Source organism: Cucumis melo, chromosome 12, assembly GCF_025177605.1.
Source record: "Cucumis melo cultivar AY chromosome 12, USDA_Cmelo_AY_1.0, whole genome shotgun sequence".
Lineage (NCBI taxonomy): Eukaryota > Viridiplantae > Streptophyta > Magnoliopsida > Cucurbitales > Cucurbitaceae > Cucumis > Cucumis melo.
In genome coordinates, this window is record NC_066868.1 from 26,989,177 (window position 1) to 27,105,529 (window position 116,353).

At 33.2% G+C, this 116,353-nt stretch overlaps 19 protein-coding genes and 2 non-coding genes across 34 annotated transcripts; 9 read left to right on the top strand and 12 right to left on the bottom strand.

Moving 5' to 3' along the window:
* Positions 1–509: 509 nt before the first annotated feature.
* On the top strand, positions 510–4,075 carry LOC103503612 (protein TIFY 6B-like). Of its 2 annotated transcripts, none has more exons than XM_051080204.1 (7): positions 510–820; positions 2,290–2,447; positions 2,552–2,847; positions 2,939–3,029; positions 3,123–3,369; positions 3,457–3,514; positions 3,648–4,075. In XM_051080204.1, exons 1-7 carry the CDS (start codon positions 712–714, stop codon positions 3,721–3,723), a joined length of 1,035 nt encoding a protein of 344 aa, XP_050936161.1. In that variant the 5' UTR covers positions 510–711; the 3' UTR covers positions 3,724–4,075. The 2 variants fall into 2 exon arrangements, with proteins under 2 accessions (XP_050936161.1, XP_050936162.1); XM_051080205.1 differs by having other exon boundaries at positions 586–820; positions 2,555–2,847.
* A 660-nt stretch (positions 4,076–4,735) lies between these two features.
* On the bottom strand, positions 4,736–8,336 carry LOC103488863 (ABC transporter G family member STR-like). Its single transcript, XM_008447787.3, has 3 exons — positions 7,771–8,336; positions 6,702–6,970; positions 4,736–6,540 (listed from the first exon to the last, which is right to left on the bottom strand). The coding sequence occupies exons 1-3, from the start codon at positions 8,308–8,310 to the stop codon at positions 4,905–4,907; spliced, it is 2,445 nt and encodes an 814-aa protein (XP_008446009.1). The 5' UTR covers positions 8,311–8,336; the 3' UTR covers positions 4,736–4,904.
* A 378-nt stretch (positions 8,337–8,714) lies between these two features.
* On the bottom strand, positions 8,715–8,794 carry TRNAL-UAG (transfer RNA leucine (anticodon UAG)). The gene has a single exon. It is a non-coding gene; the product is annotated as a tRNA-Leu (tRNA).
* A 1,391-nt stretch (positions 8,795–10,185) lies between these two features.
* Positions 10,186–11,168, top strand: LOC103503471 (non-specific lipid transfer protein GPI-anchored 3-like). The gene is made up of 3 exons (XM_008467775.3): positions 10,186–10,586; positions 10,686–10,748; positions 10,843–11,168. Exons 1-3 carry the CDS (start codon positions 10,247–10,249, stop codon positions 10,950–10,952), a joined length of 513 nt encoding a protein of 170 aa, XP_008465997.2. The 5' UTR covers positions 10,186–10,246; the 3' UTR covers positions 10,953–11,168.
* Positions 11,169–12,396: 1,228 nt separating this feature from the next.
* LOC103503398 (cyclin-dependent kinase C-2 C-like) lies at positions 12,397–15,156 on the top strand. Its single transcript, XM_008467607.2, has one exon. The coding sequence runs from the start codon at positions 12,834–12,836 to the stop codon at positions 15,009–15,011; it is 2,178 nt and encodes a 725-aa protein (XP_008465829.1). The 5' UTR covers positions 12,397–12,833; the 3' UTR covers positions 15,012–15,156.
* Positions 15,157–16,422: 1,266 nt separating this feature from the next.
* LOC103503320 (surfeit locus protein 1) lies at positions 16,423–20,055 on the top strand. Its single transcript, XM_008467511.3, has 6 exons — positions 16,423–16,691; positions 16,806–16,906; positions 17,675–17,913; positions 18,666–18,843; positions 18,925–19,208; positions 19,680–20,055. Exons 1-6 carry the CDS (start codon positions 16,526–16,528, stop codon positions 19,747–19,749), a joined length of 1,038 nt encoding a protein of 345 aa, XP_008465733.2. The 5' UTR covers positions 16,423–16,525; the 3' UTR covers positions 19,750–20,055.
* An 809-nt stretch (positions 20,056–20,864) lies between these two features.
* On the bottom strand, positions 20,865–23,396 carry LOC103503240 (uncharacterized protein At3g17950). Of its 4 annotated transcripts, XM_008467405.3 has the most exons (5): positions 23,251–23,396; positions 22,730–23,152; positions 22,540–22,655; positions 21,591–21,702; positions 20,865–21,507 (listed from the first exon to the last, which is right to left on the bottom strand). In XM_008467405.3, the coding sequence occupies exons 3-5, from the start codon at positions 22,545–22,547 to the stop codon at positions 21,025–21,027; spliced, it is 603 nt and encodes a 200-aa protein (XP_008465627.2). In that variant the 5' UTR covers positions 22,548–22,655; positions 22,730–23,152; positions 23,251–23,396; the 3' UTR covers positions 20,865–21,024. The 4 variants fall into 4 exon arrangements, with proteins under 4 accessions (XP_008465627.2, XP_016899571.1, XP_050936163.1 ...); XM_017044082.2 differs by lacking the exon at positions 22,540–22,655; XM_051080206.1 differs by lacking the exons at positions 22,730–23,152; positions 23,251–23,396 and having other exon boundaries at positions 21,591–22,464; positions 22,540–22,697.
* A 94-nt stretch (positions 23,397–23,490) lies between these two features.
* Positions 23,491–26,097, bottom strand: LOC103502878 (uncharacterized). The gene is made up of 4 exons (XM_017044065.2): positions 25,818–26,097; positions 24,682–25,139; positions 24,380–24,605; positions 23,491–24,251 (listed from the first exon to the last, which is right to left on the bottom strand). Exons 2-4 carry the CDS (start codon positions 25,123–25,125, stop codon positions 23,743–23,745), a joined length of 1,179 nt encoding a protein of 392 aa, XP_016899554.2. The 5' UTR covers positions 25,126–25,139; positions 25,818–26,097; the 3' UTR covers positions 23,491–23,742.
* Positions 26,098–27,578: 1,481 nt separating this feature from the next.
* LOC103502664 (uncharacterized) lies at positions 27,579–30,810 on the bottom strand. Of its 3 annotated transcripts, XM_008466716.3 has the most exons (11): positions 30,652–30,810; positions 30,476–30,568; positions 30,301–30,365; positions 29,899–29,953; positions 29,517–29,603; positions 29,283–29,367; positions 29,108–29,203; positions 28,719–28,903; positions 28,537–28,625; positions 28,027–28,126; positions 27,579–27,939 (listed from the first exon to the last, which is right to left on the bottom strand). In XM_008466716.3, exons 1-11 carry the CDS (start codon positions 30,703–30,705, stop codon positions 27,886–27,888), a joined length of 963 nt encoding a protein of 320 aa, XP_008464938.2. In that variant the 5' UTR covers positions 30,706–30,810; the 3' UTR covers positions 27,579–27,885. The 3 variants fall into 3 exon arrangements, with proteins under 3 accessions (XP_008464938.2, XP_008465075.2, XP_008465011.2); XM_008466853.3 differs by lacking the exon at positions 29,517–29,603 and having other exon boundaries at positions 29,283–29,351; positions 29,910–29,953; XM_008466789.3 differs by lacking the exon at positions 29,517–29,603 and having other exon boundaries at positions 29,283–29,360; positions 29,910–29,953.
* Positions 30,811–31,356: 546 nt separating this feature from the next.
* On the top strand, positions 31,357–35,364 carry LOC103502593 (ERAD-associated E3 ubiquitin-protein ligase component HRD3A). The gene is made up of 6 exons (XM_008466609.3): positions 31,357–32,044; positions 32,254–32,742; positions 33,157–33,372; positions 33,548–33,871; positions 33,969–34,211; positions 34,776–35,364. Exons 1-6 carry the CDS (start codon positions 31,496–31,498, stop codon positions 35,004–35,006), a joined length of 2,052 nt encoding a protein of 683 aa, XP_008464831.1. The 5' UTR covers positions 31,357–31,495; the 3' UTR covers positions 35,007–35,364.
* Positions 35,365–35,768: 404 nt separating this feature from the next.
* LOC103502471 (protection of telomeres protein 1a-like) lies at positions 35,769–41,530 on the bottom strand. 3 transcript variants are annotated; one of them, XM_017044729.2, is made up of 11 exons: positions 41,252–41,412; positions 41,040–41,129; positions 40,736–40,872; positions 40,118–40,307; positions 39,743–39,807; positions 39,361–39,446; positions 38,301–38,576; positions 38,136–38,212; positions 37,941–37,999; positions 37,139–37,291; positions 35,769–36,364 (listed from the first exon to the last, which is right to left on the bottom strand). In XM_017044729.2, the coding sequence occupies exons 4-11, from the start codon at positions 40,305–40,307 to the stop codon at positions 36,152–36,154; spliced, it is 1,119 nt and encodes a 372-aa protein (XP_016900218.2). In that variant the 5' UTR covers positions 40,736–40,872; positions 41,040–41,129; positions 41,252–41,412; the 3' UTR covers positions 35,769–36,151. The 3 variants fall into 3 exon arrangements, with proteins under 3 accessions (XP_016900218.2, XP_008464669.2, XP_016900215.2); XM_008466447.3 differs by lacking the exon at positions 41,040–41,129 and having other exon boundaries at positions 41,252–41,530; XM_017044726.2 differs by having other exon boundaries at positions 40,736–41,129.
* On the bottom strand, positions 41,022–41,118 carry LOC127145041 (small nucleolar RNA snoR113). The gene has a single exon (XR_007816820.1). It is a non-coding gene; the product is annotated as a small nucleolar RNA snoR113 (small nucleolar RNA).
* Positions 41,531–41,843: 313 nt separating the features above from the next.
* On the bottom strand, positions 41,844–44,355 carry LOC103502345 (protein C2-DOMAIN ABA-RELATED 4-like). Its single transcript, XM_008466357.3, has 4 exons — positions 43,859–44,355; positions 43,116–43,211; positions 42,744–43,026; positions 41,844–42,237 (listed from the first exon to the last, which is right to left on the bottom strand). The coding sequence occupies exons 1-4, from the start codon at positions 44,054–44,056 to the stop codon at positions 41,984–41,986; spliced, it is 831 nt and encodes a 276-aa protein (XP_008464579.2). The 5' UTR covers positions 44,057–44,355; the 3' UTR covers positions 41,844–41,983.
* Positions 44,356–52,187: 7,832 nt separating this feature from the next.
* On the top strand, positions 52,188–55,983 carry LOC103502271 (probable auxin efflux carrier component 1c). Of its 2 annotated transcripts, XM_008466176.3 has the most exons (6): positions 52,209–53,927; positions 54,006–54,273; positions 54,362–54,447; positions 54,679–54,836; positions 55,313–55,389; positions 55,609–55,983. In XM_008466176.3, the coding sequence occupies exons 1-6, from the start codon at positions 52,715–52,717 to the stop codon at positions 55,673–55,675; spliced, it is 1,869 nt and encodes a 622-aa protein (XP_008464398.2). In that variant the 5' UTR covers positions 52,209–52,714; the 3' UTR covers positions 55,676–55,983. The 2 variants fall into 2 exon arrangements, with proteins under 2 accessions (XP_050936164.1, XP_008464398.2); XM_051080207.1 differs by having other exon boundaries at positions 52,188–53,927; positions 54,679–55,983.
* Positions 55,984–65,172: 9,189 nt separating this feature from the next.
* LOC103502109 (phosphoethanolamine N-methyltransferase 1-like) lies at positions 65,173–70,400 on the top strand. Its single transcript, XM_008465975.3, has 12 exons — positions 65,173–65,711; positions 65,810–65,925; positions 66,324–66,461; positions 66,563–66,700; positions 67,433–67,576; positions 68,124–68,234; positions 68,324–68,465; positions 69,021–69,301; positions 69,505–69,666; positions 69,769–69,822; positions 69,920–69,994; positions 70,087–70,400. The coding sequence occupies exons 1-12, from the start codon at positions 65,690–65,692 to the stop codon at positions 70,183–70,185; spliced, it is 1,482 nt and encodes a 493-aa protein (XP_008464197.2). The 5' UTR covers positions 65,173–65,689; the 3' UTR covers positions 70,186–70,400.
* Positions 70,401–71,242: 842 nt separating this feature from the next.
* On the bottom strand, positions 71,243–73,854 carry LOC103502193 (tubulin beta chain-like). Its single transcript, XM_008466075.3, has 4 exons — positions 73,661–73,854; positions 73,309–73,598; positions 72,116–72,385; positions 71,243–72,023 (listed from the first exon to the last, which is right to left on the bottom strand). Exons 1-4 carry the CDS (start codon positions 73,762–73,764, stop codon positions 71,350–71,352), a joined length of 1,338 nt encoding a protein of 445 aa, XP_008464297.2. The 5' UTR covers positions 73,765–73,854; the 3' UTR covers positions 71,243–71,349.
* Positions 73,855–82,620: 8,766 nt separating this feature from the next.
* Positions 82,621–85,570, top strand: LOC103501753 (WUSCHEL-related homeobox 1-like). Its single transcript, XM_017043313.2, has 4 exons — positions 82,621–82,912; positions 82,998–83,345; positions 83,751–83,824; positions 84,764–85,570. Exons 1-4 carry the CDS (start codon positions 82,756–82,758, stop codon positions 85,352–85,354), a joined length of 1,170 nt encoding a protein of 389 aa, XP_016898802.1. The 5' UTR covers positions 82,621–82,755; the 3' UTR covers positions 85,355–85,570.
* A 5,735-nt stretch (positions 85,571–91,305) lies between these two features.
* LOC103501835 (thaumatin-like protein) lies at positions 91,306–92,380 on the top strand. Its single transcript, XM_008465585.3, has 2 exons — positions 91,306–91,480; positions 91,591–92,380. The coding sequence occupies exons 1-2, from the start codon at positions 91,411–91,413 to the stop codon at positions 92,271–92,273; spliced, it is 753 nt and encodes a 250-aa protein (XP_008463807.1). The 5' UTR covers positions 91,306–91,410; the 3' UTR covers positions 92,274–92,380.
* Positions 92,381–93,831: 1,451 nt separating this feature from the next.
* LOC103501908 (uncharacterized) lies at positions 93,832–97,882 on the bottom strand. 3 transcript variants are annotated; one of them, XM_008465777.3, is made up of 10 exons: positions 97,641–97,882; positions 97,469–97,538; positions 97,125–97,192; positions 96,664–96,725; positions 95,985–96,066; positions 95,653–95,886; positions 94,870–94,998; positions 94,732–94,793; positions 94,511–94,627; positions 93,832–94,073 (listed from the first exon to the last, which is right to left on the bottom strand). In XM_008465777.3, coding segments are annotated over exons 1-10 (876 nt in total). In that variant the 5' UTR covers positions 97,692–97,882; the 3' UTR covers positions 93,832–94,072. The 3 variants fall into 3 exon arrangements, with proteins under 3 accessions (XP_008463999.2, XP_016898921.2, XP_008463925.2); XM_017043432.2 differs by having other exon boundaries at positions 93,832–94,405; positions 97,641–97,880; XM_008465703.3 differs by having other exon boundaries at positions 93,832–94,079; positions 97,641–97,879.
* Positions 97,883–98,385: 503 nt separating this feature from the next.
* Positions 98,386–99,883, bottom strand: LOC103502038 (peptidyl-prolyl cis-trans isomerase FKBP17-2, chloroplastic). The gene is made up of 3 exons (XM_008465878.3): positions 99,406–99,883; positions 99,076–99,120; positions 98,386–98,938 (listed from the first exon to the last, which is right to left on the bottom strand). The coding sequence occupies exons 1-3, from the start codon at positions 99,762–99,764 to the stop codon at positions 98,584–98,586; spliced, it is 759 nt and encodes a 252-aa protein (XP_008464100.1). The 5' UTR covers positions 99,765–99,883; the 3' UTR covers positions 98,386–98,583.
* A 238-nt stretch (positions 99,884–100,121) lies between these two features.
* LOC103501608 (probable serine/threonine-protein kinase SIS8) lies at positions 100,122–111,994 on the bottom strand. Of its 3 annotated transcripts, XR_540373.3 has the most exons (14): positions 110,443–111,994; positions 106,669–107,106; positions 106,371–106,474; positions 104,837–105,990; positions 104,627–104,667; positions 104,357–104,425; positions 103,337–103,437; positions 102,849–102,927; positions 102,646–102,744; positions 102,482–102,550; positions 101,923–101,972; positions 101,622–101,798; positions 100,904–100,962; positions 100,505–100,654 (listed from the first exon to the last, which is right to left on the bottom strand). XR_540373.3 is itself a non-coding variant. In XM_008465249.3 (13 exons), the coding sequence occupies exons 1-13, from the start codon at positions 110,935–110,937 to the stop codon at positions 100,495–100,497; spliced, it is 3,036 nt and encodes a 1,011-aa protein (XP_008463471.1). In that variant the 5' UTR covers positions 110,938–111,991; the 3' UTR covers positions 100,122–100,494. The 3 variants fall into 3 exon arrangements, 2 of the variants coding, with proteins under 2 accessions (XP_008463471.1, XP_008463589.1); XM_008465249.3 differs by lacking the exon at positions 100,904–100,962 and having other exon boundaries at positions 100,122–100,654; positions 110,443–111,991; XM_008465367.2 differs by lacking the exon at positions 100,904–100,962 and having other exon boundaries at positions 100,122–100,654; positions 106,669–107,125; positions 110,443–110,592.
* Between the last annotated feature and the right edge of the window lie 4,359 nt (positions 111,995–116,353).

A 116,353-nucleotide genomic window follows, 5' to 3' on the forward strand; every position in this document is an offset into this window, starting at 1 on the left:
AAAAAGAAAAGAGAATATTTAAATGTTGTTTCAAAGCAATTGAAATATAGATTTTGAGTACAAATTGAGATGGAAAAAGAATATTTTAAAGGTGGAGAGAGAATATTAAAAATATTAAGATGAGTCTAGTGAACAAATTTATTTATTTATTTATAAATAATAAAAAATAAAAAAAAAATTAAAGGTAAGGGAATAAATAAAGTACAATAAAGGAAAAACTAGAAATGAGAAAAGAAATAAATAAAAAAAAAAAAAAAGAAAGAAAAGGAAATATCCACGTTTTGAGCTTCACGGGTATGAGAAAATCCAAGGAACGGCCACGTGTCGGTGAAATGGAATAGCACGGCTCGCACGTGGTGGTTTTCCAAATTTACCCAATTTCAAAGCGACGCTTCTGGTCCCCATCTCAATGACCCGAATCTCTTTTCCAATCCAACGGTTTCGATTTCACGAGGCCACGAGCCTAATTTATTATTTATATTTCATTTTGTACCAACACTAAATTGCTTTTTTTTTCTTCTCTAAATTATTTTTAAAATGAAAAGACGTGCTTCTCTCGCTTTGCCTTTTTTTTTTTTTTTTTTTTAAAGAAAAATTTGATTTCCTTTTGTTTTTGATATAAAACAAACGAAAATTCTCTCTTTCTTTTTCCCTCCTTGTGAATTTTCATGGTTTAGAAGAAGGAGATTTTTATTTCCTAGAGATTTCAAAATGGAGTGGGATTTTTTGGGTTTGAACTCGAAAAATGCCGCCATGCCCATGCCTATCCCTTTGCCTCTGCCTTTCAAAGAAGAATTTCAAGATAATTCTAAAAATTCAGGTACGTTTATGCTTGCGTTTATGTTTCTTCCTTCTTCCAGTTTTCAGTTTTTCGGTTTCCATGGCGGAAATTGAAGCTTTTTGTGATTAAATATATGAATTTCTAACCGGAATATCTGTGGACAACCACGTTTGTGACGGTGTATTCGATTGTAAATTTTAGGTATAAAAAAGGAAGAACTGACACACATAAAGTTTCTGGGGAATATATATATATATATTTGATATTAATTGAATTTATTTTGTACTTCTTGTACTTTTTCTAAATTTTCATATAATCAGTTTCAATTTTAGTTTTCTGTCTTTGGAAATTGGGTTTGATTCCCTTTTTACTATTTTCCTAATTTTTGAACTTCAAACGTCTTTGATTATGATTTACGTTTTTGTTGTTTTTTTTTTAAAAAAATTGAGCTTAATTAGAAATACTAGTGATTATTTATTTATTTTTTTTGCTAATATTTTAAAGAACGAAATCAAATTTCGAAGTAAAAAAAAGTAGTTTACAATTTTTCTTTTGTTTTTGGAATTTGATTGAGAATACATGCCTTCTTTTTTAGAATTATAATAAAGCTAAAGCTCGTAATTAATTTTTTTTTTTGGTTTTTAAGATCAAAGCTATTTTCTCATTATAAATTTAGTTTTTTTTTTTAAGTTATGGAACATGTCCTAAAATAGGTTATAATTTTGACTTGGATTTAATATATACATACATACATACATACATACATATATATATATTTAAATAGATAAAATCAAATGGATATGGGCCTTATATATCGAAAATTCCGAGAATAGTGTTTTTAAGTACATGGATTTTTATTTTTGTTTTTTGTGAAATATGAGAATCAATTTGAAAAGTACTTAATGCAATAAAATAATAATTTAATAGAAAAAAGAATTGGAAAGTGTGAATTTTAATTAATAACAATGTATAATGAAATTTAAGCGCAAAGTTTATAAATTGGTTTCTAAACGCGTCGTGGGGTTTTATTATTATTATTATTATTAATCTACTTTAATTTAAACTTGGGCGTGAAGATATTAACTTAACTTTATACTTTTAATTCATTATTAAGAAGACAATTAATAATTAATTATATTAATGATGATGTGGCAGTTTGAGTGTGGTATTATATAAATAAATTGATACAGCTGTTTAACAATTAAATACTTCAAACCCGTGGTAAACACTTTACTTATTTTTTTTTAATACCAATTTTATATTATATATATAGATAGTTTAATTTTTTAATATCACGTTCTTGTCGGTTTTTATTATAATACTAATGATCTAATTATATGCATTTTTAAAGAAGTTTTTGGATTTTTGGTTTAATTAACCAAAGGTAAAAGTAGAAGGAACTTTAAAAATACAATGAGTTGGTTAAGTTGAAGAAGCTCTCAATGGTATTTTGAACGTGAAATGCATAAAGGAATGAGATCTGATTTGGGGTTTGTTTAATTTTGCAGCAATGGTGAGTGGTTCTTCAAGTATGCAATGGTCATTCTCAAACAAGGTTTCTGCTGTTCCACAATTGCTGTCTTTCAAGGCTTCTCAAGATGAGAAGCCAAAGAAAGTTATTGCTGACCCACTTGTCTCTTCAGACATTCATAGGCCATATTCTTCTGTAATTCACCTTTCACTTTCTTTCTACCTTTTCTATCTTTCACTCATAGGCTTCTCATGATAATTCGTTGATTTTGGCTCGTTGGTTTTCTCTTTTGTGTGTAGAAAAATGTAGCGTCAGATAAGAAGCCTGTAAACCAGTATGCAATGGCAGTTTACCCTTTCCAAAACACCGAGGCGCTTTTGTTTCCTCGTTCACAAGATGTGAAGATGTTTCCAATTTCCAACCAATCACCAGTTCCTATGGCTTTCAATGTGCCAGTATTTCAATCCCATTTGGTTTCTTCTCCTCAACCTATGGTTGGTTCTAATGTTAACTTGCAGCCATTTGGTGGGGTTCCAATTGCAACCTCCCTTTCGGTTCCTTTTACCAGCTCTGTTGTCGGTACAACTGAGTTAAGGTACTACTTTTCTTGAGATGGAACTAGGAAATATTTCATTAGCAAAAACTGTATTCAAATATGGTGCTCAACTTATACCTTGTCTTTCTAGGAATGTTTCAAAACCTCCCGGTTCGATGTCGCAGCTTACAATCTTCTATGCCGGATCCGTGTGTGTTTATAATGATATATCTCCTGAGAAGGTTTCTGTTCTTCTAAGAACTCTAGTTTGCTTTTGCCTTTTTGCCACTTGGTGAAGAAAAATTTCTCAATATATTGTTGTTTTTCTTTTTCAGGCTCAAGCTGTTATGCTTTTAGCTGGCAGTGGTGGGCTGCCTCAAACACAAAACAACATACTTTCCACAGGTCAAATGAAGGCATCATTTGCCGGTGAAAGTTTCCAAGGAATGCCACACCTTGAACTACCTACTGCTACTAAACCTATAAAACCCTCAGCTTCTCATCCCAAGCATTCTGAACCTCCCATCGATGCCGGTTCTGTTGCATCAGTTTCCCCGATTCCCCCAACATTCATACCTGCAGGTATAAAACCATTTTCACTCTACTCTAGTCCATATGTTTTCAAAAGTGATGACTTTTAACATCAAACTTGTTGCCTCCTCCCTGCAGCTGTACCTCAGGCTCGAAAGGCATCCTTGGCTCGGTTTTTAGAGAAGCGCAAAGAACGGTAATTGCTCAGCCTTGTTCTTTTACTTTGATTGTGTAGTATTTCTATTAGTTGACCACGTAGATCTCTATGTAATCGGTCTTTATTTATTGTTGATTTCCTAATGTACTGTTGTTGTTTATGTCGTTTTTAGGATAAACACTTGTCCCTACAGTGTTGCAAAGAAAACATCAGACTGCTCATCCTCAACCTTGGATCTGATGGCCTGATATTTGCACAATGGCCACCGCCAAGACTTTGGACTCATCACAAATTGGTGTGTCCTCCAATATTAGAGAAGTTTAGATATAATCATCTAAAGCAAATTTTGTCAATCTGTTAGCTTAGATTGATTCTTGGTTTTAGTTTTTCTTTTTCTTTTTTTTTTAAATATATTTTTCTTTTGTTCAATTCAAAAGCTAAGAACAATATGTATCTTAGTTGCTCCATATTTATGTAAAATATTGCCTTTTATTTATACCCAGAGAAACGATGGGACAATATTTTGTATTGTATCAAGATACTCAAGAGATCATTTTTTTCCCATGGAAAGATTATGCAAAAAAACACTATTCTGAATGATTTTGCTATGTCATTAGTTGAAAATGTGATAAGAGAATCAAGCAAAAAGTTTTCATTTATTTTGGACCCACTCATCACATGCAAGAGAACATTTTGCAGTGTTATTTATGATTTCTCTCTCTCTCTCTCTCTCTCTCTTCAAGACTATTTTCTTAGTGTTCACATGTTATTTTAAAATTCATATAAAAGGAATAATTTAATATGGACAGAAGTTTGAAACCCCACAAGAAAAGAACATGGAGGCAGAGCATGGACAATTTACTGATATTTATTTCTACTTCTTCTTTCCCATTCTAACAGATAATGAGTTATGACATTGAAGAGTAATCTATTGGGTTTGAATTACGATCTTTGATGTGACATTTAGACCTCTTCAACATTATCTTCTCTTTCCCCTTTTGTTTCAATGGAATCCACTTTTAAAGAACAACTGATAAAATAAGATCATAGCTGTTTTGTTTGACTGTTTTTACATGACAAAATAACACATGTTTCACGTTTTTTAGCTTTGGTTGAATTTTTTTAATTCTTGAAATGTGAGAACAATAAAGTTATCAAACTAACATTTAGATCTGAAGTGGAGTATATCGATTAGTGCAGAATTTGAAGTACTTATGGAAAAAGACATAGTTGAAACATTCTAGAAAACTTTCCCTTTGTATTGAATTTGAGAAAACAAACTTGGTATGAGTGTTGCATTGTTCTGTTCCTTACTTGTCTTGTCTCCTGTTTTCTGGATCAGCCTTCGAAAAGTGACTGCTATGTATTACAACCTTTAATTTATTTCCATTTCAAAAGACTAAGAGAGAAATGCAAGACAATATATTCTTCATTTTCTCTCATTCTTGGAGTAAAATCTAAGAACCACATAGAAGAACACCCGGTAAAGAACTCCCCAAGCTAGTAGGATCGCAATGTCGTACCATATATTTTCCATGTTAACGTCCATTGAGAACAGAACGTCTTCTCCGATTAGCAAGCAACCGGGTTGCAAATCGGTAGAAGTGTTGTGCAACTTGCTAAACCTTACATCTCCCATAGGGCCAGGTGAAAGATCATTGGGATTTCCTGAATAGCATCTTTTGCCTTTGAACTCATTGATCAACAATGATTCAAATGGATATTTTATGGCAGAGATGTAATGAAGCCACCTCCAATATACTGGTATTTGAGTTCGTTTCAAGAAGAATCCACAAGTGAGGAAGAAAATGGCTGTGGTGGCAATAACTATTGCATAGCCCGTGATATAACTTGGCACGAGAGCACTCACGAGCATAACGTATGCGTTTGTTGTAATGAGTGAGGCAAAGAGTGTCATCCAGAAGTAAAAGAGGTTGCTTTTCAGGTGAAGCCAGAATTGTGTTATGACAGCAAATGTGAAACCTTGAATGGCAAAAAATGGGAGATAAACAATGAGAGAGGAAATGACATAGGATGACGCTCGATATGCATTGTGAGAAGTCTCTCTAATGAAGATGAATCTTTCTTGAATAAATGTCGGGACAGCGTCATTCGATGAAAAGAAAACGAGACAAACTGCAAAGATGTAGAAGTTGAGAAGCCTGTTGATGTCTCTAAAGGAAGCATGACCGAGATTTTTGAACATGGAGGAGAGAATCAAAGCCATTACTGTCAAAACAATCTCCCTCGACAAAAACAATTCTGGGGTGCGGATCACATTGAGTGTTGTTCGCCACGAAAGCACAATAACCTCACGAAGCCAAGGATTTGCATATTTTGGACCATGATCCGGCTCATCAAGAACTTCCTCAATATCCATATCTTGGAAAGAAGGAAAATGAGAGTCCATTGACATGCTGAAGACCGAAGGTATTTTGGCATGAGATGATGGAATTTGGCTTGAAACTATTCCACTTCTAACACCAGACATTGGAGTTTTTGCTGGTGTTTGTCCTGGCGTTCTTGCTGGAGTCCATGACGGGTTTCGATGAGGAGTTCCTCTAACACCATTATAGACCCAAGCAGACAAATCTTTATAAAATTCAGAAGCTAAACGAGGATTATGAACACCACTACGATTATGCACTGAAGTTTTGGTAGATTTACGTTCTAGAGATCGATCAAAATCCTCATCCTCATTGTCTTCATATGCATATGCAGAATCAAACTGGCTTGAGTTTGGCCCTGAGGTCATGGAGAATGCTTGACTACGAAGGTTTAGAAACTTTGGCCCCAACCCCGACCCTGTCCCTTGCGCTGGCCCCATGGTCTTTTTATATGGAGTTCTAGGCGTTTTTGGAACAGGAGTCCTAGCAACTTGATCAGGTTTGATGCCATGGCGTTGATATACAACAAGAGGCTCTAACCCCACTGTTGATTCATCATATTCCTTGATTACATCCAATAGATATTCGATGTTGTTTTCGCCATTTGGTACTGGCCTTCCAAATCCGGATAGATGAGCAGACAGGTTTAATGGGCCTCCAACATATATTAGTCTTCCCCTGTCATCACATTTGAACCATTAAACAAAATTCAATTCATCAAACAATGTTATCAACAAAGAAAACACCCAAGTGAGAAATTTCCATTTCAATTGAAAATTTGGGTGCTTTCCTTAACTACTCCGCATACTCCTATCCAAAAGTGTAACCAAGTGTTGTACCTGGCAAGAACAGTTATGCGATCAAGTAGCAGTTGAATTCTGTAAGAAGGTTGATGAATGGTCATTAAGACAATACTTCCATTTCGAGCAATCTCTTTCACCTTCTCCACTACATTGAAGGCACTCGTTGAATCAAGGCCTGAGGTTGGCTCATCCAAAAATAAGAGCGATGGTTTGTGGATGATGTCAATTCCTATTGAAACCCTTCTCCGTTCACCTCCTGAAACTCCTCTTCTTCCTTCATCACCTATATAAGTATGCATGGCACTCTACAAAATGGAGAAAGATAAAGTTACTGGTTAGTGAAGATTTAGTAGGTAGAATCCAAGCTAGGATTGAAAATTCAGGTTCGACATGTTATTTTACACGTTATCTAACAACTTGGCCATGTTACTTTACATGTTAGAGCGATAACCTAAAACGATTCCCTTTGGCATGTATTGCACTCACGTACTTTGTAAACATTCTACAAGTTTGTTCAATGTTGTATTGCTTCAATTCAAACGCACTTAACTTTGAAGTTCTATATGTTACTGCAATATGATCGGTTGATTTTATTATAAATAAAACTTGAGCAACATGTTGTTCTACATTGTGTAAAGTCCTTCTAGGGATTGTTTCCTTATCAGTTCAAGTGTGTAGTGCAGATTTGCAAGAGTTCAGTGACTCGAGCCCTATATACTATTGTCTTATTTATTTTTTAGGGTTAGTCCATTTGATTGAGAAAAAGTTGTGTTATGGGAGAGATTGATCACAAAAAATACCATTATGCACTTTTTGTGGACATTGCCCCCAACATTTTCTACGACTTGGCCAACAAATTAAGATGAATCTTTTCAACATATATTGTCCTCACACTCCAAACCAACACTCAACATTGTACTACTCTAAATGAAATGAACTTAACTTTGGAGTTTTACATAATTTATCTACCTAAACATGCCTAAAATCTAGAGTTCTATGATTTTTCACCAAAATGAAAATTGTGTATGAATTCTTTTACTTATTCTATGCTCAAACTACACATAATAATAGAAAGAGACGACCTAGGTAGGGAAGTGGTGCGTACCTGTAAACCTAGTTGATCAATGAGCTCATAAACTCTATTCTTCTTCTCCTCCCTGGAAATAGAGGATGGAAGCCTAACCTCAGCTGAAAACATGAAGGTCTCAAACACAGATAACATTGGGAAGAGTTGGTCATCTTGCATAACATAAGATGAAACCATCTTCATGTAACTCGCGGTCACCGGCTTCCCATCTATCCTAACCGATCCTTCAAGGCTTCCTTTCGCCATCCGACCAGCCAATGCATCAAGAAACGTAGATTTCCCAGCACCACTTGGCCCCAAAATAGCCATGATTTCGCCTCGCAATGCCTGTCCTGAGATGTCATTCAAAAGATAAGTTTCTCTTTTGATCCAAACTCCATCTTTTTTATACTTCTTTATAACACTATATGACAAGTTGTTGAATTCCAAGCCTTGTCCTGGCACCGTCTTTTGGAGCTGTGGCAACGGCGCTGCTGCTCTTGCAGCCACGGCCTTCTTGTCGATGTCGATAAGGGTCTCGAGACTTCTGTTTGCCCCTCTTCGACCATCAACTGCCATGGCTGATCAGCTGAAACAGACTAGTTTTCTAGGACTTGTCAACAAAAAGTGGCATTGAAGAGGGTTCAGAGTAGGAGAATTGCAACAAGTTCTTAAAAGAAGGTAGGAGAAATTAACAAGGGAAGTTGGTTTGTTTGTCTCTGTCAAATATCATTGGTTTTGTCAGTGTCTGAACTTTGGTAACTCCAAAAATATTAATCATTGGAAAGTTGAAACCATGTGGGGGGTAAAACCAAGAGCACAAAAGAAGAATGTTTCGATAAATACTTCCCCCTAAATCAAACATCTTTCTCTAAACTTTGTCTTACAACTCCAAACACTGAGCCATATAATTGGAGCCGCAAATCTTTAAACAAAAGACACACACAAAAAAAAAAAAAAAAAAAAAAAAGGAAGAAGAATATTGACAGCTGTGGGATTTGAACCCACGCCCTTTCGGACCAGAGCCTAAATCTGGCGCCTTAGACCACTCGGCCAAACTGTCTTATTGATCATCAAATTGGGAACTTTATCATTTTAACAAATGCATTTACGATAAACAATATGAATATATTTAAGTATCAATTTTGTAAGTTTTTGTGTTTATAATTTAGTTCAAAATTCTAACTCTTTTAATTAAGAAAAAAACATAAAAGTGGAGGTAAGAAATTAAACACAAGTTTAAAAAAATCAAATGGTTCAGCCAAATAGAATCCGATATTAATTATTCTTTAAGATTGTGAATTATTTTATAACAATGCAACTAGCTGTCCCTAATTAAAGACATTAAAACTTGGAGGATAATTAAGTTGTTACGAATTTGAAAATACATGTATTAAATTCAATATGATAACAATTTGGTGTCTTTTAATTTTATGTTTTTTAAACTTACTGAAATTCTTTAGTTATATTAGTAGAATTAAGAGAACAAAACATATAAATTTACGAACTTAATTTTTAAAAAACCCAAATAATAATCAAACAAGAAGATTCTAAATGGTTACTTCTTCTCAATACAAATTGTTTAGTTTTATTTATAACCTAAAACGATTGTTATTAAACATTATCGAGACAATTTAGACAAATAGAAAATATAAATTTCCTTTGTCTCTTACAAAAGAGAGTTAAAAAAAAAAAAAAGTAGTAATCTAATATATCATTTCAACGAAATGGGTATCAAAATTATAAAAGATATATATTGAATATACTATTGATGGGTGTTTTAGACGGCGGCTGGCCTTGCCGGCACCGCCCTGAAAAGGCAGCACCCAAATTCATCCACTTGTCTTTTAGTTATATATTATCATAGATAAATTGAAGCAACAAATTAAACCCTAATTTCTCCACATATTACTTTGTTCGTATTTGTATCTTGATTCTCCCGATAACTAAAATGTGTATCGTTTTTGAATTCAAGAGGAACTTCGACGGTTAAAAGAAGATTTGGTTTTCATGTTAGTGTGTGTCTTGCATGCGATATAGGTTCGATTCAATCAAATGGCTATACCATCTTAGTTACTCAAGTCTAAGTTAGCGTCGTTTTGCTTGAGCCACGCCAATATCGTAGACTTCTGCATCATCGTATTAGTAGTAAGTGAAAGTTGATCCTTACATTGATATCTTTTACTCTTGCCATGGTTGATTTCGTAAGAAAAAATCTATCCATGATATATATATAATCGGAGAGTGAAATATTTTTATAAGGATGAAAATGAAAGAACACCAACAGCGGGGCTTATTGACATTTTCGAAGAACTCGAGGGACGTACTATACCGGAAAACAGTAACCGCCGCGCGAAACGGTTGAGGCAATGGCGAGAAAGAAGGCGACTTCTTAATCCAATAAAACTACCCTAATAAGTAATTTTCCACTCATTACTCTCAAACCCTAATAACTATCCCCAATAATTTCTGCTTTAAGAAAATCAATATCAGATCTTGATCAACAATAATAATAATGGCGTCGCGGACAATGTTATTCTTCGCCTTCCTAATTCTCTTGATGTTTTCTTCTGTCGGATTTTCTCAAGATCTCGACGCGTTTTTCAAAGGAATGGAGTCTGGAAAAATTCCGCAGTGTATGCAGAAGATTCTTCCATGTCAACCGTTCATCAAATTGCCGGAAAATCCGTCGGCGATGTGTTGTTTGCCGTTGAAGGAGATGCTGGTCGGCGATGTTCAGTGTCTTTGCTCCTTCTTCAACGATGTGGATATGTTGAAGGCGTTGAACGTTACCCAGAGCCAAGCATTGAAGCTTCCCAAGGCTTGCGGTGCCGCCGATGTTGATATTTCTGCATGTAACAATGATGAATTTCAATTTCTCATAAATTTAATTAATAATCCGGCGTTGTTTGAGTGATCACGTTCGTAATTCTGTGTTTCCCTCGAATTTTCAGGCGGCCCGCCACCGACCGGTTCAACGGATGCGCCTCCGCCTCCACCTGCTAAAACTGCCGATGGTAAATTTATGTGATTTTGTTTTTTCAAACGGACCCTTTGATAATCCCTCTCTCCAAGATTTCTTAACTACAAATTTGTAAATTTTGAATTCAGATTCTAAAGCTAACGGCTCAAGAAGGAATAACAATCCAAGTAAGGGGATTGGGTATGGCTTTGCAGCTGCTTCATCATTCGTGGCTTTGCTGCTTTCACCATTAGTATAGGCAGCTTTCCTTTTGGTTTCAATCTAATCCTCTTTCTTTTCCCTTCTTTGAAGCAATTAGCCAAATACTTCTGTAAGTAAGTTCATTTTTTTTGTAAGAGAAGTTTTCTCATGTTGGTATATCTGATTCATGATTTGGTTTTTATTGTTCTGATCTCCTTTGTATATGAGTATCTTTAAGCTGCCTAATGCTAACGATCATATGTTTTTTCTAATATACATAGAAATTTGATATCATACCATAAAATGCAATAAAAAGTTGTACTAAGAACAAGTAATATTACATAATTATAATTAAAAATAGAAATAAAGTAAGGATATTATAAAATAAATTAGACAAAGTACTAAAAAAATGTATTTATTATTAATATAAGTAAATGAGAAATTATAGCCTAGCATCCCAAATATACAATAATCTTAGTAGTGTTATTTTAGTGTTCTTCAAGTTGTGTTTTTAAAATTTGGATATATATATGAGCCGAAGAAAAACAAATTATAAAGTTTAATGATGGGTTTTCAAATGTAGTACGTAAGGAATTGAATGCATAAATAGAAGTCCAATTTGGGCATTATGATTATTACTGCTACTATAGAAATCTCTCCAAATCCATGCTGATTTTGAACTGATAACTGATATGAATAATTTTCATTAAAAAAAGACTATAAGTTTAAACAACAGAGAACAACAAAAGGAATTACATTATGTACTGGTGTTATAATCTGTAACTAAGTAAGTTGAAATAATCAACCATTTAATTACTTTTGTGTTGATTATATATCTCTCTCTCTAAACTACCATGCACAAGCATGAGAGAGTGGCAGAACTTATCTGATCATAATCTTTGCTCCCTAAAATCTCCAACAAATATCTTCTCATTACCACGTATAAATCCATATGTGTTGTTTCTTTATCTCTCTACGACATCATCTTCTTCGTTTTTGTAGCCGATTGATTACCAGCTTCACCATTTGAGAGAGAGAGGTTAACTAGAAATGTATGTAGGAGAAATGAAAAGAAGAAATGGAAATGACTGATATAGAGAAGAAAAGTTCCTTCTTAAAAATGGTGGGGTATATGGTAGCGATTGAGGATGGGATTCTTAGCTTTTTGAGAGTTGCATTCAAACATAATGGATTCAAATCTAAATTAAAAATGAGATTTCTTTTTCAAATGGGTTAGTCAAGTTCGTACCATGTGAACATAAAAGGAAAGGTTAAAAAAACGAGATCATCTATCTATAATTAAAATATAAATGATGTAATTTGTTTGTTAAAGTTGTGCATGTTTGGATTGACTTTCTAAATATTTATAATTTATCGAAACTTATTAGGGTATGTTTGAATTCGCTTTCTAGTTAATTTGATTGTATTTTATATTTTCTAGTGTTACTATTTTGGGTTAAGGTAATATAATTTTAATTTAAGTAATTTACTAATAAATTTTTGGGGAAATTGAAATTAAAAATAGATTGAAAAGAAAAAACAGAGATGAAGGAGGAAGAAGACAGTTAGGATTGACGAATGTTTCTCTTTCTTTTCCTTTCCTCTGCTTTCGGACCGTTTCTTACAAACAAAACTATTTGGCCAATTCTTCATTCCGAAGATCTCGCAATCTCAGATGAAGGACACAAGGTCATTGTGTTGCCAACCAACAAGTTAACCCCAAAAATGGCTCCCATTTCAAATGGGTTCAATCCATTTTCCCCTCTCTTTTTCCATCCTCAGATAATCCAACAAACCCTTTTGAGTTGCTTGTTGGATGTAGGGGTTCGAATCCCCCCCACTTCCCTTTGTGCTGAGCCAGCCCATTTCCCGGTCAGGGTTGATCTTGATCGCCCTTTGTGTCGTTTCTCCGATCGATGCTGTCGGGATTTGGTGGTTCATGGGTTGTATTAGCTCCAAGCACGTAGCTAAGGCGCCGGCATCACCCGTTCATAAACATCATCATCATCGGACCAAACCCAACAAACCCACCACCACTACAACCGCCACCGTTGTCATCGAGAATAATGATTCCGTTGTGACGACCCTGGAACCTTCGTCCAAAGCTCATTCGGCGACGACGCTTGATCATCATGAGATCACGAAAGGGGAGGAAAAATCGGAGGATAGAAGTCGAGATATTAAGAAATCTAAAGGAGGAGGGAAGGGGGGATCTTTCAGATTAGGATTTTCTCAACGCTACATTGAAGCTGAGCAGGTTGCTGCCGGGTGGCCGTCTTGGCTTAGTAGTGCTGCCGGTGAGGCCGTTCACGGATGGGTTCCTCTCCGAGCTGATTCCTTCGAGAAGTTGGAGAAGATTGGACAAGGTACATACAGCAGTGTGTTTCGTGCTCGGGAAGTTGATTCAGGAAGGATGGTTGCGTTGAAAAAGGTTCGTTTCGACAATTTTCAACCGGAGAGCATTAGGTTTATGGCAAGAGAAATAATGATTTTGCGGAGGCTTGAACATCCAAACATCATGCAATTAGAAGGAATAATTACTTCAAAAATGTCTAGCAGCATTTACCTTGTATTTGAATACATGGAACATGATCTTGCAGGGCTAGTGTCTTGTCCTGATGTCAAGTTCGGTGAGGCACAAGTGAAGTGTTATATGAGACAGCTTCTATCTGCCATTGAGCATTGCCACCTTCGGGGTATAATGCATAGAGACATCAAAGCATCCAATATTTTGGTAAACAATGAAGGAATTCTCAAGTTAGCAGATTTTGGATTAGCAAATGTCATAAACTCCAGAAACAAGCAAGCGTTAACAAGTCGTGTGGTTACATTGTGGTATCGCCCTCCCGAGCTTCTGATGGGTTCAACAGATTACGGATTAACTGTGGACCTCTGGAGCATAGGATGTGTATTTGCAGAATTGCACCTGGGAAAGCCTCTTCTTAAAGGAAGAACAGAGGTTGAACAATTGCACAAAATATTCAGACTTTGTGGCTCCCCACCTGAAGAGTTCTGGAAAAAAACAAAGCTTCCTCATGCAGCTATGTTCAGACCCCAGCATCCCTATGAAAGTAGTCTTGATGAAAAGTGCAAAGAATTTGCACCAGCTGCAGTGAGGCTATTAGAATCCTTTCTTTCCATAGAACCTTACAAGCGTGGGACAGCCTCATCAGCTCTTATGTCTGAGTATTTCAAAACCAAGCCATATGCGTGTGATCCATCTACCTTGCCTAAGTATCCACCAAATAAAGAAATGGATGCCAAAAATCGTGAAGATGCGCGAAGGAAGAGCCGGGTTAACAATGCAAGAGCAAAAGAGACGGGGGCAACACAAAGGCCTAGAAGAGTTAGAAGGAATTTCCAAGAATTCAACAGTCATAAAGTGCCAATCAAAGAGGAATTATTAGCAGAAGATACTCAAAACATTAATAATCAACCTTCTCGACGGAATGGCAGTAATAATAATACTACCAATAATCTTTCCAAAGATCAACAAGGTGATGTTTTCCAGAGAGATCCTCAAAAGAAGCAGCAACAACTATATGATACAACATCAGAGACGTCCCAAGCTGCTGCAACTGCACCGAATCAGAGAGGAGATAGCGCATTCACGGCCCCCATGCCAGTCTCAGCGTCTAGTGGCTTTGCTTGGGTAAAGAAGCGAAAAGAGGAAGCTACATCTACAATATCAGACGGTCTTAAGAGCCAAATAAGTGCTCTTGATCCATCTTTTGCAAATCACTACACCTGGGAATTAAACAAAAAACACAATGTACACACAAGCGTTCCAGTCAGTACTACTTCAGGCACACAGGACTACGAATTAAGAAAGCAGCAAACAACAAAACATAATCTCCCGGGCGAGTCTTTTCATGCAACCGAAGCATACGGTCGACCATTCTTGGATATGTCCAATAATGAAGAAGAACTAAATGAAAAACCACCATCGTCATCCAACATCACAACAAACAACCTCGACAACGATGATACAGAATCCCACATTGATTTCTCAGGACCGCTCTTAACACAACCCCATAGAATAGATGAACTCCTTCAAAGAAATGAAAGTCACATCCGACGAGTGGCTCGAAAATCCAGATTTGAGAAAGATAAATGATTCGTGCATTATCGGGTGCAATAGTCAGATAACATTTTAGGGAAATTAATTCAAACCACAATAAAAACAAATTAAAAATATTTACGAATATATCAAAATACTTTATAAATATTTTTGTTAATTCAAGAAATATTTTATGGTTAAATTGATCATCCAGTCATGAAAACAAAAAGTTTCCCTAATGATGAAAATAAATACAAAGACAAATGTATTAAATGTTAAACATAAGTGGTTTTCAAATAATCTAACTTCATTCACCTTAATGCTGGGATAAGAGAACCCTCCTATTAAAAGTGTTTATAGGTATTTTCATTTTATAACATTGTGGTAATTTGGTCAGATTTTAAACTTTTTCAAATAAAAATTCAAAAAAAAAAAAAAAATCGAAAAGTTAAACCATCCACTAACTACGTCAATAATAAATAAAGAAATTTTCGCATCTAAGGTCTCTTCCTCATTATATAAAGCAAAAAAAAAACAATATAGAAATGTGAGAATGTTTGAGGCGGAGCATCAAGTCACGTACACGTCAATCCATTGAGACAAAAAACAAAATATAGATGATTAGGTACCAAAAGTCACTAGCAAAATTAACAGAGATTTTCGTATCTAAGTGTTGTTGATTAAGGTAATATACACAATAATCATTAGGTAATTGCATTTTGATTACTTATAACAGTTTGATTTGGAAATTATCTTGGCCCTTGTTTTATCAGGTGGAGATGAAATGGTCATTCTAAAATTTATTTTTATTGTATTTCATAATATGAATTTTATTTTTATTGTATTTCATAATATGAATTGTATTTTTTTTTAGATAAAATAAGGTACACTAAGATCAATAGATTGAGTTGTCTTTTCTAACTTACATGATGTGCTATTAAACTAATATATCATAATCAAATATTTAAGAAATAGACAATTAATACCTTATGGTTGTAAGTATAAAAAAGATTATTAGCAATATGTAAAAAAAACGTAGAGGCTCTCAACAATTTTTTTTTCTATTTGAAAATTTATTGTTCTAATAATTTACGAAAAAAAATATAATAACAATATTTTTTTTTACACCCGTTTAAATAATGGTGACCAGATTTAATATATTGAATTGAAATAATTCTTTAAATAAAATTTATTTAGAAAAAATAATTTTTTTAATATATCTTATTTTATTGTTTAATGATCCATAAAATAAGTGGGATATATTCATCGATTACAAAAATTCAATTTTTCTGATATTTCCAAAGAAAATTATAGATTATATATTAGAATATTTTTTTTTAGCAAAATTGACATGAATTATTTAAAAAAGTTTATCAAAATAGATTTAATTTTGAGTTTAAGAAAGAAATAAAGAAAATAAAGGGAAATTTAAGAAAGATATAAAATTTAAAAATAAAGAAGATGAATACGGAAAATGCATAAACCCTCAGAATTTGAGTCTTTTAGACCTCAACAGAGCAGCCAGGTGAAGACCAAGACTGAGAAACTCTTCAAATGTCAGCTTCAAGAACATGGCATCTTCTTCCTTAGCTAAATCCATCACAAAATTTCGCCCTTGTTTTTCCCTTTCTGGCCACTCTTCCACGCCTTTACCTTCATCTTCTTCCTCCTTCAGTTCTGCCGCAGTAGTTTCTTCTACACCTGATACCAACTCATCTTCACTTTCGCAACCTCAACGTGAGTTTCTCAACTTTATTCTATCTGGGTTCCTCTTAATTTCGGGAAATGATTTAGATTCATGCTATTTTGATTGTTGAAAATCGCGTATTGCTTTCTGGGTGGTGTTCTTAGAGAAACAAAGAGAGTCGAGATTGTCGAAATGGCTCCTGTTTCTACCTGGTGCTCTCACGTTTGGCCTTGGAACGTGGCAGATTTTCAGGAGGCAAGAGAAGGTATTTCCATTTACCGTTCGATTTTGTGCTGTGCTTGTTTGAATCATCTGATTTGCAGTTTGGTTTATCAATTTCTCTGCCTCGCCCCAAACGAATTAAGCTGTAATTGATCTAATTCAAGTATGCCTCAACACATTCTAGTGTTCAAAACTAAAGATGCCTTCCCTGCCGCTTTCGAGTAGTCGGCTCTGGAAATAGCGATATACCCTTTCATTACTTGTTTTATCATTGATTCAGTTGAAATGAGTAAAATATCTCCATTAGAAAGAATGCACATCTTCAAAAGAATGTAGGCCTTCAAGAATTTTCTTGATGCTCCTATGCTCTTTATAAACTATTCTAGATGGTTGATCAAGTATAGTGGCTTGGATCATATTATTTATGCCTCAGTCTATAGTTGAGAAGTATTTCGAATTCTCTAAAATTTTGGAGGAAAATCAATGGGGTCTTTGTGATGGATTTCTAACTTTTATAATTGAGGCACCAATTTTTCCATGACTTTGAGAATATGGTAACTGGTAAATGCTGATACTCTATTTCATTAAACATATGGCATGTTAGGGTATTGGAACTTTTCCATCAATTTAATCTCAGGCTACTTAGGAGGCCAAAAGTAATTCCTGTTGTTAAGTGTCAAAAAGTTTGCTTCCTTTCACATTCTTCGAAGCTGAAAGACATTCTTTTGAACATCAAATTATTTAAGTAACATTGTGATTCGCACACATTTATCATTGAAGTACTTATCGGCTTTGATGTTATACTTTGCAGATAGCAATGCTAGATTATCGGCGGAAGCGATTGTTAATGGAACCTGTGAACATAAACAACTTATTGTCATTGGAAGACAAGCTCGATGATCTGGAGTTTAGGAGAGTGATCTGTAAAGGGGTTTTTGATGAGAAAAAATCAATCTATGTTGGTCCACGTTCAAGAAGTATTTCAGGAGTGACTGAAAATGGCCATTATGTGATTACCCCATTGATGCCAGTTCCCGGTCTTCCTGATAGGTATTTTCCAGTGAAACTTTATGGTTGACTATACCAATTTACTATCAGCATTTTTGTGAGAGAGAACCTGCATTGCTCATATTCCCATGATAATGATCCAAGATTTTAATATCATCAATATCAAACAATCTAATAATATTAAAAACATCAATATCTGATTCAGAACATGGCTTGAAGTTTCAATTCCAAAAACACTTCTAGCAGAGAAGTGAATATAATACACAATGGTTTGCTATTAGCTGTAATTTTACATCTATTTAGACCAAAGGGAAACTTCAGTTTTTTTTTTTCTTTTCAACAATGGCTTGATAAATTTATCTTCATTCTATAATTGTTCATTCAATAGACTGGTGTATTTATGAATTTTTAACATCTATCTTCTTGTATTATTATTATTATTCGTATGCTTTGCAAGTTCATGGTAGTTTAAGTTGCTTCCAACTAATAACCATACATTCATGATTTCTGATATGAAATTATGAAAGGAAATTTTTTGCTGGAACTCTTTCATACTTAATGGAGCCAAGTTAGTGAAACCATGATAACCTCTACCTTGTCATGAATGATTCCCATGATAGATATGTGCAATCGATTCTGAAGGACATGAAAGACCAAATATCGCCTTCAAGAAGGCAATTCCCATTTTCATGCGGTGAACAAATGAAATTGTGTACTTTTGGATGAATTTAGTAGTTTGATATTTGTTTTATGATTCCATTTGACCAAGAATGTACCGAATAATCCTCCTCCAGTGTGCAGTCACCAGTTCTGGTTAATAGAGGCTGGGCTCCACGCACTTGGAAGGAGAAGGCTTTAGAAGTAAATCAACAAGGTAGTGAGCAGTCTTCACATACTGTACCATCCTTGGTTCAAGAGGGTGAGAGAAGCTCTTGGTGGAAGTTCTGGTCAAAAAAGACGGAGAGTCTAGAGGTTCTTTCTGATATTTTCACACGTTAAATGTCAAATAACATTCATTCAAATACTAAAATTCTTGCTTTACTTGATGTACAGAATGAAATCACTCCCATTACTCCAGTAGAAGTTATTGGAGTAATCCGTACAAGTGAGAAGCCTAGCATATTTGTGCCAGCAAATGATCCCGACTCTAGGCAATGGTTTTATGTTGATGTTCCAGCAATTGCGCGCTCTTCTGGTCTACCTGAGGATACTTTTTATGTTGAAGACATAAATGAGAATGTGAACCCAAGTGACCCTTATCCCATTCCAAAGGATGTTAATACCTTGATACGGAGTTCCGTTATGCCACAGGATCATCTAAATTACACGTTAACATGGTATGTAGTTTGTCTTTTTCATATATTCTTTCCATGTAAAGTTCTCTATTACACGTGGAATAAGTTTCAGTTTCTTTTACTTGTGGCTAATTGTTATTCCAATTATACTTAGAATTAAGATGATATGCCGTCACCTCTTCGTGCTGCCAAGAAAGTGGATGGAATTAGTTTTTAAGCTCATAATCGCTCAAAATTTTCAAAGACTTCAAACCTTTTCTGAATTTCCCCCAATTCTCTTAGATTTCATTTAAGAGAAATGAATCTATAATTCCTTTAGAAGGGTCGAGAACTTTTTGAGCCGCTTCAGTTTTAGCTTAATCCATGAATTTTAAGTTTACGTACAAGCTTAGATCAACTTATAATCCTTGCGAGAAGATAACAAAAGTAAACTAAAAATGGTTTTAATGTGAAAAAAGTTTTAATCGGAAGTCATACACATTCTTATTCTTGCAATGGCTGATCTTTGTGCAGGTACTCTCTCTCAGCTGCTGTAACCTTTATGGCTTTCAAAAGACTGAGACAAAAAACAAGTCGAAGATAACGAGAACTCATGCTTGACATTAGAGCAGGAATGAATCCACCCGGAATTCGTAAATGTATGTGAGTTAATTTTGTTGGTTTTGATTTTTATAATGCTTTTCACTAGAGAAGCCCGTATACCTCATTTCTTAAGGACTTTTTGGACTAGAAAAATGCTCCGATATCCTCCATCCCTTTTGTGATAGATACAGCTTGGGGTGAAGATAACAAGTTTTCTGCAACCACTAAAACAGAGCAAGCATCTTGATATTTTCATAACTAATAAATTTGTTAGCCAATTCTGGTGTATGAACAGCTAACTTGCTAATATGAGCATAGTTCAGCGGTAATTAGTTATGTTTCTTTCCTTTTCTTGAGATTGGGATTCAAACTACCTACCCTCTATTAACTTGAAAAAAAAAAAGGATGGTCGTGTCCGTCGTATTCTTTGGTCCATGTTTCTCTTTTTCCTCAGAATCTTTCATTTTCAAGTTTATTAGGCATAGTTGAATATGAAAGTGACATTAATATATCACTTGTTTGGTGGGTTACCATTGATGTGAACAAATATTGGAAACTTGTTAGGTTGGAAGCTTTCAACGTCTAATTGGATTTTAACTTTTTATCCTCTCAAATGAGTCCTTTGGCATTTTTTAAAATGAAAAGTCACATTTCCATTGACATGGATGGTTCCCACCTTCAATATCTTACTTGTTACTTTAAAATATGGCCCAAAGCAAAGCACATTAGCATTTCAAATCTTTGGCCATAATGTTTCTTCCTTTTCTATTTTAATGTATGTCGTATTCTAATTATACTTTTAATTGCCAGTTTAAATATGCTTTGATCAAGAAATCAAAGGTTGGAACGCTTATTCAAAAAGAATAGTTTAAAGTTTAATTAGGAGTTAAATAAACAATTAATTTAGTATTTGAGAACCTTAATGATATTAAATATGTTAGATGTGATTGGAAAATTATAAAATTGAGACATCTCTTTCAAATTCATTTATGATTTTTGCTCAAACATATTTCACCATTCACAAATTAAGATCTAATTGTCAAAAAAAAAATTAATTATTATTTTCAAAAAGGAAAAAAAGAAGATAGATGTATCCTGTGAGATGATTAAAGGAAATTAAAAGGAAAAAATAAAGAAAAAGAAAAAGAGGGGTCACCTACACAATAAAGGTGACATTTTTTTTCTTCTTTTTTTTCTTCCACATTAATTAAAAGCATTTGATTAATTAAATATAATGTAATATTTAAAATATAATTAACAAATCAAATCCCACATTTTAGCCGGCACCGCCGCTGCAAATCCCGGTTAGCGATACGGAAAATCGGCATAAAGCGCCGGTCGCTGACGTGTCTTCCTCCGTTTGCGCCGGTGGAAGAACTCTTCCATCGGCGAATAAAGAACGACCATTCCTCTGTTGATCTGCCGTAACCACGCCTTCCAGATCCACCGCGTTGCCGTAGAAGGCACCATCCCCAAATCTTCGTTCCACTTCGAGAAACTCGCCCAAAGACGCCGGCTTGACGCCGTCATCCCTACATAGTCTCCACCACCTTCGTTTCCGATCTGCAACCAGTGCCGGCGCTGTCGTCGTTTTCCTCTTTGTCTTCTTACTCTTACGAGAACCTCCGCCTGCGGTGACCGTCGCGGCGGTGTGTTGATCTCTGTTCTGGGAAGGGACTCGGAAAGTAATCGCCGGGAAGCTGACCCCCATTAGAGTCCCTAAGCTCGTGCTCCGGTCATGGAAGAACGAACCCGTAGACTGCAAAAAAGATGTGAACTTTCCCAAAATGAAAAACAGAGTAAAGAATGTGAAAATGGGAGAAAAGGGACGGTGGGGCACACCTCAGTGTCGAGATCGGAGGAGGAAATGGATGAATTGGTGGGAGAAGACGGCGGCGGTAACAGATCGTTGGCCGGATTCAACATCTCTTTTCGCTCTCTCTGTATAGAGAAGCTGAGAATGAAATTCGAATGAGAAATAAAAACAGAGGAAGAAGAAGAAGAAGATGATGATGAGAGAGAAAGAATTGAAGGATTTGGAAATAGAGGAGAGAGAAAGAGGTGAAAAATTGAAATGGGGATTTTGAAATGATTGTTAGTGCAGCCTTTTTTTCTTCTTACCCTTCCTTTTTATTATTCTCAGTTTTGTCCTCATTTTTGGAAAAGAAAACATTAATGTATTGAATATAATATATATAATTGGTGATAATGTGATAATAAACTATACATTTATTAGTATAATTTATATCCATATGATTCAAAAGAATGAATTTTATATGGCTAAATAATTTCGTTCTAACATCTTTTGAGATTTTTAATTCAACTGTAAAAACTACCGAAAATGAGGTAATATTCCAACTTCGAGAAGAACAAAGAAATCTTTAAAACAAAACAATTGAGTTTAGAGATTTTTCGATAAGGTAACCATTGTAAGAGCTAAAGATTGTGAGTTTATCGTAATAAAGTGATTATATTAGTTTTGGCCTTTTGATTTTGGGTTAAAACGAGAAGAACACCTGATCCCAAAATTCCAGATTTGTCTAAATGCAAATTACAGAGAAGTACATAAAATAGAAAGAGGAAAGATGGTAAAAGAAGAGAGAGAGAGAGAGGTGACATAAAGAAGAAAGAAAAGTCAACTAAAATGACTGACCAATGAAGCAGAGGAAGTCAGAGAATCCAATAAATACAAAACCGCAAAGCTCACTCCCCCACACTATAAAATAGCCATTAATACATCAGAATGTAAGTAAAAGTAACATGCTTTGTCTACCTTCATTTCAAATCTTACCATTTCATCAGAGTTCAACCATCCACTGTTGATCTTTGAAATGATATTTGGTGTCTCATTACTTAGTTGTATTCGAATTGACTTGAAATAGGTCGGTAATATCCTAATTATTTATTCTAAAAGAAAAAAAAAATACTTCAAATGATGTGTTTGAACTATTTGATTCAAAAAACAAGTACATAGATCTAACCGTTTTGAAGCCCCACCCCATCTGAGAAGTACACCACCATCAACACACGTTGTCAACAGATCGAAAGCAAACTACAGGAGGTAGGGAACTTTGGGGTGCTTTCAGATGGAAGCCAAATGAATGTAGCAGTAAAAGAGAAACAAAGTAGAGAAGTATACAGCTTGTGATCTGAGAAAGACATGGTTGCTCTTGCAAGTAACGCCAGTTGCCTTTCCTTCAAAAAAGTGAACCACGTTCTCAATCATAATTCAACTCAACCAGGCATGCACTTCTTTTGCAGGTACATATTCATCTCTTTGGGGGAGGGGTATGATTTATACAAACATTGGATCAAAACAACATCCACTATTGTCTAAAAGAAGCAAATATTAATCAATCACATTCAGATAACTCTGGCCCATCACAACAACCGTCCTCAATGCCCTGCATCGAGAGTCAAATAATTTGGTAGGTGTAAAAAATTCAACTCAATGCATACAATACAAATCAGTCAGTTAGCTAAAATCTTCAAGAAGGCTAACCTGGTGTTGCTTCCTTAGCAGCAGTACTCGAGAATTAGACTTTCCTAAGAGAAAAAACAAGTCCAAGAGAAAATTGACATATTAGACCCATATTTGTTGCATCAAACTAACACAATCTTAAGAGAGGAAAAGAGAGAGAGAGAGAGAGAGAAAGAGAGAGATCAGCAACTGATGTGACCAGCTTATTGTTGATTTTTCTGCAGATATCAAGAATGTGAAAGGTGCAAAACTCTCCCGTGATTGTCGCATTTGGAACATCAAATTGTATTACAAACAAAATGAACATTCGAGACTATGGGCCCCTTCATACACCCTATGTAGTAGTATACTTGTGCAAAAACCTGAGAGAAACAATTGTCCACTCTTGTATTCTTTTCATATGAACATAGTAATGTCAATATACACCTTCAAAATCAGACCCCATTTGTGTATTTCTTATGTTCCTGAAGACTATCTGACCTAACTTAGAAGCTATAATAACTTAAATTTAATTTACATGGGTGATATATCATTAATATAGTCACTCCATATTTCAGCTGCAATACTATCTCGCAACTGTGATGCAATTTCTAGTTCTTCTGTCTCAAAAGCAACGTCCACAATTGGAGTTTCAATATTTGCTGTCAGCTGTTCTGCTTCCAATTGAGGCAATGAATCCTCCATATGTGGAACATGGTCTTGTTCATATAATCTAAAGAACCAATCGTCGGGGTTCTCCCTTCGAATGTAATTGTGAATCGCACATGTCGCAACAACCAATTTAACTTGTGTCTGTAATGGGTAAGGAGGAGCTGACAATAGTATGGGGAAGCGCGCCTTTAGAGCTCCAAAAGTTCTTTCAGTTGCATTGCGCAACAATGAATGTCGTAGATTAAATAGCTCTTTGGCATCTTGCGGATGATAACCACCAGGATATTCCTTTGAATGATAGGTGATATCATGATATGGGGCAACAAAACCAGGCATGTTCATATATTTTTGGTCCACAAGGTAGTATTTACCTGCAATTCAATAATATTAGCCCAAAAATGGCCAGAGAGCAACAGCCTGACCATTCAAATACCATTTCTACTATACAAGGCACACTAAAACTAAGAGATTCATGATTATCCTCTTAGAATACACGCACCTTCAGGAACATGTAGTTTGTTTCTCCTAGTAAGTGCTGAATTCAGAACCTGCAAATCGGATGCCGATCCTTCCCATCCGGCTAGAACGTAATGGAACTTGAGGTCAAATGAGCATGCTGCCAAAACAATTTGAGAAAGTTGTCCATTCTTATTACGAAAAGGTCCTTGCTCATCAACTCCAACCATCACAGGGATGTGTATGCCATCAATTGCCCCCACACAATCCTAAAATAAGATGAGTTAATGAGAGGGTGAGTCACATTGTAGGAAAACACTAGTCAAACTAAAACTACTATGCTACCTTAAAGTAGGGATAGAATCTTGGATCTTCCAAAATTTCTGGAGGAGGAACATTGGATCCTGGAGGTTGAAAGAAGTCCAATGATATTGCCATAATTGCATTCAATACATTGTTAAAATGGCGACTTATTGTTTCTCCTGAATATCTGAATAACTCTTGCACCGCTCGTGTCCTAAGATTGTGACCAATAATAAACATGAATATGGCTAGTTGCTCTTCAATCTTAATTCGGTTTGTATGACGCAGTAAGCCTTTGGCTTGCAAAATATCACACAACTTATAAAATACGTGCTTGTCCATGCGGAAATGTTCTAGACAACGTTCATTTTGTCCATTGAGTACTTCATCTACAAATTTTGCACCATTAGACACTAGATTATGACTCGGTTCTCTTGGAACATATTTCCCATAAGTTCCATCCTTTTCATCATCAGAACTCTCCATAGTAAATTTAAACTCTGCAGCCAAAGTATGGGAATATCATCAATTTATTTCCGTTCTTCAAATAAAAATAATAAACTTGCCATTACATTTGACAAATGAAAGGAAAAAGAGATTTAGAGAGAGAGAGTAAAATGTTATTACGAAAACAACCACTCAGAAGCTCTTTCCTAATAATCCATCAAGGATAGTACAAGTACAACTACAGATGACAGCATACAAAATATATTTTTGTAAAATCCTTGTAAAAAATGACTAATACCCAAGTGGCAAAATTTCTGCAGAACAAAAGTTTGGAGTTTCTAATCTGATCATAAAAAATAACAAGGTAATCAGACAAATAAGAATAACAGGAAAACAAGTCGATCAAATAAAATCATACGGTAGCTACAAAACAACCAAAACCCAACGCTAAAGAGAACTTCTAGAGAGAATGAATAGTAATAAAAATAGCAAACAAAAAACACCCACATAGTGTTCTTCTATTACATCCCCAGATTGGTCTCCAATAAACAAGAACACCACAGTTAACAGTCAGCAACCACCCAAATTCATCGAACTTTTCCCTAATAGCAACATACCCATTTTCCAAAATACACTAAGAAAAACAAATGAAGAAGCTAAAAATTCAAATCCTCAGCAAAACTAAAACCAATGTCTAAGAAGAGAAAAGCAATAAAGGGCAGGAAGCATACATGGAAAGACAGCTCAAGAGGGCGTTTGAAGAGGAGAAACGGCGTCGGTGAGTGAGGAGGAAGTGAGGAAGATATGGGTCAAAATGAGTGGAGAAAGGGAAATGGAAGAAGAAAGTGAAAAAGGGGTTTGAAGAAGAGACAATGACAGAGTAGAATCCGTAGGTATAGAAGTAGAATCTGGAAAGAAGGGATATTGGGAGCAGGGATTGTAGAGTTTGCAGGGTTTATCAGCGACTCTGTTTGCTCTGCCATTGGTGTATTTTTATGGTAACTTAATCATACTGTTTTTTGGTTTTAGCTTATAAAGGATAGTCCGTTTCCATTGGAAAGCCCACCGGCGTATACTATCAAATATGAATGAATATGAGACGAAGCCCATTTTTATTTTTCTATTTTCTTTTTCTTGAGAAAAAAAAAATTCTCAATTTATACCCCAAAATTGGATTAATATTATCAATTATCAATTATAATTTTCCATTAAAATTTTGGATTATAAAATTATTCGACTTTTACCCATGAAATTCTATAAGTATAAATTGATCGTTTAGATTGATATATTATTTTCATCTAAATTATCGTTATTTATAGATTTTATTTATTGTGTGTCCATTTTTGGAGTTGATTTATACTTTTAAAGCGTTCATTTTGTCTCAATCGAGAAAATGAGTTTTTATTGTCTTTTGTAATTTTATTTTTGGTCAATTTTAGTTTGTTTCTTTGTTATCCTCTTTATATGTTTGAAAGTTTTCTTGTATGTTACCATTTATATTAGAACTTTTAGGGATGTTTGAGTCGTCAATAATGTGGACTATTATTATACCACACTCTATATTTAGAGCTACGATTATCATTTTTGGTGTTTTCAATCATTATAATATACAATTAATTATTACAGTGTTTACTATTTCTCAAACATTCTTTCTGCCTCAAATACCGACGGTTACAAACTACATATTAGTTTACAATTACGATAGAGAAAAAACAAATGGGAGCTTAAACTTTAATTACCAAAATAAGATTTCTTCCTTTTATGAATGCTTCAAGAAATTAGGCAATTTGAGACTGATGTTAAGTTTGTTGATTTAATTAAGTGAACGTGGAATGGATTAGACGTGCAAGAGCAAACATGCTAGAAAATAGGTTCATATAAAATACCAATTTCTTTTTCCTTTTCCACATTCATAGAGAAGTAAACGGAGGAACATTATCAAATTACGTCTATACATATGATTAGCTAGCTATAGAATCTTAATTAAGAAAGTTTAATCATCTCAAAAGTTTGGCTCCAAATTCAAACAACTCAAACGAGTGAGCGTCGATCGATCAAAGTCGATCTTTCGACCAAACAATCACTTAGCATACCAGTGGTTGAATGTCAGTTTAAGCCTTTACATTTTTTTCAGAAAAAACTTGTCGGTTTCTTGATCTATCATACTTGCTTCTAATAAAAATATATGTGATGTGAATTCAAATCGAGTTTATTCCTTTTCTTTTCCTTCTTGCAACTAATAATAGAGTGAGAATTTCACCAACCTTGGCGGCAAATTGACTTATTCTCGTTGAAAATGCCGAGTGTAATTAAGAAAATTCATCATAAATTAAAAATATATGTATATGTGCCTCCTAAAAAAATTTCAACTTGATACCAAATATACACCATGATATAAATAAATGCATAGATCAAGAATCCTAATGACATTTATTGTAGGACGGGACAAAACATTTCCAAAACGGTTTGCATATTTGAGGGAGAAATATAAATACAAGGCTAAAAATAAATTATATATTCCATGCTACATTCATCTATTGTTTGGTTTGACACATCAACATGTTTTTAAAATAGAGTAGAAGTTGCTAACTTTAGTGCGGAGTCTACTCCTATTAATGAAGACAAATTTCTAGTGGGAATCGAGAGTTCGATACTTTATGCAGGACAAAAAAATTCCCATAACATTAGTACAAATGAGTACATACACTTGGCTTGGGCATGATTTTTGACACCCATTTGCTTTTCAAAATTTACATCATCCAAGAGAGGACACAAATGACGGTATAAGGATTCGTTGATCTAATCGTCTGACCGACATCGAATAAGCTCCATGGGTAGAGATTCAATTGCAAGCTAGAATCAGGAACAAGAGAGCATGTTAGATTAGTTGAACAAAGACTACAAGAGAAAGTCCAAAGAAACCTAGAGAGAGATGCTCACCCATAATCTTGGAGTTCTTGGATCAGTCTTGGGATGTAACTTTGATAGCTCTGATTGAAAGGTTATAACGATGTAGACTTTGAATTCAATTGAAAATGGACTGTCATAAACGATTAGGACAAGTTATTAGCCGAATATAAACTACACTTCAACAAGATCTTATACCAACCATAGAGAGAACTTTGAAGGAGAACAAGTTCTTTCTAATCATTAATGAAATAAAATTATTCGACATAATTTTTCTTTTACAAGTGTCTAGGCTAACTTACCATCTTACGGGACAACCCACGTGACCCTACAATATTCGGGTGTCAAGAAAACTTATAGAAAATTAAATACCAGGTAGGTGTTCATTATGGATTGAATTCATAATTCTTTTCCATTTATTAAGACTTTGTCTCTTTTTTTACCACTAGTGGAAGGTTCAAATCTACCCCAAATTTATTATTATTGAAAAAAGAAAAAAAAAAAAAGAAAAAGGGTTGAAGAGTTATAGTATTCGCAACTCACCCAGCAAAGACTGTTGGGCAAGTCAAAAGGCGGGGTAGTATAACATAAATAGGCAGAGTAATGTTGCGACATACATCACCGTCTGCTATCTAGTGAAAAAGTGAAAAATAAAATCAGAATTTTATACGAAACTTTGTTTCGTCAAAAACTAATGTATGCTGAGAAGATGTGATGGCACATACTTGGGTAGTTTGGATCACAGATGTTTCAGTTATGATTCTCTCTCCAAGAATAACAGATTCGACGCGACACAGGTGAATGTCAATTGAATTAATGGGGACTGCAGATGTTTCAACAATTAATTCGCCGGTGATGGGGTCTGAAAGAGAACACAGAGTCGACATTTTCCCGGTAACCCGAAAGCCACCTATAAAGAAGTACCTCCCATCAGCAAAAGGATACGTAAAAATACAAGAAACTAAAATAGTAATTCTTCTATTGGATATGCAAATATTCCTACGTGAAAATGAAATAAAATAAAATCACAACTGAATAAGATAAAAGCATAAAACATAAAAAAAAAAAAAAAAAAAAAAAAAAAAAAAAAAAGCAACAATAATAATGAAAATACCTGATCTTAGTTCAGGAAGTAGTGGATGCCTTTGTGTATCCTGAGTGATGTAAAAGATGACCATCTCAGAGGACAGCGGCCGCTCAAGGAAATCAGCTGGTACAGAACAAAAGGAAATTTTAATTTCATATATTCGAGTTAAATACATAACATTGAAGGGTCAACTAAAGCATACCTGTATCACTTTCAACTATAAACTCCATCGTGGCAGATAATGACTTGTGTAGGTACCCTCTGCTTATATCTACAGTTACTAAATACTATCATATTATTCAGTAATTGACAAATATCAGGTTCGTGTTATGAGAAATCTTGTTTCTTTTTGGAGCTGGAAGTGAATAATAGTGAAAACCATGCCATCAGGCATTCTCGTAGTCTGAAGCAAAGTAAAAAGATTCGCAACAGTCACCTGAATGTTAATGTCAGTTCCATGAAAAGTCTCGTAAAATTTTCCCAAGTTTTCACTTGGCTGTCTCAGAATTACGGAAAATGGAATCTGGCAAGATTTTGAGAGAATTCATTCAGTTGACTATCTGAAAACTGAAAGTGCAGGCAACAAATAAGCGAACATCTATGGTACAGTATAGACCATTTGTAAGAGGATGTAATCTAGGGTCGAGAAGGTATGCTGTGAGGGTACAAGTACAGCCATTCATAATAACAATCAACATCACATGAAATTATGCAACAAAAACTAAATATTTGTCCAAACTGAGATAAGAGAATAAACATCTAAAACATTGATTCATGTAAGAATGTCGAGATTTAATAGCTCTCAACAGCTAATTTACCTCGTTTGTACCTGAAGCAAGCTTTCCAGATGGCCTAACCAAAATGCTCCTATTCCTATTATTATGAGAGCGGAGGAAACAAAATCAACTGAAGAGCAAGATAAAGTATAACCTTTAGATAAATAAAATAATAAATGATGCGATAACTATTTCCAATATAAATTTCAGTCGGAACACTAGTGTAAACACTAAATTCCTCAATCCCTAACCATATCCTAAATGATTTTATATTGTATTGCTTATAATGTCATCGGAAATTATGTAATCGAGATAGAGATAGCTATCATCTTCAAAAGTTGGAACAAATTTGCAATCAAATTCAAATATTACACGAGTTTCAGATAATATTACACCTAAAGAATCCAGAATTCAGTTAAAAAAACGTAAAGAAAGCCAACTCACACTATCAAAATAGGCTTGATAACACCGTAAACCGACTCAATAACACCCGCAGATCCTCCACGAACCTTTTCCACCATGAAATGCATCCAACAGATGAAGAAAGAGAGTAAAGTTACGATTACATAAAAAGCAACAATCCTCCATGATTCTGTCACTCAACAAGTGCTTCTAATACCTGCAAATTGACGGATCCATTGAGAGCGAGGCGAATTCCAGAATGGGAAATCGATGAACGAGAATTGACGATGATTTGACCTTGAAGATGTTCCTGAACAACATCGCAAGAGCGATAGTAATGGATCAGTTGAATGAAGATGAAAGAGATTTGAAGGTTGAAAAGAGAAGTCTTACACAAGGCCGGTAGATACGATTAGTTCGAGAAAGCTTGAGCTCCACTACTGGCATTGCAACTCCGAAAGCTAACACCGGCAGCGCCAAGTGAAGACGACGATCGGTCGAGGGAAAATATTATATGGGTTTGCTAGTTGACCCCTCTACTTAATGCCAATTCGCTAGACGACCCCAACATTTATAATAATAACAAATTTGCACGATGCCCCTCCATCCGAACATAACTTACTACTATTTCATCCTCACATATTAAGTCATCTTTACGAGAATTTTATTCAACCGTGAACCATTCATAAACTATAGTGTTGTTACAATTACACCACTTAATTTGATTAATGACTTTGTTACAATTAGATGTCTAAATTCGTACGATAATTAGCATTTAGTTTGTTATTTGTTAGAATCAAATTTTCAAATTAATATTTGATAAAAGATGTTAATTTCTCTTAAAATATTTAAATTCCAAACTCACTAGTAAAAATGTAAAATTAAACCCTTAATTTCTAAATGTTTTGAAATCATTTTATTGAATTAAAAGGAACTATGTCTTATTTTTACATTATCATTTAATTATTTTGCTAATTATTGTAACAAAAAAAAAATTAACATTGTGATTACGTGGCGAGATTCTAGTGGAGGAATGACAGAACCTGACGTGTAAGCGCCGGATTTCATCGTCGTCGTCTAATTTTGCATCAAAGGGTCGAATGTTCTCTCAGGTCATCAAAGATCTTTCTCTTAATTCCACATACCCTTCTTCTTCTTCATCTTCTTCATCTTCTTCGTCTTCTTCGTCTTCTTCTTCTTATTATTCTTCAAGAACTCAATCAAAATTCATATTATAATGCAATTGGAAACTCGTAGAGTTCAATTAATTTTCTTAATTTTATGTCTATCTTCTCTCTTCATCAACGCCCGTCCCTTTCTCATCGTCATCTCTCAAGATGACCTCAAGGATGGCGCCCCACCGGACGACTCCTCCGATTCCGCCAACTCCGATTCCGCCGACTGGGACGAGTTCGGTGAACCCGAATCTCAAAATTCCGCCTTGGAACTGGACCCCGGTTCTTGGCGCCCTATTTTTGAACCGGATTCTCTCGCCTCCGCATCCGACTCCGACGCGCCCCAGGATCTGTACTACACTGCTTTAGGGAAAATGATGTCTGCGGTTAGCTCTGGTGACCTGAGGTTGATGGAAGATGCGGTAGCGGATATTGATCAAGCTGTTGCGGATAATGGGGATCCGCACGCGCAATCGGTTCTAGGGTTGTTGTATGGAATGGGGATAATGAAGGAAACCAATAAGGCTAAGGCATTTATGTATCATCATTTTGCTGCTGAGGGGAATAAGCAATCTAAGATGGCTCTTGCTTACATTTACTTCAGGCAAGAAGTAAGTCCCACCTCTGAGAACTTCACTTATTGAATGTTGTTCAATTACTGATGAATTTTTTATCTCACCTGTTGGTTGGCAACATGGGTTTGTTGTGTTTGAAATGATGATTCACAAAAAACAATTCTTGATGAAAAGTTGTTATTCCAATAATTTGAATGCATCCAAATTCTTATTTTTTTTATTGGGTAATTTTTGCTTGGTTGCAGATGTATGAGAAAGCAGTCAAGCTTTATGCTGAATTAGCGGAGGTAGCTATCAATAGTTTATTAGTTTCCAAGGATTCTCCAGTAATTGAACCTGTAAGGATCCATAATGGAGCTGAGGAGAATAAGCAGGCCTTGAGAAAGTCTCGAGGAGAAGAGGATGAGGACTTCCAAATTTTGGAGTATCAGGCGCAGAAGGGCAATGCTGGAGCTATGTATAGAATTGGGCTATTTTACTACTTTGGACTTAGAGGGTTGAGGCGTGATCATGCTAAAGCATTGTCCTGGTTTTCCAAGGCCGTGGAGAAAGGTGAACCAAAGTCTATGGAATTACTTGGAGAGATATATGCAAGGGGGGCAGGAGTCGAAAGGGATTACACCAAGGCACTTCAATGGCTAACTCGTGCATCCAAGCAGCCGTCATTTACTGCCTATAATGGCATGGGATATTTATACGTTAAGGGTTATGGAGTGGAGAAAAACTATACCAAGGCAAGGTTCCCATTATTTTCTGTTGCAAATACTAACTTAAAACTTCGATTTTATGTCTTGATATGTTTCTGTTTTGGAAAGATTTTGTATTGTTGGTTGAATTGCACACTGCACTTACCTATCTATTATTGTCACCCTACCTTAAACGTGTATGTCTGGCAGTCTCTAGCACCGTGACTTTTGACTTTTGCTTCCTGAAAAATAGTTTTTTTTCGATACTGGACTTCTGAATTTCTGATGGGCATTGAATTGTTCTTTTGAACCCCCCATGCATCCCACAACACCCAAAAAAGTGTTGATATGGCACCTGAATTACTGTTTGTTTTATTTTCTCCCTCTTCAATTCATTCCACCTACATCGCTTATAACGTGTTTTCATTGCATGTCCCCCACATGCTACGTCCTGTAACACAGGCCAAGGAATACTTTGAGAAAGCTGCCGAAAACGACGAGTCTGGTGGTCATTATAATCTAGGAGTTATGTATCTTAAAGGCATTGGAGTAAAGAGAGATGTGAAGAAGGCATGTACTCATTTTATAATGGCTGCAAATGCTGGACAACCAAAGGCATTCTACCAGCTGGCAAAGATGTTTCATACGGGTGTTGGGCTCAAGAGGAATATTCCAATGGTAAATTCACTCAACTGCATTTTAAAGCATTTTCACTATGCTCATGTGAGGGGAAAAGGAAAAAGAAATTGGTCTTTCTGGTTAAACGTTTTAGCAAAAAAGAAATTTGAACTCATTATTAGGGATCACCATATACTACAGATATTTTGATTAATTGAAATTTCAATGGTTTCAGGCTAGTGCATTGTATAAATTAGTTGCTGAACGAGGGCCTTGGAGTTCATTGTCTAGATGGGCATTGGAATCATATCTGAAAAGTGATATTGGCAAGGCATTCTTCTTGTACGCAAGAATGGCTGAGCTAGGATATGAGGTGGCACAAAGCAATGCAGCATGGATACTTGACAAATATGGAGAACAAAGCATGTGTCTTGGAGAATCGGGCTTTTGCACGGATGCAGAAAGACATCAGAGAGCTCATTCTCTATGGTGGCAAGCTTCCGAGCAGGGCAATGAACATGCTGCATTACTTATTGGGGATGCATATTACTACGGGCGGGTATGTGCTGAGAGTACATGGTTCCCTATTAAATCACAAATGTTTCAAAGTCATGTGTTTGAGATTTTCATCTTTCAACATTTCCATTTCCACTCAGGGAACTGACGTAGATTATGATCGTGCTGCGGAAGCATACATGCATGCTAAATCCCAACTAAATGCACAAGCCATGTTCAACCTTGGTTACATGCATGAACATGGTCTTGGCCTTCCATTTGATCTCCACCTAGCTAAGCGTTACTATGACCAAGCTTTGGAACTTGATCCAGCCGCCAGGTTGCCTGTCAAGTTGGCCCTAGTAAGCCTTTGGTTAAGAAAGAATCATGCTGACAGTTTTCTGGTGGGTCCAATGAACTTCTCTTCTTAACTTCTTTTCTTGCAAAAGTACATTAGCTCCTGGACAAACTAGATTCTTAGCTTTGGAGTGAATCCTAAATAATGAAGACTTAAAATTCATACAGAAAATGCTATAATTATTCAAAACAATTCCAACAGTATGGAAAATGCGATTAAAAATATAATTAAATATAGAATTGATTTTAAGTGATTAAATGTGTTCTGGAGTGATTTTAAACCTGAGAAAAGTTACTTTATCGATGTGAAAGTATCATGGATTAGCCTAATAGTAAATTGGAGGCATGAATTTGATAAAAGGTTAAAACATCATGGGTTGAATTCATGATGGTCACCTATCTAAGGTTTAATATTCCATTGGGTTGTCTCATAGGATTAGTGTGGATACACTTGGTTTGGAGACAAGCAAATATTAAGAGAAAAAAAAAGTTTAGCAATGTCAAAATCACTCCTAAACATGTACTTTGTTAGGTTTTTTTTTTCCTTGATTATAAACTAAATGACCTGGATGCTGATCTAATGTGGTGTTTATGATATGTGAATAATTTAGGTACATGTGATTGATTCATTGCCAGAAGTGTATCCAAAAATTGATGCATGGGTAGAGGATGTACTGTTGGAGGAAGGAAACGCAACAATTCTAACTCTATTTGCTTGCCTTCTCACTGTCCTATATCTTAGAGAGCGACAACGGAGGCAGGCAGCTGTTCGGGCTGCTGCCGCTGCGGCTGAGGCTGTGCCGCCACTCCATCCAAATGACCATTTGCCTCCGCAAAATTAAATCACTGCCTCTACTTTTGATTGAACCGATAACTGCTTATTTTCTTCTTTTACTCTTCAACGAGAGGTATGAGAATCTTTTCTGCAACGTTATGTACAGGAAATTAGAACTCGACTGCGTAGAAAGGAAAGAGCTTTTGCGTTCTTCGGACTTTCACAACACATAGTAGAGCGAGGATTTCAAGATGTTTATCACCTTCCTCATAGAAAAACAAAGATTTTTTTTTTTCTTGTGATTTATTACGAGGAAATTCCATTGTAGATTTGTATGATTTAGCACTTTTCTTTACTTCTTTTGCTGATACTACTAATTAAACTTTGTTTACATGGGAATTCTACAGGGACTCCTTCATTTTTCATCTTTCTTTTCAGCAGGTAAAGTTGGTCGCTAGCTCGATTTCTATGTGATATTTAGGTCTCGTTTGATCGCCGTAAAGAATTTGCTAATTTGATAAAATAAATTATCTATTGATATATCTAAAATCACTTTTTAATTGGGAAATTTGTATGGATAGAAAAAAATTAAGATTATTTACAAGAAAAAACTAAAATATAATAAAATATATATATATATATATATATATATATATTGGCTATGTTTAAAAATAATCCTTTTTAATTTGATCCAACGTCCAAAATCTTATTTATCATTCAATACTAATTTAAATTTGGTACCTTTGCGTTTACCAATCACAATTATCGGTTGCAACTCGATTCATATAAATTTTTAAATGATTATATTTCAATAGATTACAAAATTAAGTTTCAATACAACAATCCACTTGGGTTGATATAACAGGTTTACACAAATTTAGAATTAATTTACTACATATATCGACTTCACAGTCAAATTCCTTAAAAGCATAACCGACAACAAACAAAAGAAAACGTGTTAGTTTACATAATTATGCGAGGCTTGCCTAATAATATGTACATATACGTACGTATAAATAATATGATTTCAAGCCTTAACTACAAAACTAAGCAAAATTACAACGCTAATATGTACACATTTCCTCAAGTTCATTTCATTTCCCTGCTCGGTCACTTTGGCATTCTTTTCGACAAAATGAAACAGTTCATCTTTCCATTTGTTTGCTACCAATAAATATCTGAAATGCTCAAAATGAAGTGCTTTTTCATCTATTAATTTTCTACTTCCAGCCGAGTGCCAAATATTCTGTACTGTCTGCTTCCCAAAACGTCTTGTTTATTTAGGTAATAAGATTTTAAGCAGCATTGCACCCATGGAGGATCTCTTGTACTGGCCTCATTTTTCTCACTAGCTGAAACCCCAAGTAACTTGTTTCGTTTCCTTGTTAAAGCATCGTTGGATGGATAGCCACCAAAGAATTGCTCCTTGAACGGATGGATCAACACAAACAAACATGAAAAACATGGTGAGAAAGTAAGTACAACTACATTACTAGAGTCAATACTATGGAGTCATGAACACATTGTTCTAGAGAATGTATTATTATCTTCACGAACTAAGGGAAAAAAATGCGGATTGCAACTAATGCAAGAAATGTATTGCTATGTCATAACATATTTCGAGTATGATGGAAAGTTTCACAACTGTCTAATGCCACGTATACAATTTCCTCCATCCTTCACCTAAAAAAAGGTCTATTAACGAAACAGTAGAAAAGAGTGAGTTCAACTTTTCACAAGGGGTCGGTGCATTTTCTAATAGATCAAGCAAAGGCTCGCTATAACTCATCCTGAACGTGGAAAACAGAGTCTCAATATGACCTACACCATAAATGGAAGCTTTACAATAACGTTTCAGTAAAGTTAGCTATACTGATCTTTATCAACTCTCCTTAGTTGAGTTATGGTTGATTCCAGTAAATTTCATAGAAGACAGGCCTTCCCGTGCTTCTCCGTAAGGAATTTAGGGGTGTTTGATTCTTGGGAGAGATTGCAATAAAATTCATGAGTCTCTTGCTAGCAAATAACACTAATAAGGAATCAGATGCACAATTTTCTTCTAAGTTCTTTAAGAATGGAAATTAAACAATCCAAGTAAAAGTGAATAACAAGGAACCAGATCATCAATTTCCTTCCGTGTAAATACTCTGTGAATGAATCCCAGAATGTATGTAGTATAAATGGTAAAAGAAATCTTACTCCATCTTCCGCATATAATAGAGCGTGGATTCTTGCAGTTGGATCTTCTAGGCACAGCCTAACCCGGTAAGTCCCTTCAGGAGAGCGGAAGTCCTTGGCCTGTAATGGATATATTGCTATGACTCGAACTACACATTTGAATTTAGCAGTCACCTGTCAAGTATAAACCTCATCGATCAAGAAATAGGGTCGTGCAGTTTGCAAAAGGGGTGCAACAAGGATGGCCGAGGACATAGCATGCACCAGAAGGGACTACTGTGGGCATCAAATAGATAACCAAGAAAAGAAAATAAGGATTTTGAAATACGTGAGATGGAACGGAAGTTTTCCCTCGAAACCATCCATATAATCCAATTATAACCTAATTATGGGAAGAGATAAATGCCACAACAGAAACAATATATATGTATGTGTTCCTTTTATGAAATAACCATTTTCATTGAGAAAAAAAATGAAAGAAACAATATATTAAAATGAGATGCAATCTTAAACTTGTCCCAGTAAACAGCCCAACTCAGAGGAGGAACGCAGATCATCAAAGCAATTGAAATAGTACATATGATCTAAATAAGTAAGCACGTGTTCATTCTAAAGATCATTCATTAAACCTAAAACATCCATTTAAGTGCACCACCATTATGTGAAACAAGCAAGCACATGAATCGTGCTGAGGATTGTAGACTTGCATTGAAAAATGCAAAGAAAATAAGCTACACATAAAATTTCTGAAAGTACATAAACCATCAAGAAAACGGAACCTTCCCAACAAACAACCACCACCAGCCATAGAGAGATGCAGTACCTTTGAATATGTCAAAACATCCATCAATGTGACAAACGGTTCGTTGTTGTAATCAACCTCTGTTAAAGGAACGAAATAATAAGCAAAATGCCACCAGAAAAATTCCAAGCAAAATTGAATCTATCAGATACAGTTAAAACCATAAATTCAAAGCATGCATGTGAATCAAATAAAATTTCATCGAAAACTTCAAACCTGTAATGGGTGAGGGCGAAGGAAAGCACCAAAAAGGAATTCTGCCCAAAGCTGATGCTAAACGCTCTTCGTATGATCTAATAATTATTCAAAAGTCAAGGTTAAAAGACTGAAACATGAGTCTTAACATATATATTATCTGACATGAGGTAATAAAAAGTTAACCTTTGGCGGAATTGGACGGCAATATCTTCATTTGATGTAAAACGAAGCTTTGAAAATGTTGTCACCACAATTTGGAAAGATCCAACTTGCATTTCACACAAGACATTCACAAATTTCATCCATTTACCAGTGTTGAGCATGGAAAAACTCTGCTTCTCAATCCCTTTGTCAAAGATCAGCCTCAAGATAGAGCCAACGGGAGGTAGTATACATAATATATCTCTCGGCAAAATCAATGGTCCGGACTGATGTGCATAATCAATTTCATTCGCTAACCTGGGTCATGCTGATTATTAACGAAGTTCAACATAACACGACTTCAATGAAAGCCGAGAGGCAAGTTCACATAATGAGAATTAATAGCCTCCCCACTCCAAAAAAACAAAAAAACAAGGGAGAAAGAGAATGCATGCATGCGTGCATAAATATCACAATATATCTTGACTTCAATAGTGGAAGGAAGATCACATGAAAGTACAGCTATAGTTTTATTTGCATTCATAAATAAAGATGGTTTCTTATCAGTTCTTTGTTTGAGGAATTGGTGGAACAACAATTGTAGACATGGTTCCTTATCAAGAAAGTTTCTGTACGTGAATATCGTTCAGTGTGGCAATGATTTCTAGAACTGCATCCATCAGGATCATCAAAAATGTTTTTGGCCTTTGTTGTATGGTATTTTCTAGTATGGCCAGTACATTTAAATAGTGTACATGTTTTCATTTTTTTCATATCTTCCAGTATGGAATCTTTTAGGTTTATTGGATGCCCATATCTTCTTTCATCTTTTCTCAATGAAAGACGTTTTTATTTAATAAAAAGAAAAAGGGTTCATTTAAATATAGCACAAAACCGGACTATTTTGCAAAGATTAGGAAACATGGTGCTCTGTTTTCTTGGAAATGTTACAGAGGCAAAACCCCTGTACCACTTCACTGTTCATATGAAATCACTTACCACCAATTCATCATCACAAGAAATGAACTAAATCAATTATTAATAGTTGTATTACTAACTAAACATGATATGTTTATATAAACAATTTTAAGTTTTAACTCACCTGGTGTCAATACTGATTGGTTGAGAATCAGTTCCATCCCAAGCAAAAGCGAGAGTCTCATTATTAGACTCACACATGTAGACAATCTTTTTGTGCACGCGCATGAGAGAGATAAAGATGGAGTTAGACTAAATAGGATACAATTAAATGTGTGTTATATTACTTTTAAGGATATTATTAAAAGAATCGGTTACTGCACCTAAGAAAGCCGAAGGAAAGAATTCAAAAAATAGTTGAGCATTCTTATCTGTAGTGATAAAATCTCTTTTTATCACTAAAGATAAAAAAAATAATAATAATAAAGTAACCAAAAAAAAAGATTAAAACGGGGATATCTTAGAATTCATGAAAAAAACATTATCACGAGTAGATAATTCCTCACCTTGCAGATCAAATTTACATGTTCACTTTCCTTTAAATCCCTAACGAAAGAAAAGTTGGTTGATCCTACAAGATTCATGGATAATTCATATTATTTTCACTATCCAAGAACTGTTTGGTATTCAAGATTTATATACAATGGCAAATAAACACAAATGTTCTTAAACACATGTTCTTAAACACATATATCTAACATGTGGGCCTTGAATAAAGGGATGTCATTATTGACCAAAATTTGGTCCTTCTGGCCTCTAAGTTGACAAACGCTGTATCTTTTACGAGAAGCACTATAAATAACTGCTTGGATGAAAGAACAGTAAAAGAAAGTCAACACTCCAAATTGGTTGTTTATAAGCCAAACACTTCATTGGCATACCTTCATCAAGTTCAAAATTAACCAGCCAATCCCTCAGACTCTGAATGAACTTTTTATCAAGATCTCTGGATCGAAATTTTGGTGATACATCATATGGTAGAAAGCCTGATCCATCTTTTCCCTCGTACAAAGCAAATGAAGAAAACTTCTTGTTGAAGACGGCATATATTTCTCCCTGATGAGTTTTCATCTGCAATTATCACTAGATTTCAGATATATTCATTGACCACCTACCATTTATATCCATATGAACGAAAAGAACACAATAACATTGTAATGTAAAAATGCTCAACTGCTCAAGGAGATACAAAAAATTCACTTATTCGTCCAACACCGAATGTAGCAGAAAATGTTTTTTTTGAAACTTAATGTACCTACTGTCAAGAAATTTCTTTAAAACATTTATATTTCTTACTGAAGTGAAAACCAAATTAATAAGCAAGTACCATACAGGTTTAGTCCTAATGATACCCTATGAAGCTTAGAAAATATGGAAGCTAAAGTAAGCAGGAGGGGAAAAAACCGATTACCACTACTCATAAACTAATTATTTCACAAAAAATGTAAGAAAAAGTACGTCAGAATAAAATATTCATAAGATTTGGAATTGTCGAGTACCGTAACATGCGAAAGTTCAATGATATCTCCAGCAGAAGCAACATGGGGAAGCTTTTCCAGACTTTCAGCAAAAATATTCGCAGTAATTCCAGGTTTATGATGAGACTGGTCAACAATTTTCACAGCACAAAAGCAATCTACAAAAGTACATAAATGATCTCAAAGTAGACAGAACTCAATAAAACAAATTGCCTCTCAAAAAAAAAAAACTTAAGAAATTACAAAACAGAGACAGGGATTGATGATAAGAACACTCCTACTTCGAGAAACTGTGTAGAAACAAGAACTGGCTCAAGAAAAACACCTTACTGCAGACATATCGTCAATCTACTACCGTCCGAACGGAAGCAGCCGTAAGTCCGGCCTTTGATTCATCATTGCCAGTAACTTATTGCTAAAAAAAAAAAACATGTTCTAAAGTAGGAAATGAAACTGCTAGCTATTTCAAAGGAGAAAATCCCAGAAACAAAATCCATTTCTATGGCAGGGAATAGAGGAAAGAAAGAGGAGAAATACCGGTGCCCTTGGTTCGCCTAGGGAAACCGAACTCGATGATTACGCCAATAATATTAACCTTTTGGTTTATGGAGGCAATAGCATCTCTGATCTCCATGAATCTGTAATCATCGCTTCTCCCCGTCATCGTGAGCCCCAGGTTTTAGACGGTGCGACCAATTTCTTCAACCCTCACGGCTTAGGGTTTTATGCTATACCATACGCTACGCCCATCCCAAGGTTTCCCGCTGTTTTTTCCCGCTTTGTGTATCGATCAATGTTGTCTTTTTAAAAGAAAAAATATTAGAGCTAACCATGATTAGCTTCTACACTTCCTAAAATTATTTTTTTTTTTTCCATTGTTACAACTATTACGATCGTGATGATTACATGTGAAGTTGTATTATACTTTTTACGTACGGAAGTGATCTTATTTGATACTATAGATAGTTATAACTATTCGGATTGAGTTGGTTGTCATGGGATAGCAAGAGATAGTGAACCTCGAGTTATAGGTGGCTTGTGCACATATTCAATTACAAAGACACGAAGCCAACCTAAGTATAATTCAACTTATTAAAATTGTATGGTGACCAAGAGGCTAATTAGAGGATTGTCAATAAATCGTTCACTCCATTAATGAAGTTAAATAGTAAAGAACAAAGTCATATTTGGTGTTAAAAAATGTTGGTCTGTAAGGAACCGATGTGATTCATACCCAACTTAAGCCTAAATGTATATGTATAATGCGCTTCATTTCTTATATAAACAACGTCGAAGAATAAGTGTAGACTTGAAGCGATTTACATAGTGATATATGCCCGGTAGACGCCACACGGGTGTCCAAAGCTTCTTTGATGATTTTGTAGGTATCCTTTCAAAACATTCCTCACCTGTACTACTTGGAATTGAATCGTTGCCGGTCACTTCCACACGTGTAGTACTTTGAAGAATTGAATTGTTGCCATTGACTGCCAACCATGTCGACGTGTTCGTGATCAACGCAGCTATATCATGTTCGTCCAAAATCACCAAACCACAAATGTATACATGTGGTTCATAAGTTTAAAAATCAGTCAACAACATTACCAACTATATCTTCACATGTTTTGTTAATTAAAACAAATCCCAAACTCCAAATCATCATTCTCGTAAAAATTCAATAAAATAAAAAGTATAGGCGTGTATGCTTTCTTTCTTTGTCCATTATATACGATCTTCCTCGTTGGTTATGAGAGGGAGGGAATCAATGTATAAAATTAGCAACATTGAATGAAAATCAAACCAATCCATCAAGAAGTAGACATAAAATTTAGAGAAGGCCCTTTCATGGTTTTACATGGTGTAGCATCGGAGTTTATGGGTCAAAAGCCAAAGTGGTAGGGGTTGAATTTCCATATGCAAAAGAATGAGTTACATAGAAGATTGGAACAAAATAAAAGAGACCCAAATGAAAATGGATCCCATTGAAGAGAATGAATATTTGTGTGTGTTAATAAGGCATTCTACAAACCTTTAGAACCAGGAAGATCAATCCATTGCAATTGGATTTCGAGTTCTCCACATTCGACATTGCGCAATCGTAGACAAATGTTTTGAACAACTTTGCCTTCTACCCACACAATCCCACTCTCTTCTGCCAGACAATTTTGCCTACTTGGTTGCACTCTTGACACTATCGTTCCACTCGGTAACCCTGATAGATCCATCTTTAATGCTTCAATATATGGCCCTATCTCGAACTCTGCGTCGCCCATCTTGTCGTCCATACTGAATGTGTCATGGTCGTACACCGTCTATCATGTTGATAAAAGGTTCGTCATAATTAAGTTCATTATATTGAAATAATTGATATTAGTGATAATTTAGGAAAAATTTTATATACCAGTTTGACTAAAGCGTTGGGATCTGTAACAGATAAAGTAAGGTCTTCGTTCCATTCTGGATTTATGTCCTTCTTAATCACACGAGTCTTTAATTTCTATTGACGAGAAAAAAAAAACACACATGAGACACTTTACAATAATATATCGATAATATTTGAAAATTATTATCGTGGGTTGAATATAACAATCATGTCTTAGTTTTCTATTCCTTTATTAATTTAGGGTTTAGGGTTGGACATGAATTTGTCTCATTATAAAAACAAAAAATTAGAACATGTTCGATAATCATTTGATTTTTTAAAATTTTGTTTTTAAAATTTGGATAAGATACTTGAAAACAAAATGTACACTTATGAAATGAACTAAAATATTTAAAATGTTGGATTTTGGTAATGATAGACTTTTCTATCCGTAACACTAATAGAACTAAATATCTATCTGAATTTAAAATTTTACTGTATTTTATAAATATTTTATCAAATTTGTCATTTTTATAATTCCGGCTTTGCTATACTAAACAATGATACAAATAAAAAACGAAAAAAACAAATGGTTAGTAACTTACTAAGCCATACTACGTCTACGTCACATCTCTATATCCATATAAAGAAACGATCAAACAATGTGATATCCTACTAATTAAATTCAACTAAAGATTCTTCTAAATGCAAAAACTAAAAAAAATCTTCACCTCTACGTTTCCCAATTCAAATACTCAAACAATCAACCAACTAATAATCACCTGTTTAGACATTTTAACAACAATATAAGGATCGCTGCTACGGACGTCACGAACGGCGAGGTTGACGCCGCGAATGATCCGAATCCGAAGAAGACCCAACAAGCTTTCCATCAACGACGACGAACAACGCCCTCCCCCACTACTACCACCACCGCCGCCGCCGCTGCCGCTCTCTGGGCTTTTTGGTGAATCCCCCATTCCTTTTTCTCTTCTTTATATAACAAAATATCAATCAACACCACTTTTCTCTCTCCCCTTCTACTTCCTTTTTTTTTTCTTTTTAACTTCCAACTCAAAACTATACCAACAAAACTGGTAGAGGAGGTTTCCGGTCACCCAGCTAAGTGTTCTAATTTTGTGGGGAAACCAAAAAAACTTAAAATTAGTTAATGATTTTGGGGTTTTGTTTTGTTGTTGGGGAGAGAAGGATGAGAAGAAAAGGAACAATTGGGGATTTGAAATCGAATTGAAGAATGGGTGAGGGGAGAGATGAGGGTTGGGGGGTTGAGGGAGTAAGTAGGTTTGGGATCACCGGGAGATCCGGTTGCCAGTCTGGGGAAATTATTGGGTTACCGTTTGTTTAAGCGGTTGTTATTTTTTGTGGACTATTGACTCAATCTGCTTCATTAATCTTACCCCTAAATTTCGCTCTCTATTTTTGTACTTCTTTTAAATTTGTATCCTATTTATTTTCGTCTTATTGATTTGATTTGACGTTATGTTGTGTTTGTATTTCAATTTTGGTTTTTATAATAATTTTATGGGTTCATTTATACAACTTAACTTAGTGTATATATTAATTAATTAATCGTATTTTATTACATATATATTAATTTATATACAGTATTGGTTGATAGGATGTAAACGGGTTGACTCAGAAGATATTCTCAACCAAATCTATATTTTCGGGTTGGTTGGATTGCCAACCCGAATTAAATTTCCAACCCATATTTGATGGATTGGGTTGTATTATTATTATTATTATTATTATTATTATTATTATTATTATTATTATTATTATTATTATTATTATTATTATTATTATTATTATTATTATTATTATTATTATTATTATTATTATTATTATTATTATTATTATTATTATTATTATTATTATTATTATTATTATTATTATTATTATTATTATTATTATTATTATTATTATTATTATTATTATTATTATTATTATTATTATTATTATTATTATTATTATTATTATTATTATTATTATTATTATTATTATTATTATTATTATTATTATTATTATTATTATTATTATTATTATTATTATTATTATTATTATTATTTTGTTCCTAAATTTATTGTTTATAAATGGAAATCATCAACGGTAAGTTGAATATGTTTTGCATCAAGTTAAACAAAAAAAAATCTCGAAACTTAAGATTGATTAACTTTTATTAAAAAATAGATAATAATGAAATATAAATAATTATTTGTTTATTTATTTATTAATATTTATATTTATTATATTAATTTGGATTGAATTGAGCGTACCCGAATTTTTCAACTCTCCAACCCGCAACCCAACCCAAAAAAGATAAAAAAATTTAAACCCAATCCAACTCCGCGTTTCAACTCAATCCAACTCAACCATATAATATGGATTGGGTAGTTTAGGTTGTCGGATTGCTCGAATTATTCTTACAACAAATAGGGTTGATAATAAGAAGAAGAAAAAAAAAAGTAAGTAAAAGGAATATGGTTGGTAAGGGTTTGGGAGAATTGTGTTTTTGGGCATGGATACTCTCTACACTCGTGGATATGGGCCGCAACCCAGAAGAGGAGTTGGGCTTTTTCTCTATGCTTTCCAGCCCATGGATGTCTTGATCATTTAATGCTCAAATAATGTTATTTTTATTACTACTAATGCTAAAATACCATTGATATTAATATCATATCTAATTTTAGAACCACTATATACATGTATGTTTGTTGTAATAACATGGTAATATTATTTTATAGTACTTTATAATTCATCGAATTCAAATCAAGTTAAAAGTTTCAAATATTCATCTCACGGTATTATACTTTAAAAAACACAATACTACATTTGATAGTACGAGATTCTATCTCAAACCCAATTGATGATAAGAGGATTAGTTTATCTATCCTGTAAAAATTGTGAATCACTCTGGTTTTTTTAAATATGAGATCCTCAATATTTCAATACGACCCTCGAAATAATGTCTATTTAGGTTCACAAATCTCCCAATATGTTAAACCGAATACTCGTTTGACTTGATGGTCTCTAATACCATATTCGATAATCGATAGCATGAGATTCCATAGTATCTATAATTTTTTTAATGTGAGATTCTCAACATCTCAAACGTACTATCATTTAACCAACGAAAGCGTACATAACTAATTCAACTAATATATTTAGATCACACAAGTTAGTTTATCGTCTTTTTGTTTCCTTGGTTCCACAAAAAATACATCCACGTCTACTAAAACAATTTCATTTTGATTTTCCCTTTGGTAATACAATAAACAATCTTTTTTTTTTATATTAAAAAGTGAACTATTTTGTACTTCATTTAGTGAGGGATAAAATTCCATAGATGATTCGGTCAAATTTGTCTTGAACTTTGAATTAAGTATCTTCACTATTTTATAATTTCAATTAAACAACTTTAAAATCAGTACCAATTAAAAAGCAAAAAAATGAAAAAAAAAAAAAAACAAATCTCTTTATTTACCTTTTACTCTGCCCACCAAATAAGGTGGTAGAAGAAAATACAAAATATTCAATAAACAAAAATAGCTTAAAAATAAAAATAAAAAAATGGAACAAGAAAAAAACAAAAATGTAAAAAAGTAAAAATAAAGAAATAATTGAAATATCCGTTGGTTACAAAATGTCGACACGTAAGACTCTCTTTTCCATGTAATCTCTTTTGAAATCTCTCTTTTTGATCAAAATCTCCCCTTTACTCCTTGTCCTCTATTGTGTCAAAGTGTGAAATGTTAATCCAACTTGCTTAACGTTATTATAAAATTAACGTAAAATTACCAATTACTCTCTCACATAGGTATGGTATGTATGTATGTATGAATGAACCAACATTTCATTTGAGAAAAAGAAAAAACTAAAGCTCACGTGATCTTAATATATTAACATTTACGTGTTATATTATTATTCTTCGTTGGTATACTAAAAAAGTTATGCAGTTTTCTTTTCATTAATTGTAAGGATTGTATTTATAGTCAAAAGTAAATGAACGGAACTAACATTTGAAAGGGAAGAAGAGAAGTGGTCCGAACACGGGGACTAGTTGAAGTAAATAAACCAACGAGTGATTTGTAATATTTATTAGTTTCCTTTTCATCATTGGTCGGTATAACACATACAAAGTAAAGAACACGAGGGTCTCTCTTTTAATATCAAACTTCAACCTAATATTGTTTACACATATGCTTACGTAAATATTGCAAGTAGGGGTGTTCATGGTTCGGTTTGAAGCTGAAACTGCATCGATAGCTGTAAAGTGTATATAAAAAAAAAAAATCTTATATGAAATTGAAACTGAACTGCATATGTGATTCGGTTTTAAATCATCCCAGACCATAGATGTATGTGTCTACAACTTTCTACATGATCGTTTAGTTTTCTCTACGATCGTTCAATCTCTTACACGACTCCAATCCTGACACGAATTAACACGACGAAAAAACGTCTTCTCCTAACACTTTTTCACATATCTCTTGACGCTCTTGTGCATCGGGAGATCCCCATTTTCTTATAGTACTTCCACGATCATTTACCCTCTTACGCAAACTTTTAACTTTTAAATGATTGTAGTCGTTTACCCTCTTACACAATTGTTTAGCTTTTTATAAAAGATCATTTACCCCTCTTACAGTTTAATCGATTTAATATCTTAAACCGAACCGAACCACGTAAGAATACAATTTCAATTTAAACAAAACCTAAACCAAACTGCTACATTTAGTTTCGATTCGATTCATATTTAGTTGCGATTCAATTCAATGTTGAAACCCAATTTTTTTGAACCCTACTACTTGGTAAGTGTTTAAAAGACAATTTTAACCAACTAATATACACAATATATATATATATATATATATATATAAATATATATATATATAAATATATATGTATGTATGTATGTATATATGTATGTATGTATGTATGTATGTATATATATATAAAAAGAGGCATGGCAGTGCGTGCGAGAGAGCATAGTGTTTGGGAGTTTGGAATATCAATGGAAAGAGAGAGAGAAAGAGAAAAAGAAAAATTTAAAATATGAATAATATTTGATATTAATTATAATAATTTTGGGGGCATACCCATAAGGCTTCATCATTCACTTCCCCGCACGCCTTCCTTCCTTCCACTTATTCCTAACACATTTTTATTATATATTATTACTATTTATTAATTCCCAGATTCTCCTCTTTCCATTCCTTTCCCTTTTTTCTTTTCTTTATTTTTCCCCCCTAAACCCAACCAATAGCATCTCTTCTTCAATATCATCACTCCTCTTTTTTTTTTCCTTTTTTTTTTCTTTTTAATGATTGGATATTATAAATTAATACTTCAAAATGTTACCACCGCTCACCAATGAAACATCAAGTTTATAGAAAATAGCTATCTTTATTAGTATGTGACGAAACAAAACTACAAGAGTTTGTGTTTGAAATAAACGATACGTTGTGTACAGTTGTAGATTTAAAGATTGAGTTCAAACTTTCAGACTTTAGGTAAGGACGTATGTCACTACATTTTCTAAATTTCGTTTAACATATCAATTACTTGTCATATTTATCATATTTTATTTAAGACTTTCACAAATTACTATATCAATTGATTTAATGCAATATTGATCTACACCCATAATCATTTAAAGCTTTTTTTTTTTTTTTTTTTTTTTTTGCATTAAGAAAGATTTTGTAGTGAAATTAATATTCAACTTTCAAATTAAATTTTGATTTTTTTTTTCCCTATGTTGGGGACAAAGGAATTATTAAGAGTGAACTTATTGTAGAAGATTAGGGACATAAACACTTCCCCTTCCCTTTTTTGTCCATATAAAGTAAATAAAAATATACCATTCTTTTCATTGCTTTCCCTTTTTTGACTAAACATAAAATACATAACCCTATGAAATTCCATACATTACAAATACCAAATTAGGGAGAAAAAATATATATAATTAAATACCCAAAACCTATTTGCTAAAAGTAAACAATATTCTTTGTTTGTGTTCATCTTTTGATTATATATATCTTTGCCTTTTCATTCCTCAATTCAACAATATTTATGCCATGTCTCAACTAATTTCTTTTACTAATTTAGTTCGTATCAATTTAGTTGGTACTAGAAATTGTATATGTTTGTTGAGGTTTGAAGTTTTGTCTCTCTTTACTATCGTTAGTACTTTTGAGAATCTAATTATAACATTTGAATATGTTCGAAAATATAATTACAACTATATTCGTAATTTTAAGGGTGTGATGGTTCTTACAAACTACCATTTAATTAGACAGTGTTAAATTATTATTTTCAAATAATTTAGGTTTTCTTTGATAATCATTTTGTTGTTTTTTAAGATTTAAGTCTATTTATTTTTCACGTCTACAATGATTCGTACATTTCTTAAATATAATAGTTGAATTCTTAGTCAAATTTAAAAAACAAAAAACAACTTTTAAAAAGTTATTCTTTTTGTTTTCAATATTTTCAATATTTTTTTATTGGTTTTTTTAAACAATTCGTAGAATGTACAAAGCAAATGAAGAAGAATGAAGATGAAAGTAGTGGTTTTATATTTAATTTTAAAAAACCAAGACGTTTACCAAACGAGACTTAAATACTTGTTATATATTTATTGTTTTTGGAGATTTCATTATAAAGAGTTCAATCTCGAATGATATTTCCGTATATTTAATATAATACGTTTTCGGTGCATTAGTCATGAAGTTAAAAATTAAAAGAAAATTCCAAGCATGTTTTGGTCATTAATATAAATTAGGGTCGGTAGGGTAAGTCGTCCTAGATAGGTAGCTAGCTAGCAATGTAAATGGTTTCACTTTTTTTTTTAATCCTTTCATTTGTTTAATCATATTGTTTGGCATAAACCCATATAGAGTCGATCGACAAGCTTGATTAGTAAAAAGTAATGTTGGGAATTATATTTAAATTAAATTTGGTTGGAGAAAAAGGAGTGTGAATTCATAAAGTTGATATGAAATTAATAGTTTTCTCTTTTTGACATTTCAAAGTAAATTTGGTTGGCTAAAAAGGCATCACTTCAAAAAAAAAAAAAAAAAAAAATCTAACTTAATTACAACTGGTGTCATCACAAATCTACGTGAGTATAACCTAATAACAAATATATCACGTATTTTTTTCTTTAAGGTTGAAATATCAAATTCAAAATGTATTACAATGTCGAACATTCTAACAGTAGTATAACTCTCATTGTTTTGTTATTGTTAGCATAATTTACACATAAACGTATCAATTTACCACATTTGTTTTTTTCTTTTCAAACGATATTACATCAAAGAAACACATTTCAATAAGTTGTATAACTGCATACATAAACAAAAGTCGATACAGTGTCACATCAATTTTGACATAGCTAGTGTCATACACACTAACATTTTCCTATTGTTATTGAGTAGGATACCTAACCTTCAACCCAACAAAGTGATTTTTTTTTTTTTTAAAGTATACACACGTTTTAGTATGATTAATGGATGAAAGCGATACATAGATATAAAAAATAATAATATAAGATATGGTATTGAGATGGAATGTAGGATTGTGATTGATTGAAATGGAAGAATAGAGGGGGAGATGGAATTGGGGGTTAAGTCCAATGAGATTGGAGAGATATAGAAGTGGCCAAAGTAGGGAATGAATTGAGGTATGGAATGGACAATTTTGGGTCCACGTGATGGGTATCTCTTCTTCTCATGTATTTGTCCTTCCTTCATTCAATTTCTAGTTTTACACGTCCCTCTTTATGTTTTTAGTGCCTACATTCACTCCCTTCTCTCTTTCCTATGTGCATGTTTTCTCTCTCTCTCTCTCACCATTTTTCATTTCAATATCAAATCCTTTCCCTATTTTATACTCTTATTTCCAAACCTAATCAATGCTTCCTTTTAATATATTTTAATGTTGAGACGAACGGTCCGTTGTGTTGTTATTCATCATATTTAGTACGAGCTTTACATGCGTGTTTATAGAGTTATCTTGCTACTATTTTAGGTGGTTAGTCAGGATGTGACGTTTGAGAATTTCGTTTTTCGTTGTTTACATGACTCGAGGCTTTTATTAAGAAGACTCACGAGGGGTTATTTTTCGTGTGACTTTCGTTTGTTATTGAGTCATGTATGATTAGTCATTGTTCGTCGTTTCCTTCTTAAACAGTGTTTTGTTTGTTTTTTGACTTTAGGTTGGGAGGTACAATTTTGTAGTAATATAATATCGTTAAAATATACACATTAATATATGCTTGAGGTATGTTCATCGTGATTTCAATTCGATCTTCATTGTTGATGGCGAGTGTAAGATTGATGTGACACTCTATTAGACAAACATTTGATGAAAATATTGCTTTGACAGCTAGTTAGACATGGAAGCAATGAGATACAATACTTAAACTAGATTTGACAGTGATTTTACCTAACCATAACCCACTTTAACGAATATTAATTTATCGATTTACTGGAATCATTCGTCACGACAAGAAGCAATAATGAACTTGTCAAATCCTGTATTAATATCTAAAATTCTTATCGTACGCCTTTAACTACGGAGTTTGTTTCACACCATCTTCAAACAACTTGCTATCATACGTTAAAAGCTATAATATAAATAAAGCATGAAAGGATGATTGTGCACCATACCACATGTGTCAAATCAAACATGTACGTGATTGTTTATATGCAAATAAATACACACAAAAATTTTCATTAGACAAAGAGAAATCTCATTGGAGTAACAAGAAGCAAAGTTTGGATTTTTATTTTTGTATGGTATTAGTGGTAACATTATTTAATATTAAAGATAGATATAATAATAATAATAATAATAATAATAATAATAATAATAATAATAATAATAATAATAATAATAAAAAGGTTATACTTTTGAATAGGAAAATAAGAAAAGAAAAAAGGGTTGAAGAGAATTGGGAATAGTGTAAAAGCAAAAAAAATGAGATTGCCACAACCCAAAGCTAAGTTTACAACCATGAGCCTAAAAAGCGAATCCAAGAGAGAAGAAAAGAAAAGTATAGAAAAAAAGGGTCTGCCAAACAAAGCCTAACACAAACCCCACATTCCAACCAAACTCTGCTTTTCTCTTTTATGTTCTTTAACAAATACCATAGAGCCATACACTAATCAAATTCAAAATTATTATCCTCCAAAAACCCAAATCCAAAAACACCTCAAAAACAAAATGCAAAAAAACAAATCCTATTTTTAAAATACCCAAAAGGAAAAAAGAAAGTTTGAAGAACTCCCACGCTCTGTTCTCTTGCTTTGAGGACTCTGCAGGAAGTGCAACAAGGCCTGCTCCCAATTCTCAAAGCTAAAAATTAAATTTTTTTTCTCTTTTCCCACTTTTTAATTTTCTTTTTTTTTTACTGTTTATTGCCTTAAGATTCACCATTCCCATAAACCAAAACACATGCCCTTTCATTCCCCAACCTCATTTCATCATCTCCATCACTTTCTTCCTCTTCTTCTTCTTCTTCACAGTTTCCTTTGGTTTTTTTTCTCCTCTTAGTTCTCCATAGCCATTTTCTTCATCCGAGGAAGAAGAAGAAGAAGGAGAAGAAGGAGAAGATGATTACCCTTTCAGATTTCTACCATGTAATGACTGCAGTGGTTCCTCTTTATGTGGCTATGATTTTAGCTTATGGGTCTGTGAAATGGTGGAAGATCTTCACTCCTGATCAATGCTCTGGAATCAATCGTTTTGTTGCACTTTTTGCTGTTCCTCTTCTATCTTTTCATTTCATTTCCACAAACAATCCCTACACTATGAACTTACGATTTATTGCTGCAGACACTCTCCAAAAACTCATTGTTCTTGCTGTTCTTGCTGTTTGGAGTAACATAAGTAAAAGGGGTTGTTTGGAATGGACGATTACTCTATTTTCTCTTTCCACTCTTCCCAATACTTTGGTTATGGGGATTCCTTTGCTTAAAGGGATGTATGGGGATTTTTCAGGGAGCTTGATGGTTCAGATTGTTGTACTTCAATGCATTATTTGGTACACATTGATGCTGTTCATGTTTGAATATAGAGGAGCCAGAATGCTGATTTCTGAACAGTTTCCAGATACTGCTGGTTCTATAGTCTCAATCCATGTCGATTCTGACATTATGTCGTTAGATGGAAGGCAAGTTTTGGAAACAGAAGCTGAGATTAAAGAAGATGGGAAGCTTCACGTGACTGTGAGGAAATCAAATGCTTCAAGATCAGATATCTTCTCAAGAAGATCAGTTGGGTTGTCTTCTACAACTCCACGCCCTTCAAACTTAACCAATGCAGAGATTTACTCTTTGCAATCATCTCGAAATCCCACTCCTAGAGGCTCAAGTTTCAACCACACTGATTTTTACTCTATGATGGCTGCTGGTGGAAGAAACTCCAACTTTGGCTCTTCTGATGTTTATGGCCTTTCGGCGTCGAGAGGTCCGACACCTAGGCCGTCTAATTACGAGGAGGAAGGCGGCGGTAACGGTGGGAAGCCGAGGTTTCATTACAATGCTACAACAGGGGGCAATGCTAATGCAAATGCTAATGTAAATGCTAATGTAAATCATTACCCTGCTCCAAACCCAGGAATGTTTTCACCTACAGGGTCTAAAAATGCACAACCCAATAATGCTAAGAAGCCTGCCAATGGGAAAACAGAGGATGGAAGCAGAGATTTACATATGTTTGTTTGGAGTTCAAGTGCTTCCCCTGTTTCTGATGTTTTTGGGAACCATGAATTTGGAGCTCATAATGATCAAAAGGATGTAAGATTAGCTGTCTCTCCTGGAAAAGGTAAGTTTCTTGTTTGCATTGAAAATTTTCCTTTTGAAATTTTGTTACATTTTTGTTAATGGGGATTAACATTTTCAGTGGACGGACGTAGAGAGAACCAAGAAGAATATGCAGAGAGAGAAGATTTCAGCTTTGGAAATAGAGAAATGATGAACAGTAACAACAATGGAGGAGTAGGAGTAGGAGTAGGAGGAACAGAGAAAGTTGGTGATATTAAACCCAAAACCATGCCACCCACTAGTGTTATGACAAGGCTAATCTTGATCATGGTTTGGAGAAAGCTCATAAGAAACCCCAACACTTACTCTAGTTTAATTGGTCTCACTTGGTCCTTAGTCTCATTCAGGTAAAAACCCCAACTGCATCTAAGTATCTTTTTTATTTTTGGCTTTTAACCATTCATTATTCTCATTACATTAAATCTTTACATGAAGGTGGAATGTTGAAATGCCAGCCATTATTGCAAAATCCATTTCTATACTATCTGATGCAGGGCTTGGAATGGCCATGTTTAGTCTTGGTAAAGCTCTTCTTAACATCCATTTTCTTTTATTTAGAAAAGAGGGAAAACAGAAAGAAAAAGCAAAACAAAGCATAAAACTGGCAAAAGTCTGCAAATTTCTCTCTTTTTCTGGATTTTGATTAATATGGGTTGGTGGTGGTGGTGGTAGTGATGATGAAAGTTGCTTTAAGAGCAATAATAATAAATAGTTTTTTTTTAAAGAAAAGAATGGTGTGTTTAAAATGACAGGTTTGTTCATGGCATTGCAACCAAGGATCATAGCATGTGGAAATAGCATAGCAGCTTTTTCAATGGCTGTGAGATTCCTTACAGGTCCAGCTGTAATGGCTGTTGCTTCAATTGCTGTTGGCCTTAGAGGAGTTCTCCTACGTGTTGCCATTGTCCAGGTCACTCTCTTCTCTCTTTCCTCTGACATTGCCTCTTATCTTGCCTTCTCCACTTCATTACACTCCAAGAACTTTTTCCCCTTTAAAAAAAAGACCACATACATATTTATATTTAGCTTTGGTTTGTTTATCCAAATGGGTATTGAAAAAAACTGATGCTTTTTAGATATTCCTCAAGTTAGAGTTTAGTCTGTGTACTTTTGTAAAAATGAAATCAAATTTATAATTTAACTGTTTTTGGTAATATAATTGTGAAAAAAGGGGGAGTAAAAGAAGTTGTGTAGTTTGGAGGGAAATGGTTTGTATGTATATAGATAGTTAAGGACCCTATTTGGTGATATGTTTGGAAACAAACATCTGTTGCTCTGTTTAACATGTTTCTTTGCCCCATGTGTTTGGATTTTCCATAGCACAAAACATATCTATAAATTTATTTTCTTTTTTCTTCTTGGAAAAAAAAAATAAAAATAAAACAGGCAGCTCTCCCACAAGGAATTGTCCCCTTTGTCTTTGCCAAGGAGTACAATGTACATCCTGATATCCTCAGCACAGGGTATGTATCTCTAGTCTTTGTACAGTAATGTCCTTCATAACTAAACTAAACTTGCATGTTTCTTAAAAGAAAAAAAATAAATAAAAATAAACTTACAACTTTGTCTTTCAACGTTTCGAAGTTATCAAGTAGAAGTTGGATTGAGATTTACATAACAGTTCAACGGTACTATTGGATCATCACTGATAATATACAATGACGGTTTTTGTTGGTTTGCAGAGTTATCTTTGGGATGTTGGTTGCATTGCCGATCACGCTTGTTTACTACATTTTGCTGGGGATTTGAGGGGGTGGAAAGAAGAAGGGTCGAGTCAGCCATGGCTGCGGCCGCCATGAGAGGGCATATTTCAAAAGCTTCAAAGCTTTTAATTTGGGACAAAAGAATTTAGAGAGAAAGATTAAAAAAAGAGGGAGAGAAGTCAAATGGAGGAGAAGGGGGGAAAAAGTGAAGCAAATTGTGGATGAATCTTCTTTGCAAGTAGAAGGGAAAAAGGAGAGTGAAAGAAAAAGAAAAAAGGTGCTGTAAAATCATTATGTTTGGTAGTTAATTATATAAGGAAAAAAAAAAAAAAGTGCTTTGGTTTTTCTCCCCCACTTATTATTATTATTATTTTTAATTGTTATTTTATTTATAAGTTTTTCACATTACTTTTTACTAATCTATGTTGCTTTGTATTACCATAAATCTAGTTTAGTTCAAATATGTCAATGTTGAAGTTAGAATTTCGATTTCCTCGTAGCATTGTAAAAGAGAAAAATAAAGTTGATGTTGATCATAGTATAGTATAACGACAATGATAAAAAGGAAAGTCGAAAATTTGTTTATGATTTTATTTTCTTTTTCAAACTAACATATTCTTTGTTTTTTTTTTAAAAGTTTGCATTGAAAAACCCAAGTTTTGGAAGGACGATAAAATTGCATGAAAAAATTTTGTACGTCTTGATTACAAAAGTTTATTTTGTTTCTTTTTTGTATGAAAAATATTTAAGACAACTCGTCCGATTATCCTTTTATAAATTAATAATTGTTTGACCTTTATTAAGGATAATATTTATTGTTTTGATAAAAAAATATTATAGTTAAGAGCTCTACTCTCGATAGTCATTCAATTTCACTTTTAACTAGGTTTAATTTAATCCAAATAATGCCTAATTGTAATATAGAGTGATGCAATAACCAAATGGATTGAGCTCAAATACGTCTAAAATCCACGATTAGATTTTATACCTATGTACACCAAACTAACAGAATAATGACTCTAACTTGTGTTCATATCTATTCATCGTTATCATCATCGATTGTTATATATATACATATGTACAATTCATCATTTTTTCAATGTAACGTTGAAATGTACCGTATCTTCTCTTCAATTGCCCACAATATAATTAATTAATTAATCAAAGTGTGGTATTTTAATTTAAATTATTAATAAAATAAAATAAAATAAAAAAATGATTATAAAAGAGGAGGAATTCACATCGAATAATTCCTCTTCCCTTCAAAGGAAAAATCACCAAACTCTCACATTAAAAAAAAAGAAAAAGAAAAAAAACGTGTTGGAAACCATTTTTCTTTAAACTTTTTCATAGCTTAATTTTTTCCCTATAAATTTTAAAAACAAATATCCATTGACTCATTGACTTTTAAAAATGGGTTCCCTATATTATTATCTTATTTTAAAAATCGCTTCAAGAATATACACGAATATACTAACTACGAGCTGTGGTATATAAGTTTATACTTTGGAAGAATTCTTTTATTTTATGGGGCATGAAATTGAGCAAAGGTTTTTGTGGTACACATTAATAAGTTGATGTGAGACAACCTTAATATTGGAAAGAGCAAAGTGAGAATACAAATAAATAAACTAATTAAATATATATATATATATATATATATATATATATATATATATATATATATATTAGAAGAAGAAGAATGGTAAAGTGAAAAAGAAGAAGGTCCCTCCAACTCCTTTGAATTTGGGGGTATAGTACTCTTTTTTTCATTTCTTTTGATGTGGACCTCTTTAGAATATTAGGGGACAAAACCCATAAATCTAAATTAAACTTTTCTTTTTCTTTCTTTTTTTACTCTACACTTTTTTTATTATTATTATTATTTATTATTTATTATTTATTATTTTCTTCTTAATTCATTTCCTTTCTATATCTCCTAAATTCCTTACTGCACCTTTTACTGACACCTTTTCTTTTTCTTTATCTTCTTCTTCTTCTTTTTTTTTTTTCTGCCTCCTTTTCTTTGAATCTCTATCTCCATCTCTTAATTTGATAAGTTTCTAATTTTCCTTTTATGAAAATTTTAAGTCCTCACCAAAAGTTTCCTTTAAAAAGGTTCTAAAAGGATCAATACCTTTGATTTTAGCCTTTCTTTTTTTGGGCTAACGAAGGAAGGGTGTATAGACTTGTTAGAGATTTACGACACAATATTTCTTAATCACATCTCAACTTTTATGTTTTTTCAAATAAAAAAAAATTAAAGGTTATGGTTGAAAATATTCTATTAGAAGATTTAACTAACTAATCCATATACAATATTATCTAATGAAATATATGCTTGAAATCAAAATATAGCACATGTCACTCAAATTTATATTATCTAATCAAAATATATATATATATATATATATATATATATATATATATATATATGAAAGAGTTGCTTAAAAATTAGAAGAAGTTATTGCAATGTGTAAATATGAGGTGGTGGGTGGGTGTGTGCATGGTTTTGCATGGGAAGGAGAGAGGCTTATTCTTCAAGCTATAATATTTGAAATAAAAATTACTAAAATGTAAAATCTATATATATATAATTAATATTTATTATGTCTAATAATTATAAATTATAACAAATATTGAAGCTAAGGGATGCGTCACAATTGCTTCCTTAGTGGAGTATCAAAAAGTTGCTATCATATCCTTATTCATTCATTAAATTAATTTACTTTAATTGCATGCCTAATTATGTGATTACTAATACATTTATTGCAATAATAATAAAGGGATGATAATTATAAGTATAGTAATTAGATTTAAAATAGATAAGTATATAATAATATTTTAGAAAAAAATTAAAAACATAATAAATTCTGTTAAAGTCTATCGATCACTGATAGATGTGTTGTGAATATTGGTCTATGACTGATAAACCATAAGAGTTTATAACTGATAGACTTTGCTATATTTAATTTGTATATTTTCTAAAATATTACTATATACTTAATTATTATTCTTAAAATTGTTCCCTATTATAATTATCTTAATAACGACGTTGTTAACATACATTTATTTGCAATAATATGGGTTGAATTAGGTGCAAAGCCCACCTGTTGCAATCCAACAAGGCTTGATAGGCCCAAGTGCTAAAAAGGTAAAAGGACGAATTTCAAAGCTCGATCAGTTATGAAGTGGCCTGATTCGAAAGAGATATTGAACTCCTACAATAAAACAGACTAAATAATCAATCTTAGTAGTCTTATGTTGACACAAGCCGATCTCACGTAAGAACTAATGTCAAGTACCTCAAATGCATAAATGAAGCTAAGGAAACTTCTGGTCATAAGAGGTATACGTGTAATATCACATCTATACAGTTTAACATCGTATTTGCTTAATACTAACTTAAACATCAAAGCATGTGTTAGTTGGATCAAACACGACATCGATATTGAGTTTTCATACTATTTGTATATGTGCATCCTCGATAAGTAAGCCGCTTCGGTCGAGAACAATGTATCAATGAGGATTTAATCTTTTACGTACAATGGAATTTGGTAGACTTCAAGTTCGTTAGTCTAATAATATTTGAAAAGAAAGAAAAGAAAAAGGAGAGAATAGAAGTATTTGATGATTGGGAAGAAATAATAATATGAATAATTTAAGTATAGAATATCATTATATTATTGGCCATGCTCTCGGGTATATAATCTATATATATCTTTCGAACATACATGAACTTACAACTAAATTAATTTAATAAAATTTCAGTATACATTTTATCATGTTTATAAATAAATAATTAAGATAAATGCATATATTCTTCATCAATCATTTTGCTTTATAAATCTCGACATTTTGTTGTTATTGATTTGTATTTTATTGTGTACACACTTTTCAAGCGAAGGAAAAAGAGATTTCCTAATCTCCAACATTTATTTTAAAGAAGCAAAGCAACCTTATCTTTAGTTAGGAATTAAATGTGAACATAACTCTCTATCCTCTTGAAAAAGAAAGAAGAAAAAGAAAAAAAAAAATAAAAAATATATATATATATATACACACACGTACTTATAATATAACTAAATAATGAGTTACCGACAAGCACTTAACTTAAGAAGTACTTGTATTTATCGATCAATTTAAACTAAAAGATAGTAAAATTTATGGTTGTTAATACATACTATATGTTAATTGAGTTATAATTGTTTTGATACATAATTTAAATTTACATTGACATCATTATTATAATTGCTTTAAAAAGAAAAAAAAGGAGTTTTATTTAATTAGCTAGTATTAAAATTTTGCAATCATACAACTTTTTCATTAAACTTGAAATCGAGTTCAATGTCTCATGAATCCAGACGTGTACTTTACCACATAAATAATTAAATATAATTAAGTTTATATTCATATAAAAAACTAAAATTAATCGTTATATATACAGTAATACTTTAAAATAAAGAGATTCGAACAACAAATTCTATAATTACTAATACACTCAAATATCAGTTGAACTAAGGTTATCGTCGGAAAAAAAGTCCGAATTAGTTTTGGTAAATTTAAAATTTTCAGTTGTAAATGAAAATAAAAAATAGATTGAAAAAATGGTTTAGGGTTATTTTTATATGTATATATGAGAGAGAGAGAGAATAGGGAGGGACATTGACAACCCACAAAAGATTGTCGTGGGAAGGGCCGACCCGACAGAATTTAGTGGCAGACAATCTAAACTTTACCCATAACACTCTTCCACACATCTCTCTCTCTCTCTCTCTCTCTCTCTCTCTCTCTCTCTCTTCCCCCACTTGATCTTTTTACTTTTTCTTTTAAACACTAAAATTGTTATACACTATATTTCTAAAATTGTTTATCACATTGTTGTATATTTTGAGAGAGAGAGAGAGAGTGACTAGGAGAGACAACATTAAAAAGCCAACATATATAAAGTGAAGTAGTAATGTAATGTAATGTAAAGTAAAGTAAAGCAGCACTTCCTCACGCCCGCCAAACCTTTGCAAATTTGCTTTCTTATAATCATACATTATAAAAACTATATATCAACCGTACTTGTGTTGCTTGCACGTGCTAACCAAAGGTTTCCCATTTTATATTCTCCCACGGACACACCTCAACGATAATGCTAACAATAATTCATCCAATTCTTCGTAATGAGATAGCATTTTTTAGAATGATTATCACGTATATAACGATATACTTAATTTAATTTACAGTTAATTAATATGATATTAAAATTGAGTTGATTTTTCTTTTATGGAGATGCTTTAGGATTCTATTAATTAAAAGACATGAGAGTTTGTTGCGGAATTTGATTCCTTATGATTACTGTGTGGGGAGAGACTATCATCATATCATCTTAGTTCTTTAAGTATGAAAAGAAAATCCTGACTTTGGGATGAAAAACTCTTACACTACACTTACAAACACTGTTTAATTTCTCATGTAGCAGACAAGTACTAGAAACATAGAGAAACAGATCATGAAATGAGTCTTAATGGGCTGTCTTAATTAACATTAGTTCCAACCACCATATCATTCTTGGAGAATAGGATGGAATCACTCATCGTTGCAAGCCCAATTTTGAAATTAACTCATACAAACTCAACTCGAACTTTTCTTTAACGTGGTTTTTGGTGAGTGTGTTTTGGAGTTATATATAATTCACAATTAGTTCACCGATAAAACTATGATTTTAATGCGAACTCCTGTCTTGAACAACATTGAATTTAGGTGTAGGGTTATTTGATTTTTCAAGTTCTTGCAGCTCTTTCCATTGTTGAAGATGATAAATTAAGAAATTCTATATCAGTCGTCGAAATGGTAAACTGTTTAGGTATGGCTCTTTGTTCTGCTTTGTTGGGACACACCTGGTTACCGCCGCCGGGTCGGTGGCCGTGGGATTTCGGAAGAGCAATGACAATTACCACCTATCTTTTTATTTGGGCCTAACACAAATTCAGAAATTGGGCCTTCCGTTACCCAAAGATGAGATGGGCTTGCCTCACTCATTTTGGGTAAATATCAATTGGGCTACATGACTCTAATACTAAAACCATGTAATATAATAATAATAATAATAATAATAATAATTTTCTTTTTTAAAACTAATGAATTGATAAGTTGCTTTCTTTTTCCCTTTTAAAGTGTTGTAGAAAATGTATGTTTGAGTTCTTAAAAGTTAAACCATTTAAACGGAAAGAGAGAAAAAATCACAAAAGGGATTTGTATGGTTTTTCTCTTTAAGGAGTAGTATCGTAATAAAAGGAAATGCTTTAACCTACAAGGAGGATATGCTTTAACCTACAAGGAGGATATGGTCGTCGTCTTTCTTAGTTATGCAACTTAGACCGAAATGAGGAACATAAACCTTATATATACATTGCTTGATCACAAGATTCTCATAGTTCCCTAAAACCAACAATCTTTTTTTTTTTACTCCCCGTACTAACTTTTATACATCGCCGGTTGTATAATCTTTTAGATCTTTAACTTCACCCATTCAAAAATTAAGATTTATATAAAAGAAAAATCCGCAATTCAATCCAACTCCCATGTGCACACTTTAACCTATAATAGTTAACATCCATCAATATCAAAAAAAAGTCATTAAGATGATATTTTATATAAAGTATTTCTAGTGGTGAAAAGAAGAAAAAGGGTAAAGTAAAAAAGTAAAAAAGACATGGATTTCAGTGCTTTGTCAGTATTGTTTAATTCTCGAGATTGATGACTTAAATTTCATTTTCTTGATCCGTCGTGTAGTGTAAATATATATATATATATATATATAAGTTTTCCACGTGAAACTCGCACGTGTGTTTCTACCCATCTCATCATCCTCCACACTTCTTCTAAACCAACCATGGGATCCACATCCACTCTCATTTCACTATCTTCCCTATACGCTCTCTCTCTCATTCAAAATAACCTTTTCAAAGTAAAACCAATATTTCAATAACTATAAAAGTTAAAACCTAAAAGGTAAAAGATCGATGGTGTTTAGAAAAACCATATAATAAACTTTCTATGTATTCAAATATTCTTTTTTTTTTTTTTTGTTATGTTCGTGCGTCAATTAAACAAAAAGATACGAGATTTTTCAAGTTTACGATTCATTGTCAAATTAAGTTTTCAAATCAAATAGATAAAAGACTCGAACGTTTATGAAATAAATATACATTTGTGTGTAATTTGAAAGTTGCAATTGTCTCACGTGTAAGTAATCTCCAAAATCTATCACTTCTTCTACGATAAGAAAAATAGCCTTTATGGTTTACAAGCTTAATCCTTTTATATTAAAAGAAAAAGGCTACAAGTCGATTCATATTCACTCTTTAAAATTCAAGAATGATTCGATTGGTTCATACGTTCTCAGGAATATTACATTGTTTCGGTATGAAAATGATAAAAAGATGGAAAAGGGGTGAGAAAGATGAAAAGAGAATTAAATAAGGGTCATAGTATTTGACTAATAAAAGCAAGGAGGGTGAAGAGAGAGAGAGAGAGTTGTGTTGATATTAAAAGTAATAATAAAAAAAAAGTACTATATCTTTTACATCGGAATATTTTACGGCGAATTGTCAAAAATAATAAAAAAATTTGATAAAATACCTACAACAAATAGCAAAAATTCAAATTTTATCAATAATAAACACTGATATGCTTCTATCTGTGTGACATTGGTATAAGTCTTTCAATTTCTATTATTGATAGAATTTAAAAATTTGTTATAGCTTATTAATATTTTAATTTATTTTACTATATTTAGAAATATCCCAATTTTGATCTTCATTATATAGTTTGAAATTTTCTAGTCAAACCAACTTAGACATTTGTAATTCGATTATTCACTACATTTAAGATGAGTAGTTTTTTTAATTTTCATAAATATAACAAACTATTCAAATATTTACTACCCGTTTAACAAAGCCCATAAAATCAACTATTCTTTAAATATTTCAGGTTTACCCCTTTTGTCTGTTAGATATTCCAGGTTTCTCCTCCTTGAGTAAACAAATTTTGTGAGGACATTATTGGTATTTTCTATTAATTTGTCGAACTTTTTTTTAATATTTAAAGTTTTACCATTTTTTAGAAGAGAGAGAGAGAGAGAAAAAAAAAGGTTTAAAAAGCTTAAAAGTTGATGGCCCACATTGATTCCCGAATCTCATAAATAAATAAAGCAAATGAATACAGACCAAACTAAACTAATTATTCTTAACTTTTTCAAACGTTTAATTAAATTTTTTAATTACAACTCTATCGTAAAATGATTTGTTTTTAGTTTAAATAAAAAGAGTGTAATTTAAAATTTGTACTTTATACTCTTAAATTAACGATGAAAATAATATTCCTATCGTAGGAGTCACACTGAAACTAATATAATGAGTTTAACTCCTAAACACTAAAGACAAAACTTCAATTGTGTTTTATCATTAAAATATGTACAACTTTAGCTTTGTTTCATGCTACATCCAATCCCCATTATATAATTTATCCATACACCACAATTTTAATTTTTTCATAAGGTTCCAATTGTTTTGTTCTCTTCCAAATCTTTTTTTTTTTTTTTTATATATATTGGTCTTTAGATCCAATTTAAATAAACACAAAGTGAAGAGAAGCACGTGGGAGAATCTCCCCATCCATCTCTATCTAACACGTGCCGATAATTATAATCTATTGTTTGGTTTTATATTTTATTTAAATTGTGTTCCACTATAGACTTATATCGACTTTCTGACATTTGGAAAATGATTTAAAAGATCGTTCAAACTTTACTTTAAGTTTACTTTTTTTTTTTTTTTACCGAATCTAAAGTTCAATTTTATATCAAGTAAATTGATAAAGTTGAAAAAATAAATAAATTTAAAGACTTGTTATATATTATTAGTACAAAATGACACGTAGTTAAATTAAGTAACAACGAAGATCTTTTGATTTGTAATAAATAATAATCACAAAACAACTGACTAATTCCAATAAATACTATACGAGTAAAACTCAATCAAGTATAGTGGCAATTGTTATGTATTTCTTTGTTTTTTTTAATCATATTAGTGTTACTTTTGTTTTTCTTCGAACTTCTGAATTAATGAGTTATGTGTGAAATTAAACCTCAAATCTCGAGGTTGATAGTTGTTGATGCCAAAATTAGATACGAGTAGTGAATTTACAATACTTGGAAGAAATTGAACAAATGCCAAACAAAATAAAACAAAACTTGAGAGGTGTAGTAGTATTCAGCTTCCAACACTTATGATGAACAAATCATATTTATACATGTTACAAACGACACTAATTTAATTTAATCGTCACAAAAATAATCTCAATCTTCATTTTGTACTATTAAATCATTATTGTAAGGTAAAACATTTTTACCCATAGTACGCAAAAAAAGGATATATTCATTTTGATTTGATTCCATGAGAATAATTATTGTGCTATATAACAAGTACACATCAGTTTTATTTAAATTGAATTTGCAACCACGTATTAATAGTTAAAGTTATGAGTGATCATTGGTCGATCGAGATCGGTTTTTGACAAAACCAATCTTAAATCGAATATAGTTGGTTTAATAAAGTGTCAAAAATACCTTTTTTAGAAATTTTTGATTTGAAACTTTTCGAACGTATGGGACGGTCAGGTAGGTTTTTCCAATAAATGTTTCAGATTTCTATGTCTACTTAGGTAATATATATTTTGGAAAGAAAATAAAAATGACAAAGAAGTAAATGGTTGAGTGAGGAGGCGAAAATCGGGATTCGTACCAAGCAGCCGCTATATAAAGAGGCCCTCCAAAGTCGGGAAAATCGCTCGCAACAAAATTTCCGACGTCAACAAAGAGGGAGAAGCGCTGTCAGTTCCTTCAACGTTTTGCTGCAGCCGTGGAATGCAGCAAAGAGGAAGACTAAACAACCGAAGATCCAGGAGCTTTTCCAGATCCCGCCTCGCCGTTGAGGGTTCATAGGCTTAACCTTGCTTAAATTCATCCTCCTCATTCTCACTCTTTCTATCTCGCTTCTAATCCCTTGCAATGGCTTCTGTCAACAATGGCGGTATACTCTCTTTCGCTTTATACTTTTGTTCATACATTCTCCGATTTTCTGTTGTATTGATTTTTCTGATTCGATCCGTTGCGTTGTTTCTTTTACAGGACAAGAGCGCGAGGTGCAGAAGAACTACTGGATCGAGCATACTGCGGATTTGACTGTGGAGGCTATGATGCTTGATTCTCAAGCCTCTTATCTTGACAAAGAAGAGCGACCTGAAGTAATGCTTCTTCCTGCATGTCCTTCATTGTCATTAGCTTCATTTTTACTGTTTGAATTGATTGTTTGGTTCGATGGAAGACGTCGCCGTTTTATCTGGTTTTTTAGATCTGTCTTTTCGGTCTTAATAATTAGAATTCTAATGGTTCCGACTGTTTACATGGTAGAATAGAATGTTGCATCTTCTTCCGATGTTTAGTACTTTTTAGTATAGGTTTTGTAGAATTTCATTCCCGATTTCCAGTAGCATAGTTTATAATGATTCCAGTTATGAAGCTAGATGATTCACTTCCTTTACAGAATCTTAGGATTCCACTTCTATTTTTTAGCTTTAGAAATTATAGGATGTACTGTACATCAGTGTTTAATGTGCGAAGTCCTTAAACTGTTCGTCTGCAGATACTTTCCTTGCTTCCTCCGTATGATGGAAAAACTGTCTTGGAACTTGGAGCTGGAATCGGCCGTTTTACGGGCGAATTAGCCCAGAAAGCTGGCAATGTTATTGCTCTAGACTTCATAGAGAATGCTATAAAGAAGGTAAGGTTGAAATTCCATTTCATATCATGTCAAAACGTGACTGTTGTTATATTCTTGCATGTAATTATTTTGGTCTTATTACCTTTATGTTTTAACTGTAGAATGAAAGAATCAACAGCCACCACAAGAACGTCAAGTTCGTATGTGCCGATGTGACATCTTCAGAGCTTAAAATTTCTGATGAGTCTGTTGATTTGATATTCTCAAATTGGCTGCTCATGTACTTATCTGATAAAGAGGTATTACTTGGCTTTCGGTGCTATAGTAGCCACTGGATGCATGCTGCTGCATGTCATCAGTCTCCGATTTACTAATTATCAATGAATGATACGTCGTTGGTGGAATTAGAAAATCAGAAATCGGAAAATGGTTTCTGGTTGGTTATTTGTTCAAATTGAATTATTTAGAGTTGTTTTCCAGTTGAAGACATAAAAATCCAGATCCAAGCTTTCCTCTGAAGAAAAATGGTATTAGCCTACTGCCGAGATTGAAAAAGCTGTGGCTAATTCTTAGTTTGACTTATTAGCGAACTGAAGAGTATATGCATTTTTTTTGTATGCTATTGAACATACTCACACTCGGTCAGGTCTGTTCAATAATACACAAAATTTCTCTTTCAAAAAGAATAAAAATGTAAAAAATAAAACAATAACAACAGGGATTTTGGCTACCACAAACTATTTCAGTTTTCTTTTTGGGTATCCAGATGGCACAAAGAATTTCAGGTTTTTCCCTCTGTAGCTGTTCTGTGTGCACATGCCACATTTTTTCATAGATCTATTCTATTTATCTACTGTTTTCTTTTGTAATTAGGTGAAATTTCATTCAATTATTTCCACCCCGGCCTACAAATTTCTGCTATCGGAGATGTTCTTCATTAAATCCTTCTGTTCAAGCTTTTTCAACCTTTGTTAGATTGAGCCTCTTATTATTTATTTTCCTTTCAAGTAACTGATTTCTTGATGCCATAGGTGGAGAATTTCGCTGCAAGGATAATTAAGTGGTTGAAGGTTGGTGGATATATATTCTTCAGAGAGTCATGTTTTCACCAGTCTGGAGACTCTAAGCGCAAATACAACCCAACACATTATAGGGAACCCAGATTTTATACAAAGGTCATCTTTGTCTGCTTTTTTATTGGTTTCTTTAGTTTTTACTCCTTTGAAACCTTCATTTTGTGGGGATTAATTATATGACAATGACTACCATTTCCTATCGTGTTCTTTAACAGATTATCATCACAAAAAATGATCGTAATAAAATCCAAAGATTGTCATGTGATGATGCTTTGCTGAAACTATGATCGAAAAGAATAACGTATACCGAATAATTCCTATATGTACTAGTCCTGATTACATAGCTTATAGAGAAAATGTTTTTCCAGGTTCATAATCCTGAACGTAGGCTTTAGGCATTATAGACTGCATCTGCGAACCTTTTGTGATTAAAAATAGATTTGAATTTTAATGTACATATGATTCTATAGTTGTTACTTAGGTGCATGACCTTGCATCGTTATCATCCCGTTTACTTCTCATGATTGTACATGATAAGCATATCTGATGATATGTGCCAGGTTGACTTCATATTTGGTTTTGTGTGTGAAGTTTTTCCATTTATACTTATTCCCAGCTTCAACCTTTTTTTTTACATCATTTGCAGATTTTTAAGGAATGTCAAATGCGTGATGAGTGTGGAAACGCCTATGAATTATCCCTTGTAAGCAGCAAATGTATAGGGGCATATGTACGAACTAAGAAGAACCAAAACCAGGTACTTGCTAATGGAAGTTGATCTCATTGTTTTCTGTTATGTTTCTTAATGTTTATTACTAACAAAATGCACATTTTGTTTTTATTTAGATTTGCTGGTTATGGCAGAAAGTCATTTCACAGGAAGACAAGGGATTCCAGAGGTTTTTAGATAATGTTCAATATAAGTGTAATGGAATATTGCGATATGAGCGCGTATTTGGTCAAGGTTTTGTCAGTACAGGAGGAATTGGTAAGCCTTATTGTTCAAATCTGTTGATTCCTACTTCCATGAACATTTTGTTGGTGTCCCTATATATTTCTAATATTTCAACTTATACAAGTTTTAAGGAGCAAATTAGAGAAGAATATATATAAAATATAAGTATAGGCATATGTTGAGTTGGCGACAAACCAAGGGGAAAATAACCCAAACTCCATCCTTGGCTTGCCCCATGATAAATTAAATTAATAACCCATTGGATTTGACCACGTGCACAGCCTACAAATTCCCTTACTGGTCGTACAATAATAAGTTTATACTGAGTTTGTTCCTTAGACTTGGAATACAAAAATTTGGAGTTGGACATTGAATTGTATAACGGCGATCGAGCATCTTTTATTTAACAATCTCAACTGAGTAGGTTGAGTTAAGACTTAAGATTTTCTGTTGGAACATCTGAATACCAAATGCTAATGTTTATGCTAGACAAATATAAGCTTCTCCTGCGAGCCAAAGGGTCCTTTTATTGATTAACCTATTTAAACTTAATTGTTATTCATTAAATCTGCCTTTTCCTTCATGTAGAGACCACCAAAGAATTTGTTTCAAAACTTGAATTGAAGCCTGGTCAAAAAGTTCTAGATGTTGGTTGTGGCATTGGAGGAGGTGACTTTTATATGGCAGAGAACTTCGATGTCGAGGTTGTTGGCATTGATCTCTCCATCAATATGATTTCATTTGCTCTTGAGCGAGCCATTGGACGCAAATGCCCTGTCGAATTTGAGGTTGCTGACTGTACCACAAAAACCTATCCAGATAATACTTTTGATGTGATATACAGCCGGGACACAATATTACACATTCAAGTAAGAAAAGTTTCCATATTCCTTAATCTCGTTTTTGAATAGCATTAGTTTCCTTTTTCTAGTTTCATTCATGAATATATATAAAGCAAATCTCATTTTCCTTTTACGCATTTTTTTTAAATAACCAGAATGGTTTTGTTGGTATAAGAATGTTTTTTTTCCTGTTCTTACCCCAAACTCCTTGAACTATTGATCTATTGTAGGATAAACCTGCGCTGTTTAAATCCTTTTACAAGTGGTTGAAGCCAGGAGGTAAGGTTCTTATCAGTGATTATTGTAGAAGCGACGGAACTCCCACCGAAGAGTTTTCCGAGTATATCAAGCAGAGAGGATATGATCTACATGATGTAAAAGCATATGGTCAGGCAAGTTTTAACGACATCTCATTCAACTCTCGTAATGGTTAGTAATCACTCTTGATTACTTAACATGCAAACTCATATTATGGATCTTTATATCTTCAACAGATGCTGCAAGACGCTGGCTTTCATGATGTCATTGCCGAGGATCGCACTGATCAGGTATTAATTAATGGTTTCTTCATTGATTCATAGTAATTAACAACAACTATGTCGCCGTGCTTTTGTATCTGAAATCATACATGTTCGTACCCTTCAGTTCATTCGAGTCTTGGAACGCGAACTAAGTACTACAGAAAAGGAGAAGGAGGAATTCATTCAGGACTTTTCTGTGGTGAGTTTTCACTTAACTTTACTTTTGCTTTTATTTCCTCTTGTTTTTAGTGTTGTTTTTTCCTCACTCGTTTGAGATTGACTTCAATTCAGGAGGACTACAACGAAATAGTCGATGGCTGGAAAGCAAAATTAGTCCGAAGCTCCACTGGTGAGCAAAGATGGGGACTTTTCATTGCCAACAAGAAGTAATTATAAAATTTATGTTATATTTTGCTGCTGTTTGTTGTTATCTATTTGAAACCATTTGCTACTTGTTTAGGGTTTAACTACTTGTTTCCATTGGATTTCTATCTCTTTTATTGCAATGAGTTCTAAATTCGATTAGTAATATCTATGTAGAATTTACATTGGCTTTAGCTTTGTGTGTGTAATTTTCATTTGAACCAATAAAAGTTGTTTTTTTTTTTTTTTTTTTTTCCTTTTTTAATTCATTTTATATTTACACAAATTGGACCACGAAATAATATTAGACGGTATGGTGGGGGAAAAGATTCTCTGCCTCTTTGTCCACCAGACCTATGTATTTTCTCATTCACATGTGAAATTTTATTCAAATTTTCCATTGTCGCCTTCACATTCATCTCTACAAGTTACTAACTTGTCATGTCACAAATCATGTCACATGTAGCACCCTTTTACGAGTGAGTCTTGTCGTCTTAATTACGATAATTGGTAATCATTTTAGAAAGTGGAATTTCGAGCCCTAAGATTCTGATTTCTGGTGATAATGTTAAAATTCTTTTTTCTTTTTTCTTTTTTCTTTTTTTAAAAAGTACGAGACAGCAGCAGGAGAGTTTTGTGTAGATGTTGTCTAAAAAGTAGAGAAAGGGCAGGATCAATATTGACCTAAAAACTTCTTTTGGTTTCTATTTATGACTCTCATCAATCAATGTAAACAAATTTGGTCACAAGAATTCTTCTGAATGACCATTCCCCTTTTCTCAAGAGGAAAGAGAGAGAAAATATTAGAGCTAAAATTTCTCAAATTTATTATCGTAAATTTCGTGTCCGTTTGAATTGGCTTTTTAAATACTTAAAATGGAGTTTCAATTCTCAAGTAAGTTGGAAGTTTAGAGAAATGATAAGAAATTTACTTTCATTTATATGTTTCTAAATTGTCAACTTTTACATTTTCATAATACATCAACAACCTGGGAACAAACACAAATACAACATGGATTCTTCTATATTTGGAAAGAAGATTTGCTATCAAGTCTGGATCAAATAGCATTTTGAAATCCAATAATTTGAAGAAAATAATTTAAATTCACTTGCAATTCGAGACGTTACAACAATCATAAATATGACATAAATTACGAGACGAAATCGCAAACTGCATGAACATACATACGGTCAGTTTTCGGTGTCCCCACCATCATCTTCATAGTCAAGATCTTCATCAGCCGTGGCATCTTGATATTGTTGATACTCAGCAACAAGATCATTCATATTGCTTTCTGCTTCAGTAAACTCCATCTCATCCATTCCCTCTCCAGTATACCAATGCAAGAAAGCCTTCCTTCTAAACATGGCTGTGAATTGCTCACTCACTCTTCTAAACATCTCCTGAATTGAAGTTGAGTTTCCAACAAAAGTGGAAGCCATTAAGAACCCTTTAGGTGGAATATCACAAACACTAGATTTCACATTGTTTGGAATCCATTCCACAAAATAAGAAGAGTTTTTGTTCTGCACATTCATCATCTGCTCGTCGACTTCTTTCGTACTCATTTTACCTCGGAACATTGCAGATGCTGTAAGATATCGACCGTGGCGTGGATCGGCTGCACACATCATGTTCTTAGCATCCCACATTTGTTGTGTCAGTTCAGGAACAGTCAGTGCTCTGTACTGCTGTGATCCACGAGAGGTCAAAGGTGCGAACCCAACCATGAAGAAGTGAAGTCGAGGGAAAGGGATTAAGTTCACAGCCAGTTTTCGGAGGTCGGAATTCAATTGGCCGGGGAATCTCAAACAACATGTAACTCCACTCATTGTTGCTGAAATTAGATGGTTCAAATCTCCAACTGATGAAAAGAGTAGAATGAAGATTAGTTTCTTCCAACTTGTGGAAAGTACAATCAAATGCTTACATTTGTGTAAATTTTGAGGTACTTACAACTTGGGGTTGTGAGTTTTAGAGTCCTAAAACAGATGTCATAGAGTGCTTCATTGTCAAGTACCATACATTCATCAGCATTCCCTACCAATTGATGTACCGAAAGAGTAGCATTGTATGGCTCTACAACAGTGTCGGAAACCTTTGGAGATGGAAACACAGAGAAAGTTAACATCATTCTATCTGGATATTCTTCCCTGATCTTGGAGATTAGAAGAGTCCCCATTCCTGATCCTGTTCCACCTCCAAGTGAATGACACACTTGAAACCCTGAAAAGTTTTGAGAAAAAATAGAAAGTAAAAAAAGTTAACTTTGTTTATGAACTTATAAGATTTTGAATGGATAAAGGCAACGGAAACTCGACTTATTTCCACTTGGTTGTCCATTTCAGACGTAAACCTCATGGCTTGTGCTTTTGGAATCATTTTCTTAACCGATGCGAGATTTTGTATGCATTCTCAATATCAATTCATCTAATATATGATTCACGTCTCTACTTTTTTCAGAAATTTCTTAGTTTATATGGAGGGTTAGATCTAAGCCTCTGATTAATTGTTAGAATTTTAACCTTGTGTCAAGACCTACAGACCTGAAACCGTAAAGTGTCATGATACGGTAAAAGAACGAAAATCCCACATGTTATAGTAAGGAGGAACTGATGATATTGACAGATTAAAAGCCGGCTAGTCAATTAAAAAACACTTCTCTAGTCATGTGATTCACTTTTATGTCCTTTTTCTTTTACAAATCTTAAATCATTTGTTAGATTTTGAAAACCAAAAGCTCTGTTTTATTATAGTTGGTAACCAGTATCTAGAAAACAAATATAACTTTATTTTGAACCAAAAGAACATCAAAAAACCTATGCCTAAGGCTCCACAATAAGCAATGGAAATCAACTGTTTCAATCAGTACACGCAGAACTTCAACAAAATCATCCCAATCAACCATATCAGCCATATTTGAGAGTGATTTTTGTTACGATTAAATTCCCTTCGAAGAAAACACGTTTTTCGTCTTCTAAAATCAATTTAATGTTAAACATGATTTTCAGATCATCACATTCCATTTTTAATGGTTAAAAACACGTTTTCCTCATTTGAACCTATTTCAAAATTTGTCACGAGCATGATGACTATAATTGAGATCTATGAGTTTAAACTCAAACAGAGATGGAGAATTGGTTAATTACCTTGAAGAGAATCACAATTCTCAGCTTCTTTCCTGACAACATCAAGCACTGAATCAATCAGCTCTGCACCTTCAGTGTAATGCCCTTTAGCCCAATTGTTACCAGCACCCGATTGCCCGAACACGAAATTATCTGGTCGGAAAATCTGCCCGTATGGACCCGTCCTAACGGCATCCATCGTCCCTGGTTCGAGGTCCATCAGCACCGCCCTTGGCACATACCTTCCTCCACTCGCTTCATTGTAATACACATTCGCTCTCTCCAACTGCAATTCTGAATTTCCAGCATACCTGTCGAGAAACGGAGTCAGAAACTTACTTCCAACAAATTACTCCCAACAATGTGTGTATACCTGCCGGTGGGGTCGATGCCGTGCTCGTCGCAGACGACCTCCCAGAACTTGGAGCCAATTTGGTTCCCACATTGCCCTCCTTGGATGTGAAGAATCTCACGCATTGTCGCTTTGTGGATGAGGGCAAAATCGGAAAACAGTGATCTCTTTTTTCAACGGCCAGGGACAGTTACTGGGGACGAGAAGAGGAGAAGTGGAGAAGTTCGTTATTTATATTAACGAATTGGAATGATCGGACAGTGGAGATTAGAGGATGGAATAATGATCCAACGGACCAGACATGTCCGTCCGATGTAAGATCGGAGTTTGGCGGTTTATTAAAAGAGTCGAAAATATGGTTTGTTTGGTCACCATTTGTTGGCCTTTCAGCCACTCTCGCCGGCTAAAAAGGCTTTATTTTTTATACATATATATATATATATATATTTTACTTAATATCTATTTACTAAAATGCCCCTCAACTTTTATCATTTAATTACTACTCCTTTTCAATAATATTGCTTTTTCCCTATTCAAATTTAAAACCTCAATCCAAATCTTAATTTTCAATCACAATAATAATTGAAATAGATGTTTTAACTTTTACTTTTATTCTTTTCATTAGAAACAATTGGTGTTGTTGAGAAAAAAAAGGTACTACAACAATAAAAGAACAAACAATAATAATAATAATAAACTATGTGTACAAAACCTTACATTTTTCCTATAGAAACAACTTGTTTCATCGAGGAAAAAGAAAAAAAGAAAGAAAGAGTATACTAACTTGTGTACACGACTAACTTTAAGAAGTATCTATACACTGTAACTTCAATTGAGTTGAGTGAGTTATTATATCTACCTTACTCCATATTTAATTATTAGTTAGTGTTTTCAATTATTCTAACTTATAATTAAAAATCTCTACTGGTTTTCTTTCCAAATACAAACTATTATAAACTAAAAGCTATGGTAACCTTACATTTTCATACATGCGTCAATCGCCATCATCATTGGACGATCGATCAACCCGACTCTAAAAAGTGAAAATCCACGATTAGCCCATGCCCAAGTTCTTCAATAATCTTAGCTAGCTAGGCATTGTTTGGGCTTGAATAGTTAAGTTGAACCAGCTTTCAACAGGGCAAGTATATGATTGGTATTAGATCAGGTGAAAAGAAGAATTCATAATTTTGATTTTAAAAGACTAATAGAACAAATATAATTATAAAAACAGAGTAAAAATCTAGAAGAAGAAGAAGATGCCAAACTTAATTAGCTAGTACTAATAGCTTGATTATTGGGACAAAAATTATATTTAACATCTGCATGCATACGTCCAACTTATTTCGATGTACTTTTGTGTGTGTGTGTGTGTGTATATATGTATAAGAGAAAAAAAAAAAAAAAAAAAAAGAGAAAAAGAAAAGATTATCGATGTAAATATATTTGGGGTTGGTTTACGTTATTTTCGTACCTGAATTAATGTCCTTGATGGGAAATCATGGTAAGCAGAGAGGGTAATCAGGCAAAGAAAAAGTGAAGAGATACTGCATGCATGACCAAAACTAAATTAGCATAAAAAAGGCATATATCTTTTGCTTCAAATTTCAAAACAAACAATATAGAATCAGAGAAAAGATTTCATTTTTCTTCTTCTTCTTCTTATATATATATATATATATATATTATATATATAAAAAAAGATGAACTTGTGGGTGTAAAAAGTACGTGGGTGCAACATATCTCATTTGGTGAAAATTACTGAGATAACGTATGGAGGAGGCACAGACATATATAGTAGCAGCTATTGCCCCAGACAGAAGCTATTCACACACAAACTCAAAACCCCAAAACTATACATTATTAATAAATAATAAAGACATTACAATTTTGGTTTTTCTTTTTTAATAGGTCTACATATTTAATTAGAATATCATGGGAATCTATTATTGAGCTATTTAATTGATATTAATTCATGTGATTCACGATTCTACTAAACACAAAAATCGAAAGAGTATACATGTTTTCGTTAAACTATATATACACATGTTAAAAAAGTACTACTACCCCTTCAAAAATTATAATTACTTTTAAACATTTAAATAAAAATCCTTTAGAATTTCATATAATCAAAATGGTCAATGACTTAAAACGGAAAAAGTTTAGATCACCTCATGGTTTGATGTTTCGATTTATGTTTTATAAACTATAAAAATTGTAATCTACCTTGATTCTGAAAGAATTTAAAAAAGCTTAGGTCTAAAAACAAATTTTCCACCGAGTTCAAGGGTTAATTTTTTTTTATTATTATTATTAAAAGTTGAAATGTGTTCAAACCTAATCAACATGGAATCAGAAGTTAAGAAACGTATTGATGTGTTATACTCGAAATTGGAAGTTTCCAAACTTTTATTTAAGTGGACTAATGAAATGTGAGTAAGATATAATAATAATAATGATGAGTGTACTAACTACTACGTATCAACCAAAAAAAGGTTTTAATTAATTTAACCCAAATGAATATATTCAAATTTCGCATCATTAATTACACACTCGTACAAATTATATTAAATTAAATTATTTCTTTTTGGTGTCTATTTTCTGTATGGGTAATAAATTAATTAATTGAGTCAAAATTCTTTCAGACCTCCTAATTCACTGTGTACGTATATATTGAAGAAAGAAAGTATTTCTTTTAGAATTAATTTGAATTTGTTCTGTCTCTCACAACCATGCACTGCAAATTGCATTAACGAGACATAAAGTGGGGACGTTGTTTTCTGAGACAACACATTCTCATTTTTCACATCAAAAAATCATATCATATATATACTCTCTTACTTAATTAATTGATTCATTACTTTTATTAATTACTATATTTTGGTTTTGTAACTGTAAAGTGCTTCCTTGGTTTAAGGGTTTCAGTCAAGAGTCAACCACACCCTGATTTAATTGTAAGCTTATTCTAATATATATATGCTTTATTTCAGTGTTTAGGGTCCAATAAATCAGAAGTATTTCCCCCCAAAAGAAAATGCTTTTCTTGTTTTTCCACGTGGGTTTTCTTTTCCTATTATGCAAATTCTCCAAAGGTTGGAAATTTTGTTATATCCTTAGGATTTTCAGTGTAAAAACTATATCACGATAATATATATGAGTTATTGTATGAGTTTATCGATATGTTTTATTGTTCGGTTTCAACTTAGCATGGTTAGCAAATGTGTATGTCTTGAATTTCTATATAAGATTTAGTGATTGATTTTCTATATGGAAAACCATAATCGTACGAGGTTTGGTAATTGTTTACTAAATTTTTTTAAACCCTAGAGATTCTCGCTGTTAAAGAGTAGTAAATATTAAAATTTTCTCCGAATTTATAATAATAATTATTATTTAGTTGATGAGTTTTATGTTTCTTTAAGAATGTAAATATATTTTCTTGATAGACATAAACCAAAAAGAAAAAAAAAATCTTGTATACACGTGGATGAAAGAAATAGTGATTACGTAACGAATACTTGGTATTTAGGTGGCCGAAGGGGAATTCATTTTTTAATAAATATAATTAATAGTATTTTTTAATATAAAAAAATAAATCAAAATATTTATAAAATATGATAAATCAAAATAGACTATTGTTTATGTGACCGTCACAATTCATAATTTTAGTATATCGTATCTACGTTATAATACTTTTATACGTTTATAAATAATTTAATAAATTTCAATATTGAAAATAATCTTTGAATATTATACAAATATAAACAAATTATATCATGATTTTTTTTGGAGGGGAGTTTAATGCAAAGAATGACACCTGTCACTCAATGACTAATATAATCATATTTTTAACTTGTACGGATCTTCATTTAAAACAATTTAATAATTGTGTAAGGGAAAAGAAAATATATATATATATATATATATATATATATATATATATATATATATATATATATATATATATATATATATATTTAAAAATACCCTATTAAAATCTCTTCCTATGACAATAGACATAAACCATTTAATTTGGTGGACTCCCAACAATGGACATTATTACTCAACTACGATTTACTCTTTGAGGTGGTTTGTACATTTTAAAAAATACAAAACGTTGTCAAATATGATTTTAGAAAATGTAGTTATAGAGGAAAATTTGAAAAAGCTGTGGTTTAAGTTCTTACGTTGTCTCGACTTTTCAACGTTTGGAAAGTACATATCATATTGGATTATTAGACAACCCTTTCAAACTTTTTATCATATTGGATTCTTAGATATATATTTATTGGCATTCAAATTTTTGAAGATATAAATAAATTGACATTAAAAGGAAAAATAAGAGAAGTAAATAATAACTAAGGGGTATGGTGGGAGGCCATAACCAAATTTATAACATTATTGACACCATTGATACAAACAAAAATAGCAACATATATGAAGATTTTCTTTTCTAACTACAAACAAAAATATAAACCTAACTTGTACTTATATCCATACATAAAAAGTAAGTTTGGTTCTTTTTCACTCTCACTTTGGCTTGAACTTAAAAGAACCAAAAAGAAAACATGTAACAAATCATAAGATACTATATGAACATTTCATAATATTAAATGTATTCTATATCTTAGAAAAACTATCCTTAAACCTATAAACAAGTGTTATGATTACTATTTCAAACTTTCAAATACGTCAATCCAACCATTACGGTTAAACTCGATAATATTTATATATAAAATTTAAAAAATAAGTACTAATTGTAAAACAAATTTATTATGCATGCATGTTAATAAAAATATTACTCAATAAAAGAAACAAAGATGCTAATTGTGAGTTGAATGCAAGTGGGGGAATAATTAGCAAAAAAGTTAGGATTTCGAAGAACAATAATTAGAGACAGATGGTAATATCTTCCCACAAATGACCAAAAGCTTTTTGCTTCTCATTCAAGGGTTTGTTCTTCCTTTCTAGCCAAAGATGCCAAACAATAGTACTAAAAAAAATGTGAAAGTTGTTAGGATATAGAACTTTCCTTTCAAGATTTCTCACTTAGAGAAGAAAATCTTTATCGTCGATCGAAAAAAAACCTAAAAAGGTCTAACATACCAACCATACAAAAGAATTTTGAATTGATATTGAATTGTCATCTCGATTTAAGAAACGAAAAAACTTGCTATAACAATTACATAGCATACGTATTTTTCAATCCTTTAAAGGGTTGAATTGTAAAATTTTTGTATGTTTATTGGAAAAAGGAGGGAAAAATAAAAAGCAAAGGCAGTGAGAGAATAATAAGAAGAAAAAGAAGAAGAAATAATAAAAATAATAATAATAGGGAGACAAAAAGGGAATTTTGATTACGTATTGGATACAGAGAATTGGAATCTATTTTAACTCTGAAGTTGGTGTTCCCTTCCTTTAGCTCCCAAACAAATTCAATTACTATATATTGTTTAATTTCTTTGCAATTTCATATATATATATATATATGTGTGTGTGTGTATATATATATACCATTTTACTTTTCCCTCCCAACACATTTCTAGTCAAATAACATTGAAAAGCTGCTTTGTTTTTGCTGACAAAGTTGACTTCCATCTTCTATTTCTTCTTTACTTTCCCCCCTCTCCAAATCAAATCAATTAATAAACAAATCAAGTATATATACGGATACTAGAGATTCGCTTGACTTAGCTATGATTATAGGTAAAAGAGATAATGTATCTATTATTGAAAAAACATACTAAATAATATGGTATATGTGCATATAGGATGAGAAAGTTTATGTAATACACAATACCTCTCTAAACCCTAGAATCAAATTTATAAACAATGCATAAACAAATACAAATTAGGTTTCACGTGTATTATTTAATCATTTAAAGCAACATGTATAACGTATACTAATAATTATTTTGAAATTATTATAATTATCACAAAAAGAATAAAAAGGCAAAGAAGAATGAGTCATCTTGGTAATTCAACGTTGATGATGACATTAACAACAAAATGTTAGAAAATTTAACAAATTTTAAAAAGTGAGTCAAAAAGAGAGAAGGAAAAGAAAAAAAAAAAACAGTACATGATCACACACACATATGTATATATCATAAAGCTAAGTCTTTTTATCACAAAAAGTAGTGGTGTAATCATTATTATAATATGATTGAAGTACAAGAAAAAACAATAATCCAAAGTAGTATATAATAATGAAGTTATAATTTTCGAAGAGAATTAAAACATTCTGTCACAGCTGGGAGGAAGGGAAAGGGAAAGAGCTAAAACAAAACAGTAATAATATATTATAATTGCACATCGATATGTGGTCAAAGTCAAATAGGGTTTGTTTGTTGTGTTCTTTTTTTCTTCTTTCTGAAGTTGTCATTGATCCAAAAATCCAAACTTTTCAAAAACAAAAACTAATAATAATAATAAAAAAAAAAGATAGTTTTAGAAATTTGGGTTGGAGATTGTGATGGTTTGGTTATTATTGTTGATAAATATTACACACACGACAGATTATAAATACACAGAGACAGACAGTAGGGTTTTCAGAATGGGCAGTGACTAGCCTTTGGCCCTCTACCCAACAATTTGCTTATTTATTTTTACAAAGAAAAAACAATTAAACAATTGTATATATTAATTTTGAAATGGGTTTTGTATATGTATGTGTGTATATATATATATATGGGCTCGAAAATTGAGTCATTCCTATCATAATGACCAAAGGACTATGGTTCAGAGAAGGAAAAAAAAAGCTGCATGGAGGTAGCAGGACATGGATTCAGATATATTGGACGTCCATTAAATTCAACGTCTTAAAATAGGAGAACAAACACACACACACACACTAATATTATTATTGTTGTTATTGTTATTATTTTTTAAAAAAATAATTAATATTCAAAGAGAATAGAAGTAGCCAAAAAAATGAGACTCCCATAGTCTTTACAAAAGAAAAAAGAAAAAAAAAATATTCTTTTTGGCATTTGGATTTGTTGTGGGTTTTGTGTATAAACGACAAGTTCTCTTCTTCTCACTAGAAGCCAAATCTTATATATGGTATCTCTCTCTCTCCATTTCTCTAAATTGATGAAAGTTGATTATGTTTGGATTCGGAATTTTTATAATTTTTTTTTGCTTAATTTTATCTCTTTTTATACATACAAATTATGTATAAAGCTCTCTCTTTATTTTAACAATGTGTGATTGGTGGTTATGCTTTGTTGGAAGGTATATGTGGATTATTAGCAATATTTAGTTGTTCCATAGTAACTATTATTTACAAATTTCTAGGTACTTTTTTTTTTTTGCTTTGTATCTCTCTAACACATCTAATGGTTATGAATTTATGGTTTTAAAAACTAGATGATTTGAGTTGTCATAATGTGGTAATGGTTGATAGTATTAAACGGTCTTTTTGTCCTCAATCGGATATGTAATTTAATTTCCTGTTAGATGTGTGCATGGTTTGATATTGTTTCCTTTCTCAGTTAATTTCTTTACATAGTTGTAATGTGTTGAATTGATAAGGGGAAGTTTTTTAGAACTTTAATTACAGAAAAATAGATTTAGGGTTAGATGAGAAAATAGAGTAGAAGATTGTTTGGATGAGAAGGCCATAGATGCATTTGTATCTTTAGAATAATGTGTATAGTCTTACTAGAGATTTCAATGTATGTATTGGAATGGGATCAAAGTCACACATTGGCTAAATATGAGGCAAAAAATCATCTTCGATGATACAAGACATTTTGGATGAAACCAAATACCAGATGGTGAGGGTTATGCCAATATCGCACACCAATGTGGAAATACATTATAGACATGTTAATTATCCTTAACACAGTATGTTGTGTTATGAAATTGTATTAAAAAAAAAAATAGAAAGAGAATCAACCCATATATTTTTGTCATTAATAATGAGTTAGCTACATCCATGTACAAAAGAAAGAACGAAGGCAAAAATTCAAAATACAAAGCAAACGATGCCTCTAAACCCTAGGGCTAAAATTAAGTTGGTATAACAAATTTCTTTAAACCCTACAATCAAAACCGTAAACAAAATAATACACAAAGAAAACAAATTCAATTTACATTTCAAGGGCATTGCCACCGAATTAACCCACACTAGAGTATATCACCTTTTGGACTTTAATTAAACCATCATAAATTCAAGACATTTCAATCGGGTAGATCTTTTATTTTCCTTATCTCTTGTCTTCAAACATATCTTCCTTTCACAACTTCTTCTCTCATAGCTTTCTCAATTATATATCACTTATTCTCTCTCCTCCCCCACCAACTTCTCAAAAGACTCGTTTTTATAGAGGAGAAATGTAAATATATTAGTCTTTGATATCGTATTAGATAAACATGCATATGATTTTGTCTCATAATTAACGATTCATGCGACTTTGTACGAACGTAAATATCAATTTTTTTTTGAAGGTGAGATCCTAAAAGAGACACATGTAATATTTCCAAATAGAGAGAGGGAAGGAGAATGGTTGGTGATTGGAAGGAGAGAGTAGAAGGGTAGAATGGAAATGAAGATGATGGAAGAGGGTAAAAAGGGGAATAGAATCGTACACAAAAAGAAAAAGAAGGAAATATGAAAGAGAGAATTAATAGAGACAAAGGAAAATGGTAAGAATTAAGAAAGAGAGAGAAGAAGAAGAGGGGCAGTTTGGATTTAGAATAAGATTGAAAGCCACGAGACATTAGTATACCACAATTAATGACACCAACCCTAAACCCCAAAACAAAAAAATAAATTAAATTAAATTCTCTTCTTTTTCTTTCGTTTATTAAAAAAAAAAAAAAAAAAAAAAAAAAGAAGAAGAAGAAGAAGAAAAAAAGAAAACTTATTTTTGTGTATGTTTGTGTGTGTGATGAGGCTTATGATAACCCTCATGATCGTCACGTCGTTTTACATTCACTACTCCCCAAAACGCACAATACCAAAAAAAAAAAAAAATAAATAAATAAAAAAAACCCAAAACCCAAACCCAGAATTCCACGCCCCCTTTCTTCCTTTTGCTTTTTCTCTCCACGCTTTCCCTTTCCATTTTATATTCTTAACATTCCATAACACTTCACAATCATAAACCATGTGGATGATGGGTTACAATGACGCTCAAGATTTGAACTTCCCTTCCGATAACTCTTTCAATTCTCGCAAACTTAGACCTCTCATTCCTCGCCCTCTCTCTTCTTCTTCTTCTTCCTCTCACACCAACGATTTCTTCTCCCAATTTCATCACATGGGTACTTACCTACTTATCCACTCTTGTCTTTTTTTTTTTTTTTTTTTAGTTTTGTTTCAGTTGAGCAACTTTGAGTTTGTTTGCAGCGACGTCGGTGGCTGATCAAAGTAAGAGAGAGTTGAACAATGTGCTTTCACCATCTTCTTCGCCGCCTGTGGTGGTGAGCTCGCGGTGGAATCCGACGCCCGAACAGTTGAGAGTTTTGGAGGAATTGTATCGGCGAGGGACTCGAACCCCTTCGGCTGATCAAATTCAACATATTACTTCCCAGCTTCGTCGGTATGGTAAGATTGAAGGTAAGAATGTGTTCTATTGGTTTCAAAACCATAAAGCTAGAGAACGACAGAAACGTCGTCGACAAATGGAATCCTCAGCCATTACTACTGCCGACCACTCGGCTCGTGACCTCGACGTCCTCGAAAGGAAAGATTCAGGTATATATCAAAACCCCCATACTACTAGAAATCTAATAACATTTTTACCTTACTAAAATCAGCCTAGCGTTAAACTTTGGTTTTAATTTTTTAGTAAGTTTTGTTGTTAACTTCTTATTATCATTATCATCAAATAAACATAGTTGGACAGATATTAATTCTAAACCATATGACAGTTTACAGAGTTACATACACAATTTGACTTAATACGACATATTTCATTAAATTTGACAAAATCATTGAGATAACAAATAACGTAATTCATTTCTTTAACCGGTTGTGCTTTTTCGTATGACGATAAGGCTTTTTTTCCTTTCCTTTTTTTTTTTTTGGGTTGTTCTAAACATTCTATTTGTTTGTTGAGATGTAAAGTTGTATTCTTTTTGTTTTACTTTTTGTCAACAGGGTCGGGTAGGACAGTGTATGAAGAACAGACCAAAAACTGGGTGCCCTCTACAAACTGCAGTACACTTCCTGAGGTCTCTCTCTATTTTTCTCTTTCACTCTTTTTTGTTTTGTTTTACACAAACTAATTTATCATAACATTAATTATTATAATAAAGTTCATCACTTTTTTGTATAACCATAATGATAAGTTTTGGATTGTTTGTCTAAAAGTTGACAAAGAAATATAATATTGAATTTATTAATGTAGAACAATATTTGGTAATGATTATTTAACACCCCCCCCCCCCCAAAAAAAAAAAAAAAAAAAAGAAGAACATCCCCATGCATATGATGGTTTATTTAGGAAGGAGGAAATGCTTTAATTTAGAGTGAAAAAGTTATAATGTTTTGTCATAAAGAAAGGATATGTTTGAAGGAAGAAGAAGAAGAAGAAGAAGAAGAAGAAAAAAAAAATGTAACAAAAAGCTTTGTTTGTTGGGAAATGAAAAGCCTCTAAAAGCTGCATTCCTTCCTTTCTGTCGGCTCTATAGCTGCCTCTTATGAAACTTTGGACATTATTTTTGGACTTTGTGCCTTTTTTTTTTTTCTTATGTCAATCTTTACAGAAAAATTTCTAAGTTCTACCGATGTTACCACCAATGTATATCTTCGGTAAATTTCGAGTGTAGTTATTTTATTACTTCTAAACTAATTCTTTGATGTGTTCCCTTAGTCTTACATCATTGTTGATAATATAAAAGAAATGGTTTTTAAGTTTATTTAAGTCTCAAATATACCATTTAGGGTTAAAGGTGACTTAAAAGTAACTTTATCTTTTTTTTTTTTTTTTTAAATGTTGACATATCAAAGTAGAATTAAGATTTCTTTAAAAGAGTTCTTGTTAATATAAAGACTAATTAATCCGATTTTCTTACATTCATAAGCAAATTTCATGGGAACACAAATAACAAATATTGTAACTAAAAGTTGAATTGTCTTTGTTCTTTTTTATTTTTATTTTTGGTACATAGGAATCTGTTCCAATTCAAGGGGCAGCAAAAGGCAATGTAATGGGGGCAACAGATTGCAGGACAGAAAATGGATGGATTCAATTTGAAGAATTGCACCAAATAAGAAATAACAACACCAACACCAACAACTTTGCTGAAAAGGATACAAATAACATCATCATCATCAACAACAACAACAACAACAACATTAACAATCCACCCTCTTTGCAATTGTTGCATTGTTTTCCGGCAACCACTGCTCTCCGTGGTGGTAGCCAACTAATGATGAACATTGCCCCTATCACAACTACAGCCACAGTGACAACAATAATGCACCCAAAATGTCATAGAAGAAGTAATAATATTAACGTAATTTCAGGTAATTTTGATGTTATTGGAGTTGAAGAAGAATTAGAAGATGAAGAAGAAGAAGAAGAATGTGGGGAATCTGAAACCCTACAACTATTTCCATTGTGCAGTGATAGAAGAAATGGTGGAGAGATTATTGGAGGCAAAAATAATAATGGATGTGAAACAGTGGAAAATTCAGGCATGAATAGTACTAATCTGACTCCACTTCAGTTCTTTGAATTCCTACCATTGAAGAATTAAACCCTTTTATTTTATGGTTGTTTAATTTGTTTTTTCTTTTTCTTTTTGTTAAATTTAGAGGGTTTAAACCAAAAGCCTTTATTATTGTAGTTAAATTACTATATAGTTCTCTTCCTCCCACAATTAACTTTTCTATTTGTGTATGTAAAAGTTGATGGGGTTTGTGTTTTGAGATGTTTTTCATTTATGAATATTGGTTAAAACTTTCCTTTGCCATTTCATCTTTGTTGAGTTTAAATTTAGTCTATGAAAAACACTTTGGATTGTACTTATTATCTCTTGTATAACACTTTACCTAAATTAAAATTTGTCAAGAGGGCTGCATGACATAAGTACAATCTAGGGTTGTCCCTAATAACAACATAGGTAAATAAGAGAAAATAATTCATTTTCCTATTAAGGGTTTTGACTTAGTTTATGTGAGTCTTTGTAAGAATCAAATAGGGTTTGGAAGTGAAGATTTTGATGTTGAAGTGACTGTGGAGAGAAGATTTTGATGTTACATGAAGTCATAATTTAAAAAAAAAAAAATTACGTCGAGGTGAGATATTCAAATGCATCTACTAATTTATCACTCTCGGTTTTTTTTTTTCGGTAAAAAACAAAATGTATCATGTAATTTTGGAAGCCATAAAGATAAAATGCACCTTCTCTATTCTTTTTAGAGGGTCAATAATTTGGTGTCCTAAAATGTAATATCATCTCTCTTCCAATGAGGAAAACAAAGTTTCTACTTATGGAATTTGTTTGTAATTTGTTCATTTTTTTGATAAGGGGTTGAAACCCTTTTCTCAAGAGATTTAATTTTAGCCTATATAATATTATACTTCTATTTTTCTCTTTTCATTTTAATTTGTTTACACGAATATCAAAACTTATCCATGTGTTTTAGATTTGTCAACATATTGACATCTTGGTCTGGGGTCTACTATTATGTCTCTCTTATTTTAGAATATACTTTTTCATTTAATTTAAATCTATAGAATTAAAAACATACGAGTTGGTAACATTTAAATCCTATAAAGTATTTGTTATGTTACGTAATTAAATTTGTCATACATAGGTATAGGTTATAGATATGAATTCAAATATTAACTCTTCTATTCATCAACTTACAAAATCTCGAACCTTCCAAGAAATATGGAAAGTCTAGTCTACAACCTCTTGACTAAGGATGTATGCTGTCTTTATTAACCGTCTTATCTAAATTGGTTAGTGTTTTTTTTTCTAAATTATCGTTGAAATGACACATTCAACAATTTCGTTTTTAATTTTCTGTTTTTTGAAATTATAACTATTTTTTCTTTTTTGTCGTAGCGTAGATTCCTACCTCAAATTTAAAGAATAAGTGGAGTCGTTACTAATGAGAATGAGTCAAACTTATAGTTTTAATTTGATTGAAATAGTTTTAATTATTATTTCCATTTTAGTTGAGGATTCAAACTTATAGGCTTCTTAATTGCTAACACAAATATACCAATTGAACTACATTCGTTTTAATTTTCCTTTATATACTTAAAATCCTGTTTAATATATAAAGCTCCCCAAAAAATGAAAAGCTATGGGTATTAGTCTAAAAGTTTAGAGAATAATTACAAAAGATAAAACCAAGATTAGTTGTAGCCATGATAGAGGAAAAAAAAAGAAGAAGAAGAAAAGGGTAGTGGTAAATTTTTTTGGATAGTAATTACATTAAAATGGAATGGGATGTAATATAATACAAATTCATGGTTTTGATTGATTGTTTTGAGCCGAATTGTTATTAAAAATTCATTCCGTTTCAATCGTTCTCATTTAAATTTTATGTTCCACCATTTTCACAATTTATAGTCACATTTTTATTCCTCCCTTAATTTATCACATATTTCAAAATCCCGAATTTCTAATAGTTCTAATTAAGATTTTAGCTCCTCAAACAACTCTAAACACGATTGAGTTTAAAGTTGAAAAAACCCAAAGACAAATCAAGAAAATTAGAGGAGAATTAAATGAATCAATTGAAAGAGAAGAGAATTAATGAGAAAATATATTATAAATTATAAAATAAGAATATATGTATATATATATATATATATATATATATATATATATATATATAGTTAAAAGAAGAACAGTAGGTTAGAAAGTGACAAGACTTAAGGGTAGGTTGCTTTGGTTGGACATATCATAAGAACCCCACCAGAAGTTTCCCCTAAATTCACTGAGTTTGAGCCACCAATGTTCCATCCCTTTCTCTCTCTCTCTCTCTTCTTATTCTTTGTCATCATCAACCCATCATATATCATTCCTTCCCTTTTTCTTTTCTGTCTATCTACCTATATAACTCAACTATTTAAAACATACATCTTCGATTCTAAAAATTACAAGTTTCACAACCAATTTATTGCCTATATATTACTCTTTTTTTTAGCATTAACTAAAAAAAAAAAGAACATATTTGTTACTTTACTTTAGTTGCTTGATATCTAAAATTTGTTACACACATACACATGTTGAAGAAGACAGCCTACATAGGCAACATATTTAATCATAATTGCTTACGATCTCCCGGGCCTGTTGGGCCAGTAAAATAGAGATTGAGGTCCAAATCTAAGCCCAGGCTCAAGTTTGTTACCTTAGTTTGAAAGATCTGATCTGTTTCTAGGCCCAATAACAGATACCGATTAGAACCAATAGTCTACATGCTCATTTTATAAATAAATAAATAAATAAAAACATGAAATTATTATTATTATCGTAGAGACATAGTTTTTATATTAATGTATTATTAACTAACTAATATTGTGATCATAGACATTTTTAATATTATAAGAACAGAACCACGTGAATTGCTTTTGTTTTATTGTGATTTTCACTATGTAAGATATAGAATTTTAATGCAACTTTATACCTCAATAAAGTATAATATTTAAAATAAATAATATAAATAAGAAATTAGAAAATCAAAAAAATAAGATTATCTAAAAAATTTCTAACTCTGCTGGCAAAATTATACGTAGGCGGTGACTTACATGAACACTAACAATTTATTATATAGACAACAAATAGATAGTTATAAATTACTACTTGAGACGATAGACACTAAAGATGGAAATATATATTAAGATAATATTTATAAGATAAACAATGTAAATGATTTACTGAATGAAAAGGAACCAGTTTGTATATGACACTTAAGAAGGAAGGATGTAACTAATTAAAGAGGATGCTTGTGGGCTTCCATACTTTGGATTCAAATCATTTAAATATTCCTTGGTTTCTTCTCACAGATCTAAGAATGTCTTTTTCTATATTCATTATTCCTTTTGTAGTATTATTTGTTATTATTTATTGTATCTTTAAAGAAAGCATTAGATTAGATCTGTGGTGAACACTCCAATAATGTAAATTGGATCATGTTAAAGGAAAAAAAAAACTTTCATGGTCAACGAGTTTTAAATAACCCTAAACCCTTAGTCTTCCATATTTCAAATTAGTTATATTATTTTTTAAGTTTTAAGAAGTCTGGAGGGAAATGTTAAAGATATATTTTTTTGTTCTAAGTGATCTTTGTCGATAGATAGTAAATTTTCTATTCAAGTCGAGTGAATTTAATTACAGATCTTACAAAGCATTCTTAAAAAGTCAAGACTCTTAGCCGAGTTGAGAAGTAGTTTTGATAATTTAAGTGACAAATGAGATGAATAAAGATTCCAAGACTCTTAGCCGAGTTGAGAAGTAGTTCAACTTTAAAGAGACGTAATAGAACTTTGGTAACCTCTTAGCATTCAAGCAAACATACCACCTTCCTCGACTCAACAATCGACACCAATGATTTCTAACACTAACAAGTTAAGCATTTCGAGTAACGTTATCAGGTCAAACACCACACCTTATGCTTCAAAGAAACAACTAATTAGGGAATCAAAATAGTGACCTTTCTCAACGTTAAGAAACCAAACTAAAAATCTGATGTTTGAATTATCAAAACTACAGAATCTCAAATTAGAAACGTTAGGTTATTAGGTGTCGGTGGGGGTAAAGACCAAAGAGTGATATTATTTTCTTTTCTTTAGGGTAAAAAGTAAAGAAAGGGAAAAAGGTAAGGGTATAAAGGGAAATGTAAACAAAACTTTGTTCACGTGTGGTAAGCAGTAGGAGAGACGTTGTACAGTCAGATCCAAAAAGTGGAATAAAGCAATGTGAGCCGTTGATGCCAAAAAGATCAATGTGTTGTGCCAAACGTGTGCTCAGTACTTTATTCACCAACTATTTACCCTTCCCACACGTGTCAATCTTATTCTTGTTTTTACTTTCATCATCAATCAATATAAAATACTAAGTAAGTGCATCATTAATTACATCATTGTGTTCATTTTATTATAATTAAGTTTAAACCCTATTTTAACTTAGAATTTAGGTGTTTATGACTTTTAAGAATATTTTTTTTTAATTTTTAACTTTTAAAAAATGAGTCTACTTGGTTATAATTTTTATATTTGAATAATTAGACATGTTAATTAAATTTACTAATCATCTTACTATTTTATTTTCAATTTCGTAGAGCTTTATTTTCTAGATTAATTGTTTTAATTTTATTTTTCTTTATTTTTGTTTCATCTTGTTGAATATGTTAATAACCATATATGAGTTTTATTTTATACACAAGGGTCAAAGAGGGCGGGATGTCAGGGTGGAAATAGGAGAGAGTTGTGTTTCGAAGAAAGGAAAAACAAAATTAGTTTTTTTAGTCTCTTTGATCCAAATGTGTTGATTATATTTTGTGTTATCTCAAATATTTATAGAATAAGTTTACAAGATTTCTTAGTTATTTATCGATTTAATTAACATGACAAATCGTTCATAGACTTCAAAAATAGTTTTTAAAAATTCAGATAGGGATTTGAACCCAACAAAATCACAATCTTGTAACTATAGTCAACTCAAACATACATAAATTAATCAAAAAGATATAAGTAGATATTATCTCTCTTCTTTTATCTATTTGATGCCATTTTCCCCCTCAAATCTCTGTCTCTGATGAAGCCCATAATTTCCGGTAACAACATATATTCCACTCTGAAGTCTCATTTCGTATACCAAACACATCAATTAATCAAATATTTTTTCTAGACCAAGTCCCATCATCTCCATCAGATCTAGAACTTGTAATTAAATTTTATTTATGTGTAGATTAAACGAGTAGCAGCAGGTTTTGGGTTCTCGAGGAAGAATCTAAAATGGGGAGCAGTCATTAATTGGATCATTGAAGAAAGTGAAGAAACGAGAGAACCCCATTATCTCTTTCTCTTTTTACATTACTTTATTCAAAAAACAAAAATGTTTAAATTAAAAGGAAACAGAGTGATTCCCTTGACATGTGAAGCAAAGCAGTTGTTTTTCTTTTTGTAAAAATGAAACACAACACAAACCAAACCTCTTCTCTGCTTCTCTGACATCTTTGGGAACTGAGCAACTTTGTCATCAAGTACCCTCTCTCTCTCTCTCTCTCTCTCTCGCTCTCTCTCTCTCTCTCTAAACAACTCCAAAGTCTCCATTTTTATTGAGAAATGGATTTGTATCATAGCACTGCAGAAGTTATGCCATTTACCCCCTCAAAACTCCATATTAATGTCCCTAAGAGCATCTTGTGGTAAGATTTACAAGTTCTTTGGACTGAACAAAAAATAGATAACGACTCTTCTGTTCTAACTTTGAGTTCTTGAGCCAAACATTTCATTTAAGTTTGAATACTAGTTTTGTTTTTTACTTCATATTTGCTTTATTTTAATCGTATGCTTTCCATTTTACTGTTTATACTAAAGAAAATGTGAGTAGTTAAATGAGTTTGAATTAAAATACAATAAAGTTAAATCTATTTCAACTATTATATAATTATAAATGACCCCACCCAATTCAACTTTTTTAGTGCCAGTCCTCTCTCCTCATTTTACTCAATTTCTCCTTTCATTTACTCTGTCTATTTCTCTATATAAACACTCATATTTATCAACTCTAGTGGGGGATTTAGCAGAAGAAAGACAAACTCTGTGGGACTCTCTTGAAAAACATCGGTCATGATGAGAGTTTCTCTGAGGTCTCTTGTAGCTCTCACGCTCTACACTCTCTTCGCTTCCCACATTTCAGGTAACTATCTCAAACTCATGAAATCTTGGGGTTCTGTTTTTTAATGTTATAGGATTCAAACCAATGTTAACTCAAATCCATGGCTTTTTCTCTTCTTTGATTTGCTGCAGTTTTGGTCTCTGCCACTACAATAACACTCTACAACAAATGCTCTCATCCAGTTTGGCCTGGCATTCAGCCTAGCGCTGGTAAGCCCTTGTTGGCTCGTGGAGGCTTCAAGCTCCCACCCAACAAGGCTTACACTCTTCAACTTCCAGCCCTTTGGTCTGGTCGTTTCTGGGGCCGCCATGGCTGTGCTTTTGATGCATCTGGAAGAGGAAAGTGTGCTACAGGAGATTGTGGAGGTGCCCTCTTTTGCAATGGCATTGGAGGTACTCCACCAGCCACTCTTGCTGAGATAACACTTGGAAATGACCAAGATTTCTATGATGTGAGCCTTGTTGATGGCTACAATTTGGCTATTTCCATTACCCCATCTAAAGGCTCAGGGAAATGTAGTTATGCTGGCTGTGTGAGTGACCTTAACATGATGTGTCCTGTGGGCTTACAAGTTAGATCTCACGATAATAGAAGAGTTGTGGCTTGTAAAAGTGCTTGCTTTGCATTCAATTCTCCAAGGTATTGCTGCACTGGTAGATTTGGGAATCCACAATCTTGCAAGCCAACTGCTTATTCAAAGATCTTTAAGACTGCTTGTCCCAAGGCTTACTCCTATGCTTATGATGATCCCACTAGCATTGCAACTTGCACTGGTGGAAACTATTTGGTCACTTTTTGCCCTCATCACGGTTAGCAATTAAAAAAAGGATAAAGTTGTAGTCCCTAAAATATGATACTTTTGATAGGAGTTTGTTTATGGAGTCTGTAGTGGCTTTTACTAATGCACTTATATTGATGACATCTTTCATTTTTCTCTCTTTTTCTTTATGATGGTAAAGAATTAATTGGTTTTTGGCTGTTGCGGGTTTTGTATTTAATTGGTGGTTGTGGTTATTGTGGCAATGGCTGAACTATAAGATAAATTATGTGTTTAAAAGAGATCTAAGAGGCTAATTAGCTTACCAAGACTTGTCTTGCCCCAATTGCTAGTATGCAAATGACAGTAACATATAAGCTGTGTTGTGGCAGTATGAGTGGATTTCTGTAGTGTTCCTTCGGCCACTTGATAAGGTGAAAAGCATTGCCAGCTGGGTTAGATATCCAATGGCTTTCCTGGTTTTCACACCGGGGGATCCTAATTTGTAATGTAATTTAACCAAAAGCCTATGTAAATATGATGTTACAAATCAACTCATTATATTTTAAAACTTCCAAAAAATTGCAGCTTGAACGTTCGAGTGCCCAGCTCCATATTCATCTTTTTTAGTATTTCAAATATCAATTAATTAACCTCAGCCAAAGACTTTGATCTTTATTCCATATTTTGCTGCTTTTTGCCATCATAGAACACACTGTAGCAAATTCAATCCCAGTACTTTTTCTCTGTTAAATTCAAATCACCATCCACAAAAAAGAGAAGATTAAATCTGACAAGAAGAAAAAGGGGAGATTCTATCATGTGCAAATCAAAAACAAGCTTTGATGATGTGATTGAACAAGAGAAACAAGTAGAAAAAGGTCCGTCTTTTGAAGATTAATGCAAACAAACAGTATACTCAGAGTATAAACTCCATCATTTCAACTCTCATCTTCCTATTTATACTAGCTCTTATACTTGTGGCAAGCCTACATTTTAGTAATTTATGATGCACTTCTAAAAAAAATGATTGCTTTTTTGACATACCCATAAAGTAGTGATGGCAGAGGATAATGGGTCACATGACCATTGACGAGTAAAGATGATGAGGATTGCAAGCATTTTTTGCCAAAGTGGGAAGTAAAAGTTACATGTATCTTTGCATTTTAGAAATTTACAAGCTCTATGCACAATAATAATATTAATAATAATAATAAAGTGAAGGTGATAGTATAGTTTTCACACATTTTTGTGTAGGAATATTAATTTTCCCTAAATCTGAAAGACAATTATGTGAACAAGCTATTAAAAGAGAGACAATATGTCCCTTTCATTCAATTTGGGTTACATTGATCTATACAAATTCAAAGATCTTGAGGTGGCATTGTATAGTAACCTTTCAAAATATGGATTCAAAACGGGTGCTCAAATTATTTTATATATATATACATATATCGTGAGTGATACGAAAATAGATCGAGTAATCCCTCATATTATAAACGTAAGTTTTTTTCCTAATGCAATCACCATATCCTAAATTATTTCTTTTGGATTAAAAGACATGCCAAATGCATCAACTATGTAGTACATTATACACAATTGTGTAGAGGCAATGTTGAACTAAAATTTATATCAATAATCAAAACTTAAAAATACTACAGTAAATCAAAACAAGTATTAATGTCGGTTTTGTAATCAATGGGATACATCATAAGAGGAAGAGTGGCAAGAATGGTGATGAATGCTTCTAGCAGTGCCGTAAAGCTCTATTCAAATTTCAAACTAATGAACAAGAATTCTAACAAGTCCAAATCCTAACCCATCTTCAATCTATCACTGCTTTCTCCCTTGCTTGTTCTACACCTTGCACAAATTGTAAGAAACTTCAGGCAATAGATAGAATTAACTTATGCCATTTCAACAGAGATCATCTTGATGATTTTGTCATACTTGATGAAAATCCCTGAACTGAAAATATGACTTGAAGAAAAGGAAAACAAAGAAGAATAATTGTGCACTGCTATTCATTTATAGATTCTACATAATTTCAAATGATGGCTCAGTATTATCGAGTAAGGTATCAGACTAGCATTGGTCAAAGATTATTAATTTTTTTTACATGCTTTAAGTAACTACCAGTCATAAATGAAGCGTACAGATGTTGGCTTTCTTTCAGATATATAGCAGAGCTGACGCATGTTGTAAGCAAGCAAATGAGTTACCATTAAAGCAATGAAGCTGGCCAAGTAAATATGTTAAATAACGTGTCAAGAAGATAAAATATCCATTCTCACCAGTTTAGGTCTCCCCCAGGAAGATTCCGGCTGTAAAGAGGTAATTCAAATAGAAAAAATTTCTTGAACCAGGAGGGCAGGTTTCCATATATTGCGGTAGGCAGTGGGATTAGGGGGCTGGAGTAGAAAGTCAAAAAGATCATTACTTTTAACATATAGTTGTTAAATTAGTCGGTGTGTTGATAAATGAATGGAAAGAAAAAAAAAAAAAGGAACTCCACCTAGTCTTTCTTTTATAATGTACGTATTCAGTCACATTCCCAAATTTCTTATCAGCTGATTCCTGTTAATACAAAACATGCTAGTAATTAAGACGAAGAAAGATTTGGTGATGAATTGAAAGGGAAGGGGAAGCAAACCTCAAGTAGTGGGATCCCACTGACAAAAAGAAGCAGTAATGTGAGGAATATTGGACCAAGTATCACAAGCCACTCAGCACCATCCAGAACGGGTGTGGAAGCAACGAAGATTCCCCACCAAAGAAAGACCTGTTATCATCATGGTTAAAAGGATGAAAAAAAAAATACTTATCTGAATTATTGAATCGACAAAGTGAAAGGAATGGTATTAGAGTGTTAATAGGATATTAAGAGTATGTTATACTTAGTTAGGGAGGTTGTAAGGATATTTGGTTATAAATAGAAAGGGAAAGGAAAGAAGTTTGTAGGCAATATTGTGGTGAGTGAATTAGGGCTTGAGAGAGATCTCAAGAGGGAAGAGTCCAATTATCTCGAATTACTTGATTAATTTTGTAATTTGGTTACCGTTTATATATTCACAAGTTCTTTATCACAAATGTCATTTTTAAGTTTATCAAAGGTTCATATCTTGAGCATTCTTTCGTTTGAGAAGTAAAAGTGGCGTCACTGGCATATAAGGGTATCCAACAAACTGATGTTTATTTATTCTAGATATCTAAGAATAACCTAGAGAGCAAGACACTCCTCTTTTCCAAGGAAGAACGCCATCCCTGGACTTGACTTGGCATAGCAAGTCAAGTGGGAGGAATAGTGATCGAAGAGGCCAAAGGATCCTAGTATAAAGCAAGAAATTAAAACTTAAAATAAAAAATAGATAGCTATTTCGAAAGTGAATAAGAAATGACAGTTACAAAATACATTAACTTTTAGCAGTGGCCTAACCTCACCAAAGTAATTAGGATGACGTGAGACCTTCCAAAGTCCAACATTGCACCACTTCCCCCTATTTTCTGGAGAGTTTTTAAATGTCAATTTTTGTTGATCAGCTGTAGCTTCGATTAGAAAACCCACTAACCAAATAATCCACCCAATTACATCTGCAGCTCGGAGAGATGGGTTGTGATTGCTTGCATTGACCACTGTGACAGGTAAGCTTACGGTCCAGACCCAGACAGCCTGAATTAACGAACTGGTGAGATAAATGGCCTCAAAGTAGACAAAACGAACCTTTAACATTAGGATTGTATGAATGATAAAAGAACAATCCAATCCACCTGAAATATCCAGAAAACTGCCAATTTTCCCAAATTACTACGCATTTCATCAAAACGCCGGTCCTCTCCCCATTGCAAAATCCTGAGGGGAACATAAAGGAAAACAAGAAAATACACTAAGCACTTGTTATACCAATGCTGCCCATCAATATTGTCATATCATGTAATTCAAAACTTAAACAAAAAATATGATTTCCGAGCAGTATAATTGAAAATTTTTTTGCCCGACATTATAGCTTAAGGTACACACACACACGAATTTGGGTACTTGCCCTATATTTCTTGAAACTTCTAAAGGCGTAAATTTGAAAACTGTCTCAGACCATTTTCTAATGTTTAGGATGAAATCTCCCCTTCCTTTCAAATTATGCCCCATCTTGCACCGATAAAAATAATGAGAATCGAAGAGGAAATAGTGCTTGATTTCCACTCACGCTCACAAAAATGACCAGTTGAGTTGATTATTAACTGAAAAAGAACGTTTCTCCTCAGATTAAAGAACATGTTAAAACTTAATATTCGCAATGGAGAAAAGCTTATGCTATTGGATGGAACAGAATGAAATGAAGAACAAAACAAATTTTTATCTCTTATACTAATGTTTAGCAACATAAACAAGATTACCATCAAGATGAAATGCAAAATTGAAGAGTTATCTATGGCGAGCTGTTTTACATACCTCATTAACAAGAAAAAACCAAGGCGAAGACCCCATGCCACTACAAGCACAGACAGAATTACCTGGAAAGTAGAACCATAAATTAATTTGTCAGAAAACTGTTTTACACCCAAAAAAAAAAAATCTACGTTATTGAACACCAACTTCTTTCCATATAATATCCAGTTTGGATACACCAAAAAGAGAAGAGCAACATGAGCAGCATAAAATGCTGAAAATGAAGTACGCGAGAAAGGAACTCCTCCAAGGTTTCTTCTTCAGTCATATGGTAAATCAAAACTATAGAGTTAAACCCAATGCCCGATTGTTTCCACAGATTCTGAAACCGTGATTGGCACTTGTTGCAGCAGGAAGGTTACAAAACATGGGAAATTGGTGCAATTGAAACGTGGAATGGACCAAAATATAGCGGATTCGCGAATGAAGAGATGTAAAACGTGTTTAAAAAATCAAACAGTTACCTGTCTAAAATGCCAACTTCCTTTAAGAACTAGAGTCAAAACAGCAAGTATCACAAAATTTGTGCTACCTGTAAATAAGAAACTTCATAAATCGACATCAAAACTAAACAACAATACCCAGTACATAAAAAGACATATGCCCCCACCATTTCCCAGCACATAAACAACCAACTAATTCCTTACTGTGAAATTCGGAATCAATTCCTTTTTTACAGTCTCATTTCACTTAGGATACTAAAATTTTAAAACCTAAACTTTCAATGAAAGCTATTCCAACCATTCTCTCTACCCCAATTCCTCGGAAACAAGAATTCAGATTGTTGAGAAAGAAAGGAAATAGATACCAGCGAAATCAGTGACTTTGTCAAACTTGAGAAGAGCTGTGATTATAAAGAAAGCCAGTTGATACCCAATCTGAGAATCACGAAATAAGTGTCAACAAAGTACAACGAAGTGAAGAATGATGTGAGAAAATTGAAGAAGGAGTTAGAAATTGAGAGAAGGTGGAAAGCTTACAGTGACAATGGCAGTGAGGGCCAAGAAATGGGAGTCGATGACAGTACCCATGACGCCGCCGACGAGGAAACAGTGTGGATTTCAGTTTTTGCGGTGAAGTAAGAATCTTTAATAAGAAATTAGCAATGGGAGAAGTCAAAAGAGCTTCTGGCCAGGATTCGAACAACACGACGGTTGTATTAACCAATCCTTTCTTTTGACATATTCTTAGTTCTTCCCTCCATTTCCTACTATTTCCGTTACTTTTACTTTTATTCTTCAATTTCCTTCGAGAGACTTCAATATATTTTTGGACAATTAGATTCATTCACGTAACAAATTGGGCCCGGTCGGAGTCAGTTCTTTTGGCCATTTGAGTCACCTTTTAGGTCAGTTTAACACTTAAAATTTTTTTTCGAAGATTCTCAAGATGAAACTTTTCGAAACTGACTCAATCAATTCCTCTCGTTTTTCAACCGAATCTATATTACTATATTTTTTAAATTACAAAAATAGTAAATTTAAAAGCTGATGACTTTTCGATATCATCAATTACTTGCATATTTGTCATATTCGCAATATACAAAAAAGAGATGTTATAGACTATTTTTTTCTAAATATTTTTACCATCTGATGCAATTTTCCATAAGATAATCTCGTCTCTCGTGTCGTTGCAATTTATGAAAATGAATTTATTTTTCTAAAAAAATAACTTTACACATTTATATCTTAAATATTACTTGGAATCCATATTCAGATTACAAAATAACAGAAAACAATAGAATGTATTAATATTATTCCAAACCATATTGCAGAGTTCGAGGGGATAGCTAGAAAGCTAATGAAAGGATCCTCCTTGTGGTGTGTTCCTTTCTCTATATTTTCATGAATTACAAAGGAATGCAAGGAAGAATTGAACCAAAATACATGTTCTATGGTTTAGCTATGTGCATCAAAGATCAGTTCAAGCAGGTGCAATGGAAACCTTATCAATCTCAACTACATACTCTAAAGTTGCAAATGGAGGAATTTGAAACCCAGTTCCTAAATCAGCACCATTCTCTCCAAACCCCAAACTTGAAGGAATTATAACTCTCCTCTTACCACCTGATTTCATGGATCTCAGCACATATTCCAAACCTTCACACATTCCTTTGCTGTAAGGTCTTGAGCCCATCACCATAGCCAGTGGCTTTCTTTCCTTTCCAAATGTATCTACGAATACTTCATCACTTCCTTGTACTTTTCCCTTCAGATCAATCACAACCAAGTCCCCGGTCCTCGGTACGGCGCCGCCGCCTACTCGCAGCTCGTAATACCTGTTTTGCATTATCAAAATCTCTTAGACCATGTTAGAACCCAAGGATAGTGTTAAAGTCATAAATTCTCTTAAATCTTGTAAAACTCGAACATCCACATAGTGAGAAAAAGGCTAAGTTAATAGTTAGATATGAACCTTATGCCATTGGGTAGCACCACTTCCTCTTCCTTCTCAACGTTTCTGCAGGATCCAATGCTTGGTTATGGAAGCATCTCGTTAATGGTAAAACAAATCATAATTTTGAAAAATGGGTTCATGATCTATTGTTCTTAATTCAATTTTTTTTTATAATAAAAGCCATTCTGATGTTCAACAATTTTTGTTGGGAATCATAACAAACACCTAGGCGGCATTCTGTTATTCACAACAATTCCTAAGATGCCACTGGCTTCTGATGCTAAGGAAATTACGTACTCAGAACAAGAATAGCGTGAAAATCATTGAAAAGGCAAATGGATTGAGGACCTTGTATTAGCTACTTCTTGAGAGACTTCGAGGCGAGTTTTGATTTGTTCGGAGACTACACCAACGGCGAGAAAAGCAGCCCATGCAAGGCCAGCGCCGAGCCCAAATCGTCTCGTCAAAGTTGAAGCAATCCAATCCGTAGAATCGACATTGGTGGTAGACCTCTGTTGCTCCACCTTTGATGGGGCTGGTTTAAGTTGATCCGCTGAAGAAGTGCTCAGAGATGGAGACGGGGACGGCGGGGTTTGCGGGGGTTGGGAAGGTGGGGTCGAAGGTGAAGGGGTTTGTGAGGAAGCTAAGTGATAAGTTCTAGTAAGTGGGTGGGAGAGAAATGAAGTTGATCCGAAAAGAGAAGCCATGATCACAACCAACAAGAAGTTGGAACAAACAATTATAATTGTAAAACTACGAAGAATTGGATGATTGTCCTTGTCCCTACCTTATCCCTTTTTCTGATATTTAAATGGTGGCTCCTTCTGTTTATCCATTTTTTCCTCTCCCTTTCTTGTGGTCTTCCAGTAATTTTGATGCTCTAGCTTGAATAATTAAAATTTTTATAATTTGAGTTTGTGTAGCTTATTATGTTCGTCATATATTTGTGGTTTATAACTATCGGAATGTAAGAATTTACACCGTTATCAAGTTTAACAAATTAGTACAAATGTGGAGTAAAAGATTTGAACATTGAAATACCAAAGAAAGAAATAACAAATATATAAGCTGTTAACAAAATGCTTTGTTTCTCCATTCCCATTTATCATCTTTCTGTTCAAACAATCCACCTGCAACTGTAATAATGTACCCAACCCAGAAGTAAAGACATCAATTACAACATTTTCAACTTATCTTTTGATTCATTCTTTTTCTTTTTTACAACAAATACACACCCTGACAATGGGCATCTCTAATGACATTGAGAAACCAGAAAATTGGAAAAGAATTACAGTCTCAAATTGAGCAAAGCTTCTGCTCTTCATTCTCAAGAAAATCTCTTTCTCAGGCTTGTCCAGTACAATCAATAACCTTGCTACCCTTCTTTAATGGCAACTAGACAAGGTTCTCAACTCGGTTTGCCTGTATAATTTTCGCCTAGCCTGATGGGTCTTCGCTGACTTGCAATAATCTAGCCTTGTCACGACCACTACCTGCAGGAGCATTTGGTCTGGGTACTTGAGAACTCGACAATGGCTTTTGCAGCGGCTTTAAAGCAGCCATAATCTCAGCAAACGAAGGTCTTAATCTTGGATCTCTACAAATGAATCAGATATCAGGTACTCATATGTGTTACTGCATTGTGAATGCATCTAGCATATGTTTTCACACACAAAGTGCAATTTTAACCAAAAGAACACACAAATAGGCAGATTAATCATGAGATTTCTAGGTCCTTTTTCTTTTTTGTTTGATAAGATATCAAAAGCATAAGCAATCACATATAAACTATGTTCTGGGAGCTGTTAAGCTGTAACGACAGTTGATCCAAAATAATGTCTAATACCTCAGTAAACCCTTCCAAATGTGCCACATCGGATCCTGATCGCACTAGAATGCAATTAGCTAACAAGAACAAATGTGATCTCATGAGTAAAATATTCCATTGAAGAGTCACGGAAAGAGTTAGCAGGATCTATGTCATATATACCATTAAGAGGCATGAGACTTCAAGCTGATTAGATAACCAAATGTACATTCTCTTCAAACTAATTCAAACCCACTATCAACAAAACACAAACTAGGCAAGAGTTTGAGAGCTCCGACCCCTACAAAATACCTCCCCAACTGACAAGGCGTTTCCTGCCACTCTAACCAACTACAACGGGTTTGACACTCCAAACACTTCAGTTAGAGGCTGTGTTTCTGCTTTTCACTCCCTTACAACATACTTCAACTATTGGATATCATATTGGAAAAAAAGAAACTGAAAGATGACTTCTATGTGAATAGAGACGGTTGGAACATTCCAAACAGGTAATTTAGAGCCAACCAAAGATAAAAACTGTTCGACTATCATAAAATTACAAAAAAAAATTGAATTAATCAAACTCTGTATGTAAAATTTCTTGTTAGTTGTTACTGCAAAGTGGCGTAAGTTTCATAATGGTCATATGCACCAGAGATTGAAATAGCTAAATATAAACTTAACCTTACACATGTGTGAAAATTTAAATTGGAATGAGACAGAAAAAGTCACTTTGAAGCAACATTTTTATACTTACGTTTGCCAGCATTTCCTAATAATGTCAGCAATGGCAGGATCCAAATTGTCTGGGATGTCAAGACGGCGATGCTGAAAGCCAACAGCACCAACAACTTGCATTGGGTTCATTCCTCCCCATGGTTGTTGCATTGTAGATAGCTCCCATAGTATGACTCCATAACTATAAACGTCACACCTGTGCATAATGTATAACCAAAATGATTAAGAACAAGAAGGAAACATCGCAGTAGATTTCTTTTCATGTGGAACAAATTTCATAAATCTAACAGAAGTTCAAAGACAACGTGTAAAAATCTTACTTTTCATCGGAAGGTTCATTTCTCAGCACTTCTGGAGCCATCCACTCAGCCTGAGGATAATAAAATGAAATTAGATCTTGTTAAAACATCTCTTTTACCTGGTTAAAAAATTGTAATCAGGATTGCCTAGTCTTTTTCCTTTATGAGCAACTTCAATCAGTATATCAAATCAAAAGAACATAACTTTCAGGAGGAAAGAATGGTTCCCCAGACCAACCAATGAAAGAAGGTGAAAAGGAAAGGGATTTATTTATCTATTTATAAGAAATGAATTTTACAAGAACTTTAGGAAAAATAGCCTCTTGAATAGCTTGAAAAATACTTGCATGTAATTGGTAAAACTTCTCCTAATTCACTAGTTTGCACATGGAAAACATTTTCACATGAAAACCAATCGGTTAAACTTCTCCTAATTCATTAGTTTCCAACAGCCAGTAATGTACAATTGTCGACTAAAAAGGGATAAATCATGTGACTTCTATTTAGATGAGGATGATCAAAGAAAGACTGGAAGTTTGTGTGAAGAGGAGTAACAAAGTAAATAACATAAATTACTTACGGTTCCAGCAGTTGACCTTGAAGAAAGAAATGTGCTATGCTTCATTTTTGATAAACCAAAATCGCACACCTAACCGAAAAATAAAATTGTTAACAATGGACTGATTATACCAGAAGTGTATACCTAGCTTCATAAAATTATGAGTAATGAAACAAGAGTACCACCTTCACAACCCAATTTTTATCAACAAGTAGATTTGGAGACTTCAAATCACGATGTACAACAACAGGCGTGCAGTTGTGCAAATAATTCATTCCCCGAGCCTGAAAATTATATCAATCATTTGAAGAAGGATTGCATCAATAAAGTCCCTGATTTATTTGCACCTAAAATAAAACAGGAAACGACTATATAAACAAAGCCATACTGCATCAAGCGCCATCCTCAATCGCTTTCGTTCATCTAATTGATTGTTGGGACGATGAATTAACCTGTACAAGCTACCTCTGCAGCCAAAATACCATTTGATAGGTCAAATTCAGCATTTTTTAAAATTAAGTCTATTTTCTTTCCATCTCTTACAATGATTTGCATGCTTGAGTACTATAGTTGAATTCTTGGTTAAATTTCAAAAACAAAAACAACTTTTTGCAAGCTACTTTTTTTAGTTTTCAAAATTGGCTTAGTTTTATAAGCCATTGATAAAAAGTAAATAACAAATGAAGAAAGTTTGGAGGTAGAAATAGTATTCATAGGTTTAATTTTCAAAAACAAAATGGTTACTAAACAGGGTCTTACTTGTCTAAGCTTTAGAAAATAGTTCCAAATGGTTATGGTTTCTCTACAGCATTATTAGTTAGTTAAATAGAAATGTGATGTGGTAGTTACATTACATATGATGGAGAGATGATATACCTGGGAAGAAATTCTGTAACAATTGAAAGGTGGGGAGCACGTGTCACAGCTCCCATGAAGAGAACAACGTTCGGATGCCGAAGCCTTTTCATAATTCGAACCTGTCAGTAGAAATCACAACATAAGATACTGAAAATTATAACAATTCCAAACTATCTATACAGTAATAGTTACAAAGAAGGCAGGCCTCAGAACTTGATGAAAACAAAGTGGAACAAAAGGGACCACTCGCAAATCTTGATCATTGAACACAAAAGGAAACTTAAGAGATGTAATGATTGGATTAGTTGATGACCAAATACCATGAGGATGCTATCTGATAAGAAACCAGTAACCATCATAATTTCAAAACAATGAGGCAACCATGTCTAATTGAAATCAATTGACTCTTCAATTTACAAATATATATGACTTACAATGTTAAAGGAATTTTCCTCCACCAGTAACGACAATACCCCCTAATCCATTCTCTATTCTCTCCCCTCCTTTTCCTCTATATCTAAAATTCATCCTCGACAGAAATCACATTTGGATGATCAATGCAAAATTTAGAAAATTTTCACTTGGATATATGTTCATTAGAAAATCTATATGTATTCACGCTTTTGATTTTGGTGGAGATTAGTGTGAAGCTCGAAGCATTTTTTGGAAGAACGAGTGTTTGAATATTCTTATCTAGTGGACTTGTTTGTTTGCTTTTGCGGATTTATTTATAATGATATCCAAGATAATTTGAGTGTGGCTTCTTAGCCATTATAGCCAGTTAATAAACTTTAGTTTCTTCGAAGTTTTCATCTTTAATTAAGGCTTGTGGAATACAGCTCAAAGAAATTCACCCTCTATCCCTATTTGTAAGGATCTAAGGAGTTGTGGCAGTTTGATCATCAATCACATTAAAGATTGTGGAAGTATTCATAATCAAGTGTGAAGCATTTGTCAGCATAAACATGTAGAGTCTACAGGATCATTCGACGATATCAGTTGCAAATGTCCTGAAGTAAGAGTCTGACGTTGTAGTACCTCACTTTTGAATTCTTCAAGAGATTCGCCAGAAATGTCCTGATCTAGAAACCTCTTCACAGCTACCTCCTACGAAAACAGATGGTCTCTATAAGGTCTACACCGTAAGACATGATAATAATTAACAAAGAACGGAATACATTAGTAGACTTCTCCAAACAGATGAGATCACTGATATTTAATTTGGACTAAACAAAAAAGGGAAGGATAGTGAACGAAGGCATTATCATCAACGAGGTTGAATTTCACAGTATGTATAAAAGAACTCACAGTTCCATGCCAGTCTCCACGATAGACCTCCCCATATGATCCTGAGGACAAAGAACACACGTACAAATTTAAATTTTACTTATAGATTCTAAAAGCTTGGATTATTGCATGAGATCAAATTTTAGTAAGCTCTGTTCTTTTTTACGAGAAACATTAAATTTTAAATAAGTTCAATAGAAACATCACAATGCATGGATTAGCAGTTAGTACCAAGTCCAATACGCTCTCCCAAGGAAATTTCTTCCCATGGGATCTCACATTCTGCAACATCATCAAGGGTAATATCAGATTTTGTGCTTTCGTTACCAGCTGATCTATCTGATATACGTTCACCCTCTGAATTGTCTCCACAGGCATCCTGCTCCCTATCTCCACTTCCACGCAGCTCATAAAGAGCAGCATCGGCCTCAACCTGCTCATATTGCTTGTTGACTGCTGCAGTTGTTGCAACCACTGCAGCAGCGGTTGCAGTGGCAGCAGCTGCTACAGGAATTTCAAGATTTGCATCGCTGCTCTTTGCTGCAGCTACCACCATTGATGATGCAACAACAGCTGCGGCAGCTGCTGCTGCTGCAGCAACAGGTACATTTCTCCCATACTTCACTGGAGTTACCTCAAATGGTAAGGGTATAGGTTGTCCGCCTGCTTCTCTTGAATCAAGAGAAAGGTTGAATTCCAGAGGTTTAATGTGCAGTTGTTGGCCATGGGTAGGGCTGGCTCTAGAATGCGGTCTGGGCTGAGGCAAGGGAGGCAAAAAGTTAGCTGGACGAGGATCATTCTTATCGGCACTTTCACAGATAGCAGGCAGCTTTCTACTTTGATCCTTGTCTTCAGTTGGTGACTTAGACTCGACAATAACATCTATTTGGTCAGGGTATGCCTCGGTAAACAAGTTTGGGGGAGCAACTACGCCACTTTCAAGCAACACATCATGAAGCTTCTGAGCTAACCGTGGATTCTCTTTGGCAGCATCAATCATGTACTGTGAAACATCCTTTACTTTCATTCTGCGCACTGCAGGTGAACTAACACCCTCAGTCCAAGATGGTGATCTAGTGTGCATGCCAGGATAATTTGATTTGCTAGCAAAATCACGTGATGGGACCTTGTCGATATTGGGAGAATCGTATTCCTTTGTGGCACTGAGATTGTGGGCCTTTGGTTTCCTATCTGATATCCCAAAATCTGAATTTCCCTCTAATGAACTGCCAACCCCACTGCTTGAAGATGCTGCCTGAGAGGAATCAACATCTCTAGAAACTGGACTGGCCGAAAAAGGGGATCCATCATACTCTACATGCGATCCAGCAACATCAGCTGGAATAAGTGCACCAGGATCTGCCATTAAATCCACAATGTACTCCCTAGAATTCAAAGGATCAGAATTTCAATACATCATCTTTGACTTTGCAATCCCAGATAAATAAGACAAGTAGTTGAATTCTTCAGTCTCTATTTCGACATGATTCTCACTTCAATAACTAGAGAAATCAAGCAATTAATGAACAATGATTTAAATGCACAGGAATAGACCTCTGCTAGATGTGTGCATTTGGTCAATAAATCCACTAGTCAAATTATATGGCTCGTGCAATAGTACAACCTCATGAGAATGAGAGACAAAAAAGAAAACACGTTTCTGAACAATGATGCACACAAAAATTTAAATATAAAGTTTTTCAAGAAGATCAAATGCTCACAGACTCTTTTGCAATATAAAAAGGCAACACATAATAGCAGCTACCTTCCATCGTCAATCTTTACAAAGTTCATTGCCACATCATCAGAACCTGTGTACTGTGGTCCTTTCACCAACCTACAAGGAACACCCACGCCATCTGCCAAAAACTAGATAAACATATAAATACAAGTCAGCAAAAGCAATTCCCAAGGGTAAGACAGATCTTCAGTAGCAAAAGTTCAAAGCAATCCGATTGAGCACATGAAAGGGAAATGTACAAGACAAAGGATGCATGCTAATACTATTAACTAGACATTTGGTGCATAAATGATAAAATAAATAAGAGATAAGGGGTATGTACCTTGAATAATAATGCACGATGACGGGCCAACCCAACAGTAAGGGAGCCAAGAGGCAAAACCATACTGCCAAGGGTTGCTTTCAAGCTGTAACTAAGATTTCTCCATTTTCTCAACATCTTTTCAGGATCACCCACTGGTCCCCCCATATGATCTGAAACTAAAGCAGCAAGTTTCCGCACCAAATAACTATTTACAGAAATTGGAGACTCTGTCCGCATCTTGATAGCCATCTCCAATGCTGTCTGTTCGAGTTTCAATAAGTTAGCATCAGCAGCTTTATTTATCAGAACTGCTTCCCAAGTGACACTGTCAGACATTGGTGCTCCTTGCAGATCAACTAGGGAGGGCATTCTTTCTGAAGTGGATCCAGTGAAGACTCCATATAGGTCATAAAAGCCATCCAAGATCTTGTCATCATAGCTAAGAGAATTGTAATTCTGTGAAGCACGCATAAATCTACGATATGAGATGGGTTAGAAAGGAACAAATGTAAAACAAAGAAGAGATGCACAATAAAGGTATGTTATTAAGTACAACATCAAGCACCAACACTTACAGTTTTGATACAACCAAAAGGAAGTAAGAAAAAACGACAGAACGTGCCAGAATAAATTTATATTTGAAAGAGACGAATAAGGTGAAAATAATTGACACTGTTATATTTAAGAGATAAAAGATACTAATAAGAAAAATCAATGAAGATTAAAACAAGTAGATGATACAATTTTGAAGAAGACAAGGTGGAGAATCTGAGCCCTATAAACCCTAACTCACTAAGTTTTGAGAGAATCAGAGTAAACATCCCCAAAAATGTCTTTAAAAAATTAAGATTTTATTGTTTAATCCATCTAGTTAAGGTTGTTCATTAGACACTTGATTAGCCTATCTTTTGCTGTCTACCTTTTGTGTGTCACTTCTAAATAATGTATAGTTTAAACTTGATACTAATGGACTAGGCTCAAATAGTCTATCTTCCAACTCAATTCCCTTTCTTTATAGGTAATGTTGAAATCTCCCAGCTTATAAGGTGCTTGATTATCCCTTGCTTTTCTACCATCCCAACGGAAGGTCCTCATCTTTCTTCTACAATGAAAGCCACTTTCCTTCGGATAAAACATAGGCATGTAGTAGATCAAGCTCCCTAATAGATAGCAATTTCATCACATATCTAGTCCTCTCGAGATTCTTGTTTCAGTTAATCTCCAAATGGAAACTTTTTTTGGAATACCCCCAATGACATCTTCCTATGAGAGATAATTATAATAGATATGCCCTAATAAAGCTGGAAAAGACCTAAATCTAATCATATCCATTTCAAAGTTAATTTCATATACCAATAACTTCTAATTAATGTTAAACTTCAGGCCAACTCAAACACGTCTAGCACATTCCACATGTTCCTCATTGCTTACGTCATTGTCAAAAGATAGGATCAAGTGGATCTTCTCCATTCAAGTCTAGAAATTGTTCAACAATCTCTATATGCCCCTTGATTAATCATGTTACAAACTGCATTTCCTGCTAAAACAAGTAGGAGAAAAGATGATGAGTCTTCTTGAGGCTACCACTTAAAAAGTATCCATTTAAACCCTTCACAGCCAAACCCATTCAATACATATAATAGCTTTTTCAAGAGTTATCTTGAATAGCATCCCAATTTCTTAAGTGTCCTTTTCCCCACAATTTCATGAGCAACAATCACTGAATTCACAAATAATTATCCTCCAATGAATGCATTTTAATCAGGAGAACCATGGAAGTAATGACCGTCTTCAACCTTTCCACCAAAATGAACCTGTTACAGTGGTAGTTGTCAAGTCAGTCTAATTGTTTTTTCCTTCTTTTCTATATAACATACGGAAGATTTTCCCCCCTTTCAAGATAGAATTTAATGTCATATCGGGAAATATTCCAGAAATTGTAAGCAACTCTCCACTAAAACCATCCAACCCAGGTGATTTTGAACTCCATTTTTCATTTACTGTTGCAGCCACCTTCATTCTCATCGAAGGGTCAAACACCAATCAACAGAGATTGGCACCCACTCTGTCCCTTCCAGGCACATATGTCTATCCTGTCTTTTTACTGTACAGTTGACCAAAAAGAATTCATTAGCTCCAGAATTTGTACCATGAAGCCACAAATTCTGCCTCAATGATGTACTTTATCTTCTTTGTAGCTTCCAGAAAAAAAAAAAAACTTGTACAAATACTGAATTTCCACCCTTTCCTTGAGCCAAGTTAATTGTATCTGCACTTCCTCGCCTTCTTCAAAGCGATCTCCGATTACTCTCATTTTAAGTGTATCCTCCATTTTCTATCTTCTACTGATAATGGCTCGATGTCTTTTGATGCATCAAAAGTCTAGCAAAACATGCAACCCTATCCCTGATTTCTTGAACACTCCACACAGTTTGAATTTGAATTCATAAATCTACTGGTTGTTCCTCAATAGTTATACTTACGCACTTTCTCAAAACTTCCTCCCAACCCAATAAAGGAAACACGGCCATCCTATGTAAAGGCACATACAAGTGGTACTAAATAAAAAAGCTACAAAAAATATCAGGGTGTAATTAGAGTAAAACATGTGAAGTGTGACCTCTGACCTGTCAATTCCTTGCGAACATAATACAATGTTCTGCTTTGGCAATCAGTGTCCACTAAATTCAATGTGGCAACTAAGTTTTTTCTTCCAGGTGAAAAATAGAATTTCATTGAACAAGTGAAATTAAGAAGTGAAGAAAGAACTCTCACAAAACTTTATCAAATTACAGGGGGAAAACTCTCCCAATTTATGTTCATAGGATGGGGTCAAAATCAAAGATAAATATAACAAACAATTGAGGAAATTACTTCAACATGATGAAATTGTACGTGAATATAGTACAGTATCAAAGTCATTTTAAAGACATATAAATTGAAACTGCAAAAGGAAAAAAAAAGGAATAAAATTTCATAGATTGCAACAGACCCTTTGCCACACGGGTCAAAGAAAAGGCACTATTTACCCATACAGTATCTGCTTTTAATGTCATCCACAATGTTCCCTTGATATATAGAGGATTCATACATCTTGGACTAATTAAACAAACAAACAATTTGTTAAATTACTGATTGACCCAAAAACTAAAGTTGATGGATGAAGACAAATTTATTATATCAACGCTTTAACACTTCCCCTCATTTGTGGGCTTGGAAATTCGTAGAAAACCCAACGAGTGGAAATCAATATTAATGAGTGAAATTCTTATCCAAAAAACAATATTAATTAGGGAAAAAATGACATTGCATGAATTTGAACACAAGACCTCCTCCTTTGATACCATATTAAGTCATTAGTTGACCCAAAAATTTAACCATATATGTGAAGGTAAATTTAATATCATATCAACACTTTAACACAACTATTATAAATGAATAGATGATATAACATAAACCATATGAAGTAACAAGAAGTTTTGAACAGCTTAAGACAATTGCAGACAACAATCTCATGGATATGAAGCATTCACCACACTCCATCCAATGGCTCTAAGCAGCCAGATTTCCAATATTCTAAGTCATTGATTTTAAGCATCTCAATGAGCAACCATAAAACTATATTTAATATGGTTTTCTGGCACAGAGATAATTATAAAATTCACTGTCAATTAAAGAAATTAGGCCAATGCATTACCATTATGATATATGTATGTAAGAAGTATCACACCGAAAACAGAATGTAAGAGTCAACCGTATTAAATTAGCTCGTGATGAACAGAGCAGACTTACCCAATATCTGAAGGCAATAACTTCGGCTGGAGTGTTATCAGGATCACATGACCCCAAACTGATCTGCTTCACAGCCTCAATCTGAGCCGCCTCAGGATCCTCTCGAGCACTCAGTTCCAAAGCAAGCTGTATCTGATACTCTTCTTCTATATCGGGATCCCTCGAATTACTCGACCCTGAATCATGCCTAGATGTATCCATTGCAGCATCTCTGCTAGACACTGAATCCGATGGCTCCATTATCTCGCCAGCAGTAGGATCCGAAGATGATGGAGGACTGGGGCTACGCCTATTTGTAACAGAGTTCAACCAACCGGATATTCCCGAGAAGGGTTTATGCTCCGAATTGAAATGGGTCGGTCGGGAGCGAGATGGCAGCTTATCAGGCGATGAAACCTCCATTACCTTATTGCTCCTCGATGAAGTAGACCCTTCAGCTACATCGTCAGACTGACCACTGGACATGATGTGGAACTTCTTAAGGAGGTTCTTCATATTAGCTTCACCAAGTCAAAGACTCGAATGCTAGAGTAAAAATCCGGCCATAAGCCTCTCCATTGTCTTAGAATTAGCATCAAACTTCAATCCCTGAGTCACCACTAAAAGTCGTTGAAAGTTCAAATCATTAACGAAAACCCCCTTTTGCGTAAAACCCAGAGTTAAACTTAAACCATCACGCCAAACCCAGAAGCCATAACCAAATTTCAAGCACTTCAAAGTCAAGCAGCAAGAATTATCGACTAACCCAGATGCTTATATTGAACGACAACTCCCTAACTTGTGATTAACAAACGAATACACTCCAAACTTGAATTGAAAACAGAAACAGATACTAAATCTCAAAGAACAGACACATAAACACCAGCAGCAATAACGAAATCGAAGTCTTAATCGTATTACCCACTTGAGAACGCAATCGGAATGTGAGTAACGAATGAAAACCCTGATAGATAGATCTTAATTCAGACTCAAAAGGGTGTGTAGTTCATTGAAAAGTGGGAAGAAAGGTTGAATAAAGGGGCAGGTGAACGCAGGCTAAGACACCGGAAGCAAGCAAGTGGATTAGAGTAGGACCTTTTAAGAGTGACCCACTTGAGTTTGAGAGACGGAGAAGGATTTCGCGGTCCCAGAAGGGGAAAAAATGGTTCTCAACTGTTGAGAAAACACAAACCCAACTGGGGGGAAAAAGAAAATTTTCTTCGCACCCAGCAAAATCGCTTCTCTACTATATCTCTATCTCTTCTTGGAATCCAAAATTCCAAGTGTGACGGTCTGAGTTGGAAAATTATGGCGGACTGCACATAAATGGAATATAAAAATGAACAAGTTGGAGAAACAGACCGCTGAATTCCACTTTTTACTATTTCAAGCAAAAGGGATATCATCCCTTCCAATTTTATTTCAACTTCTTCTATGATCAACACAGCAAAAAACTGTTTTAACTGGCAACTCCAAAATCAGTTTCACACTATGAAATGATTAAAAAGAAAACACTGGCTGTGGCTGTGGCTGTGGCTGTGGCAGTACCTACTAGGCTTAGCCAACACCAAAAGACTTCCATCCATTTTTCCTTCTTTAAACTGTGATTTGACCTTTATTCTTCTCTTTTGCCAAATTCATTTTACTGATTACTCTTTGCGCCAGAATTTACAGACAGATATTTACAAGTTGGGTTTCAATTCTTTGTGGATATTTATTTGTTGGGTCTCAAAAAAAGTTTGAATTTGTTTTGGTAAATTGTATGGAAACTTCCTATCTTTTATCATCAAAAGGCTCCTTCATTCATTTTATGAACATATATGAAATTGGGTAGTGTAACTAATGAGCTTAAAATATAATATTTTGGTGCCCAATGGCCAATACTATTTACTGACTCCTCTTTGTGCCATAATTAAGTAAAAAATCAGTCCCTTGTTGGTTTTGCACATGTATGAATTTGGAAATTGTAACTACTGTTCTTAAAATATTATATTTATTGGTGCAACAAAAGAGTGAATGGCTGAGAACTAAGGTGCACCAAGAAAAAACTTTGGTAGGATATGTGGGCAGCTGTAAGCCTCAATACAAATTATTAAATATGAACATTATGGTTGACATTTGATTCTATTGGATATCACATTTTCATGCTTGTGGAACTTGCAAAACTTCTAAGTGATAGATGATGACAACCCTCCATTTTTCTTTTCATATGTAATATGTAAACAATGAAGTTTCTTTTATTTATTTATTATTATGGGGAGATGGTTTCTATGAATTTTAGTGGCTGAAAACACAGAAATAATGTAATGTTTCAATAATTAAATTTAAAAAGTCAACAAATTTGTCATTGAAAAATATATTGAATGTATTTGATCGTTACAACCACTCTACTTTCCTAAAATAATTATGGCGTATTGAGTATTTATAGTTTAATGACACGTGGTTAGCAAGAAAACAACATGTTTCTTGTATTAGTAAAATTCTAAAATGTGTTATGTCGAGAACTAAGTCAAAATACGAATAAATGATTGTTTTAAAACTACGAGTAAAAATGTTTTAAAACAGTGTAAAAGCTATTTTTAAAGAAAAACTAATAAAACGATGAAAATACGATAGGAAAAAATAAAGTTAAGCCATTGAAGTAGTTCTTCAACCAAGAACTTCGATACATATTCAACGTTTAGAGTAGTTATAGCATTCTATAGAGAAAAAAGAAAGCTAAAAGATTGATAATAATAAAAACTTGGTAGGTAGATTATATTGTTTTTAAAAATAAAGCATTTGGCACTATAAAACTTAAAATATGTTTTCTCGTTTTATGATTGAAAATAAATATATATAAATCTAAGGACAATACAAGTATCACAATATGTTAGATATTGTATTAAAGTTGAACAAGAGAACATCCTTTTTTTTAATCTGACATCTATGTTTGTGTTTGAATCAGCTTACACGAATCTCGATTAATTAGACGAAATAATTTGTCTTATTTTGAAACACAACATTATAGTGAAAAAAAAATATTACAACATTTTTCAAAATGTAAAATTCTACAATAATTAAATTAATGTTATGGATTACTACTACTCCGATCTTGAATTCTCAATCAAAATACATTTTTGTAAGTATTAAACTTGGATTTTAGTTAAATCAAAACGAACATATATAGTTCAACTGATATATAATACATACTATCGACCTTGAAATGAAATTAAAAAGTTCGATCTATTCAAGCCGACACATATATATATATATACTTTTAACAATCACAATAAAGCATAGGAAAAATCACACTTCCATTCTTAAGAAAAAATAAAATATGTTCCCATCATCAAACTTATAAATGTAAAATACAGAGAATATTCAATCAATAAAATATTAACCACTGGACTTACAATTAGATAAACAAAATCTTTGTACTCACTAATAAAATATTGAAAGCAATTATTACCACAACCCCTTCCTCCTCCAAAGCATATATTTTTCTATGTTCAATCATTTCAGATTTTATATGTTATTCTCTCTTGACTCTATGTTATTTATTGTCAACATACCATGATTTAATTTACATAATATTTGTATTGTTAATATCAAAATCAAAAACCTAAAAATAATATTATATGTATTAAGTATTTAAAAAATCCTCATAGCCATTTTAATAAAAAAATAAATAAATAAACATGTTACAAAAAATTTCGTAACGTAAATATTGAACTCTCAAACTTATACTAAATACTAGATCCTCAAACATACATAATTGTAAAAATTGGAATAATTGTATGTTCGATGGTTCAATTTTAATTAAGTTTTTATAAGTTTGAATATTCAATTGTTACGATCACTGTATTTCATAAATTATTTGTGCAATTTAAAAAAAAAAAAAAAACCTATATATTACTGTTTTAATAAATTCATATAAACAATAATATAAATAACATTTAAAGTCTATTTCAAATCTCAACCTTGATTTCCTATGATTGACTTCAAAAATACTTGAGGGTTAAATTAAGATATACATCACATCATGTATTTACATAATAATTATTATTTACACATAAAAGCTATCAGCATAAAAGGAAAGAAAGCAATCAATTTATTTCCTTAGAAGTTTTGTCACGTTATAAATGAATAATTAAATAAGATGTGTCTAAGTATTTTTCTCGACCACGATGGATTAAAAAAAGAAGTAAAGAGAGAATAGCGAAAAGAAAGAGAGAAAAAAAAAAGCAAGAATAAGGATATGGTTTTAGGTTATAATTTTATAACATATTGTATTGTATTATATATTATATTTTTTTGGTGTGTTTGTATTAGAAATAGAAGTGCCCTATTGAAAAGGGAGGTGTTATCCAATATCCAAACTTTTCAACACACTTTTAGGCTTTACTTTGTCTTCCCCAAAATGATAAATAAATATAAAAGGCCCAAAGAAATAATATAATCCATTTGAAGTTTGAAAGGGATGGATCAAGAAACCTTTGCCTATGATTTTTGAAGTTTGAATTTCTTGCATCTTCAAGGGGATGTTCTTAGGTTATGAATTTTCTTTTATAAACTATATTTAGTCGATTGAACGATATTTACCTATATAATAATAGTTCGTCGCATGCAAAAATCTAAACGTATCAATTAATTTTTATTACCTCAAAATTATGTTTTGTATCGGTACGTTTACCTTATTATTTTTTAGTTAAAATACTGTTTTTGTCATTGTACTTGAATTTTAAATTTTGTTTTATCGAAAATGATTAAATAATAAGAATAATTATAAGGTAAAAGAGATAAGAGAATAAATATATGAACTCATCTTTTGGAGAAAAAAAATGAAGGTATGTACTCTCGATTAATTGAGATTGGCATACGTTTTTATTATATATAGTTCAATAGTTGTAAGTTGGGTAGAAAATCAAATCATCTACCTTTGGTGGACGTGATAATTGGTGTCTTGTCCAAATTTGTCCAGCATATTTTAATGAAACAATTGTATACATAGTACACTATAAATATAGTTGTAGGATGGACACCTAAACTCCGATTTGCCAAACCTATAACTACAAACAAAAATTGTGATTGACATAAACACGTGAGGGACACGATCCTTTTAAAATAAGTGAGACATCCCTAACATGCGATACTTCAAGGCAATTAAGTAGTCTATGACATAAATTAATATAAAAGTTCATGATTATTTAAAGTCTTAGTTTTAAATTTTTTGTAAGGACTCCATCAAAGCTTTGATTCAAATTGAAGTGACCTAAAATGAAATTCCAATTTTATTGATTTCACTTTAAAAAGTTAGCATCATATGTCTCGAAAATTAACAAAATTCATCGTCCAATTATTGTCAATTAATTCTAAAATTAAAGTATATATTATATTAAAATACTAACTATATGTATATTTCCTAAAAATAATAATGTCACACCACAAACCATAATTAGTTAAACATTGCGTGCAATTATTTTTCCTAAAAATAAATCCATGAGGTTCACAATTTACGGCGGCTTTGCTTTGTTTAATGCGAAAAGCCAACTTCGGTTGCTTTTCATTGGACAGAAGAAATCTTCGACAAAAATATCCACTCACGCGCGCCTTTACAGAAACGATTTATACGTGGATGCGAGTGGGGAAAATTCCACGACTTTTTGCCTGCGTGGCGTCGTATCATCCAATCAAAAAGGATCTCGGAATGTAAAAGTGAACGAGACGCGGAGAAGCGCGTGAGGGTCAACTGCAAAAACGAACGTGCAGCCGCACGAGGGAGGGAGTGGGAAATGCGGAAATGGCAATCGTCAGTGCTTTTGGAAAAATACAATAAATAAATTGAGACAAAAGGCGCATATGCATATCTTATCTTCTTTACACATTAAAATCCACTTTTTCTTTTTTTCTTTCTTTTTTTTTTTTTTTTTTTGGAAAAAGAAAAAAGAAA

What these genes read in the sequence shown, in the direction of transcription:
- LOC103503612 (XM_051080204.1), top strand. Translation starts at nt 712, where the DNA reads ATGGAGTGGGATTTTTTGGGTTTGAACTCGAAAAATGCCGCCATGCCC. An exon ending in TTCATAGGCCATATTCTTCT is followed by an intron (nt 2,448 to 2,551) that starts GTAATTCACCTT and finishes TTTTGTGTGTAG; the next exon opens with AAAAATGTAGCGTCAGATAA. An exon ending in CCCAACATTCATACCTGCAG is followed by an intron (nt 3,370 to 3,456) that starts GTATAAAACCAT and finishes TCCTCCCTGCAG; the next exon opens with CTGTACCTCAGGCTCGAAAG.
- LOC103488863 (XM_008447787.3), bottom strand. Translation starts at nt 8,310, where the DNA reads ATGGCAGTTGATGGTCGAAGAGGGGCAAACAGAAGTCTCGAGACCCTT. An exon ending in TTGATCAACTAGGTTTACAG is followed by an intron (nt 6,971 to 7,770) that starts GTACGCACCACT and finishes TCCATTTTGTAG; the next exon opens with AGTGCCATGCATACTTATAT. An exon ending in CGCATAACTGTTCTTGCCAG is followed by an intron (nt 6,541 to 6,701) that starts GTACAACACTTG and finishes ATGTGATGACAG; the next exon opens with GGGAAGACTAATATATGTTG.
- LOC103503471 (XM_008467775.3), top strand. Translation starts at nt 10,247, where the DNA reads ATGGCGTCGCGGACAATGTTATTCTTCGCCTTCCTAATTCTCTTGATG. An exon ending in CGATGTTGATATTTCTGCAT is followed by an intron (nt 10,587 to 10,685) that starts GTAACAATGATG and finishes TCGAATTTTCAG; the next exon opens with GCGGCCCGCCACCGACCGGT. An exon ending in ACCTGCTAAAACTGCCGATG is followed by an intron (nt 10,749 to 10,842) that starts GTAAATTTATGT and finishes TTTTGAATTCAG; the next exon opens with ATTCTAAAGCTAACGGCTCA.
- LOC103503398 (XM_008467607.2), top strand. Translation starts at nt 12,834, where the DNA reads ATGGGTTGTATTAGCTCCAAGCACGTAGCTAAGGCGCCGGCATCACCC.
- LOC103503320 (XM_008467511.3), top strand. Translation starts at nt 16,526, where the DNA reads ATGGCATCTTCTTCCTTAGCTAAATCCATCACAAAATTTCGCCCTTGT. An exon ending in TTCACTTTCGCAACCTCAAC is followed by an intron (nt 16,692 to 16,805) that starts GTGAGTTTCTCA and finishes TGGTGTTCTTAG; the next exon opens with AGAAACAAAGAGAGTCGAGA. An exon ending in GTTCCCGGTCTTCCTGATAG is followed by an intron (nt 17,914 to 18,665) that starts GTATTTTCCAGT and finishes ATCCTCCTCCAG; the next exon opens with TGTGCAGTCACCAGTTCTGG.
- LOC103503240 (XM_008467405.3), bottom strand. An exon ending in CCTCCGATCTCGACACTGAG is followed by an intron (nt 21,508 to 21,590) that starts GTGTGCCCCACC and finishes TCTTTTTTGCAG; the next exon opens with TCTACGGGTTCGTTCTTCCA.
- LOC103502878 (XM_017044065.2), bottom strand. Translation starts at nt 25,125, where the DNA reads ATGGAGAGTTCTGATGATGAAAAGGATGGAACTTATGGGAAATATGTT. An exon ending in GATTCTATCCCTACTTTAAG is followed by an intron (nt 24,606 to 24,681) that starts GTAGCATAGTAG and finishes ATCTTATTTTAG; the next exon opens with GATTGTGTGGGGGCAATTGA. An exon ending in CAAACTACATGTTCCTGAAG is followed by an intron (nt 24,252 to 24,379) that starts GTGCGTGTATTC and finishes ATTGAATTGCAG; the next exon opens with GTAAATACTACCTTGTGGAC.
- LOC103502664 (XM_008466716.3), bottom strand. Translation starts at nt 30,705, where the DNA reads ATGCCAGTAGTGGAGCTCAAGCTTTCTCGAACTAATCGTATCTACCGG. An exon ending in TATAGTTGAAAGTGATACAG is followed by an intron (nt 29,204 to 29,282) that starts GTATGCTTTAGT and finishes GTTCTGTACCAG; the next exon opens with CTGATTTCCTTGAGCGGCCG. An exon ending in CAAGAACTCCAAGATTATGG is followed by an intron (nt 27,940 to 28,026) that starts GTGAGCATCTCT and finishes TCCTGATTCTAG; the next exon opens with CTTGCAATTGAATCTCTACC.
- LOC103502593 (XM_008466609.3), top strand. Translation starts at nt 31,496, where the DNA reads ATGCAATTGGAAACTCGTAGAGTTCAATTAATTTTCTTAATTTTATGT. An exon ending in TCAAGAGGAATATTCCAATG is followed by an intron (nt 33,373 to 33,547) that starts GTAAATTCACTC and finishes CAATGGTTTCAG; the next exon opens with GCTAGTGCATTGTATAAATT. An exon ending in ATCATGCTGACAGTTTTCTG is followed by an intron (nt 34,212 to 34,775) that starts GTGGGTCCAATG and finishes TGAATAATTTAG; the next exon opens with GTACATGTGATTGATTCATT.
- LOC103502471 (XM_008466447.3), bottom strand. Translation starts at nt 41,378, where the DNA reads ATGACGGGGAGAAGCGATGATTACAGATTCATGGAGATCAGAGATGCT. An exon ending in TAGGCGAACCAAGGGCACCG is followed by an intron (nt 40,873 to 41,251) that starts GTATTTCTCCTC and finishes GTACTTTTGTAG; the next exon opens with ATTGCTTTTGTGCTGTGAAA. An exon ending in TAATTTTGAACTTGATGAAG is followed by an intron (nt 39,808 to 40,117) that starts GTATGCCAATGA and finishes TGAATCTTGTAG; the next exon opens with GATCAACCAACTTTTCTTTC.
- LOC103502345 (XM_008466357.3), bottom strand. Translation starts at nt 44,056, where the DNA reads ATGGGGGATTCACCAAAAAGCCCAGAGAGCGGCAGCGGCGGCGGCGGT. An exon ending in CCAACGCTTTAGTCAAACTG is followed by an intron (nt 43,027 to 43,115) that starts GTATATAAAATT and finishes TCAACATGATAG; the next exon opens with ACGGTGTACGACCATGACAC. An exon ending in TGATCTTCCTGGTTCTAAAG is followed by an intron (nt 42,238 to 42,743) that starts GTTTGTAGAATG and finishes AACATGATATAG; the next exon opens with CTGCGTTGATCACGAACACG.
- LOC103502271 (XM_051080207.1), top strand. Translation starts at nt 52,715, where the DNA reads ATGATTACCCTTTCAGATTTCTACCATGTAATGACTGCAGTGGTTCCT. An exon ending in TGGTCCTTAGTCTCATTCAG is followed by an intron (nt 54,274 to 54,361) that starts GTAAAAACCCCA and finishes CTTTACATGAAG; the next exon opens with GTGGAATGTTGAAATGCCAG. An exon ending in AATGGCCATGTTTAGTCTTG is followed by an intron (nt 54,448 to 54,678) that starts GTAAAGCTCTTC and finishes TTAAAATGACAG; the next exon opens with GTTTGTTCATGGCATTGCAA.
- LOC103502109 (XM_008465975.3), top strand. Translation starts at nt 65,690, where the DNA reads ATGGCTTCTGTCAACAATGGCG. An exon ending in ACAAAGAAGAGCGACCTGAA is followed by an intron (nt 65,926 to 66,323) that starts GTAATGCTTCTT and finishes GTTCGTCTGCAG; the next exon opens with ATACTTTCCTTGCTTCCTCC. An exon ending in CTAAGAAGAACCAAAACCAG is followed by an intron (nt 68,235 to 68,323) that starts GTACTTGCTAAT and finishes GTTTTTATTTAG; the next exon opens with ATTTGCTGGTTATGGCAGAA.
- LOC103502193 (XM_008466075.3), bottom strand. Translation starts at nt 73,764, where the DNA reads ATGCGTGAGATTCTTCACATCCAAGGAGGGCAATGTGGGAACCAAATT. An exon ending in GGCATCGACCCCACCGGCAG is followed by an intron (nt 73,599 to 73,660) that starts GTATACACACAT and finishes GTTTCTCGACAG; the next exon opens with GTATGCTGGAAATTCAGAAT. An exon ending in GAATTGTGATTCTCTTCAAG is followed by an intron (nt 72,386 to 73,308) that starts GTAATTAACCAA and finishes AAAACTTTTCAG; the next exon opens with GGTTTCAAGTGTGTCATTCA.
- LOC103501753 (XM_017043313.2), top strand. Translation starts at nt 82,756, where the DNA reads ATGTGGATGATGGGTTACAATGACGCTCAAGATTTGAACTTCCCTTCC. An exon ending in CTCCCAATTTCATCACATGG is followed by an intron (nt 82,913 to 82,997) that starts GTACTTACCTAC and finishes GTTTGTTTGCAG; the next exon opens with CGACGTCGGTGGCTGATCAA. An exon ending in ACTGCAGTACACTTCCTGAG is followed by an intron (nt 83,825 to 84,763) that starts GTCTCTCTCTAT and finishes TTTGGTACATAG; the next exon opens with GAATCTGTTCCAATTCAAGG.
- LOC103501835 (XM_008465585.3), top strand. Translation starts at nt 91,411, where the DNA reads ATGATGAGAGTTTCTCTGAGGTCTCTTGTAGCTCTCACGCTCTACACT. An exon ending in CTTCGCTTCCCACATTTCAG is followed by an intron (nt 91,481 to 91,590) that starts GTAACTATCTCA and finishes GATTTGCTGCAG; the next exon opens with TTTTGGTCTCTGCCACTACA.
- LOC103501908 (XM_017043432.2), bottom strand. Translation starts at nt 97,691, where the DNA reads ATGGGTACTGTCATCGACTCCCATTTCTTGGCCCTCACTGCCATTGTC. An exon ending in GAAGTTGGCATTTTAGACAG is followed by an intron (nt 96,726 to 97,124) that starts GTAACTGTTTGA and finishes TCTACTTTCCAG; the next exon opens with GTAATTCTGTCTGTGCTTGT. An exon ending in ATCCTAATTACTTTGGTGAG is followed by an intron (nt 94,999 to 95,652) that starts GTTAGGCCACTG and finishes TGATGATAACAG; the next exon opens with GTCTTTCTTTGGTGGGGAAT.
- LOC103502038 (XM_008465878.3), bottom strand. Translation starts at nt 99,764, where the DNA reads ATGGCTTCTCTTTTCGGATCAACTTCATTTCTCTCCCACCCACTTACT. An exon ending in CAAGAAGTAGCTAATACAAG is followed by an intron (nt 99,121 to 99,405) that starts GTCCTCAATCCA and finishes TGGATCCTGCAG; the next exon opens with AAACGTTGAGAAGGAAGAGG. An exon ending in GTGCTACCCAATGGCATAAG is followed by an intron (nt 98,939 to 99,075) that starts GTTCATATCTAA and finishes AATGCAAAACAG; the next exon opens with GTATTACGAGCTGCGAGTAG.
- LOC103501608 (XM_008465249.3), bottom strand. Translation starts at nt 110,937, where the DNA reads ATGAAGAACCTCCTTAAGAAGTTCCACATCATGTCCAGTGGTCAGTCT. An exon ending in TTGAAGAATTCAAAAGTGAG is followed by an intron (nt 103,438 to 104,356) that starts GTACTACAACGT and finishes TTCTACTGACAG; the next exon opens with GTTCGAATTATGAAAAGGCT. An exon ending in AATGAACCTTCCGATGAAAA is followed by an intron (nt 101,799 to 101,922) that starts GTAAGATTTTTA and finishes CATTATGCACAG; the next exon opens with GTGTGACGTTTATAGTTATG.